The 142,523-nt window shown below is 40.7% G+C and overlaps 2 protein-coding genes across 2 annotated transcripts; one reads left to right on the top strand and one right to left on the bottom strand.

The window, feature by feature from the left end:
* Positions 1–40,794: 40,794 nt before the first annotated feature.
* Positions 40,795–121,401, top strand: arhgap20b (Rho GTPase activating protein 20b). The gene is made up of 15 exons (XM_051661052.1): positions 40,795–41,164; positions 49,092–49,172; positions 51,034–51,171; positions 52,582–52,728; positions 63,993–64,034; positions 64,277–64,367; positions 64,527–64,604; positions 69,020–69,086; positions 71,829–71,996; positions 75,695–75,864; positions 80,517–80,678; positions 80,879–80,988; positions 104,755–104,944; positions 114,131–114,245; positions 117,486–121,401. The coding sequence occupies exons 2-15, from the start codon at positions 49,102–49,104 to the stop codon at positions 119,321–119,323; spliced, it is 3,387 nt and encodes a 1,128-aa protein (XP_051517012.1). The 5' UTR covers positions 40,795–41,164; positions 49,092–49,101; the 3' UTR covers positions 119,324–121,401.
* On the bottom strand, positions 89,834–92,885 carry LOC127419842 (uncharacterized). Its single transcript, XM_051661616.1, has 2 exons — positions 91,121–92,885; positions 89,834–90,901 (listed from the first exon to the last, which is right to left on the bottom strand). The coding sequence occupies exon 2, from the start codon at positions 90,863–90,865 to the stop codon at positions 90,059–90,061; it is 807 nt and encodes a 268-aa protein (XP_051517576.1). The 5' UTR covers positions 90,866–90,901; positions 91,121–92,885; the 3' UTR covers positions 89,834–90,058.
* Positions 121,402–142,523: the final 21,122 nt, after the last annotated feature.

The following is a 142,523-nucleotide window of genomic DNA, read 5'->3' on the forward strand; positions in this document are numbered from 1 at the left end:
AAAAAAACAGCGCCCACAATTCTTTTCACTTAAATTTAATCAAGGATTCAACGTAAATGTATTTTAAATCTTAAGTGACACAACAGTGTCTAACATTTGGCAACATATTAAAGGTGCACTCAGTAACTTTTGTCTTTGTGTCATCTTGGACTTACAGTGACACCTAGTGGCACGGATGCAGTATCATTCAAACTGAAAATTCACTAGCCATGATTACTTTAATGAATACAGTGTCAAATAACAGGACAGTTACTGATATTAAGAGTAGTATTTGGCTGGTCATGTGATCCTAACATGGAAGCCCCCATGTGTGGACCCTCTCCATGTAGAATAAAACAGCTTTTATAAGGTTACTGATATGACTGGAATCTTAATTTCAATGTGAGTGGTCATGATTTTCTACTTATATTGCAAAATTACAGTTCATGTCTTAAGGAGTTAAACTTTTTCATTGAGGAAAAAAAATCACCTTTAAATAGTTAGTGGAGAGAAAATATCCGTGAGAGAAACCTGACCTCTGACTTTACATTATACGTACATAATACTGTATTATTTTGCGATTTGACCTGAATGTAGACAAACTAATTTCTCTCAGGAAAACATGAAAATTGTGAGTCTCATAACAATCTGCTGATAAATGTAGTGTTGTTAAGTTACTTTATTATAGAGCTCTGCTTTATGTTGCCAATGTCAGACACTGTTCAAATACATTTATGTAGAATCCTTGAATAAGTTTAAGCGAAAAAAATAAATAAAATTGTGGGCGCCATTTTTTTCTTTTTTTATAACTGTATCGTATCTTGAGTCTTCTGCATCGTATCGTGAAATTTAAGTATTGTTACATGCCTAATTGACATCTGTAAATATTTGTCTGCATCAGGACAGAATTGCTTTTAATCTACAAATCCAAAATGCCCACATGCATTTATGATTACCTCTGTATGTGGTTTCAGTGATCGGATCAAAAACGTTTTGGACCACGTTTACACCTGTATTTAGCGCTGTCCATTTGTGATCAGATAACCCAGGACGGATGTTAATAAATGGGGTGCAAGTTTGTTCAAATGCCTGTTGTCATACTACATAACCAGCTCTTTGTGGACTATTTTAAGACAGCTAACATGTTCATCTGCTTCATGCTCCACAATATGAGGAAAACAATGCCCTTTCGTGACATCTACTCTACCTCAGCTCATCAAGGTCCTTCAGAAATTCATTCATACTCATTTCTTCTGCTCTGTTCCTTCACACACTGAGCACAATACAGTATCTATTAGAATTCACTTTAACACATCAACCTTTCACTGCTGCCAGTGGCCTGGTCCTTGATATTACATTAAATGCTACACACCAGGCTGGCTATTATGATTCATCCATGATTCTAGTCTCCTATTAATTCTATCTTGCCACATGAATGGTTGTGCTTGTCCAGGTGCAGTAACTTCTTCATCCTTGAGTGTTATTGGTGGAACAAAGTTCCAATTACTGTCAAATCATCAGACTCTCTGGCTATATTTAGACAATCCACATGCCAGTCTCTTCAAGACTATTCTTTAGATCTCACTACATTCCCTGTGCTCATTGTCATTGAGTATTTAGGGTCTCATTTTGTCTATGTACCTTTTATTAATTTCAACTAGTACAAAATGAATTACAGATATCAGTAACTGCATTTTGGACAGGAGTGAATGACAGATCATTGTGAAGTTATACTACTGAAAATGCAGTGATATAAAAAATAACAGCTTTTACTAGTTGAAATTCCATTTTTGTTATCTAGAATGGGTATTCTAGCGAGTAAGTAATGGTGTGATTTTTTATATAAAAAAATGAACTTTTTTACTAGCGCAAATGTTTTTACTGTTATAAAGAATTAGCATTTTCACCAGTAAAAAATGCATTTATAGAAACCTGTAATTCATGTGCTGCACATAATTTAATGTCAAAAGGGCTTGCAATAAATGTGTTCTAACAGAACTCTCAGAGTTTCCTGTTTACAGCCTGGAAAAAGAGTGGGAAAAGTCACATGACATATTCAGCATGTGAGAGTTTATTATATAGTTCATATAATTATAATCAGCTTCTTATAATTAAATTCAATGTGAGCAAGCCAAAGATGACAATGGCAAGGACAAACTCCCTAGTCAGAGTCATTTTGCATTAAATGTGTGCTTAGGACAGCAATCGCCACTCATCTTCTACTCAAGGATCCACTTATAATCAGTGCAGAAACATCTGCTGTGCTGGACAATTTGAACGGTGGTATTACAGAGCTTTGTTAGCTTTCTGTGCTGTTTCAAGACATTAAAAGACCAGAAGATTGTAAGCGCAGTGTCTTACAAGAATCTTGTTCTAGTTTTGTTTCCAGTGTTTTCAAACATATACTCATTACAGACTCGTTATCAATCAATTTAACAGGTTTCAGCTCTGCATTGAAGGACTCACTCTGTTCTGTGTGTTCTTATGTGTTCTTTTGTGTTCTCTTTGAGTTTACAGGCACTAATGTAATCTGCAATACATTAAGGCTTAAAGTGATGAAAATGTTGTTGTCATTTTACAGCTGAAATGTGAGGCTGTTACTTAAGATAATTTATCATCGAGGCATATGGGCAAAAGGAATTATCAGGAATTTAATATATTGATATGGAGCGACCATTATCTAAACTATAGGTCTTGAATGTTTGAGAAATATCAGAAAAAGTTAAATTTCGAGAAGGCAGGAAAACTAGAAAATATGATGTGAATTCCCCACACCTCAAAAAGCCATGAAATGCCATGAGAGAGAGAAAAAAAATACTTCTAAAAGAATGTCATCGAATTTAGAAAACAACCTGCTCTGAGAGGGAAATAAGGAGGTGTAGATGTGAAAGGAAGCATTTATCGGGAATGGTAGGGGAAATTCTGATACCTCTTAGAATTAGCTGGATGGAAAGGAGAAAAGACTGGGGAATTCGGGTGAATGACATCTAGCGTGAAACTAAATGCCCACCACCATTTCATTAATGGATGAAGTTTCAATAATTGGATGTTAAAACAGAAAGCAATGAAAGCACAAACAGTTGACACTAACATCGGGAATAACGGGGTTTTGTGAGAGTTGCAAAATGAAGGATATTGAGACCAAGCGGAATTGTAAGCTTTGAGCATAGACGGGGCAATACTATGCCTTGTTAAATTTTTAGCAGAATCTAGCAGGGGCAAAAGGGTTTAAACATAGAGTGTGGAGCTGTAAGAGGACAGGAATAGAGGAGCAGAGAATCGAGTGGGTGCGTATGGACAGAAGCTTAAAATATTGAATTCAGTTGTGAGCCAGACAGAGAATGTTTTTTTTTTTTTTCACATGATGCCGAAATGGGCCAGTCAGCAGGGTGAGTGGGTATAATTTTGGAGCATCTTGATGTTAGCTTTGGTGAGGAGGATGCCATGCCCAGCCTTGAATGGGGCTAAAGTATGTGAAGCGAAAATATGTGATGTTTGAAATTGAAGCTCTGATAAAGCCCGTAAACCAGGAACAATGCATGGTCCTTGACATGTAAAGCTTAAGTCGACTGAATATCCGGTATCTGCTTTTCAAGAATGCTAATCTGGCACGGTTTATCAAGAAAGAACAAATCTTGCTTAGCTGCTGCTAAATGGAAGCTGCCCTGACCGCAAATATATTAACAGTGAAAGGATCAGAGAGCAAAATGCATTGTAACTTTAAAAAAAAATTATAGGTTTTTGGCAAACATAGTTGTAGAAATAATGTAGAAAGCATTATGAGGAAGTTTGTCTTAGCAGCCGATACGGAAAATTAACTGCAGCGGAACTGAAATAATGAGCTTTTGAAATTCTGAACCTGTGAAAAACTAATCCGGCACAGGTTTATCCAATGAGTAAACAAACTCTACTTACCTGCTACATATAAAACCTCAAAATTAACCACAGATATTATTATATGGTTACTATTAATAAAACCAATTTACCATATGGATACTACAGTAATCCTGTAGTAAAACCATATTTAATTGTATCAAAAATCTTTGTTACTGCAAAAAAGAAGAAAAAAAAAATTTCAGTCTTGGTAATGGTAATACAATATTACTACAGTAAATCCATGGTAAGTTTTCATAAGGGTATAATTTATTAATGAGGATTAAAGATTGTTATCGATGTTTTAACAACTCTGAACTTAATTAACCTGTAAAAATGGTCACACGAGAGTCGCGTGGCACCATGCGGGGGTCGGACATGTGAACGGCGAGCTCTGCGCACTTTGCTAGTTTTTAATTCTTTTTGTGTCTTAAACCGGTGAGATTCAATACACCCTGCTACATAACTGTTCTAAGAGATCAACATGTCAAAGAATTCAAAATCCTTGGGCTCTGGAGATATTAAAAGGCACTTACGTGCTCAAGCTGATACCCCAGACAGGGCCACAGACCAGGGACTCAGTTTGGATGGTGCGGCGGGAGTAATTCTACGTCAACTGTCGAGTACGTCTGTAATGCTGGCGAAGGTCTTGGCGACTTGGAGGATCTTGCTGTAATATGTCAATCGGTCACTGCGATGGAGACAAAATTCTCTGAGTTGGTTACAAGAATCAGGGATGTTGAGAAATGGATCGAATATCTGGAGTCATCGGAGAGGGAATTAGCTGCTAACCCGCTAGTGACCAAAGTAGATTTGGAACGCATTTGGGAAAAGCTGGAAGACCTTGAGAATCGTAATCAGCGAAACAACGTCCGAATTGTTGGAATTCCTGAGCATGATGAAGGCTGAGATATGGTAAAATTCCTAGATGAGCTCTTTCCGAGTCTGCTCAACATAACAGGCCATAAGCTGGAAATCGAGTGAGCTCACAGAGTTCCGGCTCAGAGATCCACTGAGACCCCGATCAATTCTGGCCAAATTTCTGAGATCATCCAATAAAGATCTCGTGTTACGTGAGGCAAGGAGTAACGGAAGGCTTTTTTGGAAGAACCACAACATTTTCTTGTTCCCAGACTTTGCGAATTCGACAAGAGAATGCAAAAGGAATGCAAGAAACTCTTATTTCAATGGAAGGTCACTTTTGCACTGATGTTTCTGGCCAAATTGAGAATAGATACTAAGGATGTCCACAAAATATTTACATGCCCACAGCAAGCATTGCCCTTCATAGAGACAATGGGGTGAGTAAGCCATTTGGTGATTTTCATGTTTCTGCCGAGTGGGCCTGACTCACTGAACATTCACTTGACTGTCTGAGGAAGCTGGGCGCCTGTTTTGTTTCTTTTTCTGCTGGTTCCACCTGGTGGCTGGAGTTTGTTTTGTGGGGTGGCACTCCTTCTGGACAGTGTGTGGGTGAATCTACATGTTCTTTGTGTTTATGCCTCCTACTGGCTGGAGTTTGTTTTGTGGAGTAATCTTTGCAGAACATTGGAAGGATTAGGTCATCTACTGCACTCATGAACAACCAAATGAGCCGGTTCACTGAACATTCATTTGACCGAGGAAACTGAATGGCCCTTTTTTTTTTTTTTGGTGCTGGTTCTGCTACAGGCTAGAGTTTGTTTTGTGAAGGATCTCACCTTCGGGACAGTTATGCGAAGAAATCTACACGTTCTTTGTGTTTATTCTGCCTATTGGCTGGAGTTTGTATTATAGATTTTCTTATGTTATGTAATTCTGTCTCACAAAATTTGTACAGAAGCACCGGACTTGGGCAAAGTTGTCGCAGGGACTCTCGTAGGCGTACATGGACTGTTTGAGTTTAGAGGGATGGACGCCGGTTGGCGCTGTCGTGCGAGGGCTTTCATTTTTCTGTGTGTTTGGTTCGGGGGAAGTTCGGGGTTTGACTGTTGCACTAATGTTGGAATGTGGAAGTTCGGGGTTTGACTGTTGCACTAATGTTGGAATGTGGTCTTTACAATTTTATTTTTGACACACAATCAATATTTTCTCATTTATCAAAATGTCAGTTGTTAATATGAGTGGATTATCTCTCTCCATGTGGAATGTGAATGGGATGGGGCACCCATAAAAAGAAGGAAGAAATGTATTTTCTTAAACGAAGGAAATATGACATAGTGTTTCTTCAAGAAATATATCTTTCCCCACAGGAAGCGAAACATTTGGGAAGATATGGGGTGGACATATTTTCTTTAGTTCTGCCTCAAGTAAGAGTAGGGAGTCATTACATTGGTAAGTAAACATCTACAATTCAAATGTCTCAAACAGATTAAGGATAAATTAGGAAGAGTCATTATTGTTTTAGCAGAAATTCAGGGGCAAAGGTTGATTTTGGCTAATATTTACAGACCTAATACTGATGATCAGGGCTTTCTTATAGATCCTGAAGGGATGTTGCAAGCTGCTGGCACCCCTCGTGATATAATATTGGGAGGAGACTTTAATCAATTGATGGATTCAGTCCTTGATCATAGTGAAGCAAAAGTGTGTAAGCCCCCTAGAGCAACATTGACACTTCACAGGATGTGTAAAAATCTTGGTCTTACAGATATTTGGAGACTTTTAAACCCATCTGGTAGGGACTATACATTTTTTCATCAGTCCATAAGATTTATTCTAGAATAGATTTTTTTATATATACTGTATATATCTAAGTCCCTCATTTCATCTGTTGTTGATTGCTCAATTGGAAACATCTTAGTCTCAGATCACGCCCTGGTGAGTTTAGAGGTGTTGCCACATATGGAGAAAAATAAATCATATAGTTGGTGCTTTTATGTATCCATTTTTTCAAAATCCTGATTTCCAACAAATGTTAAAGGCTGAAATCAATGTTTATATGGAGACCAACTGGTCCTCAGTATCCTCTGTCAGGACTTAAGGCAGTTCTTAGGGGTCGGATCAAACAGTATGCCTCATTCATCAAAATATCCAAAGCATGAGAACTCGTGGAGTTGTAAGGGAATATTAAAAGTACTGAGACAGAGCTAATGTGGCGAATGTAGTGTGATGGCCTCAGAGAATTGACCCGATTGAAATACATATATAATACTATTTTGTCTCGGAAGGTGGAGTTTTGGTTATTTAAGGCAAGACAGTCATACTTTGAGTCGGTGGACAAAGCAGGGAAGCTTTTTGCTAGATATATAAAGCAGAGAGAGTCTTTTTCTACCATTCCCTCAGTAAAATCTGCTGGTGGTAAAATTTTTACCTCGGCCATTGATATTAATAATGCTTTTAAAGAATTCTATCTTGATCTTTATAGTTCCACATCTTCATGAAGATATTAGAAACTTTGTGGAACCATTAGATCTCCCTAAACTGATGAATGAGCAAAAAAATTATCTTGATTCTGAGATAACCTTGGAGGAGCTTGACAAGTTAATTAAGGCCTTACCTACAGGCAAGGCTCCAGGGCCAGATGGCTTTGCCACTGAATTTTTTAGATCTTATGCTACAGAACTGGCTCCACTTTTGTTAGAAGTTCATCCGGAATCATTAAAGAATGGAAAGCTTCCGCCAACCATGACACAAGCCCGGATCAGTCTGATTCTTAAAAAGGACAAAGATCCAAGTGAGTGTAAGAGTTACCGTCCAATTTCGCTGATCCAGCTAGAAGTAAAAATTTTGTCAAAAACTTTGGCTAACTGATTAAATAATGACATCTCTTATACATACAGATCAGGTAGGGTTTATTCGGGGCTGCAACTCTTCTGATAACATCAGGCGTCTCATCAATATCATGCGGTCAGTAGCGAATGTTCAGTCTCCGGTCGCTGCTATCTCACTTGATGCTGAAAAGGCGTTTGATATGGTAGAATGGTTCATTCGGGGCTGTAGCTCATCTGATAACATTAAGCGTTTCATCAATATCATGTGGTCAGTGGAGAATGATCAGACTCCGGTCGCTGCCATCTTGATGCCGAAAAGGCATTTGATATGGTAGAATGGGATTATTTTTTTAAGGTTTTGGTAATATACGGGTTCGGAAATACTTTTATTGAATAGATTAAGTTACTTTATAGACACCCGGTAGTGGCGGTACAAACAAATGGATTAATTTCAGATTATTTTACTCTGGATAGGGGCACCTGGCAGGGTTGCCCTCTTTCCCCATTATTGTTCTGTCTTGCCCTGGAACCATTAGCAGCTGCGATAAGAAAGGAGGATGATTTTCCAGGGGTGATGGCGGGAGGTGTGGCGCTTAAGTTTTTGCTTTACGCAGATGATATTTTATTATTCGTCTCTGACCCCATTAGATCTATGCCTTGCCTCCACAGGATTACTAATTTCTTCTCTAAATTCTCAGGTTACAGAGTCAGTTGGTCTAAATCCGAAGCTTTGGCTCTGACAGTGTACTGCCCAGTAACAGCTTTTCAACCAGGTGCCTTCCAGTGGCCCAAACAGGGCATTAAGTATTTGGGCATTTTATTCCCAGCAAATTTGTGTGATCTAGTTAGAGTTAATTTTGACCCTTTAATAAAAAGGTTTTCAAGTGATGTGAGTATGTTGGCTTCATTACATTATCTATGATTGGGAAGGTAAATGTTATTAAAATTAATTGTATTCCAAAATTCAGCTACCTGCTACAGTCTCTCCCTGTAGATGTCCCCGTCTCTTATTTCAAGCAATTTGATAGCATAGCGATGTCCTTTATTTGCCCGCACCAGCCACGGTTAACGAGCCAGTGCTCATGCCTGCCATGGTTAATGAGCCAGTGCCCATGCCAATGCCTGTAGCCTCGACCGTCCCTGTAACCACACTCCCTGCTGGCCGGAAGAGGAGCAGAAGGAAAAGGACACCTTCTCTCCAGTCTCTGCCCATATTCATGACCATGGAGGTCGTTCCCCAGTCACTGCCCATGCTCACGTCCATGGAGGTAGATTCCCAGACTCTGCCTGTGCTCTCAACCACAGAGGTAGATCCCCAGTCTCTGCCTGTACTCTCTACCACGGGAGTCACTTCCCAGTCATCCATGGCCCTTAGCCCTGAGCCTTCCACGGATTCTTCCCTCAATCCTCCCAAGACTCCTCCTTCCACGGCATCATTCCTTGAACCTTCCATGACCTCATCCCTCGAGCCCTCCACGGCCTCAACCCTCAATCCTCCCATGACTCTGCCTTCCATGGCTTCGCCCCTCGAGCCTTCCATGGCTCCGCCTCCCATGGCTCTGCCCCTCGTGCCTTACACGGCTCCACCCTCCTTGACTCTGCCTCCCATGGCTTTGCCCTTAGAGCCTCTCACGGCTCTGCCTTCCACGGCTTTGCCCCTCGAGCCTCTCAAGGCTCCGCCTTCCACGGCTTTGCCCCTCAAGCCTCTAACGGCTCCGCCTTCCACGGCTTTGCCCCTCGAGCCCCTCACAGCTCCGCCTTCCACGGCTTCACCTCTCAAGCCCCTTACAGCTCCGCCTTCCATGGCTTTGCTTCTCTCAAGCCTTCCACAGCTCCGCCTTCCATGGCTCCGCCCCATGAGTCTTCCATGACTCTGCCTTCTATGGCTCTGCCCCCAGATTCTTCCATGGCTACACCTTCCATGGCTTTGCCCCAGAGTCTTCCATGGCTCTGCCTGCCTTAGTCAAGCCTCTCCAGGCTCCGCCTGCCTTAGTCAAGCCTCTTCAGGCTCCGCCTCCCTCTGTCGACCCTTCCTTGGCTCCGACCTCTTTGTCTCCTACTGCTCCGACCTCAATCCTTGGATCTCCCCCTCCTATGGCTCTGCCCATTCCACCACACTCTCCACTACCTGTTTCTCAATACCCCAATCCTCCTGTGGCTCCGCCAGCTCCTCCGGTTCCTCCCCTTGAGACCCAAATCCTCCATCCTCCTGTGGCTCCGTCTCCGGACCCATCTCCGGCTCTGCCATTGAGACCTCAAGTCCCTGCTCTGTGGCCACCTCCTAGCCTTCCTGACCCAGTCCCTGTTCTGTGGCCACCTCCCAGGCCTCCTGATCCAGTCCCTGCTCTGTGGCTGCCTCCCAGGCCCCTGGAGCTATTCCCAGCCCTGAAGCCACCCCCCAGACCCCGGAGCCATTCCCAGCCCTGAAGCCGCCCCCCAGGCCTACTGTTTGTCTTCGTTGGATCCTTCCTCACCTTCTGCATCACCCTACCCTCATCCATATTTGGGGTGCCAACAGTCACCCTTTGGGGGGGGGGGGGGTTAATATCACAGTTATTCACCGTTCTGTTCCTAGAACTCTTATTTTGAAGTTTTACCCTGGACTACACTTCCCATAATGCACTGCCCTCATCGCTGCCATCTGTTCCCAATTTTCCTCACCTGTCCTCCATTTCATCATCAGCACCTTGTTGTATAAATATTCTCTAGATTTGCCCATTCCTTGTCAGTTCTTGAATTGTCACGTTGTATTGTTGAATTGTTATTTTGAGTTTGTTACTTAGTAGTATTCCACTCCAGCTTATTTGTTGCTTAGTAGTATTCCACTCCAGCTTTTTCCATTAAAAGTCTAAAGTTACTCCTGCATCTCCTCTCTTCCTCTTCCACTTCAGACACCAATGTTACAGGTGCCATGCAACTACAGCTAATATCATTATTTTATTTCCATTAAGATGTTTATGAGATAGATTCAGAATCGATATTTTATGTGTGAGGATCTATATTCTTTTTTTTCCTTTTTTTTTATCCTCTTTTCTCCCCAATTTTGGAATGCCCTATTCCAGGGGTGGACTGGGAAAAAAACCCCAGCTGTCCTTTTTGCTTATCGTGGCGCCATTTTGCGGCCCTCTTCAGCCAGTCACGGCACGTTCGGCATAATGCGGCAGCCCGTTTCAGCTTATCGCCACCTGTTCGGCCTCATTTTGCGGCCGGCCCACTGGGAAAAGGCGCGCAAACAACAGTGGTGCTTCCATATTTGGAGAACGTGGAAGTAGACGTATGAAGTAAGAAACACTTTGTGATTTATGTGAGCTGGTTCACCTGTGGTCTGGAGAGTTCGGGGTTGACGGAGATGCCTCATTAACATGTATTATTATTATTCCATGAGGGCTGCGATCTCACTGAGACTCCGGAATTGCAGACACACGCTGCTGCGAGGAGCTGCTGATCCTGGATAAGAGGTAAGGAGCAGTGATTAAATCCATATTAGCTCGTCGGGGAGTGAAGCTGGCTCGACGTCGGACATAGTAAGTTGTAGAAAGAATTACCACGTTGACACCTGACAGCAGCAGAGTGGTTGGCTGCTGGCAGACCTTTAAAGCAGGACGTGAACAGTGATTGGTTCAAGGAAATTATGAATGAACTGATGATGTGTACCGCGCAAGTCTCCCTGACAGAACTACCTCTTATGCTTTCATTTCTTTATGTGTGTCTTTGTGTATGTGCTCTCAGTTCCCTTGACTCTAAAGTGCTGGTGCACTTTGTAAATCAAAATTTTCCAAACTTCTTGTAATTTTTTTGTAGCCTTCCCCAGATCTGTGCCTCGACACAATCCTGTCTTTGAGCTCTGCAGGCAGTTCCTTTGACCTCATGGCTTGGTTTTTGCTCTGATATGCACTTTCAGCTGTGAGACCTTATGGGTGTGTGCCTTTCCAAATCATGTCCAATGAATTTGCCACAGGTGGACTCCAAACAAGTGTAGAAACCTCAAAGATGATCCAAAGAAATGGGATGCACCTGAGCTAAATTTCAAGTGTCATAGCAAAGGGTCTGAATACAATGTGATATTTCAGTTTTTTTCTTTTTAATAAATTTGAAAAGTTATCAAAAATCTGTTTTTTGCTTAGTTATTATGGGGTATGGAGTGTAGATTGATGTGAATAATAATAATAATTTAAAGCATTTTAGCATAAGGCTGCAACATAAAATGTGAAAAAATGAAGGGGTCTGAATACTTTCTGAATGCACTGAATATTTTTATTTTTGTTCATATATCAAAGAGCTAATGCAACAAATCAGGACAAATCTAAAAGAGGATTCATTACTCTCACACATTAAATTGTCATGAGACACAACTGGTTGTCAAAAACACATTGAGCTACACATTACACATAAGTATTTTCTTAGGCACTTATTAAGTCTAAAAAATGAACAACTTACATAATTTCAGTAATACACCCAATACTGTTCATGTGTTGTACTTGCTATAGTTTACTTCCATGTTGTTTCTTCATCAAATAGCAATGTCAAATGTAAATCAAGCCAATCCTTGAAACAACAGCATCACCTTGAGTAACAGATAGAATGTATAATATGTACAGTATGTGTACATGCATATGGGATACAGATAATTCAACATTTTTGCACAAAAAATCAAGGTGAGAGTATTTATTTGGGTAACACTTTATTTTACAGTGTCCTTGTTAAACATATTACATGTATCAACTATAGTAATACCAGTCAATTATGCATAATTACAAGCAACTAACCCTAAACCAAACCCTTACCCTAACCCTAAACCTATAGTAAATACATGTTGTTAAATAGTAATAATCAGTAATTACTTGTGTAATTACACTGTAACAAGGGCACTTTAAAATAAGTGTAAACTTTATTTGTATGAATATAGTACTCATTTCGCTTGTCATACACAAATAGACATCATGTGATAGTAAACTTATACAGATATGAATTAATCATAAAAATATAATTGTAAAAAATAAGTGCAAACAAACAAACAAACAAACAACTACACTATTACATACCTAGGGTCTCTAATGACTCTGTACACTCTTGGTACTTAAGCCATTATAAAAAATATATTTACTGCAATTTTGGCATTTTGTGTGTTACAATATTTATAAGAGAAAAATTGAGGAATACTAAAGGGGTGTGGGCTAAACTCCAAAAAATTGTTGAAGTACAGGGGGTGGAATGAGGTCTCAGGTCACTAGAGACCCGAGGTATGTGTTTCAGGGTTAAACTTATTTTAAAGACCCCATTACAGGGTTTCTTCCATATCCTCACACGGTTCTACACCAGCACTGTAGAGAACATCCTGACTGGCTGCATCTCCACCTGGTACGGCAATAGCACCGCCCACAACCGCAAAGCCCTGCAAAGGGTGGTGCGAACTGCCAGACACATCATCGGAGGTGAGCTTCCCTCCCTCCAGGACATATATACCAGGCGGTGTGTGAAAAAAGCTCGGAGGATCATCAGAGACTCCAGCCACCCGAGCCATGGGCTGCTCTCACTTCTACCATCAGGCAGGCGGTATCGCAGCATCAGGACCTGCACCAGCCGACTTCATGACAGCTTCTTCCCCCAAGCAATCAGACTTTTGAACTCTTGATCTCTCACGAACAATATACATCAGCACTGCACTTTATTAATCTTATTATCTCACACTGGACTGTCATAAATTATATTCTCTCTTAACAACACACTGGCAACTTACTATCAACCGACAGCCTGAATGTCAATACAGTACAATACAACCTACTGTGCATTTTATATATACTATATATACTATTTTTTTAAAAAAATTTTTTTATTGTATAACGTGTATTCTATATTGTGTGTATTGGATAAGGTACATTGTATGTTATTATTTGTACATTGTGTTGTGTATATATTAGATTTTAAATTGTGTTGTGTAAATTTGATGTTTATTGTAGATTGGTATATGTCTCATCACTGTCACGACTGCTATGTTGCTCGGAACTGCACCCAAGAATTTCACACACCATTGCACTTGTGTATATGGTTGTGTGACAATAAAAGCGATTTGATTTGATTTGAAATGGTTTAGCAGTTGCCATTTTCTTTCCTTTTTTGATGGATCAACTAATGGTATTTGGGGTAGGGGCATTCTCATTCTATATGGATTTGACCCTGAGAGCACGATGAGTCATCAATATCTTTGGTCTGTTTTTCCGGAAGAGAAAGACTGTAAATTTTAAATATGTAATCCTGATAAACGTTAATTTTGTCAAATTTAGGAGTACACTAGCAAGAAATTAAAAGCCAAAAGCAAAAGAATTACAAAAAAAATTAGTTTCCCAAACACTCCCACCATCTGCCTTTCTTCAGACAAACAGATAGGCCCACCCAAAACTCACGCTATTGGTTGAACCAGCCATGGAATTATCATGTCGGACCAGTCTAACAAATGAAGTGATGTTTTGATAGTGCCACAGAGCCATAGTGTTTACACTTTTCTGGGTAATCAACCAACAAATGTTATAGATGTCTCTGCACATTAAGCTGGGTGCTGAGAAAAAAATATTTAATATCGAAAAAGATTACACCACTCAAAACACTCAAGACTCTGATACCAGACATGGTTTAAACAAATTATTATTTACTTTGTCTGTGAACACCTGTCATGAAACTCATCCTAATATACATGATAGCCACTATGTTCAATAATGACAGTGTACAGAACTATAATTATGGAACTCTAAGATAGATACTGTGCATGATATAAATTTGTCGTAATATGGATGACTGACAGTTCATTGCATTTTAAGGTCACACAACAGAAAAAAAATTAGTAAATGTGTGTGTGTGTCTCAGGAGCATGTGAGGGTACTTTGGCCTGTTCCACATGTCACCTGATATTTGAGGAGAGTGTGTATGACAAGCTGGAGCTGGTGGTGGATGAAGAGACTGACATGCTGGATCTGGCCTATGGACTCACCAAGACGTAAGACGCCTGCTCTAAACTATTTCAGTGTCTGATTAACTCAGTTACGTATTAAATGAGTCAATGTGTGTTCACACTAGGTTTTGAGTGAGCAAAATTACTTCAGACAACGCAACAAATAGGGGCAACAGGAAATGAGGGGTTATGTTTTTAATAAATTATAAAAAACTAAATAATAAATTTAAATGTTGAATAAAAATAATAAATAAATACAAATAAATTAATACATTTAAATATAAAATACTTCCAGCTCTGCTTCTGCAACACAACAAACAATGCAGCTTTGAAGTTTGTATTCTTTGTATGAAACCCTATGGTCAATCTGTGACCTTTAGAACATCTATTGGTCAAATGTCTTTTGGCTATAAGAATTTGCAGGTCAGAGTTCACCAACTTATATTGCCTTCAAGCAGTGGCGTATTCTCAGGGCCAGCAAAGCCTTCTCTGCTGGCCTAACATGCCAAATAAATAAATATTTTTCATTCTTTCATTCTCAATCACCTTTTTCATGTATCAGTATTTTTTTTTATCACTTTCCACTCTTAATTAATCTACGAACAAATAGAGAAAAACAAAAATTTTATCCAGTCAGAATTTATTCCTTGATGCTTTCAAGTAAAGTGTGACAGCTGTTTCACAAATCGCATGCCCGAAGCATCGCGTGAGTCTGAGCTCCACCCCTCAGGCCTTCAGAATTTCCACAGAATCCATCAACAGTGCAAATGAATGAGCAACTAAAGTCAGATTGTCAGATTCATCAGCCAATCAGATTGATTTATTTGTTCTTGGTGTGTGTGATCTTTAGAATATGTCCCGGTTAAGGCCTTCTAGCTGGCCTTGAGTGACGCAATCATGCTTTAAGTGATGTAGGTATTTTGAAAGCGACGAGCGCGAGATTGTCATCACTGCCGCTATCGCCATAGAGAAAGAGATCCTTATGGATTTAAAAACACAAGACGTTCTGAATGACTGTGTGAATGCTTAATTTATTAAACAGGAAAGGAGGACTGATTTTCACTTCAAGTAAATTGGTAAGTGCTTTTTGCATTGTTATAGCTACATCAGGAGTTTTCTAAGTGTAAATTAGGCTGCTTGAGCATTCAGTGTCAGTTTTAAAAAGTAGTGCTGCGTTCCATTCAACTCCGAATGCCGGATTTTACAACTTCCTACTAGGAAAAGTGCAATGGAATGCACTCAACTGATGCAGGGGCATGATGTCACACAAATATGTCCACACTCAGGGAGATGTACAAAGTGATAAACATTCACTTTATTAAGTAATATCGATAAATTAGTTCGTTCCACATTACATGGTATTAAAGCTTGTTTAACAAATGCCTGCAGAAACAGGTGTATAAAACATTATAATCTCTTTTGATAGTCGTAAACCTGAAGCACAGATGCTAGCGCTGCAGCCTTGTTTAAGAGTTGGGTTGCTAGAAGACATCTCTAATGAGAGTCAAACACCTGCTAAGCTAACGGGAGCTCTGCAGTTTTGTTTCCTTAAACGTCATCTTCCGAATATCGGGGAATGGAATGCATTTATGGTCGGAGATATCAAGTAGGAATATCCCTCATCCAGCTTGAAAGGAACGCAGCATAACTGTGTACCCTGATGAAACTAAATTTATTACAAGCAACATTTAAATCACAAATATTATTAGATATATTTTTCCAGGTATTATAGACCTCCTTGGTAGATTCATATGAAAAATTATTATTTTTGGCATTCATTTCACAAAACAGTCATGCTGCAGTTAAAATTAGGCTTGCTTAAGCATTAAGTGTCGTTTCAAGTTCTGGCTTTCGTGCGTGGACGTGTTTTTAAAATGTAATTTGGTGTTATTATTTGACTGCCACGTAATGTATGATAGGCATAGCGTCTTATTCATTGTGAAACTGTGTTTTCTTAATGGCATGAATTGCACTGAAGGCCTAGACTTAAAATGCTTGGCTCACGGCTGCCTTCAAGTCATGTCAGAATAATTTTATTTATGAGATGAGCACACATGAATGGCATCAAAACAACATAAGTAACTGTGGGAAACTTGTAAGCCCTGACTTTCCAAATTTGGATGTGTCAATTAAAGAATCACGGAGCATGATGGGAAATGTAGTTCCCTATCTGTCACTCACTCGACATTGTGTCGATGTAGTGACACTAGGGGTCACTCTTGGGAGCCCCAAACACCTCTGATCTTTGTAAAAAGGCCAATGGGAATTGGCGAGTGCAATTTGCATGCCACTCCCCTGGACATACGGGTATAAAAGGAGCTGGTATGCAACCACTCATTCAGATTTTCTCTTCGGAGCTGAGCGGTTCTATTCATTGAGCTGAATTCTCCGCGATTTTCATTCACCACCTCTGCTGGATTCTTACGGTGCATTTCAGCGGCTTCTCCCTCTCTGCACCGGTGCAGTGCAGAGAATGCCCCTGGGCACTTTGGCAGAAACAAACAAACAACAAAAAGAGTATATTCTAAAAGAGTATATTTTCTTCCACTAAAAGAGCGGCACACACGGAACGTCTTTTTAAAGATGCCTTTCCGTTTGTGTGTTATTCCTGGTTGCGGTCGTTATCTCTCGGCTTCTGACGGCCACAATCGTTGTCTTACGCATCTGGGTGCTACCCACACGGAGACATCGTTCATGGATGGGTCTTGTCCTCATTGCGAGAAAATTACCATGGCAACGTTGTGGTCGCGGCTGCCACCCTAGTGGCTCCCCGCCTCGGTCCTTCTACTTACGGGTATGAGGCCGCGGCGGTTAGCACTGGGGGCGATTTGGGGACCTTAGTGGGAGCACCTCCGCTGGGTATCCCCCCACGGACCTCCCATTCTTCAGCACACTCGCTTGCCCCTGTCGGGCTCTCGGATGAGACTGCTGGCTCGTCTCAGGGCGAGTTCGACCTCTTATTTGGGGCCCGGGAAGACGATGAGCTCTTGAGCGCAGCAGCGGAGAGCAGACTTGTTCAGTCCGACGCGGAGGCTTCGGCTGGGCTTCCTTCCTTGGGTATGGTCACCCAGTCGCAGGCCGACGCGGAGCCGACATGCTTTCCCGTTGATTCAGGGCAAGCATGTGTTGGTTCGGACAGACAACACAGCAACGTGGCATACATCAACCGCCAAGGCGGCTTACGCTTCCGTTGCATGTCACAACTTGCCTGCCGTCTCCTCCTCTGGAGTCAGCAGCACCTCAAGTCGCTGTGAGCCACACACATCCCGGGCGACTGCAACACCGCAGCGGTTGCGCTGTCATAACAGGTTATGCTCAGGGGAGAGTGGAGACTCCACCCCCAGGTGGTCCAGCTGATTTGGAGTCGATTCGTTCGAGCACAGGTAGACCTGTTTGCTTCCCGGGAATCCTCCCACTGCCCACTTTGGTACGTCCTGACCGAGGCACCCCTCGGTATAGACGTGCTGGCACACAGCTGGCCCCCAGGACTACGCAAATACGTGTTTCCCCCAGTTAGCCTACTTGCACAGACCCTGTGCAAGGTCAGGGAAGACGAGGAGCAGGTCGTCCTGGTAGCACCCTACTGGCCCACCCAGATGTGGTTCTCGGACCTCACGCTCCTCGCGACGGGGTGTGGTCTCCGTGGTGTCTTCCCCTTAGGAGTGACACCCCCCCGATGTAGACACTTATGGCCCCAGACGGTAAACAAATTCCACTCTTTTTGGGGAGAAAAGAGAGGAAAAGAGGCCACGACTGGGCTAGCCTGTCCCTAGTCGACTTGTTCCTGAAGGACCGTTCGACGCTCATAAGAGCGTTGGGGGAGGTTACGTGATGGCCTGGTGCGCTGGCTACGAGGCACACAGTGGTTTGCCCGTCTCGCACCGCCAGTCCATGTAACACAGTTCAGCTAGTTGTGGCATTTCGTATAGGGACCCCTAGTGTCACTACATCGACACAACATCGAGTGAGTGACAGATAGGGAACGTCCTGGTTACTTTCGTAACCTCCGTTCCCTGATGGAGGGAACGAGACATTGTGTCCCTCCTGCCACAATACTGAACTACCCGCTGAAATGACCGGGACTTTGTCTCGGCTCCTCAGCACAAAACCTGAATGAGTGGTTGCATACCAGCTCCTTTTATACCTGTATGTCCGGGAGAGTGGCATGCAAATTCCACTCGGCAATTCCCATTGGCCTTTTTTCAAAGATCAGAGGTGTTTGGGGCTCCCAAGAGTGACCTCTAGTGTCGCTACATCGACACAACGTCTCGTTCCCTTCATCAGGGAATGGAGGTTACGAAAGTAACCAGGACATTTTATCACATTTTATCGTCTCATATTTTTAATCTGCACTACACAAAATGCATAGGATCATTATTGAAAATAAATGAAACATCAACAATTAAAACTTAATTATGACCAACACCAATGAGCTTCCGGCTTGATTTTTTAATCGACACGCCTCTTTATTTTGTTGCATAAGCAGTTAAAAAGCTTCCTGTTTGTCAGTAAGTGAAAAAATGAAATATAAAATAGCCCAACATGTCCATTTGCCCTGCTAAAATCAACTGAACTCACATGACATCATAATTACGACTCCCAAGCTTGTAAGTAGGAACTTCCCAGGAGGACTCAAAGGCATTCTAAAACTTCTTCGAATATGCTTGCATTTCCGCTCTCCCGTGTTTGCATGTGTATGGATGAAAGTAAAAGAAGCACAAAGTTTGGTGTGATCGCACCTTCAGAAAGACATAAAGTATACAAGTATGCAAAAGTATACAAAGTATACAATTCATCCACTCACTGCCTTAAACATTTTTATGTTGATTTCTCATGCTGCTCTGTCATTGGCTCAGATCTCGTTTGGGGTGTCAAACAAAAAAAAAAAAAAAAAGCGCTGGATGGACGGCATGACAAACAAGAGACAATAAGCATGAAATAAGTTATAAGTTCACCAAAATCAACATTTTGCAGTTCCAGCCCAGTGTTATTAGATCTTAGGCAGAATGTCAAAGCATCTAATTTCCATACAATGAAAGTGGATCATGATTTTAAATGCTAAGCTTCTAATAAGACATAAAAAAGCATAACTACTTGAAAAACAACTAATATTTTTGTCTGTTTCTCACACAAATCTATCAGACTAGGAATATATAATTGACTTTTATCCCTATAAAGCCGTGTGTATCAAATTGTCACGAGTGCACTGGGCTCTTCCTCGCCGTCAGTCACACCTGCAGCTCATTATCATCTTGGACCTGCACTTAAACCCCACACTCACACTCAATCAGTGTCTGGCCTTGTTGTAGGTACCTTGGACTTCCTGTTTGCTCTGCTGCAGTGGAATACTGCTTTTCTGTTTATTACTTACCTGATTGTCAATGATATGTTCTGGATATGCAAGATAAGTGACTCTGAGAATACGGCATACCTACTCATTTGTGTTAACCGCACCTGTTTGTCTACGATCTGCTCCAGATGTGCAAGATAAGTGACTTTGATTACTACATATCTACTCACCTGTTTGAAACTTGCCTGTTATACAACGAACTTCTCTGAATGTGCAGGAAACGTGACTTTGAGAACTCTGAATGTACTTTGTCTTGCTATACAAACCTGCTCCTTAGTTTATGAAAGTGACTCACCTTTTGACCCTGTCTGAAGTTTAAGTTACCTGTTTTGGCACATGTTGGTTTGGTATTAACCATTGGTGGATCTGTGCCTACTGCCTTAGTTCACTGTATGACCAAAGACTGTGTTCCAAGACTTTGTACCTTACCTGAATACTCCCCTCACATTGCTTACCTGCTTTTCCTGTGTTCAGTGCAATAAACTCCTGCATCTGGGTTCATCTCAGCTCCCAAGTTGGTGTGTCATTACAAAAATACGCAACGTTTGACGGCTCCATTTTCACTCTGTTCAAGCTGATGAGCCAAACATCCTATGGTACGTAAGTTTGCCATGTTTATGGCACCATCTAGTTGTTAGTTGTGAATAATTTAAATTTTTATCAATCTCTTTAAAATGGCGGCACACTTGCACGAAAAGTGACCCTTATGCTGGGATAAATGACAGCTACTTTGACAGTAATATTGTTGCTTATATTTTAAAATGAGTATTTGTTGAATAGAAGTAACTTGTGCTTGTTTAAACTTTTGAATTATTGACCCCCCCCCCCTTTTTTTTTAAATCTATGTATCAAATATGATACACTAGGTTGAGGCATATCTCATTCACAATTACATTTCTTGCCCACGACAGAAATCAGCTTTGCGAGTTCTGACGTTAAATAAGAAAGTGTGCACTAATATTTCGTGTATTTTCATATATGCAGCCTCTGTCATTATAAAGATTTCACCTTACCATAAATTCTTGAGACCCAGGGGAAAAAGTTTTACTATTACATTTTTTTTTTTTGGTCAATAGTATTTGCTACATAAAATGCATCTGATACAAATTGTTTATTAAAGAGATTTTATTCCTCTTGTATCGCAGTTTAATTCAGCACAAATACATTTCAGTCCATATTTATAGACCAAGGAGAGGAAGTTCCCTATCTGTCACTCACTCGACGTTGGTGTCGATGTAGTGACACTAGGGGTCACTCTTGAGAGCCCGAGACACCTCTGGTCTTTGATAAAAGGCCAATGAAAATTGGCGAGTGGTATTTGCATGCCACTCCCCCGAACATACGGGTATAAAAGGAGCTGGTATGCAACCACTCATTCAGATTTTCTCTTCGGAGCCGAACGGTCATGCTCATTGAGCTGAATACTACTGTTCATTCACCTGCTGGATCTGACGGCGCATTTCAGCGGCTTCTCCCTCCTCTGCACTGGTGCACTGCAGAGAACGCCCCTGGGCGCTTCGGCAGAAAAACTAGAGAGTATATTTTCTGAAAGAGCATTTTTCCCCTCTAAAAGAGTATATATTTCTCTAAAAGAGCGCACACACGGAACGTCTTTTTAAAGACGCGTCTTTTTAAAGATGCTTTTCCGATTGTGTGTTATTCCTGGTTGTGCTCGTTATCTCTTGCCTTCTAACGGTCACGATCACTGTCTTTCGTGTCTGGGCACTGCTCACGTGGAGACAGCGTTCGTGGATGGTCACATTCTCATTGCGAGAATGTGTCCTTGGCAACGTTGCGGTCGCGGCTCGCCTTCGCAAGGAAGCGAGCCACCCCAGAGGCTCCCGCCTCGGTCCTTTTACCCACGGGTTTGAGGCCAGCGCGGCTAGCACTGGGGGCGATTTGGGGACCCCAATGGGACCGCCTCCGCCGGGTATCCCCCCGCGGACCTCCCATTCCCCAGCACGCTTGTCTGCCCCGATCGGGCTTCCGGGTGAGTCCGCCGGCTCGTCTCACGGCGAGTTCGACCTCTTATTAGGAGCCTGCGAAAGTGATGAGCTCTCGAGCGCAGCATCGGAGAGCGGGCTCGTCCAGTCAGAAGCCTCAGCTGGGCTCCTCCCTTTGGGGTCGATCGCCCAGTCACAGGCTGACACGGAGATGAAGACATGCTTTCCCGGACAGCCGCGAGCATCGGTTAGAGTGGATTTCACCGCTCTTCCCTGAACCCTCGCGGCTCTGTGATTGGTTCCTGGGCTCGCGACGCCGCTCAAAGTCATGCCCCGCCCCGTTCCTTTCTTCCCGGAAGTGCATGAAGAGCTGACAAGGTCGCGGGAGGCACCTTTTACTGCCCGGTCCCGATCTTTTCAGCTTCCCCGCTCTCACTACCCTCGATGGTGGGGCGGCCAAGGGTTATTCGGCAATCCCCCGGTGGATAAAGGCGCTCGCGGTGCACCTATGCCCGCAGAGCGCCGCCACCTGGCGCGGGTGCCCAAAGCCCCCGTCCAAGGCCTGTAGGTTTACGTCATCTCTGACGGTCATAGCCTACGGCGCTGCTGGACAAGCCGCCTCCGCCCTGCACGCCATGGCTCTCCTGCAAGTCCGCCAAGGCGCTAAAGGAACTGCACGAGGGTAGTTCCACCCCGGGATTGATGCAGGAACTGCGCTCGGCGACCGACCTCGCTCTCTGAGCGACGGAGGTCACGGCGCGGTCTCTCGGGCGGACGATGGCCACACTAGTGGTCCAGGAGCACCACCTTTGGCTCAACCTGGTCGAGATGGGTGAGGCCGACAGGACACGATTCCTTGCTGCCCCCATTTCCCAGGCGGGCCTATTCGGCGACACCGTCGAGGACTTTGCCCAGCAGTTCTCGATGGTAGAGCAGTAGATGGATGCTAGCCGGCTTGTCCTGCCCCGGCGTGGCTCAAGATCCCGCACCCCATCTACTCATCGCCGAGGGCGTCCCCCTGCGGTGACTGCACCGGCTCCGCCGCAGCCCGCCCCTCTGGCCCGGCCCCGGCGTGGAGCCCACCGCAGGAAGCCGATGCCACCCGTCTCACAGCCGGCACCGAAGAACCCACGGAGGTCTTCGAAGCGCACCTGAGACGGGCGACCCAGGGACAACGAAACCCGCTGCTCTGGAGCTGGTAAGCAGATCTTCATCTTTTTGTTACCTTTTGCATTTAATTGCGCTGTATGCCCAAGTGGCTGCAGTACTCAAGAGCTCCGCAAGAGTGGTTTCCTTGTTCCCTGGGTCACATATCCGGTGTGTACGGCTGGCATCACGACCACCGTCCACCACTCCATTTGGCAGGTTGGCGCTCCAGCGGCGGTCTCCCGCCCTGAGCGCCCAGCTGTGGCACAAATCCGCCCCCGATGTGACAGTCTCCACGGGTCATGAGGACAGGCCTCTTCCTCCCCCGTCTCAGGCTGTTCCGGGGGTGGTCACAAGGAGCCAGGTAAGTGCTTCGATGTCCTCAGACTCAGCACGGCCACGATGTGGTGTGGCACCTCAAGCTCCACCCCGCCACGAGGTCCCACCCGCCAGTACATCCGATGACGTTGTCCCTTTGGTCCCCCTTGTGCGGAACTCGGACGCATGGCTTGCGCTTTCCAGTCCGTCACGAGGGCTGGTCCGGACCGTCCGACTCGGCTGCACGATTCACTTCGCTGGACATCCGCCCAGGTCCAGCGGTGTCCACTTCACCTTGGTGAAAGACGGAAATGCTGCTACCTTGCGCGGAGATCGCTACCCTCCTACGGAAGGGCGCGATAGAACCTGTCCCTCCAGCCGAGATGAAGAAGGGTTTTACAGCCCCTACTTCATTGTACCGAAAAAAGGCGGTGGGTTGCGGCCAATCTTGGACCTGCGAGTACTGAACCGGGCCTTACACAGACTCCCGTTCAAGATGCTGACGCAAAGACGCATTCTAGCGAGCGTCCAGCATCAAGATTGGTTCGTGGCGGTAGACCCGAAGGATGCGTACTTTCACGTCTCGATCCTTCCTCGACACAGACCCTTCCTGCGGTTCGCGTTCGAGGGTCAGGCGTATCGGTACAAGTCCTCCCTTTCGGCCTGTCCCTGTCTTCTCGCATCTTTACGAAGATCGCAGAGGCTGCCCTTGCCCCGTTAAGGGAGGTGGCTAATCCTAGCTCACTCTCGAGACGGGTTATACGCACACAAGGACCTGGTGCTCTCACACCTCAGCCGACTAGGGCTTCGGGTCAGCTGGGAAAAGAGCAAGCTCCTCCCGGTTCAGAGCATCTCTTTTCTCGGTTTGGAGTTGGACTCAGTCTCCTTGACGGCGCACCTTACGAACGAGCGCGCCCAGTCGGTGCTGGCCTGTTTGAAGGCATTCAAACAGAAAACAGCAGTTCCACTGAAACATTTTCAGAGGCTCCTGGGGCATATGGCATCCTCGGCGGTGGCCACCCCGCTCGGGTTGATGCATATGAGGCCGCATCAGCACTGGCTCCAGACTCGAGTCCCGAGACGGGCATGGCGCCACGGGACACACCACGTGGCCATTACGTCGGTCTGTCACCGTCTTTTCAGCCCTTGGACCGACCTCTCATTTCCACGAGCAGGTGTTCCGCTAGAACTGGTCTCCAGGCGCGTCGTGGTCACGACAGACGCCTCCAAAACGGGCTGGGGCGCTGTTGGCAATGGGCACGCAGCCGCCGGCCTCTAGACGGGTCCGCAGCTGCGTTGGCACATCAACTGCCTCGAGTTACTGGCAATTCTGCTCGCCCTGCGGAGGTTCCGGCCGTTGATCCAGGGCAAGCACGTGCTAGTTCGGACAGACAGCATGGCAGCGGTAGCATATGTCAACCGCTAAGGCGGTCTGCACTCCCGCTGTATGTCATAACTCGCCCGCCATCTCCTCCAACGGAGTTAGCAGCACCAAGTCGCTGCAAGCCACTCACATCCCGGGCAACCTCAACACTCCGGCGGACGCGGTGTAACAACAGGTTACCCTCAAGGGAGAGTGGAGACTCCACCTTCAGGTGGTCCAGCTGATTTGGAGTCGATTCAGTCAGGCACAGGTGCACCTGTTCGCCTCCCAAGAATCCTCCCACTGCCCGCTCTGGTACGCCCTCACCGAGGCCTTCCTCGGCATAGACGCGCTGGCACACAGTTGGTCCCCTGGCATTCGCAAATATGCGTTTTCCCCAGTGAGCCTGCTTGCACAGACCCTGTGCAAGGTCAGGGAGGACGAGGAGAAGGTCGTCCTGGTAAGCACCCTACTGGCCCGCCCAGATGTGGTGCTCGGACCTCACGCTCCTCGTGACAGCTCCCCCCGGGCAAATTCCCCTGAGGAAGGCCCTTCTTTCTCAGGGAAGGGGCACCATCTGGCACCCGCGCCCAGACCTCTGGAATCTCCATGTCTGGCCCCTGGACGGGATGCGGAAGACCTAAGCTGTCTCCCACCTGCGGTGGTAGACACGTTCACTCAGGCTAGGGCTCCATCTATGAGGCGCCTGTATGCCTTTAAGTGGTGTCTGTTCGCTAAGTGGTGTTCTTCCCATCAGGAAGACCCCCAGAGGTGCGCAGTCAGATCAGTGCTTTCCTTCCTGCAAGAGAGGTTGGAAGGGAGGCTGTCCCCTTCCACCTTGAAGTTGCACGTTGCTGCCATAGCAGCACACCATGACGCAGTCGACGGTAAGTCCTTAGGGAAGCATGATCTGATCATCAGGTTCCTAAGAGGCGCCAGGAGGCTGAATCCCTCCAGGCCATGCCTTGTTCCCTCATCGGACCTCTGTAGTTTTTCAGGGTCTACAGAGAGCCCCCTTTGAGTTTTGCAGTCAGCCGGGCTTAAGGCACTCTCCTTGAAGACTGCCCTCCTGACTGCGCTCATTTCCATCAAGAGGGTAGGTTAACTGCAAGCGTTCTCTGTCAGCGAAACGTGCCTGGAGTTCGGTCCAGGCTATTCTCACGTGATCCTGAGACCCCCGACCGGGCTATGTGCCCAAGGTTCCCACCACTCCTTTTAGGGACCAGGTGGTGAACCTGCAAGCACTGCCCCAGGAGGAGGCAGACCCAGCCCTGTCGTTGCTGTGTCCGGTGCGCGCTTTACGCATCTATTTGGATTGCACGCAGAGCTTTAGAATCTCTGAGCAGCTCTTTGTCTGCTTTGGTGCACAGCGGAAAGGAAGCGCTGTCTCCAAGCAGAGGATCGCCCACTGGCTCATTGACGCCATAACTATGGCATGTCTCGCCCAAAACATGCCGCCCCCGGTAGGGCTACGAGCCCATTCTACCCGTGGTGTAGCGGCTTCTTGGGCCCTGGCCAGAGGTGCCTCTCTAACAGACATTTGCAGAGCAGTGGGCTGGGCAACACCCAACACCTTTGCAAGGTTCTACAACCTCCGGGTGGAACCGGTTTCGTCCCAGGTAGTGGCACGCAACACAAGCAGATAAGCCCGGGATAGCCGGCCGGGTGTATCGCTTGCACATAGCGCCTTCCACCTCCTTTTGAGCTGAAGACGTGCGCTGTTAATTCCCAGTAGTGTTCACAAAAGTTGTTCCCTGGTTGACTTCCTCCGAGCCCTGTGGCAGTCGAGTTTTCGGAGAGACTTGCTGCCAGCCCAGTACACGTGCTAACTAAGAGCCCGGTTCTGGGGTAGGTGCTCCGCATGTGGCGGTTCCCTGTAAGGCTAACCCTATGCGATCTATATCTTCCGCTAGTTCGTTTCCCTACTGGCAAACTGCGTCTTCCTTGGGCAGAGCCCCTCAGTCTCCATGTTGTAGTAACTCCTCCCCCATTGGGCAGGATCTACCTTGAAGGCTCTCCACATGGTTGGAAAGACCATGTGATGTATTCTTCCACTTAAATATCCCCCCTCTCTTGGGGCGAGGTGTGGTCTCCGCGGTGTCCTCCCCTTGGGAGGGACACCCCCCGACTAGACCTGGCGGCCCAGTCAGATAATCCCCCTTCTTTTTAGGGAGTGGAAAAAGAGAAGGGGAAAGAGGCCACGACTGTGTTAAGCCTGTCTCTATCTCTGGGTAGTCGACTTGTCCCCAAAAAGGGCCGTTTGACACTCATAACTGTGTTGGGGGAGGTTACGTGTCGACCTGGTGCGCTGGCTATGAGGCACACAGCAAGTCTGCCCACCACACACCGCCAGTTCACGTAACACAGTTCAGCCTTGTGGCGTTTTGTATAGGGACCCCTAGTGTCACTACATCGACACCAACGTCGAGTGAGTGACAGATAGGGAACGTCATGGTTATTGGTGTAACCTCTGTTCCCTGATGGAGGGAATGAGACGTTGGTCCCTCCTGCCACAACGCTGAACTACCCGCTGAAATGGCCGGACCTTATATCGGCTCCTCAGCGTAAAACCTGAATGAGTGGTTGCATACCAGCTCCTTTTATACCCGTATGTCCGGGGGAGTGGCATGCAAATACCACTCGCCAATTTTCATTGGCCTTTTATCAAAGACCAGAGGTGTCTCGGGCTCCCAAGAGTGACCCCTAGTGTCACTACATCGACACCAACGTCTCGTTCCCTCCATCAGGGAACGGAGGTTACACCAGTAACCATGACGTTGTCATGGCCAAACTCAAACATTTGAGATCTCCGAAAAGACCAGGGAGTCCTCTAATACCCCAAGATTTAACACTGTAGCATGTATGGGCTAAGAAAAACTTAAATAACAAATGTCCTACACAAAAAGGAATTGCTGGGTGTCAGGAGGATAATGACCTTTAAAGTCTAATGTATCATGTGATGCATAAAAACGTGCAAAAGTTTTTTATTTTATTTTTTATTTTGTCAACTGGTACTAAAACGTTTAATGTCAAAATTAGAACTCTTGACAGTTTTTCATGTCAGGCTTTACAGGGTTATTATACTGTACTTATGGTGCTTTTGTCCTGTCAAGTGTGAACCCAAGGTATTATAGGAGGGTTTTTTATTTTTTTTATTTTTAAATAAAAGCCCCATTAACTTTGGGTAAATGTGTGTCACAGCTCACACTGACTTTGATGTTTTCCATCAAAACTAGTGCCTTGTTACCTTTTTATAGCATTAGACCTTTTAGATCAATAGTGGTTAAAGCTCTGGGTTAAGCCAAAGGTCCTACATCCAAAAGCCCTTGGTGGTAAACTCAATTCACCCAAGCGCCCTAGAGCAAGGCACTTGACCTCTGGTGGTACTAGGGGCACTACATGCCCGTGATGGTACAAGAATAGCTTGATTTTTCAGGTTTTCTTTTTTAAATTGCTTAAAAGGTGTAGATATTCTTCAGACATGCTATTTCTCTTCCTCTCCATTACTGCAATGGACTCAAAGACTCCATTCAGACTGTGTGGATAATTTCAGTCTATAATTGCTTTTATAAACTCTTACTTTAGAATAAATTGAAGATTAAAGTTTAAATCATCTGTTGACTGACATTGTTCATCAGTCAAGATCTTATTGACATTGAACTGAATTGGTGATTTTGTTCTTTTGCATTTACTTACATATTTGTGGTGGGGATTTTTCCTTCATACCTCTATCTAAAAATCAAGCATCGCGTCTGTTCAGGTGGGTCACGATTAGTCAAGCTCGCAATCATTTGGAGCTCAGCTGACCATGATGCTACCAACAAGATTCAGACATATCAAAGCAGTTCTTTTAAAAGTCATCCATACATTCTTTCTTTAGTTACCTTTCTAAAGCATGTAATTTACCTAAATAATCTTCAGTATATTATTGTACCTTTTTGTTCTTTTAACTTTAATTATTTATTTATTTTTTGTCCATTTTTTTTTTATTAAGCAAATGAACATTTGAAGTTATAATGTAATTCTGCTGGATCTGTTTGGACCACGCCCCCTTCCTGGACCGTCTTCTCAGGCCACCTGACCCTGCCCACTACCTTGAACTGCCTCCCAGGTCACCAGACCCTGCCCCCTTCCTGGACCCTCCTCTCAGGCTGCCTGTTCCGTCGGCGCCACCCTGGACTCTTCTGTTAGTTTTTGGTGACATCTGGTAGCCGTCCCCTTGAGAGGGGGTACTGTTAGGTTTTTGCCCTTTTGTGGCAGAGTCTTGACATGTACGTGTTCCATGTCTGTTGTCTTGTGTCTGGATTCAGCCACTTTGTTTTATTTACTCTGTGGCTGAGTCCAGACACTTGTGTCTTGTCTCGTTATGTGAATGTACTTGGTTTTGTATTCTCTTTGTGCATTTGTGTCTGTCTTGTCTTCAGTGATAACCCCACCCTCTTGTTTGCATTGTTACCTGTTTTAGTTTCCCCTCCTGATTTCTCTCCCTTTGGGGGGGGGGCTGTTACTTGTTTTGACACCCCTGGTATCTACGCCCCTGTATCTTCTCTCTCATACAGCCGCTCATCAGTCTATGAAAATTGCAGTGGTGTAGAGCTTATACACAAATGTGGATTGCACAAGACTTCCCTTAGATCCTTTCTGTTTATTTGATCTTTTTAGACATTAAGCTTTAACAAACATTAAACTGTGAAAATGTAAATTCATTTCCTAAAGGCAGTGGTTCTCATCTGGTTTGGACAACAAGTGGCAACCCAGTATCAAAATTATTTATCACACAAAAGTAACAAATTTCTTTTCGATCAAACATTGAATGAACAGGATAATGGACAATTTTCTAAATCATAAATAAAACAGAAGTGTGATTTACCAGCATAACATATGGAACTAACACAAGGCCAAATTGTTTTACTATTAGCAATATTACCACATGACAGATGAATTTGTGCCAGAATACCATAGTAGACTTTGTTTGGATGCACAGCTTTTGATGTCAACAACACAAATGGTAGGTTATTTCTCCATGTTAAAAGTAGATACATATTTATGTTGCTATCCCAACTATCTATATGAAATGCTGAATTTTATTATTTAGATTTGTTTGTCCCAGCTGTCTGTGACCCAGCACAGACCTGTAACCTCAAGACCCACCAGTTGAGAACCAATAAAATAGAAATTCATAAAACACATTACATTCAAGTTTCTATTGTCCATACATGTGTGCATGATACGGTCCATTCTTTTTATTCAATCTCTCCCATTAGCATTTTTACACAAACAAAAGTAAACTTCCATAAGTACTGTGAACATGATTAAATGCAAGTGTATAACTGAAGATTCTTGGTCAAACGAGGTGTAGCAGAGCTCTCTGGAGATTCGTGACCTCTCTCTTGGGGTATTTGACAAACTGACACCCCCTTAAATCGAGTGTCAACCACAGTCTGTCAAATACTCTAAGAGAAGGGTCTAGATCAGAGAATGAGAGGTAAAGGTGTGAAAAGACCTGATGAGAAAAATAAAACAAGGCATGTTAAGTACAGGAATATCTGTCGTCTTTCGCTCCCTCTCCCTCATGGTTGTCAGATGTCCTTATACAAACCGAGTAATCAATGACTCGAATGCTTAAATTATTAGACTCCTTATTTTGACTGAGAATAACAAAGAGTTCCAGAGTGAAGAACAGCAGATGGCTGAAAATATCTGCAAGTGGTGGCAGAATGACTGAAATTATTACATAAAAAGGAAAAAAACTAGATGCAAAACCTAATGCAGTCCTAAAATCAATCCTCTCCCTTAAAATTGCCTTGTTTTTTTAATGTATTAATGGAGGTTTCTTTCTCTTTTTTTTTTTTTTTTGCACCATGCCACTCTCTCTTTTTACTTCTGTTCCTTTATTCCCATTTGCTCTGCTTCATTTCTGTCTCTTTCGTTTCTTTCTAGACTGGCTGAGTAGATTTTCAAACCTTTGAGATTCCTCGGCTCTGTTGCTCAGGTGTTCAGAGCTCCTTGCTGGACCGACTCTGGTTCCGTGGGGCCGTATCTCTGGTGTGTGCATATCAGGCGCTGATGAGTGTTTGTATGAAGCGGACAGCGTGTGTGTGATCACTAATAAGCCAGCAGCATGAGGAGGAAGTAAAAGGAGGAAGATAAAAGAGAGGCCTTGTACCAGGAAATATCTGGAGGTTAAGAGACAACACTGAGAGCGTTAAAGTGGTTGTGAAATGTAAAAAAAAAATAGCTCTGAGTTTGCAATAAAAGCCACAAACTGTCCCGCCAAATTACTCCACAAACTGTAGCCTTGTATGTGTGTATCAGTGTGTTGGGCTGCACAATCCTCAAATTTCTGACTCATTTGGACTGTTGAGCCCCTGGAAACGATAATTGCTCCAAGCTGCCATCAGTGTCCATGCATAAGGCAGCCATTATGGAAATGAGATACATTTATTTTATTTTTTTCTGTTTTCCTGTTTTTCTTCATTTGCTTCTGCATGGCCTGTGGTTGCTGAAGGCTGGGAAAGTGATGGCGAGCAGGGTTGGGGCTATCCAGAGTGGTGATTTGACCATTTTTTGCTTTTAAGTTGGGTCTCTTGTAGACTCCCTTTTTATTTGGGGGGAGGGTGTTATAATCCCATTTTTGGATTTGTAGTTTTGTTGTTGTTTTTTTTTTTTCTTGTTCTATTTTGCACATTGGTAGTGGCCTAGTTGATGAGCCCTGCTCATTAGTTTTGCCAGGATTCAGAACCATCTTTCTCCCATTCTTCAAGGCTCCTCTTCCCAATTCAGACCTCTTTTGTTTTGGATATTGTTCTCTTTTGTTACAATTAATTTTATGTAATTACTACTTTTCTTTTTAATAAAGGCAGATTTACACCTGGGTGCAAATAAAGGTAGATACTATTTACACCCCAGTGCAAATAGTGGAAAATATTTTTTGTAACCCATCCCTGGAACAAATAATGGTAATGCTATTTGCACCCCAGTTCAAATAGTGGCAGATAATATTTGCACCCCTAATTAAATACTAACTTAAATACTAACCCGAGCATGTTTATTGTGGTTATTTACTACATCAACCCCTACCCCTAAACATAACCTAACCTTCCTTTACAAAAAATAACCATGATTTTACCACAGTAACCATAGTATCACCATAGTATTTTGTCTTAAAATCATAGTAACCACAAAATTAAACATGGTACTGCATTAACACCATGTTACTGTAGTAACACCATTGTTAATTGCATCAAATCTATAGCATAAAATCTATATATATATATAAAAAAAATCTTAAATGTCATAAATTTCTGTTTCCAATAGATTATTGGGCTACAAATACTGTAGACGCACTTTGTGGCAGGTGTTATTTCAATCTACTATTGAGCAGTTATCCAACGTGTAGTCTACCTTATCAGCCAGACATCACTTCAGTCTTTTATGATGGACTTCAGAGGATGAACTGATGCCAACTCCAACTGTAAGATATCGGATATTTTATATGCCACTGCCTGAACCTTGGATTTAGGATGGACCCCACCGAACCTCACCAAAATGACCTGCTGGTTGAACTGTGATGCACCTCACTGATCTCTGGCTGCATCACCTTTGTTTATTGATGGACTACACTCTTCAGATGGAATACATAGACTATCAGTTAATTGCCAACAAAAGCCTTCATCAGCCAACTAACAAAGGACAATTGCATCTATGTGAACTTCAGTTAATCCAGGATGAACTTCAAAGACATAAATCATTAATTTTACAGTTCATACAAAATCTTTGTTTAAACACTGGCCCTTAACACTTACTTAGTTTACAAATTTTAAACCATGACTTGCACTGCACACAAATAACTAATATTGGCATTATATTCATGCTGTTTAGCCAGAGGGGAACTGGCCTCCACAGTGAGACTGGTTTCTCCCAAGGTTATTTTTCTTGATTAACCAACATTTATTGGAGTTTTATGTTCCTTGCCACAGTTGCCTTCGGCTTGCTCACTGGGGTTATTTTTTATTATTTAACAATGTAATTATTTATTTGTATACACAATTTACAATTACACAATGATGACTCTAAAACTTTATAGATATTACAGTTTCATTTTCTGTTAAAGCATGATTTTCTGTAAAGCTGCTTTGAAACGATGTGTGTTATGAAAAGCGCTATACAAATAAAAATGACGACCTTATTGTCGTGGCTTATGAGCTGGCCATGACAGCACTCATACAGTGCAACATCTTTCATTAACACTAATGTGAATGTCATATTTTATTAAGCACATCTACATAACGGGTATGTACTTATTTGGTGAGGAAAGCTATTACTTGATGTAGCGTCTTATTAAAGAGTCACTTTAGCAGTTCGGGTCAATTGAAATAAAAGCAGAAAATGGTAGATCCATTAAGGTCTAAGGAACCCTTCACAGAACAGAGAAATACAGTTCTTTCTATGGACATTAATGCTTGAACACCTGTGGACTGTGGAGAACTTGGACTGACATCTTTTTGTGGCATTAGCCCTGCACTCTTTGAATGAACATTTCTCTAAATTCAATCAATATTTTAATCCACTTAACATCACGAGCAAAATCCAGCGGTTCTTTGCTTGATATAAACACTGTAACAATGTTTGTATCTTCAGGGCAAATGGAGGAGTCAGGAGGCAGCGGGACGGTCAATGGGAGTATATTTAGTACTCATTCAGCGTCAAACAAAAACATAAACAAAAGGGTTCTTAGTGGCCAAATATATATAAAAAACAATGACAATGAGAGTACGCGTTAACAGTAGAGGACACACGCAGCTAACTCTTTCTGCTGTCTCTCTCTCTCTCTGCTTACTGATGTGTCCGTCGCCCTTTTCAGGTCTCACTCCACCATCACTATAACAAGAGATATGTGTTAAAGACAATGACAGCAACCCCTCAGTGCCCTTTTAAACAATTTTAGTACACAGGGAAAAGTTTGAGGTTAGTTTCCGTTTTGCTGGCAGCAGCAGAGCTGTTTTTAGACTCCAGTTGTATCAGAAGATCTCTTCACAGACTGCTCTGGTAGTTGATTGGTGTATTTGTACTCAGCTGTCATGTGGTAATGTGTGATGTTCTGGCTGGGACGTTGGATGCTCTGAGGTTTGGCATTGTGAGACTTTTCACACTTATTCTCTTCATGCCTCCACACTGCTGAAGATAACCCATGTGTGATGAAGCTCATGCTTCAACCCTAGACCCTCTCACCAATCAGGCATCATAGACAGCGATCCATAGGTTTGGCCCAAACAGCACCAGAAATAAATGGGGGCTTGGAGCAAAAATGCCCCCGAAATTCAAAATATGTGGGCAAAAAATGCCAACACAATGAGTTCTTCTGTGTTGTATTTGTAACATGTGATATATATTTCCTCATATTCTAGGCCCAGATATTCAATATTATTGCATTAAACATAAGATAAAATTACTCTAAAGAGCTGATGTTAATAAATTGATAATATAAATATTTTACATGATTTTATAGTGACAGCAAAAGATGCTTTTTATACTAAGTGTAAATAGCAACAAAAAGCAACTAATGCAAATAGTGTTGGAGTAAATAGTGGCAGATACTTTTTGCACCCCTAAAGCATTACTAACATACAGTATAGGATCATTATTGCAGAATTTTTATTGTTTATTTAGAGTCCCACAGACATTTACATTTACATTAACTCATTTGGCAGATGCTTTTATCCAAAGCAACTTACAAAATGAGGAAGGTTACAACATAAGTGATTAGTAAGAAAAGTGCTACATAAAAAAGTTTCAGTTGCATCAGAAAAGTACTAAGACAGAGTTTTGAGTGCAACAATACAGTATGTATATATATATATATATATATATATATATATATATATATATATATATATATATATATATATATATATATATATATACACAATATATTTATGAGTCAAGTGCTCATAAAAAAGATGTGTCTTTAGCGTTTTTTGAAGACAGAGAGCGAGTCTGCTTCACGGATGGAGTTGCGAAGGTCGTGCCACCATAGAGGTCCACTGAAGCCAAAAGTCCGGGAAAATAATTTGGTGCCACTTTGTGTTGGTATGACAAGATGCCACTCATTAGCTGACGGCAGGCTTCTGGTGGTAACATACTGTATCTCTGCAAGAATGAATTTAGGTAAGCTGGAGCAGACCCAGTGACTGCTCTGTATGCCAGCATAACAGCCTGAACCTAATATGTGCAGCAAACGGCAGCCAGTGTAGAGAGATAAAGAGGGGTGTAATATGTGCTCTCTTGGGTTCATTGAAGACCAGATGTGCTTCTGCATTCTGGATAATTTGCAGAGGACTAATTGTGCATGCAGGAAGACCGGCTAAGAGAGCATTACAGCAGTCCAGTCTAGATATGACAAGAGACTGAAAAAGGAGTTGTGTGGCATGTTTAAAGAGGAAGGGTCTTATCTTCCTGATATATAATATATGTTATAACCCACGCACACCAAAACAAACTTTGCAAGGTGCCGAGTCAAAAAAAAATAGCATGATCAAAAACTTCCTCACAGGAAGACTCATATGAGTCAAAACATTAACCACATGGTTTCTCTCAACTTCCCAACCTTCACTGTGACCAAATCACTGCGAGGAAATCAACATTTATATACATCTTATTTATTATTTTAAGTAGCATTAAATACAATTAATATTAAGAGTGGACACAGAAAACAGGATGGACAGGTGCTATTTACACCAAGTGCAAATAGTCACTCCATTTTTGTATATGATTAGACAACATATGCCCTCATAAATGTAAAAAAAAAAAAAAGTAAAGTATTTCCCCAAAACTAAAAGTTAAGGAAAAGTTACTGTAATTTCTGGCACTAGGCCCAATTATCTTTGATATTACTGGATCCTCGTGTCTGACAGTTGTAAGGTCAGCTTTCATCCCACCTAACAGGGAACGTTCCAAAGATTTTGGCTAATGTGAAGGTTGTGTAAATGTTAGGAACAAAGGTTTTCATTATGTTATTAGTATTTGAAAAAAGATCTCACAATGTTGAGAAAAAACATTCATTAAGCAATACTATTTGAAGGTCCTTGAAGCAGTTAATTTTTTTATTTTTTTTTATTTTTTTAGCTAATAGCAAAGTTCTAACAATGTTAGTGCTTTGCTAAAAGAACACACTTGTTCCAATTTATACTATACAATAAAATAATGTGGACAGTATAGGCTAGAGTTAGCAGCATTATAGGCTACTGATTCAACAGCACAACTCAACATTATTGGAACATTACAAATAAATGCTTTTGGAATGTCACGTTTGTAAATATAAATGCAGTTGAAGGAAAGTTTTCAGGAAGTTTATGCTAAAAAGTGCTCAATGCACATTACGAAAACTAGACATTCTAACAATCCTGCAACCAAAATTTTTGGAAAATGTTTTTACAACATAAATTTGTTACATACATACCAGGATTCAGTTATTAAATGAATTAATAAATAATGAAGCACACTGAAATAAAGGTGCTGTAAGTGATTTTTTTCATTGAAAGGTTTGCAAAAAATGAAAGATACTACTTTCTACTCCCTGAAAGATATTATGAAATAAGTGTCATGTGATAGCTCTAGACTCTGCAAACAAAAATGTGTCCGCAGGCCACAGTCTCTGACACATTCGACCTGTCAATCATTTTGCGCGATCTCATTGCATTGTTGTTTCAGTGAATTATTGAGGCTTACTGCCATTTTTATGCCATAACAGTTGTCAGTTGGGGGCGTTATTGTTTTGCTGTTGACTGCTGTTGACTTGCTGATTTAATGGAAGATTAATGGTCCTTTTCCCAATTAAGAATGACTTAATCATTAAAACATGAAGAAATATTCATCCTAATGCAAACAGGTCAGCTAGCCAAATATGGGTGAACTATCTCTTTAATGGCTATAGAGACAGCTAAACAGCTTACCCAGAAGTCTCAACTAAAATGATAAGAAGTTACCATTTCTACCCCTGTGTCTCGATTGTTGTGGTATGGTGTCATGGTTAAAGCTTAGGGCTGGTAAATGGAAGGTTGATGACTTTATCTCCATGAGGAACGAGTCATGCACTATCACCATTTTGATGTCACCTTAAGCAAGGCACTTAACCCCAGGTTGCTACAAGGGTATTGTGCTTGTAATAAATGGACTGTAATAGGCTTTTGATAAAAGCTTTACGCAAAATGGCTACTTATTCAATGACCTGCTGATAAAAGTTATAAGTGAGTTGCCACTGAAAAACCAAGAGCTATTGCTGTTCTTTGAAGGGAAGTAATAGAGTATAGCTGAAATGTGTTTGTTTGTGTGTTTCTCCTGGTTGATTTGTCCAACAATCTGTGGTCTAGGGCTTGCATGACTGCATTTTTACTAATAGACTATTCATCAACATTTACCTTATGTTAATGACTCACCAGACAGATGGCTTGCAGCATCAGCAATCTGATAGCCAGCTGAAATGTACAGTATGTCCCAAAGAGCTGAGATGATGTGGGGAGAGATACAAAAACTTGCATATTTCCATTGCCAGACTCACATTGCTTGTTTTGTCATGGGCATTGTGTTGCCATGGCTGGGTTAGAGTGCAGGGTCAGCCATGATATGGAGCCCCTGGAGCACATAGGGTCAAGGGCCCAACAGTGGCATCTTGGCAGTGCTGGGGCTTGAACCCCCAACCTTCTGGTCAGTATCCCAGAGCCTCAACTGCTGAGCCACCACTGCCCCTTGCTCATCAGTTTTATTAGTGGATTAATGAGGCCAGTTCCCCTCAAGTTTACATTTATGCATTTGGCAGACACTTTAAATCAAAGAGATACAGTGCACATATTACAGGGAATACACATTCTCACACATTTAATGTACTTCTAAAGCCTGAGAAATCTACTATCAGACATGGAATATATATATTTACTGTATTTGAATTATTCAATATCCCAATTTAATAACAGCCAGTTTCCATTGAACAAGTTACTTACTGTATTCAAAATAGACATAAATATAAATATTAGGCCCACTTTTTCACAAACCTTTGTGAAAAGGAACATTTTCGTTTCTGCTGTTGTCATAGAGAACAAGCTCAGTTGAAGTCACGACAAGTCAAAACAGGCCTAAAGCATGGAACAGTGTTAGAACTAATTGATTTTTCTGTGCAACCACTACTGTGGACATTAACGTGAAATTTTGGTGGGGTCTAGCAGTGTCATCATCTGCTGTTCATTGATGTTAAAAGCATATATGTCAGATTCTCACCCAAAGACACGGATATGAAAAAAATGAAAAGAAAGCATTACTAGGATGGGATGGATGGTAATTATGATAATCGATTTCTGGAAAGGGAAGGAGTGTGTGTGTTTGTTATTGAGGGCACATGAATGCCTGCGTGTAATTGTGTGTCAGAAGCAGGATGAGAATTATGTTAATGTGTAGTTACATTCATATTGTGAGATTGCAGTACAAAAGAACAGATGCTAAGAAATACAGCAGATAGAGAATTGAAGATGGTCTAAAGGATGGAAAACACAGACATTTGTAGGGTGACTCATACCCTCAAATGTTATATGTACGGAATGGGATCAGAATATATATGGAACTCGACACCAAAGAAAGTCTTGGTTTTTTCTGTTTCTCATTAATGTGTCACTGACTCAGAATCATGACTATTCACCAACCTCCACCCTCCACACTGCGGCTGACAGTGTGTCACATCGGCAGCAATTTTCAGTCCTATATCTCACAGTGCGAGTTTCGGAGAAAGAAAGAGAGAAAAAGAGCAAGAGAGAAACTTCACCCTTACACGTTTGCAACTCTGTAGAAAAAGAAACTTCCTTTGAAGAAACACCTCTCTCTCTCTTTACTGCATGTCATGCAGTTAACTTGTACTACAGATATATGGCAGACTATAAGGTTACAGACAGAGTTGTTTTAAAGGAATAGTTCATAAAAAAATGAAGTTTCTGTCATTATTTATTCACCCTCTTGTCATTCCAAACCTGTATGAACACAAAAAGTGTTGTTAGGCAGACTGAAAGCTTTTACTGCATGGAAAAAAGATGCACTGTGAGTCCCTAACATTCTGCCAAACATCTGATTTTGTGTTCCACAAAAGAATGGATCTGGACACAGTCTGTACTGCTTCTGGTTTGAATGAGATCTTGGCTGCAGCTTTTCAGAGTGACTAGTTGAAGATAATGATCTGCAAGTGTTCAAACCACACCAATCATGATGACTCACACACACTCATATCACACACACACACACACACACACACACACACACACACACACACACACACACACACACACACCAAACTTATGGGGACTCTCCATGGACTTCCATGCATTTTATGGATTTTATACAGACCTAACGATAATTTCTATCCCCTAACCCAACCCCTAAACCTAACCCTCACAGAAATCTTTTTGCATTTTTACATTTTCAAAAAAACAAAAAACAAAAAACAAAAACATTGTTTAGTATGTTGAATAAGCCATTTCCCTTGTGGGTCCCACAAGGTAGGTGATCTCAGGTTTTACTAACCTTGTGGGGACATTTGGTCCTCACAATGTAGTATAAACATGTACACACACACACACACACACACACACACACACACACTGAAATACTTAAACTGGGCATGTTTCTGCATGAGTCTGTACTTATGTCTATAAGCGTATGTGCAAATGTGGTGTTGAGTGCATATTTAGATGATATTTAAATGCCACACTGCAGTTCACTAGAGAAGAAGCTTTACTTGCTTGTTAATGCCTGGTGAAGTTAGTGATTATAAATTACAGTGGACAAAATCATAAGGTTCTCCTGCTCATTTTTAGGCTTTGTATGTGTTAGTGTGCATATTTGTGTATGTGTGTGTGTTTCCATGCATGTATGTGGGTGTGTGTGTGATCTTCCAGTATCTCTGTAAATAATCAGATGTGTGTGCAATCACCATTTCATCACTTAACCAGCTAAGTTGTGGCCCATATTTTAAAGGGGAAGTTCTGGCGTTCAGTTTGATTTAAAGGGGAAGTTGGCTTACTTCATGACGTGTCTTAAGCAAGTATCTTTTCATCATGCTGCATGGCTTTTTTAGTGTTTCTGTAATAGGGGAAAAGTCTCCTAATTACTTATACTGCAAAAAAGGTGAAAAAGTAGAAGAAAAAAAATGCACCTGGTGTTGAATCTATTTTTGAACTAAGCGCAAATTGAGTGTTTCAGGCTCTGCAAGGGATCTGGAAAATAAGATTAAGGGGCTGTTGACTCATTATTATAAACCTCAAACAGGCTTGAACATCCAAATACATATATAGTGGAACATTAAATTAGTGGGGCCAGATAAAGATACATTTGGATTGCAATGACTTAAAAAAACGGATATTAGAATGCATATAAGACATAAATGATTAGGACTAAGATCTACATAACTAACTACATAACAAATAAATAACAAATGAAATACATAAAGAGGGTTGAAAAAGGTAAATTATGGCTCTGTCAGTGTACAAAGCTTGTGCTATTAGCCTTTGAGAGCATCTGATAAAGAACTCTGTTCATCGTAAAGGGATGAAGATGGTGGAAACCTGATAAAAGCTGCTTTTGTGACTAAGATTTCTGACATGCAGCTTTGTCACTCTGGTAGGCTGAATCTAATTTACAGAGCTTAATACGCATTTATTAAAACTGAATGAGGTTTGAAAATGGTTTTCTGTTATTTTCCATGTCTTTAGTTAAATTAGATTGCTGCTTGACAGATTCCTTTGAAAAGCTCACTAATTTAGCTCCTGTTTGCTGGGATTTATTAGACATTTACAGTATGTTCCTTAGCAGTTAAACTGTATTTCAGATGTGGCCATTAATGCTGCAGTAAAAGTTTAGTGTGATGCTGAAGATGAATCGTGGACTCTTTCAAAGCAGTATTTTAAATACTGAATTGCTGTTGATAACAAGTCTGCAGTTATTCCAATAGTTAGTTTCTGTAGTGACGATAATAACCAGTGGAGGGCCTTGGAACTTCAGTGTCAATTAAATCTCCATGTCCATATTTAGAGAGAGAGTGAGAGTGAAAGAATGTGTTTGTGTGAGACAGGGAGAACATAGAAAGAAAAACATGGAAAGAAATAAGATGCCAAGGAGGGAGGGGGAAAGGAAGAGGATGGCTATGAAAATTAAGGTGAAAAGGAAAAGTTGTGGGGGGACGGGAGATGAGTTGGGAGGCTAAAGTTCCTCACACCATCATACGAAGTTCCAGACAACATCTCATTCCGGCGATAAAGTTAAACCCCTTAATGAAAGCAACAAAAAAAAAAAAAGCCAAAAAAAAAAAAAAAAAAAAAAAAAAAAAAGAAGAACAACAACCAATTTTCAAATTACAGTTAAAACAGTCTGGACTCTTTTCCGCGAAACGGCATTGCAGGATTGATGCGTATTTTCTTTTTTCTGCAAATAAGAAGATTCACAGCAGCTTTGCTGTGGATAAATGGACACTGAGGGAGATGGATGAAAATGAGTCCACAGCAGAGTGTCGCAAACAGTATTGACCAGGTCTGTAGAGAAAAAGGTTCACCTTTTTCATGAATGTACTTTGAGGCAGCAGTGGTTTGTGTGAGTATGTCTGAGTATTTGTAAGCTTAGCAGCTGATTACATTTAGTGTCTTTGGAAGGACCTTAAAACTGAGGGTTAGAGTGCAGTATGAGAGAAATTAAAGGTGAAATGTGTTTTTCATTTTTCCAATGAGCTTCCTGTGCAGAGACAAATATGTGTGAGCCATTGGTATGTTGATTTACCCAAAAAGTGTAATCACTGTGCCTCTTTCAAAATATTGATCTGTCAACGAATGGCGTGAGTTAGGTTTATCTGTTTGTATGACCAGTGGCAGATGGGGGTAGTGTTCAGGAAACGTGTTTGAAAACAATTATAATTTTTGCAATTCCAATTAGTGTAGCTATTGGTGCAGAAATTACACACTTGAGCTTTAATGCTAAAATCTGTTGTTTGCTCAGTGGTAGTGTATGTTTCAGTGCTCATATTTTTATGCATGGTTATAAATCACATTATTATCTGCACTGAAAAAAAATTGTGTTAGATTTACTTAAAAAGCATCATGGAAAAATATGTATATATTTTAAGTAAATTCAACTTGCACAAATCTATCAGTTCATTGAACTTTATTTACTTGAAAAGCTATGTCACACAAATAACAATCAATAGCATGTTGTTCCAAATGAACTTTTTTCTACTTAATTTAACTGGCTCATAAGAAAATAATGACTGAGATCAGACATTAAACAATTGAAGTGCAGATAAAGCCCACATTCACATACGCAAGGAAAAATGAAATGTATTGAACAGGATCCAGCTACACCAAAAGTAACACTAATCAACATAATTGTGATTTAACACAAAACAACTAATTACAGTAAAACAACATCAATAATACTAAAAAGATGCAAGTGGGTTTGGCGAAATCATACGTGCAACGTGCAAAAGGCTGGACCAAGTACAATTTAATTCTGAGGTTCTTCTCTGGTTATTCCAGCATCTGAGTCCTATTATGAATAGGGAAACAGGAAAGAGCACAGACAACATGCTACAGTTTTTATTATATAAGCATGTGCGAGTGTGTGAGATTGTGTACTGTGCTATTCAGTTATTCATTCAAGGAAAGAATATGAAAGTATAATCCATCTAGCCTATGTATTCAGGGTGAATAAAGAAAGCTACAACTATTTTATGGAAGAGAAAGAAGAGGTAGATGTACAAGAAAGACAAAAGGAAGATTACAGGGTTTAAAGTCAGATTTTGTTTATGAGGGGGAGAACACAGAGGGTTGTAACAGGTGTCTAACACACAAACACACATGCAGGGTTGGGATGTAAACCGAACACATGTAACGGGATTACATATTTAAAATACAAAATATAAGTAACTGTATTCCACTACAGTTACAATTTAAATAGTTGTAATCAAAATACAGTTACATTCAAGTATTTTGATTACTGAAAAGATTACTTTGCATTTTATTGTCCTTTGTTTTATTGAATATTTTGTCTATTCAGTTGGAAAACATTTATCTGTATAAATGATGCTATCCGAGGAATATTTGAACAGCGATGAAACACTTTCATATAATGTGTTACATTCACGCAAGCAGACATGGGGAGCTTTTACACTGTTATGAGTGAAAAGGTGGATATGACATCATTGAGGAAAATGATGTGGTTGTGTTTTTTTTTTTTTTTTTGAAGTGGAGCAGCAGAAATAGTTAACTTGTGTAAATGTAGCTAATTATGAACATTTAGATTTATGCTAAGCTAAAATGCTATTTCTAGCGCTTTTACATGCACATTACCAGCCACGTTTACATTTTTTCTTTTATCAAGAAAATCCATTTTCGATCAAACTTATATATGTTTTTTGTCTAGTAAGACCTTTGATATTAGAGCAAAGATATAGCCTGCTGCAAAAATCTTATTCTTGATGAGAATTTTAGATTTTGTTTTTCCTGTAAAAAAAAGTCTAAAACAAGAAAAATTTACTTTGCATAAGATATTTAGTTTTTTTTTTTCTTCAGAAAATTACTTTTTTATATACTGTAAGTGTAAGTGAATGAAATTAAATTGGATAAATGAAACTGTGTTAAAGAGGAGTAATACTATTGTTAGCAATGGACCCTTTTTACATTTCCAGGTTTGGAAATCAGAAGTAACTATAGCAGGGTAAACAGCACCGCTGGTGTATAGCAGCAAATTGGAGACCATAGCAAATGTTATTGCAGGAATAACAGTCTTTTGCTCCAACAGCTAAAAAGAAATCCGTTATTACAGTTCTACGAAATAAAAAAAGAAGAACAAGATGGATTACGGAAGTAATCAGAAGAGAGAACGGTGCCAAATTTACCGTCACTCTCTAAACAGATGTATCTGAAACATTGCTGCAGTGCTGACTAGTTTGCATATATATATATATATATATATATATATATATATATACACACTACCAGTCAAAAGTTTTGAAACACTTGACTGAAATGTTTCTCATGATCTTAAAAATCTTTTGATCTGAAGGCGTATGCTTAAATGTTTGAAATTAGTTTTGTAGACAAAAATATAATTGTGCAACCATATTAACTGATTTCATTATAAAACAAAAATGTAATAATAATAAAAAAGTTTTTGAAATTGATGACTTGGACCAAATAATATAGAAAAGCAGACAATAAGTGCCCAACATAGATGGGAACTCCTTCAATACTGTTTAAAAAGCATCCCAGGGTGATACCTCAAGAAGTTGGTTGAGAAAATGTCAAGAGTACATGTCTGCAAATTCTAGGCAAAGGGTGACTACTTTGAAGATGCTAAAATATAACACAGTTTCCCTATCTATCACTCACTCGACATTGGTGTCGATGTAGTGACACTAGGGGTCACTCTTGGGAGCCCGAGACACCTCTGGTCTTTGATAAAAGGCCAATGAAAATTGGCGAGTGATATTTGCATGCCACTCCCCCGGACATACGGGTATAAATGGTGCTGGTATGCAACCACTCATTCAGATTTTCTCTTCGGAGCCGAATGGTCATGCTCAATGAGCTGAATATCACTGTTCATTCACCTCTGCTGGATCTGACGGCACATTTCAGCGACTTCTCCCTCCTCTGCACTGGTGCACTGCAGAGAACGCCCCTGGGCGCTTCGGCAGAAAAACTAGAGAGTATATTTTCTGAAAGAGCATTTTTCCCCTCTAAAAGAGTATATATTTCTCTAAAAGAGCGCACACACGGAACGTCTTTTTAAAGATGTGTCTTTTTAAAGATGCCTTTCCGATTGTGTGTTATTCCTGGTTGCGGTCGTTATCTCTCAACTTCGGATGGTCATGATTGCTGTCTTTCGTGTCTGGGCGCGACCCACACGGAAGCAGCGTTTGTGAATGGTTCATGTTCTCACTGCGAGAACATGACCATGGCAACGTTGCGGTCGCGCCTCGGTCCTTCTACCTACTGGTATGAGGCCAGCGCGGCTAGCACTGGGGGTGATTTGGGAACCCCAATGGGATCATCTCCGCTGGGTATCCCCCCGCGGACCTCCCATTCCCCAGCACGCTCGTCTGCCCCAATCGGGCTTCCGGATGAGTTCGCCAGCTCGTCTCACGGTGAGTCTGGCTTCTTGTTTGGAGCTCGCGAAGATGATGAGCTCTCGAGCGCAGCATCGGAGAATGGACTTGTCCAGTCGGACGCAGAAGCCTCAGCTGGGCTTCCCCCTTCGGGGACAATCGCCCAGTCACAGGCCGATGCCGAAATGACGGACATGTTTTCCTGGGCAGCCGCGAGCGTCAGGCTAGAGTGGAACCCTCCGCTCTCCCCTGAACCCTCGCGGCTTGATGATTGGTTTCTGGGCTCACGGCGTTGCTCAAAGCAGCCGCGCCCCGCTCCAGCGCCATTCTTCCCAGAAGTGCATGAGGAGCTGACGAAGTCATGGGAGGCACATTTCTCTGCCCGGCCCCTACTCCGTAGTTCCCCCGCACTCACTACCCTCAATGGCGGGGCAGCCAAGGGCTAAACGGCAATTCCCCCGGTAGATAAGGCGCTCGCATTGCACTTATGCCCGCAGAGCGCCACCACCTGGCGTGGACGCCCTAAGCTCCCGTCCAAGCCCTGTAGGCTCACGTCGTCCCTGACGGCTAAAGCCTACAGTGCTGCTGGACAAGCCGCCTCTGCCCTACACGCCATGGCTCTCCTGCAGGTCCACCAAGCCAAGGCGCTGAAAGAATTGCCCTCCAGGCGATGAAGGTCATGGCGCGGACTCTCGGGCGGACGATGGCCACACTAGTGGTCCAGGAGTGCCACCTTTGGCTCAACCTGGTGGAGATGGGTGAGGCCGACAGACATGGTTCCTTGCTGCCCCCATTTCCTAGGCGGGCCTATTTGGTGACACCGTCAAGGACTTTGCCCAGCAGTTCTCGACCATGAAGCAGCAGATGGAGGCAATTCGGCACATCCTGCCCCGGTGCAGCTCAAGATCCCACACCCCGTCTGCTTGTCGCCAAAGGCGTCCCCCTGCGGTGACTGCACCGGCTCCACCGTAGCCCGCCCCTTCGGCCCGGCCCCGGCGTGGAGCCCACCACAGGAAGCGGCGCCGAAGAACCCATGGAGGTCCTCAAAGCGCCCCTGAGACGGGCAACCCAGGGACGAGGGAACCCACTCACGTGGCGCTGGTAGGAAGACCACTCCATCCCCCAGTGGAGGGCCGGGTGGAAAATCTTTTGTTGCCTTTTTGTTTGATTTCGCCGCACGCCCAAGTGGCTGCGGTACCCAACAGTTCAGCAAAAGAGCAGCTTCCTTCCTCCCTGGGTCACATACCCGGTGTGTACGGTCGTCACCACGACTACCGTCCACGGGCTTTTTCTTGCAGGATTGGCACTCCAGCGGTGCCCTTTCCGCCCCTGAGCACCCAGCTGTGGCACACAGCCGCCCCCGATGTGGCAGCCTCCACGGGTTACGAGGACAGGCCTCTTCCTTCTCTGTCCCAGGCTGTTCCGGGGGTGATCACAAGGAGCCAGGTAAGTGCTTCGATGTCCCTAGACTCAGCACGGCCACGACGTGCTGTGGCACCTCGCGCTCTGCCCCACCGCGAGGCCCCACCTGCCGGTACGTCCGACGATGTTGTCCCCTTGGTCCCCCTCGCGCGGAATTTGGACGCGTGGCTTGCGCTTTCCAATCCGTCGCTGTGGCTGATCCGGACTGTCTGACTCAGCTACGCGATTCAGTTCACCAGGCGCCTTCCCAGGTTCAGCGGTATTCACCTGCACACGGAGATCGCTACCCTCCTACGAAGGACGCGATAGAACCTGTCCCTCCAGCCGAGATGAAGAAAGGGTTTTACAGCCCCTACTTCATCGTACCGAAAAAAGGCGGTGGGTTGCGGCCAATCTTGGACCTGCGAGTACTGAACCGGGCTTTACACAGACTCCCATTCAAGATGCTGACGCAAAGACGCATTCTGGCGAGTGTCCAGCATCAAGATTGATCAAGATATGGATGCGTACTTTCACGTCTCGATCCTTCCTTGACACAGACCCTTCCTGCGGTTCGCGTTCGAGGGTCAGGCGTATCAGTACAAAGTCCTCCCATTCGGCCTGTCCCTGTCTCCTCGCGTCTTTATGAAGATCGCAGAGGCTGCCCTTGCCCCGTTAAGGGAGGTGGGCATTCGCATTCTCAACTAGCTCGACGACTGGCTAATCCTAGCTCACTCTCGAGACCTGTTGTGAGCACACAGGAAACTGGTGCTCTCACACCTCAGCCAACTAGGGCTTCGGGTCAACTGGGAAAAGAGCAAGCTCCTCCCGGTTCAGAGCATCTCTTTTCTCGGTTTGGAGTTGGACTCAGTCTCCTTGAAGGCGCGCCTTACGAACGAGCGCGCCCAGTCGGTGCTGGCCTGTTTGAAGGCGTTCAAGCAGGGAACAGCGATTCCACTGAAACTTTTTCAGAGGCTCCTGGGGCATATGGCATCCTCGGCGGTGGCCACCCTGCTCGGGTTGATGCATATGAGGCCGCTTCAGCACTGGCTCCAGACTCGAGTCCCGAGACGGGCATGGCGCCACGGGACACACCGTGTGGCCATTACGTCAGTCTGTCACCATCTTTTCAGCCTTTGTACCGACCTCTCGTTTCTACGAGCAGGTGTTCCTCTAGAACTGGTCTCCAGGCATGTCGTGGTCACGACAGACGCCTCCAAAATGGGCTGGGGCGCTGTTTGCAATGGGCACGCAGCTGCCGGCCTCTGGACGGGCCCGCGACTGCATTGGCACATCAACTGCCTCGAGTTACTGGCAATTCTGCTCACCCTGTGGAGGTTCCGGCCATTGATCCAGGGCAAGCACATGTTAGTTCGGACGGACAGCATGGCAGTGGTAGCATATGTCAACAGCCAAGGCGGTCTGCACTCTCGCTGTATGTCACAACTCGCCCACCGTCTCCTCCTCCGGAGTCAGCAGCACTTCAAGTCGCTGCGAGCCACTCACATCCCGGGCAACCTCAACACTACAGCGGATGCGCTGTCATGGCAGGTTTCCCTCAGGGGAGAGTGGAGACTCCACCCTCAGGTGGTCCAGCTGATTTGGAGTCGATTCTGATGGGCACAGGTGCACCTGTTCACCTCCCAAGAATCCTCCCACTGCCCACTCTGGTACGCCCTCACTGAGGCTCCCCTCAGCATAGACGCGCTGGCACACAGCTGGCCCCCTGGCTTACGCAAATATGCGTTTCCCCCAGTGAGCCTGCTTGCACAGACCCTGTGCAAGGTCAGGGAGGACGAGGAGCAGGTCGTCCTGGTAGCACCCTACTGGCCCACCCAGACGTGGTTCTCGGATGTCTTGTATTTTAAGCCTCATGTTTTCCATTGTGTCTTGGTCAAGTATTGAATGTATGTGGATGTGTTTTGCTCCTAGCCAAGTCAAGCCATGTTATGTTTATGTCAAGTCAAGTTCATGCTTCATGTTTATAGTTAGGGTTTTGGTTTCACTTTTGTAAATAAACTGCACTTGGGTTCTTCTCTTCACACCTTCGTTATCGTCTTCATCATTGCCAGTGCCAGCATCATTACAATACCCTTATGCAAGGCACTTAACTTCAGGTATCTCCAGGGGGATTGTGCGGGGTTGATTTATGGCAATGTTGTGTGAAAATCGCAGAAGCAAATTCCATAATACCTGGCTGAATTATGATTAATATAAAGAGTCTTGAGATGAGGTTTACTGTGAAGTACAGCATAAGGCAGATTTGTCCATGTCAGCAGCAAATACACTCACACTATTCAACTACAGTAGAAGTTCCTCTTGTACCTGCAGCCAATTTGATCAATTTGATTTTTGAAAAAAGAAAAAAAAAAAGAAGAAAAAGTAACCACAATAGACATATCCCCATACATTTTTATGGAGGTTAGGGCACTATAATAGAATCTTATTTAATTCATGGTGGATTCTTAGAGGATTATTTTTTTTACATTTTAGTAGGAGCCTTTAGGATTGGTTCAAATTATCATAAAAATTTAATTTGTAATCCTGTATATTCCTTTAGGATTTTTTTTTTCTCTGTGTGTGTATGTAACTTGGCATGCTTTTTTATGCTTGTGGAATAATATTGAGGGTTCTTTTTTTTTATTTTTGCTGTGCATCTTTTTTTAACGAACAAATGCTCACGGAAAAATATCCGCACACACAAGCCCTACCACCTCTCTTTTATGGAAATGATGAAAAGGTCAATGAAGCATTTATACCAGATGTGATGTGAAGATGGGAGATTATCTGAGGGATGTGTATAGATTCTTTTCTCATTGCACAGATGGATCAGTCTGTTGCCATAGTTAATACATTACTTTTTATTACTTTCTCTCAAAGTTGTCTCTCCATTGATTAGCACTTTTAATGAAGCAAATATATGTGTATTTGTAATTGTGCAAATGTATGTGCTTTCAGATAGCAGAAGATGAAGTCCACAGTACCAAGACGAAAATCTGGATCTTCAGTTATTAAAGCTTTCAGCAAAACCAGACAATGGTATGCAACACATACATATACAAAATACACATTCATTAAAACCTAGACTTGCTTTTTTAAAAAAAGTTATTCCTGTAATGGACATTCGTTTAAATCAATCTGGAATGAAAACAACAAAAACTACTCTTTTTCTGTGCCACTGGTTTCTCCTCCTCCCTTTAATTTATTTCCTTGTCTTGCTTGCTCCTTTTGACCCCAAACAGAAAATCAAAATGGCTTATCTCTCTCTCTGCTGATCACTGGCTGTCTGATCTATGTATGTGTGTGTGCTTCTGAACTAGCTTAGTTGAATCTGAATTAAATCTTTTATGTACTGAAATCTGTGTTGCTCTTTGTGCATGTGTATGCCAGATATCTGTTGAGTCAAGCTTAATCACTCACTGGACACTTGATTATAGGGCTCTTTCAAAAAAAAAAAAAAAAAAGGTTTAAAAGAGATTTAGAGATTAAAGTGTCTAAGAATGTCTGACCTTATTCTATATTCTGTAACACATTTGAAGATGATAAAAGTAATGGACAATCTCTAGTGGTGTGGGTTGATGAATAAAGTGTCCATGGACTTTCAAGATTATAGGCTAAAATTCATCTGTATGTATCACCATGTTTTTCACCATATTTAATCATCTTTTTACCTAAAGTGTTTTACCATTTACAATGGTCCTGCGATGTGTTAAAACAACAAATGTTCCATCTAGTCTCTCGATTCATATGAGAGAGAGAGAGAGAGAGAGTGTGTTGTCTGACCAGTCCCTTCGTACGGTCTAGAAGACACACTGTGCCTTATTTAGGCAGGAATGCAGTTACGGACCCACACACTCACACACACATATTCAGTATAACAAGAAAGCTGGCAATGTGCGTCATTTAGATTTCAAGCAAGAAGAAAGAGAGAGAGAGAGAGAGAGAGAGAGAGAGAGAGAGAGAGAGAGAGAGAGAGAGGGAGAGGGAGAGAGAGAGAGGGTGAGAAAGAGAATTAGGATGCCAGGGCAAGATAAGCACTAAATACAATAGTTTAAGAATAAATATGCAAGGTAGAAACACAGACCTGATTGAATATGACGCTGAACTGCTTTCTGTAGCTGTAGCTACAGTTCACACATCATTCTGAGAGAATATAGTTGAGGCCCATGAAAATGGTGACATGATCCAAGCTGGATAATAAGATTTATAAAGGACAGGATGCAGTGGTGGAAATGTTTGTATATGAGAAAACTAATCAAACACAGAGTGGAAATAAAATGCAGGCATCCAGTAGGAATAATATAAAAGTCTGATGTTGGTAGGAGTATTCATGTCATTGTGGTTCTATGGCAAATGGACTGCTAGAGAATTCATACATGCCATAGAGAAATGAATACATACATACACACATTATATAGCATATTTGTTCCTAGCTATACATTATACATACTTTGTATGTCAGCCTTTCAACTGGCAGTAAAATGAGTTTTCATATGAATATTAAATGACTGAATTATTATTTCAGCTATACAGATATACAGAGATATACAGTGTGTACAGTATATGTAAATAGAAAGATTTAGGAAACAGTTCTTTTTGAGGCCCTTGCACACATGCAGGTATATAAATGTAACAACATTATTACATTGACAAGTTTTTAGTATCATCTAAATTTTAAAATGTTAGGGTGAATTATGGTAATAAAGGACATTTTGTAATGTGGAACACCTAAGATCTGTTAAAGAGCAGAAAGTCCCAGATTAACATAATTCAACTTGTTTATGTATTTTGTAAAATTACAAAATGCTGTGTTTGGGGACAGCATTAAAGTGGAATATTAGTTTGACTTCTGAAAGCTAATCATCCCAATGTTGAAATTAATTTGTTTACTCTTCTACAGCGATGATTATGGGGCATGTCATGTATCCCAAAATGCAGTGTTGTTAATGGAAGCCCATGTTCACCTTACCACTGGCTTGCAGTCAAGAGAGCGGCTTCTGTTACTTTTCACAGATTCACTTATCATCGCCAAGACTAAGTATGTTAATATTTCATTGTGTGTGAGCATGTACGTATGTGTATTACAGTTGTTCTTGATTGCTAACACGCTATAACTGATTCTATTGGCCCAATTCCCCTAACCATTACGTAAACTATCGAAAGAAATACACATTTCTCAAAACTATAAACACAATTTGTTTGATATTTTCTGAAAAACTCTACACAACAATTCCCTCATTTTGCACAGGTTTAACCATGTTCTCATTCAGAAAGCACAAACACTCAAAATAATTTACTCAAGGCATCAAATCATGAACTCAATTAACACATATTTCTCCATGTGTAAACACTAAGTATCAGAATTGTTCACACACCAGTCAGAATTTCAGGATAAATAAAAATAGCCACAAATGATTACATGCTTTGGGAAATTTACTCTAACAATGTTTGAAGATATGGAGGGCAGAAAGACAGCAGAGACAAAGGGCAAAAGGACAGTTGTCCCTAATGATATTTGCTCTACAGTTTTCTGGTTGATACTTCTTGTGCATGGTACAACAATGCTGCGCAACAAGTCCAGCTAAATCCAAGTTGTTTTATAGTTACATCTATCATTTATGTAAACCTTCAGACAAGACAATAGGTAGCTACAGTAACTGCAGTAACTGAAATTTACTATAGACATGTAGGTATACAGGGCTTCTATACTAAATTACTGCAGTTTCATGACACTTGCTCTGATAATTTGTGAAAATGGATGTCTACTTTGTCTAATCCGACAGTACTTGTTCTACTGTAATGTACTGCATTTCTGCAGATCTAAGGAGCATTTTACAATGAAGAGTAGTAAAAAAAAAAAAGAAAAAAAAAAGTTTTACAGCATATTATATACCTTAATTTACAATTTGTTAGTGTGGAGTCACTGAATTTTCTTTTTGACATGATTTTCACCCAGCATCACTTCCACAGTATTGGAATGTAGGCTTACTCCCAAATAATTTTTTTTAAATATTTATATAGTATTATGTGCTTTAACTGCAAAACATGTAGTGATTGACCTATAAAATTCTCTCTGGTTGATAGAGGTTTTTGTAGCAGTGTTTTGAAATTATCCCACTGATGTGTTGTGAGCAGTGCAATAGTTTGTTTGCTGGGTTTGTATGTCATTTGAAGTCAATGCTTTATTTTGACAGAAGATAATATGTTTTTGAGTGAAATACTGTATTTGATTTTGACATGGAAGTTTGAGGTTTGTACAAATTGGTGTGTAGTTTTGAAATTGTGTTTATAGTTCAGAGAAAATTGTGAATGGCTTCAATAAGTGTTTCTTCGCAATCGAGAAAAACTTTCATATATGCATCAGGCCACAATTTAAGACATCTGTATCTCTGATATCTATCTGTTTGTGTACTAATGTGCATGCATTGTATGTGTGTATGTGTTACAGGTCTCTGTATCTAAAGCTTAAAGTTTGTGTTAGCCTCTCAGACATATGGCTGGCATCCTGTATTAATTTCATCACAGAGAGGAAACTTACATCCAAGAACTCGTTTGTGATTGGCTGGCCGACCGCCAATTATGTTGTCACTTTCAGGTAATCCTACAAAATGTATTCCAAAATTAGTTGTTGTACTTCAGATGTCAAACATCAAAAATTTGCAAACCAAACCAGACCAATCTTGTCATTCATAAAATTGTTTATTCTAAACTATTATGTTTATGAAACCTCTACAATGGTATTTATGTGATTTCTACAACTTGAGATGAAGCTGTAGTCCTCAAATGAGAATTTTAAATATGCTGCAGTGGAAGGGAAGGCATGGATGATGTGTTTAAGCTTTAGGTGTTTCAAACTAGTATGCTGATAAATATAATTTGTAAATAAATAATTTGTTCCACCCACACTGCTGCTACTGACTCAGACCTGACCATTAAACACTGTGTGCTATGTGGATAAAACCCTCAATATTCTATTAAATTCACCTATCAAGTTCACATTATTATTTAGCATGAATGCACCTACACGCACGCACGCACGCTCACACACACACACACACACACATACACACGTTGGTGCAGCTATCATTATGAGGACTCTCCATAGACATAATGATTTTTATACTGTACGAACTATAGATTCTATCCCCTAACCCTAACCCTGCCCCTAAACTTTCTGCATTTTTACATTTTCAATAAAACATAGTTTAGTATGTTTTTTAAGAAATTTGAATTATGGGGACACTAGAAATGTCCTTATAAACCACATTTATAGCATAATACCCTTATAATTACCAGTTTGTAACCTAAAAAAATGTCCTCGTAAACCACTTAAACCTGCGCCCCCCCCCCCCCCACACACACACACACTCACTCTCTCTCTCTCTTTCTCTATCTCTCTATTACAAGCTCAGATCTAAGCATATCTGCACTCTCTCCTTCACAATGCTGATTCAACTCCTTATTAACCTGATTGTTAAGCCCTTCATCAGAGACATTGTAAGATAAAAGTGGGTCAAAACCTGCTGCAAATCACAGGATGAGAAAAAGAGAGATTAGTATGGCCTTGTCTTCAACATAAAGGCCTGTTCTACAAATGAATGGGTAATTAAGTGTCTCAGTGTTGAAATAAAATAGAATAGACTGCAAATTTCTTCCTTGACATTAAAAATTTAATTATCAGCATAACAATTATGGTGAAAAGTTGAACTGAAAAAATAAATAAAAGTGACATTAATTTCAGAATACCTTAGTATTTGGTATGTCCCCCTTTTGCTTTAATGGCTACATGCACTTCAGCTGACACAGACTTCACAATAGCCAAATTTCCACGATCAGGCCAGTGCGAGCCAGGGCTATCAACTGGCTAGCCGTGGCCAACAGCCTCGGACCTCGAGCCGCGAGACCAAAATCGATCTGTGTTCCCACCATCGGGCCAATAACTCCATAGCGTTGCTGAAAAAAATAAGTATAGGTCTCTGCAGAACAGTAATGGGTGTTTTCAAATTGGGTGACACTGCATTCGAACGCTATGGGGAATTCCTTTTCCACTATCTAGTTGAAGCCCTTGTTTCATAACATCAATCTTATGATTGGGAATGGTGTTTGAGCCCCGCCCATTTAGGTGCGGATTTGCCCTATATAAACGGGTGCTCAATCACCATTTCTTCAGAATTTTCTTCCTTCAAGACCGACATCGTCTCATCTTGACTACGCATCTGGATCAGCCCTCTCATCGCCGTCGATGGACACCCATCAGCTGATGGGATTCCCTGCAGACGCATCAGGACATTCTTCGCCTGACTCTCAGTGCCTGCAGCAAAAGATTCTCCCTTCTAGTGTTCCGGCGAAGAAGTCTCTCTGCCTCGCCGCCGAATTGGGTTCTTCGCTCAGTAAGACAACTACCTGCTTCTCGCAGCATCCAAGCAGGAGCTGTATCCTTTGATATATATATATATATATATATATATATATATATATATATATATATATATATATATATATATATATATATATATATATATGTATGTCCCCTTTATGGACACATTTTACGTTTATTATTATTTCCAATAAATGCCTCTCCGAGTCTTGACGCCACACCCACTGTGTCTGTCTCTTGCTCACCCCGCAACGTTATGTAACGGGAGCCAGCTGATAGAAAGCTGTGCAATGTGTATAAACCTCACTCTCCTGACCTCAAGAGGTGCACTAGCGACTGACGCTAGAGGCTGTAGCCTTTAGCCTCCTTGTTAGCACACCCGCCTCCCATGCTGGAGATGCTGGTTCGAGTCCTGTACGGAGCGAGTAGAACAGGAGCGTCACAATGGGGCCGTGACCCAGATGGGAGTGAGCTTTAGGGAGGTGAGTGTAATGGTGGCCAGCTTATAGATACCTGTGCAATGTGTATAAATCTCACTCTCCTGACCTCAAGAGGTGCACTAGCGACTGACGCTAGAGGCTGTCAGGCCTTTAGCCTCCTTGTTAGCACACCCGCCTCCCATGCTGGAGATGCTGGTTCGAGTCCCGTCCGAAGCGGGTAGAACAGCAGCAACACACTTAGAATTGAATTCAACCCCTTAAACCGGAGAGAGTTTGTTTTCGGAGATCATGAGCTAGCCCAGGGCCCCAGGGAGGCTTAACCCGGCCCTGGCTGTCAGTCCCCAGCGGGAAGAATACCCCCGGACATATAGCGTTTTTAGGAATCTAGAGCTCCTGCCTTTTTTATTAGGTTTCGTCTCCTTCTTCCCCGCTATTCTCGCCGGGAATGAGTCAGTTTTTATTGCAATGCTTCCTCGCATTGCTTGAATAGCGCGCAAACCTCGTAGCAGCTGCTCGATGTGGCTGAAGGCTGAAAAAGCCAAACTCACTCGCCGTGATAACCGTGGGTGATTGCCGTTTATTGTTAGCTCGCTCGAGCCCTTACACTATTAGCGCTGTGCATGGGTGCATGACACGTTCTGAGTAAGAAGCTTCGATCTGATAAGCGGCAGCTATCTGTGCCCGTTATCCGCGCCTACTCACGTGTTTCGCGTTCGCATAGCACAGTTCCAGGCATCTTAGAGAAAAATCAACCTACTCTCCACACAAAATGCTCCTGTCTTATAAATGGCAGCTCCCCTCAACACACGTGCATAACTCGGCGCCTACCCACGCATTACATGTGAGCATTCTGAATTACATCGACGAATGGCTATTACTGGCCCGATCAGAGGTTCTGCTATGCGAGCACAGGGACTTGATACTTCACCATTTGAACAGCCTGAGTCTCTATGTCAACTGGGCGATTTGGCTTCCCTAGCCAGAGCTGTGGAACCTACATGTATGGCCCCTGAACAGAGCACTGCGAACGAGCCCGAATTGGCTCAGTCTGTAATGAACACCATTTTACAGGCTAGAACGCCATCTACGAGATGCCTCTATGCACTAAAATGGCATGTGTTTGCTGATTGGTGCTCTTCACGCAGCAAAGACCCAGTGAATTTCTCCATAACGGAGATCCTTACATTCCTTCGAGAGTGACTGGACACAGGTCTTACTCCGTCAACACTTAAGATCTATGTAGCAACCCATTGGCTGAACCCTCCTCGCCCTGCTTCGGTTCCAACATGGGACTTAAATCTGGTGCTGAGGATGCTCACGTTCGAACCACTGGAATACGTTGAGTTACGTGTGCTCTCTTTAAAGACTGCACTGGTTTTGGCTCTGGCCTCAGCCAAACGGGTTGGTGATATACAGCCACTGACGGTTGACAGTTCATGTCTGGAATTTGGTCTGGGGCTTTCAAAAGCCACCATCAAACCCAAAAAAGCTATGTGCCTAAGGTGCTTTCCATGCCCTTTAGGGCTCAGATAGTGCACCTACAAGCTTTCTCTTCTCCACCGTCTAATTCTGATGAGGAGCAGTTAGTGCATTTATTACGCCCCGTGCGGGCATTGCACACATATGTGGAGCACACTTGCCAGTTTAGACTGTCAGATCAGCTCTTCGTTTGTTATGGAGGATGCACAAAAGGCATGTCCGTCTCCAAACAAAGGCTCTCTCACTGGATCGTCCTCGCTTATAAATCACAGGGCATGAGATGCCCTATTGGCATAAAGGTGTATTCAACTAGAGGCATGGCTTCCTCATGGGCATGGACAAACGGCATATCCCTACAGGATATATGCTTTGCAGCAGGATGGTCTTCGCAGAACACATTTGCGAGGTTTTATAACCTAGACGTGGCGTCCATCGCTTCATGAGTCCTCTCTGTTTACAGAGCTACTATTCCATCAACCAGCGGGTGAGCCCGAGCTCCTTATTACAGGCAGGCTACCTGTTATAATTTGAATACAGCTACCTGTGTAGACTGCTATCCAATTTACCCCCACTAGAAGTCACAAGCACTTCCAACAGAATAAAATTATTCTGTGTGTATTATATGACTCATATAGATCCTCAGATTAAGATTAGCTTCTCATCTGGTTTTCACCATATGGGGTTATTCATTTTTATACACACTTGAAGACATATAATAAGTCACCGCCCGAAGGGACCATGACCTCATATACTCTTCTAAGTGTTTCTACCCTGGTACATCTTAGGGTATGACAGGCATCATGGGACTCCATTCCCCATAGCGTTCAAATGCAGTATCGAGTGAACTGAATCGATAGGGTATGTCTCCGGTTGCTCATGTAACTCGGTTCCCTGAGATGAAGGGAACAAGACATTGCAAAACTTGGCTGCACTACTACTTCAGAGTTTTGAGGTACAAGCATATGTCCATGTCCTTCAGTCAGGAAATTCTGAAGAAATTGTGTTGGAGCGCCCACTTATATAGGGCAAATGCGCGCCTAAAAGGGCGGGGCTCAAACACCATTGCCAATCATAGCATTGCTGTTATGATACAAGGACTTCAACTAGGTCGTGGAAAAGGAATTCCCCATAGCATTCAAATGCAATGTCTCGTTCCCTTCATCTCAGGGAACCAAGGTTACATGAGTAACCGGAGACTATTTGTGCTGTGCCCGCATCTTTTTCCTGATTCTGTACCCTTGTGCGCTGGATACACAACCTGGGAAGTTTGGCCATTCTCCGCCTTTGACATTGAACCTGTCTCAATCCCCGGTTGGCCTTGTTTGGCCCAAAGATTACCAGATTAGATTTTCAATTTTGAACCCCACTGTATTCAGTCGTAACCCTACAAATTAGAGTCCATAAGGAATGTTTCAACAGCTCTGTCTGAACATGTAATAAAATTACAGCTACTCCTTCAATGGTCATGTGGGTGCTATAGACCTTATTTAGAGCAGTGCCATATTTAATTTTTGACAGTAATGTAAACGAGGCTGTGAGAGATAGACTTGCAGTCTCTTCAATAGAGCTGTTCAGCAGTGACATAAATTTCTAGGTGAACACAGAAGGCATATTTCGCCATGGTTCCCTCAGGAATTCCCTATTGTTTTTTTTATCATGTGTTTTTTAAATTTATGAGTAAAAGAAGGTCTGTGGTAAACATTACTTTAAGATACTTGGACATTTTGATCTACAACATAAACGACACACAGTCATACATCAAACGTGAATTTTGAAGCCGTCGTGTTTAAAAAAAAAATCATGTTGCTAAATACGGACTACAAATTCCACAAGCATCTGAGTGAACATACCTGACCAAATGGAAAACTGTAGATGTTTTTATCTTGTTAGCAAATGTTTTTATTTTTTTATTTTTTTTTTAAATACAATGCCTTTAAATTTCACGTGTGGGGTATGACTGTGTGTAATTTATGTTGTAAAACAAAATGTCCAAGTATCAGTGTTGCCAACTCTCACATATTTGGTGTGAGACACACGCTTTCAGACTCTGTCTCACGCTCTCACTCCACCCAAGTAAATCTCATGCCAAATAACAAAAAAACTTAATTCAATATAAAATAAATAAAACATAACAACAAATCTACAATTTAGATTTTTCCATCAGCACGAGACATGAATATTCGGGCCGCTGAACAAATTTACCACCACTACGCACATTAGCGTGCCCCAGAGACAGGATAACCAAAGCTTTGGTGTAGGGCAGAGCGCACGACTCAACACTAATTCGATATCTCGGTGCCAAAAATATGGCACTACTGAATAAGGTTTATTGACATTGCTTCAGAGGCCCAGTAAATTCATGAATAACATCATATTGACAGAACAGAGAAGGAAACGTAACTCACAGAATGAGAAAAAAAGAGAATGCTGTGAGAAAGCCATTCTGGAACTTTCAGAATTTCATATGTTCATACCAAACATAGGCAAAGGAGGAAACATGTCAAATTAATTTTATAAAACTGTACATATTTACAGAATGGACTGTCTAGGGCGGAAGTACACAGGTGGAATCGGCCTCATGCTGCACGCCAGTTTTCTCTATGTTTTCTGTTGAAGTCTTGTGGAGATCAACACATCTGTCCTTTAGACACATCATTTTAAAACATGTAGTAACCGTGAGCACCAGCAATTAAAAGCATTATCCTGCTTAAGGTTGGTAGCCAATGCGATTATGTTCAATTATTTTAATGATTCATAATTCAATGCAGATTTTTTTTTTTTTTAATAATAGGGTACAAAACAGTGTTATGAATGCAAACTTTAATACAGTGAAAAAGACACTCTATTAGCATAACATAAATACATATAAATAAATAAACATTTCCAACATTATTTTGAATGTCCATGTACTAAAATAAAATATTTGATGCCATGAGTGTACCTTCATTTACTATTATTATTATTTTGAATGGCCACAGAAAATGAAGCAATGTGATAATTTTACCTGGTCGCAAAAAGTAGTCCGTTAATTTACCTGATGAACTTTCACCTTTTATTGACCCTTTATGCTTCGCAGAGCTAATATGTGCTTCTAAATCACTTGCACCTTTATTAGCAACTGACACATAAGTGCCAGATTTTCATGTCATACATTCTGCTTCCCACGGATCTCGACCTGGACCAAAGCATAGGAATTTTTTGTGCAAATTTTCTGTAAATTTGCACTTTTGTTAGGGCATTTTTTCCACTCAGCTGTCATTTACTGCTACTGTCAAGCAACTGTTTGATGCCGAACACAACAGCGCTTCGCTCGTTCGTGGAGAGATTAACAGGCAGGAATTTGGCAAATAGTTGCTGCAAGCCTCTTATAATCGACCAATTGGTGTGCGAGAAGGCGGGACTTACAAAGAGGGGTTAAAGCAATGCAAATATGCACACACACACAATGAAGTATTAGACCAGATGCACATCATAATGCAACTAAAGCCGAATCCTAGACATTTTCGCAAATTTAGAAATCCCGGCCGGACGCTTATTTAAGGTCCGAAAAAGAGGATATGTCCGGGAAAAAGAGGACGTATGGTCACCCTAAGTAACACCTCAGTTACTATTAATGGTTTATAACATATTTTCACATTAGAATAATGGTCTAAGATCTCTTTAATTAATAATGTGTTACCATGACCCACACTTTAGAATAATGGTCCAGCTCATTAGTAATTCCTTCATACTTATGTGGTAACACTAGACTCATTACTTATGTGTTACCAAAATTATTTAAAAAAGACCTTCAGCAATATCAAACATGCAGAAGTTAATAATTTTTTAATGAACAGAAGAGATATCCCAATTGAATACACAGGTTGGGCACATACATCCCTATATTTCTGTAAGGTAAGCTGAGTATGATCACGGCTGTAACCACCATAGACATTGAGGAGGACATGCGTTAATGTTTTGATTAGTAATTAATTAATAGTTATATTTAATTAGCCATAGTTAGTTAATAGTTCTCAATGAGGCAGATCAAATTCAGTAATTATTGATTACCTAACAGTGAACTACCTCAGTCATCAGTTCGCTATTACTTACTGATTGGTTAATCATGTTTCCATATTAGTTAATAGTAGTAACTAAAGTGTTAATGTAGTAGTACTCATTTGTCCTGTATTAATTCCTGCAGAATTACCTATTTATGAAAGACCATTATTATAAAGTGTTACCCAAACGAGGACACAGAGGTGAAAGTGCAAAACATTTATGAATGATTAAGGCTACTTCAGGGAGAGATCACAGGGAGGTAAGAGAGAAAAAAACGGTGTTATGGATGAACTGGGGATCATGTTAACTGGGGATGTGCGCATGCAAATTTTACTTGCATTTTCAGCAGATTCGTTAAATGTGAATTGCCAATAAAAGGTGTTTTACACATCATAAAAATTTTTTGGTATCATTAACCCAGTTCATATGGTCGATGTCTGTTCCAATGAATTTGACACAGTTTAAGAGTGATTTTTAAAATTGTTTCACAGGGCAACATGGTTGCCCATGTTAACGTGGGACATTGGTTTGAATGGGGACTGGCGATTACACTTGTCAGAGTAGTAAATCGCATGTGGAAGTCTTTTATTTGCAACACTAAAGCATCATTGGCTTATAGGTGTCAACAATAGGCCTATACTCTTATGACTTTTATTTATTAAAAAAACAAAAAAAAAAAACAATAGCTTGATTAAGTTGATAAAACAATTGTTACTGTTCACATAGAAGGTCTGTTGGTTTAGGGGTAGTGTGTTTGCTCACCTTGCATACAGACCTAGTTTCAATACCCTGTGAGTTCTTGCATTTTTATTGAAATTGTTATAATAGCATCTTTTACTTCTCAAAGGTTCTGTGCATGACAGTGTCGTATGTTTGACTACCCATGACACTGCCAAAAGATGATCTTTCAGAACAGTGCAATATTTTTGGTGGAGAGCAAGTACAAAGGCCAAATTGACCAATAAGTAAGAATAAATGGTACTCTGAGAAAGCATAAGAAAGTTCTTCAGAAATATAATGATTTTGTTTGTTAGGCAAAATCTTAAGATTTTCAATCTTAAATCTTAAAATTGTTTGACAATTTTAAAAGCCTATAAGTAAACTTTAGAAAATGTAGTTCACATTTTTTCCTCTTCTCAGTAATTCAACCATTCTCAGAAAATTCAGTAGAGTATTCTGTAATTACTGGCTGTTATATTCAGTTGCAATTTGATTGATTTATTTAAAACAATATAATACCTTTTGTCTGTGTATGTAATTTACAAAATAGTTTTCAATAGACCTGTCAAAAATATATCATAATCAAAATCAAATCAAATCAAATCAAATCACATTTATTGTCACACAGCCATATACACAAGTGCAATGGTGTGTGAAATTCTTGGGTGCAGTTCCGATCAATATAGCAGTCGTGACAGTGATGGGACATATACCAATTACAATAACATCAAATTAACACAACACAATTTAAAGTCTAATATACACATAATTACACACAACAATATACAAATAATAACATACACTGTACAGTATACAATACGCACAATATAGATACACATTATTCAATAAAAATAAAAAAGTATATATAGTAGTATATATAGAATGTACAGTAGGCTGTATTGTACTGTATTGACATTCAGGCTGTCGGTTGATAGTAGTTGTTAAGAGAGAATATGTATAATAATAATATAATTTATGACAGTCCGGTGTGAGATATAAGAGTAAGAGTAATAAAGTGCAGTGCTGATGTATTTTGATTGTGGGAGATCAAGAGATCAATAGTTTGATTGCTTGGGGGAAGAAGCTATCAGCTGGTGCGGGTCCTGATGCTGCGATATTGCCTGCCTGATGGTAGCAGTGAGAACAGCCCATGGCTCGGGTGCCTGGAGTCTCTGATGATCCTCTGAGCTTTTTTCACACACCACCTTGTATATATTTCCTGGAGGGAGGGAAGCTCACCTCCGATGATGTGTCTGGCAGTTCGCACCACCCTTTGTAGTGCTTTGCGGTTGTGGGCTGTGCTATTGCCGTACCAGGTGGAGATGCAGCCACTCAGGATGCTTTCTACAGTGCAGGTGTGGAACTGTGTGAGGATGTGGCGGTCCATTCCAAACTTCCTCAGCCGTCTCAGGAAGAAGAGGTGCTGATGAGCCTTCTTCACAACGGCTTCAGTGTGGATGGACCATGTGAGTTCCTCAGTGATGTGGACACCCAGGAACTTGAAGCTGCTGACTCTCTCCACTGGTGCTCCATTGATGGTGATGGGACTGTGTTCTCTGTCTTTTCTTCTGAAGTCCACCACAAGCTCCTTTGTCTTACTGACGTTGAGGGAGTGGTTGTGCTCCTGACACCAGTGTGTCAGAGTGTGCACCTCCTCTCTGTAGGCTGTTTCATCATTGTCAGTGATCAGACCTACCACTGTCATGTCATCAGCAAACTTAATGATGGCATTGGAGCTATGTGTTGCCACACAGTCATGTGTGTACAGGGAATACAGGAGTGGGCTGAGAACACAGCCCTGTGGGGCTCCAGTGTTGAGGGTCAGTGATGAGGAGATGTTGCTGCCTATTCTAACCACCTGGCGTCTGCTTGACAGGAAGTCCAGGATCCAGCTGCACAGCGAGCTATTTAAGCCCAGAGCCCGGAGTTTCTCATCTAGCTTGGAGGGCACTATGGTGTTGAATGCTGAGCTGTAGTCTACAAACAGCATTCTCACATAAGAGTTCTTTTTTTCCAGGTGGGAGAGAGCAATGTGTAGTGTAGATGCAATGGCATCATCAATGGAGTGGTTGTTGCAGTAAGCAAACTGCAATGGGTCAAGAGAGAGAGGCAGCACAGAGCAGATGTAATCTCTGATTAGTCTCTCAAAGCATTTGCTGATGATGGGGGTCAGAGCAACAGGACGCCAGTCATTTAAGCAAGTTATTTTTGATTGCTTTGGAACAGGCACAGTGGTGGACGTTTTAAAGCATTTGGGGACTACAGACAAAGAGAGGGAAAGGTTCAAAATGTCTGTAAACACAATCCCCAGTTGATCCATAACACTGGCAATTTATGGTGTATTGTGTGTACTGTATGTTTACAATGCTTTCAAAAACAAATGCTAAACATCAAACATAGCTTGTTGTTCACAAGGAACCCAGTTACGTATTAAGGAGTGTTGCTGCTTGATGTTGTTTGTCATAATCATTGACACATTCATTTTGTTATACCAAAAAAATCATATTTAATGATTTGGTTCACTAAATTAGTTAATTGAAGCACACTTCTGTATCACATGGTCTAGGATTGGATCAAGTATTGGAATAAATCCCAATTTTACAAAGAGGTGTAGTAGGTTGTGACACCACAACCAAGGCAAAACGAATACAAACCATCATCCATCCTCACTATCAAAACTTTGTGTTCCACTTATCTAAAGACCAAATTAGCATTTGAATGTTTACCACTGTTTGAATAGAATGTTGAATATAAATTGAAAATTATTCTCTCTGTTTTTCTCTCTCACCCACAAAACTAAAGCTCTTCAGAAACAAAGGAGAGATGGTTACATGCTCTTCAGTGGTAAGGAAAAAGCAAACACCCTCTTAAAGTGAAAAACAAAACTGTAAACAAACAAATGGCAAATTGCACAAATAAACAAATAAGAGTCTCAGATCCATAACATTATATTGTATTCTTTTCAAATTGCAACTGTTCATGTGGTGATGTCGATGCAGTGTTCTTTTTATATTCCACGGCTTTGTCTTTGTGTTTTTCTTGCTTTCCCATCTGTTTTTGTTTGTATATTATATTTTATTCTTCAGGCACACCTGCAGAGTCAGGCAAAGAATCTTGCCAAATGCCATTCTTCTCTACGTCCTGCTGATCTGCCATCCCAATGATGACTGCCCTGCGGTACACAAATTTCTTTGCCTTAATTTGGATCCAGACACTCAGGGAACTATAAAAATATCTCTGTTTATAAGTGGAGGCTATTTGCACTCTTGCCTGAAGGTATTTATTGTGAGTTGATGATTATTGTTGTTGTTTGTTTACATATTATTGCCTGTTAAGACCGTGGCTGTGGCAGTGGATGTGAGCACCACTGCGGACAATGTGGTTCAGTACATAATGCAACGCTGCAAAATGCTGGTGAGTGATCCTTAATAACCACTGATATATATATATATATATATATATATATATATATATATATATATATATATATATAAAACTGGATCGCTGATGCAACGGTAAACTGCCAGCAGGAGGTGAAGCCAACGGAAGTGTTCGAGCGGCCATCTTAGTATGCCCATACTCTCATAGTGCGTCAATGACTGAGAGGAAAAAACATCCTGGTTACTTTCGTAACCTCCGTTCCCTGATGGAGGGAACAAGGCGTTGTGTCGATGTAGTGACACTAGGGGTCACCCTTGGGAGCCCCAAACACCTCTGATCTTTGAGAAAAGGCCAATGGGAATTGGCACGTGGAATTTGAATGCCACTCCCCCGGACATAGGGACCGCGGCTGCGTGCCCATTGCACACGGTGCCCCAGCCAGGCTCGGAGGCGTCTGTCATAACCACAACGTGCCTGGGGTACTTGCACTAAGGGGACTCCTACCCAAGGGCTGAACAGGTAGTGGCAGATCGCCACTTCAGGCAGTTCAGCACTGACTGTGTGCGCTTGCTCATGAGGTGCGCCATCATAGAGACTGAGTCTAACTCCAACCCGAGAAAAGAGATGCTCTGTACCGGGGAGAGCTGCTCTTTCCCCAGTTGACCCAAAGCCTCAACCGGCTGAGGTGCCTGAGCATCAGGTCCCTGTGTGCACACAACAAGTCTCGAGAGTGAGCTAGAGCCAGCCAGTCATCGAGACAGTTGAGGATGCGGATGCCCACTTCCCTTAGCGGGGCAAGGGCTGCCTCTGTGACTTCCGTGAAGACGCGAGGCGACAGGGACTGACCGAAGGGGAGGACCTTGTACTGGTGCACCCGGCCCTCGAAGGCGAACCGAAGACAGGGCCTGTGCCGAGGAGAAACCGAGACATTGAAGTACGCGTCCTTCAGGTCTACCGCCGTGAACCAATCCTGATGCCGGATGCTCGCTAAAATGCATTTCCGTGTCAGCATCTTGAACGGGAGTCTGTGCAAGGCCCTGTTCAGAACTCACAGGTCCGGGATTGGCCACAACCCACCGCCTTTCCTTGGTACGATGAAGTAGGGGCTGTAGAATCCCTTCTTCATCTTGGCTGGAGGGACAGGCTCTACCGCGTCCTTCCACAGAAGGGGCACGATCTCCGTGGGGATGGCAGTGGCATTCTCGCCCTGCATTTAAGGTAAAACAGACGGCGCTGAACCCAGGCGGGTGCCTGGCAAACTGAATCACATAGCCAAGTCGGACTGTCCTGGTCAGCTATCGCGACGGGGACGCCCCTGGCTACGAGCAGATGGGGTGCAGGATCTTGATCCATGCCAGGGCAGGATATGCTGAATAGCCTACATCTGCTTAACTGCTGAGAACTGCTGGGCAAAGTCCTCGACGGTCTCACCGAATAGGCCGACCTGGGAGACGGGGACATCAAGGAACCGTACCTTGTCAGCCTCCCTCATCTCGACCAAGTTGAGCCATAGGTGGTGCTCCTGGACCACCAGGGTGGACATCGCCTGCCCGAGAGTCCACACCGTGACCTTTGTCACCCAGAGGGCGAGATCTGTTGCCAAGCACAGCTCCTGCTTCAATCCTGGGTCAGAACTACCCTCGTGCAGTTCTTAGCGCCTTGGCTTGGTGCACCTGCAGGAGAGCCATGGTGTGCAGGACGGAGGCGGCCTGTCCAGCGGCACCGTAGGTCTTAGTCGCCAGAAACAACGTAAACCTACAGGCGCTGGACAGGAGTCTCGGGCAGTTCCACCAGGTGGCGGCGTTTTGTGGGCACAGGTGCACCGCAACTGCCTCATCCACCTGAGGAATCACCGAGTACCCCCTGGCAGCCCCACCGTCAAGGGTAGTGAGAGCGGAGGAGGTCAGAGCCGCCCCGCCAGCTCTGCGTCGGCCTGCAACTGGGCCACCACACCTGAAGGTGGGAGCCCAGTCGAGTCCTCAGTGTCAGACTGGACCAGCCTGCTCTCCGATGCTGCAATCGAGAACTCTTCCACTTCGCGAGCGCCGAATGAGGTCGCGAACTCGCCCTGAGATGAGTCGGCGGTCTCATCCCAGAACTCGACCAGGGCAAACGAGCGTACTGGGGAATGGGAGGTCCGTGGGGAGTTACCCGGCGGAGCGGCTCCCATTGGGGTCCCCAAATCGCTGCTGGGGTGGCTTTCCCTCTAACGACGGAAAGCCGCGACTGCAACGTTGCCATGGTCATGTTCTTGCAGTGTGAACATGACCCGTCCACGAACGCTGTCTCTGCGTGGGCAGCGCCCAAGCACGTAAGACAGCGATTGTGGCTATCGGAAGCGGAGAGGTAACGACCGCAACCAGGAAATAAACACAGATGGAAAGGCATCTTTAAAAAGACGCTCTCCGTCAGTGCCACTCTTTTAGTAGGGAAAATATACACTTTTATCGCAAGAATATGTACTCTTTTAGACTGTCGAAGCACCCAGGGGCGTTCTCTGCACTCCACTGGTGCACGAGGTGGAGAAACCACTGTAATGCGTCATAAATCCAACAGCTTCTGAGGTGAATGGATTGGCAGAGTAATTCAGCTCACTGAATACAACCGCTTGGCTCCGAAGAGAAAATCTGAATGAGTGGTTGCGAGCCAGCTCATTTTATACCCATATGTCTGGGGGAATGGCATGCAAATTCTACTCGCCAATTCCCATTGGCCTTTTCTCAAAGATCAGAGGTGTTTGGGGCTCCCAAGGGTGACCCCTAGTGTCACTACATCGATACAGCGTCGAGTGAGTGACAGATAGGGAACGCCTCTGTCTTCGACCTCTGGATACGACGGTTGCATTTCGTCCTCTAGTGACAATCATGTTTAATGTTTAATTAGCATGTTATGGATAATATTCGTTACAAGGAAGAAGATATATATGCGGATCATAATGTCAGAGCATTCACTTACCTGTGTTCAGTCTATCAGTGCAGCACAACAATCACCAAAGGAAGTGGGAAAACTGTCAACAAGTTGTAATGTACTGTAAGTAGGAAAAGCTGTAATATCTGCTTGTTTAGGGTGACAATACGTCCTTACCTCCAAAAGGGACTTGAAAAAATGTCAGACTGGGATTTCTAAATCACCTTAAATGCCCTGGATTTGCTTGGTTTCATATTGAAGTGCTCTCTGTAGTCATAGATGGATACATGTCATAAATACATGTTCGTTTGCCATTTAAATCTAGCATATCAGTGCTTTGCGTGTCTCTCCCTCAATCTCGGCGCACCCGCTGTTCATGTGATTATAGAGGGAGAGAGCACGTGCTCTTATTCAAGTGACCGCAAGAACAAGGCACTTTTTGATGAAAACATAAAACAAGTAACTCTGAACAAACACTTCAATATTCGATGTTCTGAAAATGTCTGTTTGTATCTTACTTCAGTTTCAGTGAATAGTTTACATTCAGCGGATCTGTTTGCCGATTAAGTTTATTAGAGGTGGATACTGTTTGATATACAGTAGATATACATAACTCGCTCGGGCTTTCAAGAAACAGGAAAAATTCCCGACTCTAAATAAATAAATAAATACATGTGTAGGATGTTTGTGTTGTAGGGATGTACATGCAGATTTCAGATAAAATCGGTGATTGAATGACTAATGTTTGCAGTGGCTTCACTGTTATGATGTCATGAGCAATCCAGTTATATATATATATATATATCAATGTTAAAAACCCAGTTTTGTTCTATCGCTGTGAGTATAATGTAATTCTGGTTTGAACTTGAGCTAGTTACCCTCTTTAAAAAACAACTGAGACCAAAGGAGTGGCCACTCCAAATAAGAAAGCACCTTCCTCTGCATCCCCTGATTTTATTTTGCACCATTTTTAGCTTGTATCTTAGTACAGTGGTTTTCAACACTTTTCACTCCAAGGCCTCCCTTTGTCAAAAAAAAAAAAAGGATATTTAAAGGCCCCTTTCACCAAGAAACTAGGGGTGTTAATAGATTTAAATAATCAATCACAATTAATTCTGTGATTCCAGAAGTTTTAGGAACTGTCAGTTTCTAATTGTGGGCCTATATTTAGATTTTTAGTGGTTTTGGCATTTTTATTAATTTAGATTATTTTAAAATAATTCTTTTTAAAGAATTTTGAGTCAACTTGTGGGCCCCTTGGTAGTTTGCTGAGGCCCCCTGGTTGAGAACCACTGTTTAAGTGGATCTGACTGCCTGGTCATTCCATCTGACACACTCAAATTGGCAGACATTCAGTCATCATTTGGCAAGGGATGCACTTCTATAATGTTATGTTCAACATTCTGTTATTGTCTGATTATGTAAACATCAGTGACTCTACATTGTGCCAAGTTTATCCACTGGCATTTCCTGTGTTTGATAATGGCCATTTCCTCTTTCCTGTGTTTTTCCAATACATAATGAACACTTCCTGTGTGCAGGGTGAAGTCTCGGATTACCAGTTGTGTGTGAACTATGAAAAAGAAGAGGAAACTTACTCTCTTATTGGTGATGACACTCACACAAAACATATGAATATACAGTATATTGCAAATACTTTCTAACATAGCTATAAACACTTGCTAGATTAGTGATGTCAAGCTCATTTTAGATTGAGGGCCGTGTTGGAAAAAATCTTACAGGACAATTGTTTAATTTGTTAAACCATGGGGCTTATTAAGTCCAAAATCAACTTTATTCTTCTTTAAAGTCGGCATGAAATCAAAATTGACCCTATTTATTTTATTAATGCACGTTAATGGTCTTATTGTGAATGATTCAGCCATACATATTTGCTATTTTATAAAAAAGAAATTCATTAAAAAAAAATCAACTCACTCTTCTGGTGAGATGATTTTAATGCAGGTACTGTATCTTGGGATGTACTGTAGAGTAAGTGTTATTTTTTCCTTTATATTTAGTGTATTGTGATTTAAAACATTGAAATATTTTACTCGCTTGTTTCTCATTCATCTGCACTGGGCTCCAGCAACTCCATAAGCAAAGTCTGCGATGTGTTGTGTGCATTTGTGGGCTGGTTATGGGTTAATGTTGTCAGTTAGATCATCGTTCGGTTCTCAAGTCAGTGGGGCACGGTGGAAAAAAGTGTGTGTGAGTGTCTGTGGGTGCTTCTTATTTCTTAAGTTGTGCATCCTCGTTTCCTCGCTCCTTTGTTCTCAAGCATGTGATCCGGAAAATTATCAAAGCCTGTCATTGTGAAGGATGTATCATGCACTCAGCGAGAAGTCAAGGTTGGAGGAAGTTTCCCGAGGATGCTTGTGTGAGGAAGCACCACTGAGTTAAATGAAATTATCTTTTTCTCTGCTAGGTTTGATCTAACAGCTCTATGATAAAAACCAGGCATGATAGAAAATGAGCCCAAAACCTTTTGATTTTCAGAAGAGACACAAACCTTGCAACAATCTCTATAAGCTACTGATAAGCTGCCTGCACTCACTCACACACGCACTCTCACACACACACACACACACACACAAACACACACACACACACACACGCACACAGAGAGAGACCCCAGGTCATATCATGTAAGGTTTCTGCTATGAGACTACAGGATATGCAAGCTTTCATTTCAGATAACAGAATCCAAAGCTCAATCTAATTTAAACCCTTTCCTTGTCTGTCTGTTTCTCTATCTATAGATTGTTATGTAGAAACATCTGGATGAGTCCATCCAAATGCAAACACACACAGACACACATTTTTACTATCTTGAAGTAATCCAATGTGTTAGCAGGATTTTCAGAAAAAGGTTACACAAATCAAGATGTATGTGAAAGTGTGTAGGATTTATATACAGATCAAATCAAATCAAATCAAATAACTTTATTGTCACACAGCCGTATACACAAGTGCAATGGTGTGTGAAATTCTTGGGTGCAGTTCCCATCAACATAGCAGTCGTGACAGTGATGAGACATATACCAATTTACAATAACATCAAATTAACACAGCACAATTTAAACATCTGATATACACATAATTACACTCAACAGTATACAAATAATAACATACACTGTACAGTATACAATACGCACTATATAGATACACATTATTCAATAAAAAAAATATATATATATAAAAAAGTATATATAGAATGTACAGTATTGTACTGTATTGACATTCAGCTGTCGGTTGATAGTCAGTTGTTAAGAGAGAATATAATATAATAATAATATAATTTATGACAGTCCGGTGTGAGATATAAGGGTAATAAAGTGCAGTGCTGATGTATTTGATCGTGGGAGATCAAGAGTTCAGAAGTCTGATTGCTTGGGGGAAGAAGCTATCATGAAGTCGGCTGGTGCGGGTCCTGATGCTGCGATACCGCCTGCCTGATGGTAGCAGTGAAAACAGCCCATGGCTCGGGTGGCTGGAGTCTCTGATGATCCTCCGAGCTTTTTTCACACACCGCCTTGTATATATTTCCTGGAGGGAGGGAAGCTCACCTCCAATGATGTGTCTGGCAGGTCGCACCACCCTTTGCAGTGCTTTGCGGTTGTGGGCGGTGCTATTGCAGTACCAGGCGGAGATGCAGCCAGTCAGGATGCTCTCCACAGTGCAGGTGTAGAACCGTGTGAGGATGTGGCGGTTCATTCCAAACTTCCTCAGCCGTCTCAGGAAGAAGAGGCGCTGATGAGCCTTCTTCACAACTTCACAGATCTTGGACCAGTGACAGAGACAGAGAAACAATAGATAATCTGCCAGTAGCCTATACTTGAGGTCCATTTAGGACACAGTTTTACTTTCTTTCTTTTCTCCCCCTCTTTTACACACACACATACACACACAGCACACACAAGCACAAACATTATGAAATACAATCACCAACCACTTTATTAGGAACACCTGTACACCTACTTATTCATGTGATTATCTAATCAGCCAATCATGTGGCAGCAGGGCAATGCATAAAATCAGGCAGATACGGGTCAGGACCTTAATGTTCACATCAACCATCAAAATGTGAAAAAATATTTATCTCGGCGATTTCGACCATGGCATGATTTTTGGTGCCAGACGGGCTGGTTTGAGTATTTCTGTAATTTTACTACATGAATAAGTAGGTGTACAGCTGTATCTAAAAAAGTGATCGGTGAGTGTATGAAACTAACTAAAAGTAAAGTATTTTAATACTGTTTTATTTTTGCCTCCTACATGATTCTTTGAGAATGAAATATCTTGCAAACTAAAACACCAATTTCCTGTCTCCATTTTTGTCTGTTCTAGGCCATGAGCTTCCATTCTTCATCCTGCGCCACTCCCTGAGAAGTCAGAAAGACCATCTTCACATGCCCAGTGAGCACCTGCAGGAAGCATTTAGTGCTGCCCAGCAGACAGAGGCCACATCCAAGACCCCACACTTCACCCTAAAAACCAGAACACACACTCCCAAGGGTGAGTGCAACAGTCACCGACACAACACACGGACATGATGCATGTTTGTACACTTGCACCTCCCTACTTGCGCACAAATACAGACTTCGATGAACAGTTGATGTGGCCAACTCAGTACATTGTCTAAACCTTTGCAGAACTTTGTTGATTATGTGAGTAGAATTCAAGTTCCATTTAAATCAGCTTGTGATAAGTCTATAGTGAGAATTCATTAGTTAACCAGACTTTTGTTGTTCTTAGATTTTCTTGAAGTCATTTATCATTTCTATTATTTTTGAGGTATTGAGAACAGGGTTCTTTTCTTGGCACCAAGCCTCTCTCTGTTCTGTCTCTGTATTGGAATTAGGCTAATTTGTGTCTTTGATTAGACTGATTATGGTGGTATCAACTGTATAATTGATGATCCTGACTGAGCAGTCAGGTGAAGTTAAATCTTTAGTAAAAAAAATTATAAGAGCAGAGGGAGAGAACATAGCCCTGAGGTACCCTGGCTAGAGTGTGGTATGTGTTAGTATTTACCATGACAGCCTGTGTGCCCTGTTCCTCATGAAAAAGCAGATCCCAGTGGCACAAAGCAGAATGGATGTTCATATCCTGGAGCTTCTTTTATAATACTGTATGTCAAGATTGTTTACATTATAGGTTGAGCTTGATGGATGGACACAATGTTATAAATTGTAGCAGGTTTACAGCATCTTTGACAGACCTGTTTTCACAGCTGGCAATATGGAATGGGTCCATCTGCAGAAATGTGAGAGATGTGTTGGATTTCTGATTGCCAAGGACACATTCGCATGTTTTCAAGGACTACAGTATAGATACTGAGGCTGGGGGTCTTGAATGTCTTCAGTTCTGGAATTATATCTGACTGCTTTTTAGTCTTTATAAAAAATAACTGCAATGAATTCAACATCCACCTACGTCCTACTGTGGTCATGTCCACCATTAACCCTGAGATAACATTGTACTCCAAGGTTTTTCCACAAACATCTTGCAGTGCTAATAATTGTGGCACATGTAGGGATATGAGCCTATCAGATGAAGTGCTGTGGTCAGGGAAGTGTAATCTGTAATTATGTTATCTATATGTGTATTATGGTCTCTGAATGACTGCCTCTCTGTTGTCCCTTTTGATGTAGTGCTTTGAGACGTGCAGATATGTACAACTTCTTGTGAGGAATTTGACATTTCTCTGAAAATACCATGAGCTTTTAGGTCTGTTAACCTTAATCCATCCTATAAAAGTGCCTCTTTATTATCTTAAGCCATCTAACCTTTACAAACATGAAAAGAATGGCATTTTCATACACTGATAGGTATCAGTGTAAGTCCATGGGGTCCAAAACTTCCAAGCTCCAAAAGAACAAACTGGCAGCATATAGGTAATCCGTATGACTCAAGTGGTTTAAGAGCGTGTGTACATGAGCAGATCAGATTCAGACAGAAAATTAAAGGGATAGATTACCACAAAAAGTCTTTCATCAATTACTCAACCTCATGTTCTAAACCTGAAAATACTTTCTCTCTTCGGTGGAACACAAAAGGAGATTTTAGGTTGAATGTTACCATTCACTTTGATTTTATGGAAAAAAGATGCAATGAAAGTGAACGGGGGCTGTCAGCCCCTAACATTCATATTTGGACAAACTAACCATTTAATGGACAAACAGCAGATAGGTATATTCACACACATATACCATGTACATAGCTTTACAGCATATTAGGGCTGTCAACTGAGCAGAGAAACTAAATTCTAATTTTTACCTTAAATATTGATAAAATTTGAATAATATTAACATTTTAAAGTCAGCTGATTCTTAAACTGATGTTGTTTGCTTAGTCCACAAGAGGGCACAATAAATACATAAACCATACAGCACCATTATATTATTGCAAAGAACATTGGCTGTTAAAAAGAGCATTTTATTTTCAACTAATGAGCATAAAATAATAAATAGTTTTAGTCGGTCCATATTCTCAAATGTTAAGTCAAAAGTAAAATGAAGTGGGGGGAAACGCTTCAATAGGCAGTTCACATGGTGTTACACTTGCACTGATGCCACAGTATACTACCCAGACACAAGCTATAATAACAGTGAAATACCACATTGTTTTTTATTCATTACAGTTTTATGTAGGGAAGCAATATTCCCAGATACCAGAGCTACTTGGCTGAACTCGGTGGTGAAGCGGCTCAGACTATGAGCACAAACTAGGGGCTGTTCAAACAGACGGAACACAACAGAATGGAACTGAACGCGAGGATCTCGAGACACACATTTCCAAGTTCAACATCTTTCCTGACAAAGCATTTCAGTAGTTTGTATGTTAATGTAATCTTGTGTCGAAGCAGTAAACGTATTTGGCTTGCTGTCTGTATACTGGAGGGCTCGGAGCTCGAGACTCAACTCGAGTCCTGATTACCCCCGCGGACTTTGCTTATTTAGATAATGAATCTAGAGAATATGTGGAGATGGGGTGGAGGTGGAATGTCAGGAGAGTTGTCACAGGAAGCAGGTAAGCAGCGGCTTATATACTCCTGCTCACGGGCTGTGATTTGTCAGATTAAAATTAACATGCTCCTCCCGAACCTCTGTTAATTAACTCCATTTAAAAAAGTAATTGCTTAATCTGAGAAATGAATGCGTCGCTTTTGCAACCATCCATTTGTTTTTCTTTATAAACGCACGCTAGACGAACGTCTTTGTTTCGCTTTGTTTTTGATTATTTAGCATCTCGTGCAGGAGCACTGTTTTTAGATGCTGTGTCTAATTAAAAAGAACTTTAAAAAGCATCTTGAGACACCTGCTTTCTGTTAATGTAATGAGTCAGAGGCAGACACCGAGTGAAGATCCATGTGCAGAGCTTAATGCAATCATAGTTAAACAGGCAGAGGTCAAAACCAGGTAAGCAATCCAAACAAAGTAACAAATCAAAGTCGGTAAACAAAGGGGCAATCCAAGGAACAGGCAATAATCAAACACAAGCAGGCAGTAGATAAAGATAACGCTCAGAAATGCAAGACAATGGGTGAATTGGCAAGTCTTCGCAATGAAGTGACGTTTGAGCGGGGATTATATACACAGAGAGTTTGATGAATGAATGGCAATCAGGTGTGAGAGTCAATGGCGGGAAGAAGGGGGTTCTGGGAAATGTAGTCCGGTTATGGGTTAATATCCAGGGGAAGGAGATCTTGTGTTAACAGATTGGGAAGATGTGACAGTTAAACTGTATTTGTTGCACTGTGTCTAGCCTTTTTAGCACAAGAATGCGATCGATCTGAAGTCATCGTCAGTTCATGGCACACAATTTTACCATTCGAATGTGCATTTTTTTCTTCAATTCGACGAATATTAAAATTTCGAATTTTAATTTGACAGCCCTACAGAATATGTATTGCTTTATGGAATAAACAGAATATGGATGCTGCAGCTACTGCAGTGGAAATACTCTCTCTCTCTCTCTCTCTCTCTCTCTCTCTTTGGAAGTATTCATACCTTTGGCAGGATCAAAATCTATACAAGTGGATAATGCTTGAGAGTGTCTGAGCTGTCTGACAGTTTACCAGACATTTTGTATGAAATCGGGGAAATATGCAGTAACTGTTCTGAAAATGACAGACTAGACTCAGCAGAACAATCGCTCCTCCCAGGAATGCATTTGCCAAGTGTGATTTGTTTGTTGTGTTTCATTGTCAGGTGGTGTGCTGAAACACAAAAGAAAAAGGTCTCTGATTGATTGGGCTCTGAGGAGGGTACACCTTAACCAACCAGAAAGCCATACTCACCCAGATACTGCCTCTCACAATTTATTCGGCCAGTCTCTCTCATCCATTTGTCCTGATGGAAACCTGCCCAAACCAATAATGGTAAGAATACCAAGGATAACTGGCTCTGGTTAATTTTTTTTTCATTATATTTTGTCTTCAGTCAGTGTTGTGTTAAATAGAAGCTCTGAAACTTTGAGTTTTCTACTGTTCAGGACTAATAGTTTATGGCACTTTCTCTTAAGCCATAATTTCTGATCAATTTACATTTTAAACATAGCTTATGCATCTAAGACTGCTGTCGTAAAGTAGGTACATTCTAAATTCAGCAATGCAAGATGCCAGTAAAGAAGATGTTGACCAGTGTTCACAAGCTGTGTGCTGGAGTAACCATGCTATTTAGAATGGACACACTACAACTTTAGTCTGCACACACAAAGAGAAGCAAAAAGCTGAGTCAATCGACAATAAAAGCGAGATTCAGTATTATTTTGTTTACCCTCAAAGTCTGTAAGCAGCATCTAGATGGTCAATTTTCTAGAGGAAATCTTAAATTGTGGTGTGCTATTTACTCAGAAACACTGGATTTCTATTTTAAGTATATCATCAATCTGACAGATAAGTTTGAAGTGCAGCCAGGAGTCTAGAAAGCCAGGAGATGTTTTTAAATAGACTAAACTGCCCCACATTTTAAAATATTTGTGTGTTTGAATTGGACTGCAAAATGTCTAAATCACATGCAATATTAAAATATTTATTAATAGATTGTAATCCTTTTTGTAAATGTTAATACTGTATCCATGTTTTTGATGTTGCTCTCATATATGGCCCTTCCACAGATATGTGAAAGGGATCTTAAAAATCTTCTGTCATCATTAATTCACCCTCATTTAATCATCCCGTTGTTCCAAATTGGACTTTATCTCTTCCATGTAACACAAAAGAAGATGTTAGTGACTGACAGTCTCAGTCACCATTCATTTTCATTGAATGTTTTTTCATACAATGAAAATGAATGGAGACTGAGGCTGTAATTCTTCCTAACATCTCCTTTTGTTTTCCAAGGTAGAAACAAAGTCACACAGGTTGGTAACAACATGATGGTGTGTAAAAAAATAAGATCATTTTAATTTTTGTGTGAACAATTTTATCTCTTAAATTATAAGAATATTAAAGGATATTAATAAAAATATGGCATTTTGCAGACTTTGCACTCAAAGGGATGTCAGTTTGCTCAATGCTGAAAAAATAGGAGACTTATGGGCTTTTTGAAAAAAAAAAATGGGCTTTTCCCGATCAGTGGGTGTTTTCAAACCACTGAGATTCCCTACTTTCATTGGATAGTTTAGAAACGCTCATCCTGGTTTGGCAACGCCCACTGATTACTACATTGAGATTCCCTGCTTTCATTGAATAGTTTAGAAATGCCCATCCCGGTTTGAAAAAGCCCACAGTTTGGAAAACATCCATTATTGTTCCGCAGAGACCTATACTTGAAAAACAGTGGGAACATTGTTGTGTCTGGTACTTGAAAGATTTCTGGATGTACTTGACCAGACAAGTTTGAGAGCCACTATCCATGATTTAAAGTGAGATTAAAAGAGCATTACTTGGAGAAATACACAGGTAGAGGAGAGTGGGCCACATAATAACCCTTTTAAATTTTCTCAAGAGTATATGCACTTGGGGTTCATAGTATTTTTCTTTTTCACATTATTTTAATCATGTCTGGTACTAATATGTGGTCTTGTTTCATGGATACAGCATTTACTTTTTTCATTATCTAGCTGAAAAGAAGTGAAGTAAAATAGGCGGGGCACGTTGTATTGACCGTATGACAGCTTAACCCTTGTGCGTCAATAAAAAAAAAAGTTACTTAGAGGACTAAAATTTCCACGTCAAAATATTATATATTAATATTATTTTCAACTTTCAATGAGTTCATTTTTTTAACCAACATCAGTCCTGATCATAACTACCAAATATTAATTCATTTTCATGATTTTTTCAGGATCTTTAAATGCCAGTTTGTTTATATAATGCCACTGTTGTTTTTACACACACACACACACACACACACACACACACACACACACACACACACACACACACATTGGTGCAGCTATCCTTATGAGGATTCTCCATAGACATAATGATTTTTATACTGTACAAACTATAGATTATATCCCCTAACCCTAACCCTACCCCTAAACCTAACCCTCACAAACAACTTTCTGCATTTTTACATTTTCAAAGAAACATAATTTAGTATGTTTTATTAAGCGATTTGAATTATGGGGACACTAGAAATGTCCTCATAAACCACATTTATAGCATAATACCCTTGTAATTACCAGTTCGTAACCTGAAAAAAGTCCTCATAAACCACCTAAACCCACCCACCCACACACACACAAATTTCTCAATACACACATACAAAACACACTCTGACATCCATACCAACACACTCACACAATTTTAGCTGGATCATTTATTCAGTTGGCCTGCAGTGCTCTATAATACAGCAAACAGAAAACAGGAAAAAAGCATGTATTTGCTCCATAGGCTAAACATGAGAAAATGGTGCCATATGGTGGAAAATATAAAATTATTTTAATTCTGAAGCCAGGGCTCTGGAATGAAAGCATAATATAATAGAATTCACGATTGTATGCTTTAATTGCACTGGGATCAAATATTGCAGTTTTAATGGGCTTCAATGGGGACATTTTTTGTCCTGAAAGTCTTGAGTGTATCTATTTTGTGTACACAGTGTATTATAGATGTATTATAGGAACTGAGGTTGAAATATCAAAATTTCCCCCAAAATACACACCTTTGGCAAAATTTATGCCGTTGGCATTAACACAGCCAAAATTATCGAAAAAATTAAAAGACAAAAATGTCTCGAAGGTCGCACAAGGGTTAAAATCCCCCTATAACAACTGTATCTGATCCAATTAAAATACATACAAGATAAACTAAAATATTATGTAAAAATTACACAATTTACATGTAATACAAAATATGTCAATAATTTTGACATTTGACAATGAACACACAAAGCTACCGCATAGTCCAAAATAATAAAAGCAAATACAGTGCATTCAGAAAGTTTTCAGACCCTTATGCTAAAATGGTAAAATACACTCCAGACCCCATAATGACAAAGAAAAAAACAGATTTTTGATAACTCTGCAAATTTATATATATATATAAAAAAAGAAATATCACATTGGCATAAGTATTCAGACCCTTAACACAGTACTTAGTTGAAGCACCTTTGGCAGCGATTACAGCCTCAAGTCTTTCTGGGTATGATACGACAAGCTTTGCACACCTGGATTTGGGGATTTTCTTCCATTCTTCTCTGCAGATCCTCATAAGCTCTGTCTGGTTGGATGGGGACCATCAGTGGACAGCCATTTTCAGGTCTCTCCAGATATGTTCGACTGGGTTCAAGTCCGGGCTCTGGCTGGGCCACTCAAGGACATTCACAGAGTTGTCCTATAGCCACTCTTGCTTTGTTTTGACTGTGTGCTTAGGGTCATTGTCCTGTTGGAAAATGAACCTTTGGCCCAGTCTGAGATCCTGAGCGCTCTGGACCAGGTTTTCATAAAGGATATCTCTGTATTATGCTTTGTTCAGCTTTCCTTTAACCCTGACCTTTTAAGAATTATGTAGGCCACTGTGCTCTTGCCTGTGTACTGTACTCTCAATGCAGTCAAATTTTTTGTAGTCTTCCCCAGGTCTGTGACTCGACACAATCCTGTCTCTGAGCTCTGCAGGCAGTTCCTTTGACCTCATGGCTTGTTTTGTTTTTTTGCCATGATATACATTTTCAGCTGTGAGACCTTATATAGACAGGTGTGTGCCTTTCCAAATCATGTCCAGTCAATTGATTTGCCACCGGTGAACTCCAATCAAAGTGTAGAAACATCTCAAAGATGGTCCAGAGAATTGGGATGCACCTGAGCTAAATTTCAAGTGTCATAACAAAGGGTCTGAATACTTCTTTCAATGTGATACTTCAGTTTTTTCTTTTTAATAAATTTGCAGTTATCAAAAATCATTTTTTTGCTTTGTCAATATGGGGTATGTAGTGTAGATTGATGTGAAAAATATTATTTAAAGCATTTTAGTACAAGGCTGCAACATAAAATGTGAAAAAATGAAGAAGTCTAAATACTTTCTGAATGCACTGTAGATGGACACAAAACACACATGAAAAAAAAAACATGCTAGCGTACACACACATAAAGGGGAATTATGTGAATTACATAGCTGACTGCATGGAATCGCATATAGTTTGTTATAATAGGGGCAAGTTGTAACTCAGTACTATGCAAGATGCTAACCTACAAATTGGAGATTAACATGATGCTAAGTTTGCCTTGTTTTAAATAAATGGTAAAATTAGAGATGAAAATTAACTTTGAAATGTTACTTTTGCTACTTATAACTTTTGGCGATAAGCTTTTTATTTTTATTTTTTCTCTATGCAGAATGGATATGTCAACGAGTAAACAAATGAAGTTTCGTCATACCAGTCTGTGTGAACTTTTAAACCATGTGTATTATAATTAGCCCCGTCAACCCATTAATAGGCTAATACCTGTAGGTTTTAAAAAAGAAGCATTCTCTTTTAAAAATCATCATTCATTTCTTGGTCAGGCAATAGGTCAAACTTAGCATCTGTCTATCATTGACTTAGATGAACGATTGTGTGTGTGTGTGTGTGTGTTTGCACCTAGGAACTGCTGTATGTTCTGTTCTATGAGGGTCCAAAGACCTGTGGAATCTTCCGCCGTTCAGCGAATGCCAAAAACTGTAGAATTCTGAAGGAGAAAATAAATTCTGGGCAAAGTATTTCACTGCATAAGGAATCTGTGTTTGTCTCTGCTTCTCTAATAACAGTGAGAACACTGTCAGCTCTATGAATTTGAATTCAACAAATACAGTATTCTGAATATGCAGTAAATTCACACAAATCACTCTTCCACTCAATTCACACTATCACACTGAATTTGAATTCACATGATACACTCACATAATGAATGACTATCTATGCCCTATATATCATTCTGACTTAGTGTGTTTTTGATTTTGTGTGTAGGAGTTTTTGCGCAAACTGCCTGGTGGTGTGTTGTGCTGTGACTTGTATGAAGACTGGATGAAAGTTCTGCAAAGTGAGGATCAACAGGACAGACTTAACAGAGTTAGAAGGTGAGAACTGCTCACACACTTGTACAGTACATACATTTGAATAAAATTTTCCAACTTTGGATAACAGGTTGGAGTGAGATTTTGATGACATGGCCATGTCCGCATGCTTTGGCAAAACATTCAAGCCTGGGGCTTGACCCTTAGGTGGCACTGGACTTAGTGTGTGTATTTGATACTATTACTATCTTTCATTTCTAACATCACAACAAGACCTTATCAAATCCTACAAGGCAAATAATTATCTTTTTTTGTTTTTGATTTTTTTGTGCTCACCAATTAACCTAGCATTCACAATTTCAAAACACCCATACACTATGGCACAACCAGGGTTTTTCCTGAGTCCAAAAATGGTCTTCGTAATGGCACCCAGTGACAAAGTTGGTTGGTTACATAATTGCAAATTACTAATTAACTTAATAACTTAATTGCATTTCATGTTTACATTGGATATCTAGACCCTTTTATTTTTACTTCAAAATGCTATGGTAAATCAAAAATGTATTTTATTAAATAACACCTTATTTTTATACTGTAACACTTGTTACAATATTCTGACTGTACATATGAGTAGACCACTTTATACTGAGCTGGGACTGTGCTTCTAGTGAAAACTTTTGTTTCCTTCTGAAATATTGTTTCCTATCTGTCACTCACTCAACGTTGTGTCAATGTAGTGACACTAGGGGTCACACTTGGGAGCCCGAAACACCTCTGGTCTTTGATAAAAGGCCAATGAAAATTGGCGAGTTGTATTTGCATGCCACTACCCCGGACACACGGGTATAAAAGGAGCTGGTATGCAACCACTCATTCAGATTTTCTCTTCGGAGCCGAACGGTCATGCTCATTGAGCTGAATTCTCACGACTGTTCATTCACCTCTGCTGGATCTGACGGCGCATTTCAGCGGCTTCTCCCTGCTCTGCACTGGTGCACTGCAGAGAATGCCCTGGGTGCTTCAGCAGAAAAAAGAGAGTATATTTTTCTGAAAGAGTATATTTCTCTAAAAGAGCGGCACACACGGAATGTCTTTTTAAAAACACGTCTTTTTAAAGATGACTTTCTGATTGTGTGTTATTTCTGGTTGCGGTCATTACCTCTCAACTTCAGACGGTCACGATTGCTGTCTTTCGTGTCATGTTCTCACTGCGAGAACATGACCATGGCAACACTGCGGTCGCTGCGGTCACCCCAGCGGCTCCCCGCCTCGGTCCTTCTACCTACGGGTTTGAGGCCAGCGTGGCTAGCACTGGGGGCAATTTGGGGACTCCAATAGGAATGCCTCCGCCGGGTATCCCCCTGCGGACCTCCCATTCCCCAGCACGCTCATCTGCCCCGATCGGGCTTCCGGATGAGTCCGCTGGCTCGTCTCACGGCGAGTTCGACCTCTTGTTCGGAGCCCGCGAAGCTGATGAGCTCTCAAGCGCAGCATCGGAGAGCGGGCTTGTCCAGTTGGACGCAGAAGCCTCGGGGTCGATTGCCCAGTCACAGGCTGATGCAGAGATGACAGACATGCTTTCCCGGGCAGCCACGAGCGTCGGGCTAGAGTGGAACCCTCCACTCTCCCCTGAACCCTCGTAGCTCGATGATTGGTCCCTGGGCTCGCGGCGCCACTCAAAGCAGCCCCGCTCCAGTGCCTTTCTTCCCGGAAGTGCATGAGGAGCTGACAAAATCGTGGGAGGCACCTTTTACTGCCCGGTCCCGATTTCTCAGTTCCCCCGCCCTCACTACCCTCGATGGCGGGGCGGCCAGGGGCTATACGGCGCTTCCCCCGGTGGATAAGGTGCTCATGGTGCTCACGGTGCACCTATGCCCGCAGAGCGCCGCCACCTGGCGTGGACGCCCAAAGCTCCCGTCCAAGCCCTGTAGGTTCACGTCGTCCCTGACGGCCAAAGCCTACAGCACTGCTGGACAAGCCGCCTCTGCCCTGCACGCCATGGCTCTCCTGCAGGTCCACCAAGCCAAGGCGCTAAAAGAACTGCACGAGGGTAGTTCCGCCCCAGATCTGAAGCAAGAACTGCGCTCGGCGACAGACCTCGCTCTCCAAGCGACGAAGGTCACGGCGCGGTCTCTCTGGGGCGGACAATGTCCACATTAGTTGTCCAGGAGCGCCACCTTTGGCTCAACCTGGTCGAGATGGGTGAGGCCGACAAGACACGGTCCCTTGCTGCCCCCATCTCCCAGGCTGGCCTATTTGGCGACACCGTCGAGGACTTTGCCCAGCAGTGGGGGCAGCAAGGAACCATGTCTTGTCGGCCTCACCCATCTCGACCAGGTTGAGCCCGACAAGACACGGTTCCTTGCTGCCCCCATCTTCCAGGCTGGCCTATTTGGTGACACCGTCGAGGACTTTGCCCAGCAGTTCTCGACAGTGAAGCAGCAGATGGAGGCTATCCAGCATATCCTGCCCCGGCGTGGCTCAAGATCCCGCACCCCATCTGCTTGTCGCCAAGGGCGTCCCCCTGAGGTGACTGCACCGGCTCCACCGCAGCCCGCCCCTTCGGCCTGGCCCTGGCATGGAGCCCACCGCAGGAAGCAGACACCACCCGTCTCACGGCCGGCTGCTAAGAACCCACGAAGGTCGTCAAAGCCATCCCCCGGTGGAGGGCCGGGTGGAGAATCTTTTGTTGCCTTTTTATTTGATTTCGCCACATGCCCAAGTGGCTGCGGTACCCAACAGTTCAGCAAAAGAGCGGTTTCCTCCTTCCCTGGGTCACATACCCAGTGTGCACGGTCATCATCACGACCACCATCCACGGGTTTTTCCTTGCAGGATTGGCGCTCCAGCAGCGGTCTCCCCGCCCCTGCGTGCCCAGCTGTGGCACACATCTGCCCCCGATGTGACAGTCTCCACGGGTTGCGAGGACAGGCCTCTTCCTCCCCCATCCCAGGCTGTTCCAGGGGTGGTCACAAGGAGCCAGGTAAGTGCTTCGATGTCCCTAGACTCGGCACGGCCACGACATGGTGTGGCACCTCGAGCTCCGCCCCACCGTGAGGCCCCACCTGCTGGTACATCCAATGACGTTGTCCCTTTGGTCCCCCTTGCGCGGAACTTGGATGCGTGGCCTGCGCTTTCCAATCTGTCGCGATGGCTGGTCTGGACCGTCCGACTCGGCTACATGATTAAGTTCGCCAGGCGTCCGCCCAGGTTCAGCGGTATCCACTTTACCTTGGTGAAGGACGAAAATGCTGCTACCTTGCGCGTGGAGATCGCTACCCTCCTACGGAAGGGTGCGAAAGAATCTGTCCCTCCGGCCGAGATGAAGAAGGGGTTTTACAGCCCCTACTTCATCGTACTGAAAAAAGGGTTGCGGCCAATCTTGGACCTGTGAGTACTGAACCGGGCTTAAAAAAGACTCCCGTTCAAGATGCTGATGCAAAAACAAATTTTGGCGAGCATCTGGCATCAAGATTGGACTCAGTCTTTTTGACAGCGCGTCTCAGGAACGAGCGTGCACAGTCGGTGCTGGCCTGTATGAAGGCGTTCAAACAGAAAACAGCGGTTCCACTGAAACTCTTTCAGAGGCTCCTGGGGCATATGGCATCCTCAGTGGTGGCCACCCCGCTCGGGTTGATGCATATGAGACCACTTCAGCACTGGCTTCAGACTGGAGTCCTGAGATAGGCATGGTGCCGCGGGACACAACGCGTGGTCATCATGCCGGTCTGTCATGTCTCTTCAGCCCTTGGACCGACCTCTCATTTCTACGGGCAAGTGTTCCCCTAGAGCAGGTCTCCAGGTGCATCGTGGTCACGACAGATGCCTCCAAAATGGGCTGGGGTGCTGTTTGCAATGGGCACGCAGCTGCTGGCTTATGGACGGGCCTGTTGCTGCGTTGGCACATCAACTGCCTCGAGTTGTTGGCAATTCTGCTCGCCTTGCAGAGGTTCCGGCCATTGACCCAGGGCAAGCACGTGTTAGTTCGGACAGACAACATGGCAGTGGTAGCATGTCAACCGCCAAGGTGGTCTGCGCTCTCGTTGTATGTCACAACTCGCCCGCCGTCTCCTCCTCTGCAGTCGGCAGCACTTCAAGTCACTGCGAGCCACTCACATCCCAGGTGACCTCAACACTACAGCGGACGTGCTGTCACGGCAGGTTACCCTCAGGGGAGAGTGGAGACTCCACCCTCAGCTAGTCCAGCTGATTTGGAGTCCATTCGGACAGGCACAGGTAGACCTTTTCGCCTCCCAAGAATCCTCCCACTGCCCGCTCTGGTACGCCCTGACCGAGGCATCCCTCGGCATAGACGCACTAGCACACAGCTGGCCTCCTGGCCTATGCAAATATGCGTATCCCCAAGTGAGCCTACTTGCACAGACTCTGTGCAAGGTCAGGGAGGATGAGGAGCAGGTCGTCCTTGTAGCACCCTACTGGCCCACCCAGATGTGGTTCTCGGACCCCATGCTCCTTGCGACAGCCCCCCCCCGGCGAATTCCCCTGAGGAAGGACCTTCTTTCTCAGGGACGGGGCACCATCTGGCACCCGCGACCAGACCTCTGGAATCTCCATGTCTGGCCCCTGGACGGGACGTGGAAGACCTAAGCGGTCTACGACCCGTGGTGGTAGACACGATCACTCAGGCTAGGGCCCCCTCTACAAGGCGCCTGTATGCCTTTAAGTGGCGTCTGTTCGCTAAGTGGTTTTCTTCCCGATGGGAAGACCCCCAGAGATGCGCAGTCAGATCGGTGCTTTCCTTCCTGCAGGAGAGGTTGGAAGGGCGGCTGTCCCCTTCCACCTTGAAGGTGTACGTTGCTGCTATAGCAGCACACCATGACACAGTGGACGGTAAGTCCTTAGGGAAGCACAACCTGATCATCAGGTTCCTGAGAGGCGCCAGGAGGCTGAACCCCTCCAGACCGCGCCTTGTTCCCTCATGGGACCTCTCTGTAGTTCTTCAGGGTCTACAGAGAGCCCCCTTTGAGCCTTTGCAGTCAGCTGAGCTTAAGGCACTCTCCTTGAAGACTGCCTTCCTGACTGTGCTCACTTCCATCAAGAGGGTTGGAGACCTGCAAGCGTTCTCTGTCAGCAAAACGTGCCTGGAGTTCGGTCCAGGCTACTCTCACGTGATCGTGAGACCCCGACCGGGCTATGTGTCCAAGGTTCCCACGACCCCTTTAAGGGACCAGGTGGTGAACCTGCGAGCGCTGCCCCAGGAGAAGGCAGACCCAGCCCTGTCGTTGCTGTGTCCGGTGCGCGCTTTACGCATCTATTTGGATCGCACGCAGAGCTTTAGGATCTCTGAGCAGCTCTTTGTCTGCTTTGGTGCACAGCAGAAAGGAAGTGCTGTCTCCAAGTAGAGGACTGCCCACTGGCTCATTGACGCCATAGCTATGGCATATCACGCCCAGGACGTGCCGCCCCCGGTAGGGCTACGAGCCCATTCTACCAGGGGTGTAGCGGCCTCCTGGGCCCTGGCCAGGGGTGCCTCTCTAACAGACATTTGCAGAGCAGCGGGCTGGGCAACACCCAACACCTTTGCAAGGTTCTACAACCTCCGGGTGGAACCGGTTTCATCCCAGGTAGTGGCACACAATACAAGTGGATAAGCCCAGGATAGCTGGCTGGGTGTATCGCTTGCACATTGCGCCTTTCACCTCCTCTGAGCTGAAGATGTGCGCCATTAATTCCCAGTAGTGTTCACAAACTATATTCCCTGGTTGACTTCCTCCGAGCCCTGTGGCAGTCGAGTTTTCGGAGAGACTCGATGCCGGCCCGGTACACGTGCTAACTAAGAGCCCTGTTCTGGGGTAGGTGCTCCGCATGTGGCGGTTCCCTGTAAGGTAACCCCATGCGATGTATATCTTCCGCTAATTCATTTCCCTGTTGGCAAACTGCATCTTCCTTGGGCAGAGCCCCCTCTGCCACAGTCTCCATGTTTGTAGTAACTCCTCCCCGTTGGGTAGGATCTACCATGAGACTCTCCACATGGTCGGCAAGACCATGTGAAGTATTTTTCCACTTAAATATCCCCCCCTCTCTTTGGGCGAGGTGTGGTCTCCGCGGTGTCCTCCCCTTGGGAGGGACACCCCCCGACTAGACCTGGCGGCCCATTCGGATAATCCCCCTTGTTTTTTAGGGAGTGGAAAAAAAGAAATGGAAAAGAGGCCATGACTGGGTTAGCCTGTCTCTATCTTTTGGGTAGTCAACTTGTCCCCAAAGGGCCGTTCGACACTCATAACTATGTTGGGGGAGGTTACGTGTCGGCCTGGTGCGCTGGCTACGAGGCACACAGTTGTCTGCCTGTCAAACACCGCCAGTTCACATAACACAGTTCAGCCAGTTGCGGCGTTTTGTATAGGGACCCCTAGTGTCACTAAATCGACACAACGTCGAGTGAGTGACAGATAGGGAATGTTCATGTTACTTGCGTAACCTCCGTTCCCTGATGGAGGGAACGAGACATTGTGTCCCTCCTGCCACAATGCTGAACGACCCGCTGAAATGGCCAGACCTTGTCTCGGCTCCTCAGCATAAAACCTGAATGAGTAGTTGCATACCAGCTCCTTTTATACCCGTATGTCCGGGGGAGTGGCATGCAAATACCACTCGCCAATTTTCAATGGCCTTTTATCAAAGACCAGAGGTGTTTCGGGCTCCCAAGAGCGACCCCTAGTGTCACTACTTCGACACAACGTCTCGTTCCCTCCATCAGGGAACGGAGGTTACGCAAGTAACCAGGACGTTTTCCTTTCATCAGGCTTATTATGATTTACAGTTGATATCTTGAAATATCTGAAGGCAAACATTGCCAGTTTGTTGAATATCAGACATCATCAGAACAATTGGAAAACTGTTTCCATAATTTGTCTAAAATTCAAGGAGGGACAGACTTTAAACCCCTTCATTCTACATTGTACTTGCCCTTATGAATGTTTATCCTGCCATTGACAATTCACTATTTAACTGGCATTTGTAATAATATGGCCATAATGGATGGCTCCTGGTCAATGAAGCTAGTCTTTATAAAAAATAAACTATCGTATTTGAAATGAAAAACTACTCTAATATCCTAAATACATTAACATAAAATAAAATAATAATAAAAAAATTAAGTCTGAAACTATAGTTAATGAATTTAGTAATTTTTCTGTCACTGTGTTACTTACTACAGAATTAACATAGTAATTTTTAGTAAGGGAGATTTTAAAAGGCCTTGTAATTGATTTTGATGCATGGTGTTGTTTCCTCTTTACCTCAGTGCTATTTATAATGTTAAGGCTGTTTAGCATTTTGAGAGGATTGACATCTTCCACAGCACTTTAAAGCAGAAGTAGATTCTCTGTAGAATTCAGTTGGGGTGCAAAAGTTTTGAGGCCTATCTCTGGAGCACGCTGCTGTGCGTTGTGTTGGTACATTTGCTTCGGCACCCCAAAAAGTCTCACGCTGATGGAAAAATCCTACGAGCAATAATTAATGCTATGTTTCATAAATTTTACATTGAATTACGTTGTCTTGTTCCTTGGCGTGAGATATATTTGGGTAGCTTGAGAGTGTGAGACAGAGCCTGAAAGCATGTGACTCACGACTAATGTGTGCGAGTTGGCAACCCTGAGTAAGTGTGTAATTTCTGCACCACTAGCATTCCCCCTACGAATAAACCTAGGAATGGTGCATTATAGTCTCTGCATATTCAGCCGGTATAGGAGAAAACATTTTAGCACTGGAAAAAATTACACATTACACATTTTACTAAGTATAAGGTAAGATTAAATATCAGGAAATTTCCTTCATCATAAAGACATTCACAATATTGCATGCAGCTAAAAAAAACGTAATAATAGTATTAGAGAAATACTAGAGATATCTGCTCAGATGTAAAAAAGCGTTTAAGCAGTGGAATTGCTTACAAAATGCTCCCTCTGTATTTTGACATGCAAGCAGCATCTTTTTAACTTAAGACACTTTTTTTGTTGAAAAAAACAACAAAATGTTATTAATGAGATAGTGCAATAAAAATTCATCTTCCAAACCTTGTCTTTACCCAAATACACTTTTGATAAACCTATAATAATTATTTATATTTTAGAGCTGTCAATACGGATTTCGCGGGAAATTGCATGCATACGTCATTCACCCGTGCGTGTTGACGTCATATCCGTACACAGAGAAAACAAGCTCCTGCTACTGTAGCGCGTGTATGGTGTGGGAGTAATGTGAAGCTGAAAAATTGACCATGGATCATTCAAAACGGCAAACCTCCAGGGAATCACCGGTTGTAAAAACAAGGAAACCCAGAACAGAGCAGAGTCTACAAGCAAAAAGGGAAAGCGACAAAGTCCGTAATAAAACCGAATCAACATCGGCTTTGCTTTTGAGAGGTGGCGACAACTCTGAGATATGAAAGGATTTAAAAATGACCCAGAGATGGCTTTTTTCTTACTCAACAGGCAAGATATTTTATTGATATGGTTTATGTATAGTTGTGTAATCACACACACACACACGTCTGTGTGTGTGTAGTGAAATACAACAATTACTGTAATCGGTGCAGAACTTTTCACTTGCTAGCACATCAATCAAATCAAATCAAATCACTTTATTGTCACACAGCCATATACACAAGTGCAATGGTGTGTGAAATTCTTGGGTGCAGTTCCGATCAACATAGCAGTCGTGACAGTGATGAGACATATACCAATTTACAATAACATCAAATTAACACAACACAATTTAAACATCTGATATACACATAATTACACTCAACTTAAAACATCAAATTAACACAACACAATTTAAACATCTGTTATACACATAATTACACTCAACAATATACAAATAATAACATACACTGTACAGTATACAATATGCTGTTTTTGTTTTTGTTTTTTACTATATAGATACACATTATTCAATAAAAATTAAAAATTAAAATATATATTAAAAAAAAAGTATATATATATATATATATAGAATGTACAGTATTGTACTGTATTGACATTCAGGCTGTCGGTTGATAGTCAGTTGTTAAAAGAGACATCATATAATAATAGTAATATAATTTATGACAGTCCGGTGTGAGATAAAGGAGTAATAAAGTGCAGGGCTGATGTATTTTGATTGTGGGAGATCAAAAGTTCAAAAGTCTGATTGCTTGGGGGAAGAAGCTATCATGGATTCGGCTGGTGCGGGTCCTGATGCTGCGATACCGCCTACCTGATGGTAGCAGTGAGAACAGCCCATGGCTCGGATGGCTGGAGTCTCTGATGATCCTCCGAGCTTTTTTCACACACCGCCTTGTATATATTTCCTGGAGGGAGGGAAGCTCACCTCCAATGATGTGTTTGGCAGTTCGCACCACCCTTTGCAGTGCTTTGCGGTTGTGGGCGGTGCTATTGCCGTACCAGGCGGAGATACAGCCAGTCAGGATGCTCTCCACAGTGCAGGTGTAGAACCATGTGAGGATGTGACGGTTCATTCCAAACTTCCTCAGCCGTCTCAGGAAGAAGAGGTGCTGATGAGCCTTCTTCACAACGACTTCAGTGTGGACGGACCATGTGAGTTCCTCAGTGATGTGGACACACAGGAACTTGAAGCTGCTGACTCTCTCCACTGGTGCTCCATTGATGGTGATGGGACTGTGTTCTCTGTCTTTTCTTCTGAAGTCCACCACAAGCTCCTTTGTCTTACTGACGTTGAGGGAGAGGTTGTGCTCCTGACACCAGTGTGTCAGAGTGTGCACCTCCTCTCTGTAGGCTGTTTCATCATTGTCAGTGATCAGACCTACCACCGTCGTGTCATCAGCAAACTTAATGATGGCATTGGAGCAATGTGTTGCCACACAGTCATGTGAGTACAAATACACACAATACACATGTGTGTATTTTTCTTTATAAAGGCAATAATTTATATAAATAAATCCTTTAGTCCGAGACATGCCAAGGACATGTGAGTCTTGTGATGATGTTGATCACTGGTTGGTAACAATGACAATATATAAATTAATTACTACCGTGGTCTATTTGGCCAGAATATCCTGCAGTTATAAAAACTTTACAACGTTTTTCCTGATCAGACTAGCAATCGTTATGTCTAATGTTAACAAACGTTGCCTAACTTTTGTAACAACATTTATTTCAAAACATCAGTGTTTCCAATAAATCAAAACAACAGCATAAGATATGGCACTTACCTGCTCAGATCACATGTTTTCGGATATCCATCTTTTCCTTTCTTTCGGTATTTATTTGTCCATTCGATAAGATGTCCTGTATACATGCGTACGCTTCGAACCACATTCATCCGCGCAGAGGATTAGAGCCAAAGCACAACTTGAATAATTACCAAAACAATGTTCTTCCGCAAGACGTATGCAGTTTTATTTTTTAACCACTAGAGGGCCAAAAGTTACATAGTGTAGCTTTAATTAACCTCTACCGACGGTTTAGTTCTAAGATTGAAGATAATTTTATGTTAGTAATTTAGGTGTACCAACAATCATAAATAAAAGAAGAATTATATCTTACCTTTATTGTGAGGTGAAAATGAGGGCCTAATCTGACAGTGTCACTCAGTCACTATCTGTAAATTCCTTCACAAAACAGTGTGAGGCGCACTCAAGCATGTTTAGAATTTTTTGACATAAAAAATCTAATTTGGATTATTTATGAAAACTGGGATACAAAATTGTCAATGAGTCTGTTTACATGTACACCAATACGCTGATTACTCTCTAAAATCAGCTTATTTAAAAAATCTGACAAGGCAAGAAATCCACATATACATGACATTTGAAATAATCATGTTATTCTGTACTTTCCACGCAAATCAAGAAGAGGCATGTGCTCAACGTGCACACATTGGATGAGCTGGTAAGAACACCGGTTAAGGTGTTTACATGGCTCTTAAAATCGGCGTAATGGGCAAAAACCTACCCACGTCGATCAGGTATTTCATAAGCCATTTATAGCCTTTACACTGATAAAGGAACACAGTTTGTTGCGTGTACATGACTGCATGTGTTGTTGGCTAATCAAGCAGGGCTCGACATTAATGCTGGTCCAGGACATGTGGATTTTTTAAGAGGCAATTGAAAGAGAATTTTACTTGCCGGACCGGACAAGCAGACTGATTAAAACATCAATAATAAAAAAATAACCAGCTATATTTGTGATAGCAAAGGCCTTTGTCACTTATTAGAAAGTTAATATTCGTATTCTGCTGTTGAAAGTAATCAAGAGCACATAATTTTAGAATTCGCAAGCGATCTAGTAACATCTGCACCCTGTTTGATTGACAGATGGTGTATGTGTGTGCTGAACATGCATGTGTTCCAAAAATGCTCGCGCTAATGTGCACCTGAACGGTCAAATACATTTCAAAATTCCATCAAAATGCCCGTCTTGGTGAGGTATTCATGTAAACACAGAGAGTGATGTCTAAAGTGAATGTAAACAGTGGAGAAAAAGCGGATTTATATTAAAATGTCGGACTTGTAAGTATAAATGTAAGCTAATAGACCTGCTGCTGTCTAGTGTGTATTATAATAATCAAACAACCAGAACAAGAAAACGAGAACACACTCTCTGCTCTTGACTGAATTACTTTAGTAGCTTTAAAAAGTATTAATGTATTATAATCATACAGTAAAGACCAGTAGTACTTTTATGTTGCATTTCATTCTGAATGTTTCCTTGAATACTTGATATTGCTGTTAAAAACTTTTAAAGCTGTTAAAAAGCACTGAATTTTCTTCATTTGTATTTTTTGTTCTATTATTTTTAATCTATTTCTGTTTTTAAGTGGTCATTGTTGTTTTTTATTGTTATTTTATTACTGATTGTTTACAAGTCTTGAATAATTACTTAATTCTTTCATAATTAATATATTAATTTGTGTTATTATTTGTTGTGGTTTTGAAGCTGGTATTGAGAATCATCAAATTACACTGCCGATTACTGAAATTTTGGTATTGTGATAATGTATATCCTTTATTGTACATGGTAGATCTTGCTGCAATAACATGATGAAAAAGTAGATCTCTTTCCATAGAAGTGTGAGCACCCCTGCTGTTAATGGTGGCGATGGAGGCTTTTCTTTATTTAACTACCATACGTAACATAAAATAATTATCATATGACAATAGCCTCCTCCCCTACCCAGTGCAGTTTACATTTCTGTCGCAGAGAATTGAGTTGATTGCATATGTACACTATTAGGTTGGGCATCGGTAACCTTTGACATGTTACTTGGGTCCTGGACCCCCCCCCCCCCAATAAACAATAGTAAGAAGAGCAGTGTTTTAATAAATGTATTTGTGGAGCACAGCATGAACATGAATGCTTAGCTAGAAGATTATTAATTGATTTGATATTTCTAGGAATGATAAATAGCATACTTTCCGTATAGTATAAACAACAGTTTTCCTGGAAATAATTAGGAGTTAAACTTAAAGTACACTCTAAAAAAAGATGGTTCTTCAAAGATTCTTTACTGACCTTAATAATTCTATTTAGAACCATATCTTCCTGAAGAACCCTTTTGTGCTGAAGTGGTTCTTTGCGCTGGGCATTAGGGGTTCTTTATTCCCGCCATTTTGGTTTATGAATATAACTGTCAATAAATTCTTCAAAGCCACCAGGTTATTGGTTGACTCACAGCTCTGTCTGTCAACACTCTCCCCAGGTAAAACTTTTAAATATGTCACTGAAACATTTTAACCATTAGTAGTTTTAGCAGGAAAGATTTCAGGGACAAAAAATCCCAATTAGCTCAGTTAACCCTTAAAAATTCACACTATCTAAAAATTATTTTTACCTAATTTTACTTAATACCTAAAACAAGAATGACTGGCCTATTGAAAATTGCTTATACTGTAAATCTCTCGTTATGCTATATTATCAGCAAATATTGGATTGGATCTTTTTGTCAGCTTGTTTTCTTTCAATTACCACAGGTTTTGTATTTATTTTTGGAGCTTACTGATCGTAGGTCTCATTGACCTGAGCTTATGCACCTCTGTTTTTGAGTGAAAAAAAGCATTATTTGTGGATAATTTTCACAATATTAAATAAAATATGAAAACATTCTGTAATATTTATCACACTAGTGTGCTTTAATGTTTAACCAGGAAGTTTGTTTTGAAATGCTTGGTAACGCTTTAGATTACAGCCCGCAATTTACAGCGTAAGTATACCAAATTTACAGCGTACCTTTTTGTAATAATAGTGTACCTATAAATTACTTATGTGTAGGTATAAGCAAACAATATGCAAAGTTTGGGGAATAAAGGGGTAACAAGTACCACTTTAAATTACAGACCGCAGATGTTGTACTTACTCTGTAACTATGTGAAACAAGAGGGTATATTTGCCAGTAATTTAATTAATTAATTTAGTTTTACTTGCCTTGAAACATGAAAGACCAAACTAAGTCAGATGCACTTTGCTATCAAAACAACATATCAATTATAGGCTACTGTATATATGCAGTAAGATGCAAGTGTTGTGTTGTATCATGTTGTATTTTTTATTTTATTTCCTGGGAATAGCTGGAAAGAGGTAAGCTTGTTTTCTACTGCATCACACCTTGATGGACTGCAATGCCATTCAAACAGAATAGCAGAACAAGTTATTTGGTGTATGTAACACACTTTCATCAGGTCAGTAGCCTTGATTTAAATTTCTAAATAAAATCATACAGCAAAAACCTCCATCATGTATCCTGTAATAATAAATATATACCCCTTAGTTAAAAAAAAAAAACCTAATCCTATATGTATAATATAATACGTATTATTACAAAAAGGTATGTTCTTTCTAAATTGCTCCCAAACGATTGTTGTTTAGCATAGTAGGTCATATACCATGTAATATCTCCATCATGTCAAGTTAAGTCAAGTCAATTCACATTTATTTATATAGCACTTTACATTATAAGCTACAGATTGTTTCAAATCAGCTTCACAGTAATAAACAGAAAAATAACAGTAATGTTTCAAAATGCATCAATTATGAAAAATACTTCAATTTCAGCTATAAAGCAGCTCAAGACGGTATGTAATTATTCAGCTCAATTCAGTTAAAGTTTTGTGTTCTCATCCGATAGTGTCAATACAGTTTGTTCGATAATATTTTCTGAATATTAATAGTAATTTAAGCCACCAATGAGCAAGCTAAATGGCAAGGAACCAAAACTCCATCAGATGACAGTAGTGAAGAAAAAAACCTCATGTATCCTGTAATAATAGAGTATGTACCCCGTAGTTAAAAAAATACCTACAGTATCCTATATGTGTAGGTACACTATTATTACAAAAAGGTACGCTGTGTATGTTCTTGCTTAATTGCTCTTAAAGTAAGATTGTTGTTTAGCATAGTATAAGGTCATATATCACGTAATATTAGAATAGCTACCCCTTAGTTATAAAATACTTACAGTATAAATTATTTGTAATTTTCCAGGTTGTTACCCCTTTATTCCCTAAACTTTGCATATTGTTCCCTTATACCCACAAGTACGTACTGTGTAGTTACACTATTAATACAAAAAAGGTACACTGTAAATTCGGTGTACTTACACTGTAAATTGCGGGCTGTAATCTAAAGCATTACCAAATATTTTGTACAAAATGACACAAAGTCACACTTGTGGTTTTCCTGGTCGAAAATGACAAGCCATTGAAAATGTATGGGGGAGATCAAAAATAATATATATATATGTATATATATATATTTAAATAATACAATATAAAAAGAAAATTATCAGGTGTAAGGAAAATATGATCCTACCTTTTACTTGATGGTTGTATGACCTGACATTTTAGTTATTAAATAAAAAAACTGGATATGTTCAAAATGTTTGATATGTTCAAAACCACATGAAAACAAACATAAATATAGTATAGTATTACAGTTCTTAGATTTTTTTTAATTTTTTTTTTTAGATTATGTAGATTTTCCATTTTCATTATGGGGAACCTTATTTTTGACTGACCTATGTATTTTAAAGACAGATCATATATATTCATTTTATGTATATTGTTAATATTATAGTGTTTATATTACCATTTTATTTTTATGTTTGTATATTTTTACATATAAAAATTGACTGATTCACATGGCAGAGAATACCTGTATAGGTCAGAAAGAGCTCCAGAGAGATGAAGCTGAGAGATGTAACAGGTGTTTAATCGTTTCTCTTCATCCTGCAGCAGGTAGCATTAAAAAAGTATTTTTGCTATTTCTGCGTTTCTTGTCAGAGGTGTTGTATTATGACTTATGACGGAGGCTGCAAACCTGGATCGCTCCGACGTTACGCGCTTGCAACGTTGACAGCTTTGTTGTTAGTTGTGATAGTTTTATCGCATCGCTCTCTTAACACAGGCGCAGTACAATGACGTTCACATTTCGGAAAAAATGCGTCCACTTCGCGCTCACACCAAATTCAACAAGCACTGCTGCGCCAGAGACGGAGAAGGACGTGCAAAAGCGGATTTCCTGTATTCGCGCAGATTCTGGAATTAATACAAAGACAATACTCAGAATCCAGTGCAGAATTTCAGACACTGTAGATTATTTTCAACAGCAGGATATGTTTTTTTGTTGTTTTTTTGTTGTTGTTGTTTTTTATTTTTTTATTTATTTTTTTATTTTTTTATAAATAAGTGATATAGGCATATGCTAAATCGCAAATAAACCCGGTATGTTTTATCATTATTAAGGTTTCAATCAGGCAACTTGTCCAGTCAGGCAAGTAAAATTAACTTTGACTTGCCCTTGCAAAAATCCACTTGTCCTGGACAAAAGTTAATGTCGAGCCCTGAGTTGTATTGCCACTTTTCATTGTCACTGTTTTTAAACAATGTTGACATAGGCTAGGGCTCGTTCACGTTAATGGGCTCTCCTCTCTTATTCGGCTTAAAATCAAAATGTTCCCACACCAGAGCTCTGGAATGCGGCTTTGAAACCAAGTCCATTTGGACTTATTCTTCCAAACTTTATGGCTGGAATAATGCAGTCTTCGGGAAAAAACACCTATTAAAACACCTATTAGCCTCAAGTAACGTATTCTTCACCTGACGCTGTCCGATCTGTGTGTGTGTGGAAGAGCTGCCTGAGCCCGGCCTCTGACACAGAGTGGATGAGAGCACAGATGCAGCGTGACTGGCTAAAATGTTGGTGACATTCATTCTTATGTAAACAAACACGCATGTAAACACAATGGGCAATATCAAGGTCAGCAAATATGATCGAGGTCATGTCCATATATCGTACGATAAGTCGATAACATAATTATCGTGACAGGCCTAGGAACAACACAAGTGTGACTTTGTGCCATTTTGTACAAAATAAAAGAATTTCAAAACAAAATTCCTGGTTAAACATTAAAGCACACTAGTGTGATAAATAGTACAGAATGTTTCATATTTTGCATAAGTGCATAAGCTCAGGTCAAAGAGGCCTACGATCAATAAGTTCCAAAAAGAAATACAAAACCTGTGCTAATTGAAAGAAAACAATTTGACAAAAAGATCTAATCCAATATTTTGTGATAATATAGCATAATGAGAGATTTATAAACAATTTTTATAGGCTGGTCATATTTGACCAGGAACACAAAAGTGTAACAAGGTGAAACCCCCCTCTTCAGACCAGTAAAACCTCACTTAAACACTCAGACAGTGTTTTCCCCTCATCTCTTTCCATGGTCAAAGGCAGACTGACTTAAACAGAAAAATATTCCCACCTCAACTGAAGGTCTAAACCATTCAGTGGGGGGGTGAAGGTAAATAAAACCCTTAAATATGCAAAACATATATAACAGGGACAAATAAACCAATAAACAAACATCATCACAGTGACAGAACATCAAGAGCAATACACATATATTTAAACTACATCTCAAAACTCAAAAGGCAACAATAAATGCAATGCTTTACCCCTACTGGTAAAATGGACTCCCTCTTAGCTTAGAGCGTCTCCGGTTACATATGTAACCTCGGTTCCCTGAGATGAAGGGAACGAGACATTGCAGTGAAACGCTTTGGGGAATTGTTTTCCCACAACCTAGTTGAAGCCCTTGTATCATAACGGCAATCTTATGATTGGCAAAGGTGTTTGAGCCCCGCCCTTTTAGGCGCACATTTGCCCTACATAAGCAGGCGCTCAATCACCATTTCTTCATAATTTTCTGAAGGACAAGAACGCGTCACTCGAAACTCTGAAGTAGTAGCGTGGCCAGGTTTTGCAATGTCTCGTTCCCTTCATCTCAGGGAACCGAGGTAACATGTGTAACTGGAGATGTTCCCTATCGATTCAGTTCACTCGACATTGCAGTGAAATGCTTTGGGGAATGGAGTCCCTTCACGCTGGACTACGTAGCGTCATACCCTAAGATGCACCAAGGTATAAACACTTAGAAGAATTTGTATATGAGGTCACAGGCCTGTCGGGCGGTGACTTGTTATAACATGTCTTCAAGTGTGTATGAAAATGAATAACCCCACATGGTGAAAACCAGATGGGAAGTTAATCTTAATCTGAGGATCTATATGAGTATATAATACACACAGAATAATTTACCCCTTCATAACCAGAGGTAGGGAGGGAGGTTTTATTCTATTGGAAGTGCTTGTGACTTCTAGTGGGAGTAAATTGGATAGCAACCTACACAGGTGTCTGTATTAATAGTATAATAGGTAGCCTGCCCATAATAAGGAGCTCGGGCTCACCTGCTGGGTGTTGGAAAAGCTCTCTAGACAGAGAGGACTTGGAAGCGATGGACACCACGTCTGCGAAGACCATCCTGCTGCAAAGCATATATCCTGTAGGGATACACCAATTGTCCATGCCCATTAGGAGGCCATGCCTCTAGTTGAATGCGCTTTTACACCAATAGGGCATCTCGCTCACTGTGATTTATAAGTGAGGGTGATCACATCAGTGATCCAGTGAGAGAGCCTTTGTTTGGAAACGGACATGCCTTCTGTGCGTCCTCCATAACAAATGAAGAGCTGACCTGACAATCTAAACTGGAGGGCGTGCTCCACATACGTGTGCAATACCCGCATGGGGCATAATAAATGCGCTAACTGCTCCTCATCCAAATTAGATGGTGGAGAAGAGAAAGCTTGTTGGTGGACTATGTGAGCCCTAAAGGGTGTGGAAAGCACCTTAGGCACATAGTCTTTTTTGTGTTTGGTGGCATTCGAAAGCTCCGGGCCGAATTCCAGACATGTACTGTCAACTGACAGTGCCTGTATGTCACCAACCTGTTTGACTGAGGCCAGAGCCAATAGCAGTGCAATCTTTAGAGAGAGCACACGCAACTCAACGGATTCCAATGGTTCGAATGGGGGGTTCGTGAGCGCCTTCAGCACCAGATTTAAGTCCCACGTTGGAACTCTAGCAGGGCGAGGGGGGGATTCAAGAGCCTCGCTCCCCTAAGGAACTTTACAATCAGATACTGTCTGCCCATAGAGGAGCCAGCCTCAGGGGCGTGAAATGCCGAGATGGTCGCTACATAAATCTTAAGCATTGACGGAGTGAGGCCTGCGTCCAACCGCTCTTGAAGGAATGAAAGGATCTCTATTATGGAGCAGTTCACTGGGTCTTTGCTGCATGAAGAGCACCAATTCGCAAACACATGCCATTTTAGTGCTTAGAGGCGTCTTGTAGAAAGCGCCCTAGCCTGCAAAATGTTGTTTATTACAGACTGAGCCAATTAAGGTTCCGGCTGGGGATGCCAAATCGTGTCCTGCGCTTGAGAGAGCATATCTCTCCTCATCAGTATTTTCCATGGGGGGCCATCTAATATCTCCATCATTTCCAGAAACCATGGCTGGTTAGGCCATTTTGGCACAACCAACAGAACCGTTTTCTTATCCTATCGGATTTTGCTGATGACAGAGTGAAGGAGACGTACAGGAGAAACACATATTTGCAAATAGGTCGACTTCCACTTTGCTGAACATTTTCCAAATCCTCAGAACCGTCTGGGGATGAAGTCTCCATTCCCCCTGCCATTGGTCCCTGGTGCGACAGCATGTCCGCTCCGCAGTTCAGACAGTCCGGAAAATATGTTGCGTGCAGGGAGAAGAGATGGCACGTGCTCCACATGAGGAGGCGTTGCGTGAAGCTCATCATTGGTAGCAATCGAGTGCCACCCTGGCGATTTATATACGCTACCACTGACATATTGTCTGACCGAATCAGAATGTGATGATTCACTATGTTGGAATGGAAAGCCTTCACAGCTAAGAAGATGGCTAGCATTTCCAAACAGTTAATGTGCCACGCCCGTTTTGCACCCGTCCAAGTGCCGAAAGCCGAGCGTCCATTGCACAGCGCGCCCCAACCCATGTTGGACGCAGCTGTACTCACCACTTTCCGTCTGAAAACCTGACCAAGCATAACACCCTGCTGATAAAAGTTTGGAGCTGTCCATGGTGCTAGAGAAGCCAGATAGCAAGTCACAGTGATGTGCACGCGCCCCCAGCTCCAGGCATGATGCGGTACGTGGTGTTTGAGCCAGCAATGGAGAGGTCTCATGTGTAACAGATCTAATGGTTTGACGGCGGCTGCTGCCACCATAAAACCCAGAATTTTATGAAAAGACTTCAGTGGAAATGTTTTCCCCAGTTTGAACTGAGAGACACTGATGAATGGTCCAAACAGGCTTGCTCGTGAGATGCGCACGAATGCTCATGGAGTCGAGTCAAACCCCCAAAAAGGAGATTTGTTGGCTGGGAGAAAGTGTACTTTTTGCCCAGTTGACATTGAGACTTAGGCTGTTCAAATGGTGAAGTATCAAGTCCCTGTACTTGCATAGCAGAGCCTCTGATCGGACCAGTAATAGCCAATTGTTGAGGTAATACAATTCAAATTTGTTCATCTTCAAAGGGGCGAGCACCGCATCAACACATGTGCAGAGCCAGAGACAGTCTGAAGGGGATGACTTTGAATTGATATGTTGTTCCCTTGAACGCGAATCTCAAGAATAGCCTGTGATGTGGTGCAATTTGAAAAGTATGCCTCCTTTAGATCTATTGACACAAACCATTCCTGTGGGTGGATGTGCGATAAGATCTTTTCCGAGTTAAAATTCTGAATGGGTGTTTTTCAAGCACATGGTGTCTCAGATCTGAAATCGTCCGAAGCCCACTGCCTTTCTTTGGAAAGAAAAAGTAGCAGCTGTAAAACCCCTTACGGGCATGGCAGAACAGAACAATCTCTATTGCATCTTTTGCTAGGAATTTCTGCACGTAATACAGGCACGTCCTGTGACGGAACCGTTGGGGACAAAATGCTGTTGAAGCAAGGCGATCTGCTTGTGGATTGGATCGAATACTCCTGTTTGATCATTTTTAGCATCAATCTGACAAGCCCGTGAGTGACCACCATGCGTTCACTTAACTGGATAGTGGGCGATTGATATTTGACACTAATTGTGATAGTGCTGCTTTCACCATTGGGAAGCGGTTGTGCATAGTGTGTGAAACAGGGAAGCATGTCAAATTCTCAAGAATGACCTGAGCCAAAGTTAATAAGTACACTAAGTTATGGTTTATAAGCATGCAAACATAAGAGAGATAATTGTTTGTATGTGATCATTATGAACAGAACCCAAAGAGGGATCAATTCAAATGTCACAGATGCAGATAGGCTGGAGGCCACCATCTTCTGTGTTTTGATGAGAGAATAACAGCTCTGTGCACCCTATGGGGAATGACCCCTATTGCATCTCTCACAAGGAGATTTACTACCTCGGGGCACAGAATGGGCATGTCCTACACTGTAACATGTAGGATAGAGCACTGTTGAAGTGAGGTGGCCGCATCGCAAACCGGTATGTATAACCACACACTTCCGTTTATTTAATACACTGAGAAATGCATGGTAACGCACGCCACGTGACTGCATTGTGCGCGGGTGGGCACCGAGTTTCATGCATGTGTTGAGGGGAGCTGCCATTTATAAGACAGAAGCATTTTGTGTGGAGTGTGGATTGATTTTTCTCTGAGATGCCCGGAAGCACGCCATGGGCACAATCGTCCCTCAGAACAAGGGTGACCCTAGAGCAGAGCGTCTAAAGACTCATGTATTCCACTACAGATTACAGAATACATGCTGTAACATGTAATTTGTAACATATTCTGTTAGATTACTCAAGGTCAGTAACGTATTCTAAATACTTTGGATTACTTCTTCAGCACTGGTTGATTTTTTCACTTGTTTTGACTATAAAAACTCTGCCAGTACAGTAAGACAAAATAAACATGTTAAAAATACATTCTCTGAAAAACCTAAATATCTTATGCAGTGTTGTTTCTAAAACAAGATAAATCAAATTGATCTTGTTTTAAGGATTTTTTTTGTTATTTTTACAGGAAAACAATACAAAAATTATCATCAAGTATACGATTTTTGCCCTAATATCAAAGGTCTTACTAGAAAAAAGAAATTATTATCCAACGTGAATTTTCTTGATAAAAAAATATGATCGTGCCTGGTAACATGTGCATGTAAAATGGCTAGAAATAGTATTTTAGCTTAGTGTAAAGCTGACAATTTACACAAGGTTTATTTCTATTTCTTCTGCTCCAAACTTACTTCAAACGTACTTCTCTGTCTGCTCGTATGAATGTAACACATCTTAAGAAAGTGTTTCACCGCTATTCAAATGCACTTTGGATCGCATCATTTATATGTATAAATGTTTTCCATCTGAAAGTACTAAATATTAAATGAAACAAATGAAAATAAAATGCAAAGTAATCTACAATCAAAATACATCTAGAATGTAACTGTATTCTAATTACCAATGATTTAATTTGTAACTGTAGTGGAATACAGTTACTCATATTTTGTATTTTAAATACGTAATCCCGTTACATGTATTCCGTTACTCCCCAACCCTGTATATATATATTATACACATATATATCAAAGGATACAACTCCTGCCTGGATGCTGTGGGAAGCAGGTAGATGTCTCACTGAAGCAAAGAACCCGATGCCAGCGGCGAGGCGGGTGAATCTTTTGCTGCAGGCACTGAGAGTAAGGCAAAAAAAGTCCTGATGCATCTGCTGGGGAATCCTGTCTGCTGGAAGGTGTCTGTCGATGGCTGATCAAGACGAGATGATTGTCGTAGTCAAGACGGGACGATGTCGGTCTTGAAGGAAGAAAATTCTGAAGAAATAGTGACTGAGCACCCACTTATATAGGGCAAATGCACGCCTAAAAGGGCGGGGCTCAAACACCATTGCCAATTTTAAGATTGCCGTTATAATACAAAGGCTTCAACTAGGTCGTGGAAAAGGAATTCCCCAAAGCGTTTCACTACAATGTCAAGTGAACTGAATCGATAGGGAAATGGTGGTTCACTAGGACACACCCCCACCTAGGTCGAGTCACTGGAAGCAGGAAGAGGTGAGAGAAACACACATTGCAACTGATTAAATGGTGGTTTAAATGTTGAGCTAAATGAATATATGTTAAAGTATATGTCACCAAACATGTCTCTGTGTGATTAATGGGGAGTTTAAACTATTGCATGAATGAATGGGATGTAGGGAGTTGAGATACCAATAGACATGTGCACCTATCAATGAGCATACACAAACAAATCCAGAAATGAGAGTACCTTGATACAACAGCGTTTTTTTAAGGGGAACTTGGACCAAAACTGACATGAATGAACAGCAAAAAAGAATGGTGTATAACAAAGCATAAACAGTAAATGAAAACATGATTTATGAGTAAGCAGTCCAGATAGCCAACGCGTTCTGTGTAGCGCGGCTGTGATAACGTCAACGCAGAGCCCGTCATCACAAGAAGTATTAATGTTGTATACTTGAGTTGTATAGTTGATTTACAGTTTAGTTGAAAAAGAATATGTTGGTTTCATAATTTTGACCACCAAGTTGTATTGAGCAGTTATGAGTAATAGGAAATTCATTCAAATTACTAGTAATTCTCACATTAGATGTTAATATAAATGTTATATTATGTTATATTTATATATCATTTTACAGAAATGTTAATTAAAAAGTTGTCTTCACATGTATCACACTGGTTGTGCTGTAGTTAATGTTTATTTTGAAATGTCAAAGAATTTCTAAATTTTATTATTTCAAAAACAATTTTGCATATTAATTAATAACTTTTATATTTGTCAGTTAACATTCCAAAAATATAAATCTTTTTACATGTATGAACAGTTAAGAACCTGTTAAAGTCTTACAATATAGTTTTAGATGAAAACCATCTTGTTATGAAAGATTGATAAGTTTGAATTCCACTGGGTTAGAACTGACCCACAAATGCAAAAGGTGGATGCAGATTCTGAATGCAAAAGGAGGGTTAAAATGACCTTTTATTGCTTCCTAGGTTCTCTTTGACTTTCCTCTAGATTGTGGAAAAAAATTATTTTACAAAGAATATTTAGAATATCTGAACAGAATTAATGTCCTCTCAGGTCAAGTTTGTTTTAGTGAAACCTTTAGCAGTGCAAGCAAAGTAACAGTACTGACTTTCTGCTGGTAGTTATCTGCTGAGTTTTACATTTTGACCACTGTTTGAAAAATTAGGTGTTAATGCACAACAAGGTTACTGATTTCAATTCAATACCAATATTTGTCTGCTGATCTCTCTGTATTCCGACTCTCAGAATTGTGTGTGTGTGTGTGTGTGTGTGTGTGCAAATATGAATGTGGACATGCATTTGATATGCATCAATGTGTTTGATAGGGTAGACAAGCCTCTGTACTTACAGAATTTTTTTTGACATAATTATTTGAGTGTTATATTATATCTCTGTGTCCAGCTTGCTTGCACAGCTGCCGGAGGAGAATGTTACCTTGTTGTGTCACTTGTTTGGAATGCTGCACAGAATACACACCTACTCAGAGGTGAATCAGATGACAGCAACAAACTTGGCCCTCTGCATCGCACCCAACATGCTCTGGAGATCATGCCAAATCAGCCCTGAACAAGAGGGACAGAATGCATTGCAGGTAAACTAATACAAATCTGGTTCCACACATATAAGATAAATTCAGATGTATTTACACACTTTGTAAAGTTCAAATAAATGGTATATGCACAGCTCACTCTTCAAGAGAAATCCTGATAAAGATCCCTATTATTGTCCCTGTTATTAGCCTAATGTATGTGGAATTTATTAGCATAATGTATAACGTATATTGTCAAGTCATTTTTATTTGTATAGCGCCTTTCACAACACACATCGTTTCAAAGCAGCTTTACAGAAAATCATGCATTAACAGAAAATGAAACTGTAATATCTATAAATTCTTAAGAGTCATCATTGTGTAGTTTGATTAAATATGATTATGAAGTGTGTATAAAAATAAGTAATTAAATAATAATTGTATTTAGAAACCCAGTGAGCAAGCCAAAGGCGACTGTGGCAAGGAACACAAAACTCCATAAGGTGTTGGTTAATGAAGAAAAATAACCTTGGGAGAAACCAGTCTCACTATGGGGGCCAGTTCCCCTCTGGCTAACAGCATGAATATTAATGCCAATATAACTTATTTATGTGCAGTGCAAGTCGTGGTTTAAAATTATTAAATTAAGTAAGTGTTAAGGGCCAGTGTTTAAGATTTTGTAAGAACTGTAAGATTAATGACTAATGTCTTTGAAGTCCATCCTGGATTAACTGCAGAAGTTCCTATAGATGCAATTGTCCTTTGTTAGTTGGCAGATGAAGGCTTTTTTTTGGCAATTTATTGATAGTCTATGTATTCCATTTTAAGAGTGTAGTCCATCATTAAATCAAGGTGAGGCAGGCCAAGATCAGTTAGGTGCTTCGCAGTTCAACCGGCCGGTAATTTCGGTGAGGTCTATCCTAAATCCAATGTTCAGGCAATGGCATATGAAGTATCCCATATCTTAAGGTTGGAGTTGGCATCAGTTCATCCTCTGAGGTCCATCATAATAGACTGAAGTGATGTCTGGCTGGCGCTAGCTGCTATTAGTCATCATCACTCAGAGACATGTAGCAGTGGAGTCTGATACCAAGCAGGAATGGAGCTGGATCTGGCCGGTTCTGGTGACCTCAGGATAGGAGTCCCGAGGTTGAGACATGGAAACAAATAGAATAATATTAGCGTAGATGCCATTCAATTTTTTGCAGAGTTATAGATCATGATCAATGTTTCAAGTTTCAGGTTCCGACAGATCTAACTAAAGCAGCCTAATTGTGAGGTGAAAAATAAATTAGGTGTATGCCTGGCTAAATAGATTAGTCTTTAGTCTAGACTTAAACTCAGTGAGTTTGTCTGCGTCCCGAACAGTGTTAGGGAGACTATTCCATAGTTTAGGAGCCATATAGGAAAAGGATCTACCTCCTTTTGTGGATTTTGATTTTGATATTGTGTGTGCTGGTCTTCGCTTGTACTGAATGCTAATATTGGGGAGCTGTTAAAGTGTTAACCTTAAAGGAATAATTCACCCAAAAATGAACATTCTCTCATTATTCACTTACCCTGATGCCCATCCCAGATGTGTATGACTGTCTTTCTTCAGCAGAACACAAATGAAGGTTTTATAGAAGAAGATGGAGCTCTGTCAGGTCCTTATAATGGATGTACACGGGTGCCAGCAATTTGACAGTCCAAAAGTCACATTTAGGCAGCATAAAAGTAATCCATGTGACTCCAGTTGACCAATGAATGTCTTCTGAAGCGAATCAATAGATTAATGTAAGAAACAAGTCGATAATTAAAATGTTTTTAACATTAAATTGGTGCTTTCATCCAGGTCTCTGATGCTCTTTGAAATGGCCGAACTCTCGCGTGACATTCATTCTTCTGTTGTAAATAAGCGCTCATTTCCGAATTCTCGCATGAACTCACCGACGTGCTTACGTCATACTTCGCGTCAGATGATGGCAGGAAGTGCTTTTTAAAAGTTAATAACGATTTAATTATCCATTTATTTTTTACACAAAATTATCGATATGTTTCAGAAGACATTCATTGATCGACTGGAGTCGCATGGATTACTTTTTTGCTGCCTTAATGTGACTTTTGGACCATTAAAGTGCTGGCACCTGTGTACATCCATTATAAGGACCTGACAGAGCTCTGTCTACTTCTAAAAATCTTAATTTATGTTCTGCTGAAGAAAGACAGTCATATACATCTGGGATGGCATCAGGGTAAGTGAATAATGATAGAATTTTCATTTTTGGGTGAACTATTCGTTTAACTCATTTAAAAGCAGGAATTTCAACCAGTAACTTATTTTTAAGATCAATAGCACACATGAATGCATTTACCTGGATTGAAATGACCATGTATTCTGTAGAATAATATGTAAAGAATATGAAGCTTTGATACATTTAATGTATAAAGAGCATCTTTAAATTCATTTTTGTATTATTAATTTAAAGACACATTTCAGTTGTGCATATATCTGTATTTATTGACTGTGTAAATTCAGCATGATTCGAAGTGTTTTACAATATAATTAAGCGACAACAATAAACCGAGTTTTTTTTTCATAAAAGTGTGTAATTAAAGGTGCTGTAAGCGATTTTTTTCATGGAAATGTATGCAAAACATTTTACTACTCCCTGAAAGATTTTAATGAAATAAGTGTCCTAAGATCTCTCAAAAGGATCCTCTATGACAGCTCTAAACTTTGTAAACAGCAAACAAAAATGTGTCAGCAAACCGTGGACAATGACGCTTTCTGCCTGTCAATTATTTTGTGTGTTCTTACAGTATTGCAGCAAATTATTGAGGCTTACTACCATTTTTATGCCATGTTGCTTATAACAGTTGTTGTTTTTGACAACCGTTTCTGCTTTTGTCAGTCTCAATAAAGCTCATTTGGTACAGTATCTTTGGAGTGCGGGTTTTTGGAAAAGGGGGTGTGGCTAATCCAACAGCTCAGTTTGGGGAAATTCTAGAACTGATAAAATGGCTTACAGTACCTTTACATTTTTGAGACTTATTTCAGCTGATAGAATATTTTACAGGTAATTGTATTGACAGGGAATTTTCCTGTTTCACAACAAGGATCCTGTTGTGTCACAAAGTTTTATCATGGTCATCTGGTCACCCACATTTCAGAGCTGATGGCTTAATTCTGATTTTTTTAGGTATTAATATTTGCAGTATACAGCAGCAAACACACAGTCTGATTTTCCTGATGTCTCCAAAGGAACGGAACTGTCCCTGTCTTATCAACAGGATGTTAACACAAATATTTAGAGAAATCACAGGGAAATCATTAGGAGTGGGAATCGCTAGGGACCCATGTTATGATATTATCACAATACTTGTGTCACGATATGGTAATTATTGAGATTATAGTTGCATCTAATCTCACTCCCTAGCTCCTTGTGTCATGAATCAGAATATCGTGAACACAAATTTGGGCACTGGCAAGGGTGTAAAAGAAGTGAAGCCAGCTGAAGAGGGGCTAAGAGAAGGGCAAGAGCCAAGAGAGAGAGCGAAGAGAAGAGAGTTCATCCTAGGAGGGGAGGTTTTGTTGTGTTCAGGTTGGCCGCACTCCAAAGTTGTCTTGAGCCAATCAGAAGTGTCTTTTGCTGGGTCACATAGTCATTTAGGTCCTCCCCTCAAGATAATTAATTTATGGCCCATTGTGTATGAAGACTTCTGTTTCCCACTCAAAATAAGGCAATGTTTAATCATGAAATTTTATATCTTAAAAAAAAATTAAAAACGCAAAGTTCCAAGAAGAGTTCTCTGCTCTATGACTCACACACGTGACGGAGAGTCGCGAGTCTCCCTTGTGGGAGGACTCGCTTCAAGTTCCCGCCTGATCATTCCAGCACCGAACCATCCAGCATCCAAAAACATCGACGGAGTACAACCAGAAATTTTTACGGACCTAACCAAAGAGCCAAAGAACCAAAGCAATGAAACGCAATGAAACACAATGAAACGCAATGAAACGCAAGTACATTTGCTGGAAAGTACTGGTGTTTTATTTAAATACTTGGTAACCCGTTTGAAAATCGAGGTATAATAAATGAAGTATTAATGGTTCTCAGGGTTGGCCTATAGACTTTTTTTCCATTACAGGTAATTTCTATTCACCTTCTGTTACAGTTCACTCGCCCACCTGTTTTTATGTTTATCTATGTGTGTTAATTTAGTTTTTATGTTGTAGATTAGAAATAAAGTCTTGTTTGCATTCAAAGAGGATTTGACAGTGGGATATTTTGATAATCTCATCAATGGATTCTTAAAAGATCTGCGCTCTGTGCTCAAACAATATTTCAATATATTTGTGATATTATTTTTGATGGCCATGAGAATAGTATTACTCTAAAGAGTAAACAGATGCATCATACTAACTCAGCGTGGCAGAATTTTAATATTCCCATAATTAATCATAATTCCCTTCTTAAGATAAAATCCCTTACATATAAATTGTGAGTAGATACAACGAGCCTGTTGTATTACATATTTAATGGAGAATTTTTATTCAGGTTTCTAATCTGATCATTTGTCTTTTATCCTTCATATAATGGTGTTCGAACGTGGCCAAGATTCCTAAACTAATTTACATATAATTTCTTGCATATTATTGGTGATGAATGCTGGCAGTTGTAAATATACCCTGCCACAAAGTCACTAATTTCCTACAGGGTCTTTAAATAAAAGTTCATAAATGAAAAATGTCACACACTAAGACTGAAACATGGAATTACATGGATGAATATATAAACAGCTACCACAGCTAATAGTCTGTTATCTAAATAATTACATATAGAACTCTGTAGTTACACTGCCAAAAAAAACAAAAAAAAAACAACTAGTATTGTCTTGTTTTCCAGTAAAAGTACCGAAACATTCTTAAAATAAGATACATTTACTTGACAAGTAAAATAACATCATACTGTATATTAACTAATGTTTTGACAGAAATCTGACTACTTTTTGTGAAGGTTATGCTTAAAACAAGAAAAAAATATTTGCCAATTGGGTAAGAAAAATGAACTTAATTCAAAGGGAAACTTTTTCTTACCCTATTGCATGGCAAATAGTTTTTTAAGCATAAACCTAACAAAATTGTCAAATTTCTCTGAAAAAAAAGACTTTATATCTTATGCCATTTTGCTTTACACTAGGGTGACCAGATTCCTGCTTGTGGAAAACGAGACAGCCCCCTCCCAGCAAAAATGTAATTAACGTATCCTTACCTAGGTGCAGATCAATGTGAAGTAGAGGGTGCATCCGCATCTGTAACTGTTGTCACCTCGTTTTTGTTTTTTTGAGTGTGTGCTTGTCTTTCAAGAGCTTATCGTAAAATGCAGAGCAGTCCAGTCCAAAATTAAGATGTATGAAAAGCATTGCCTTCATGACTGTTACACTGAATCAAGATTTATCCTTGTTACGTTGATTAATGAGAACACGCTCCACAGATACAGATGTCCCAGGCAGGCATAAACAAACTCCACGACCTTGGCTAATACTCCAAAGTTGATGGTCTTGCTCTCCAGCTCACGGAAAACCTATGTCCATCTCTCAGACACGGCTGTCTTGTTCATGTTCCACTCAGTGATGCGACAAGTGACGGTGTTTTTCGCGCAAGACCATTCATCAAAGATCGTGGTTTTGTCAATCAAACTGAGAGTGGGGATTCTGGAGTAGAAGTGTTCGAGGCTGCTCTGAATGTCTTTCCACTCTGGGATGTCTCTTAGTACGGCCCACTCAAGTTTTTCTATGTTCTCCAATTTTGGAGGTAATCCACTGAAACTGAATAAAAGTTTCTCAGTGCACAAAATAAATCATCTGCTCACATGTCACCAGTTTCAACCAGGGCATCCTACTGCTTTTTAATGTCAGAGGGTATGAATGATTCCTCCAGCCTGGCCTGCGAGACTTTTCTCAGGTCATGAATGTGCAAAGCTATGGTTGTGCGCAGCAGAATGATAAGCAAAAAGTCCTTCACTTGCGTGCACCTTGTCAGATTCAGAACTTTGCTTCAAAAAAATAAAAATAAAAAACAAATAAAAATGCTAATACTTGGTATGGCATACTTACTTTTAGCAGCATCCACATGCTTTTTTGTATGAACATGCTGCGCGATGTCGGCGCGGCCTCCATGGGCGATGGAAAAGCGAGCTCCACAAATCTCACACCTCACTTTACTAGGCTCTGTCTGTGAATTCTTTTTTTGGAAATGAATGCTTCCTTGACATTTTTCCTGCCGCAATTTCATCTGTGTGCTCTTTCAAACTGACTCTTCAATCAGTTCACTAACTGGACATCTTTTGATAGGGAATTGTGATTGGATAGTTTAATCCAGTCATGTACTTCAAATAACACGGTGTGATTTTATTGATTTTACAAGCCGTATCCTTGGCTACCTTTGATTAGAATACTCACATGACTGAGAAAGCCGCATAGGCAATAGAGAAATTTTAAGAGAGGGGAAATACGGGACAAAACATGATTTTCTCCGAATAAGTCAGGACACTAGAAAAAGTGCTTAAATATAGGATGTCTGGCCACCCTACTTTACATGTAAATATATCTTATTTAAAAAATGTTTAGATATTTTTACGGGAAAACAGTACAAAATTGAGTAAGAAAATAATTTTTTGCAATGTAGTAAAAATTTTGAAAATGTAATATAAACTAGATTTTTACCTTTAAAAGTCACTGTCATTATACTAGGGTGTTCAGGATGGTTGCTTATTGGTCCAGCTCAAAAGAGCCCACCCACAAGTATGTAATATATTCTTCTGAATCTGGTCCCTAGTACAGAGGTAACTATATAAAAAGCCTGAATCAAGAAAGGTTCAGATAGGATTTTGTTTTAATTTATTATTAATGTGAAGACATGCAAAACTGTTCCTTTTCTTCACTATGGACTGGTACAAAAAAAATCAGCCCAGCACAAGGCATTGGTGACACCTGTATAGAAATATTCATAATTTTGTTTCGCTTAAAAATGCTTTATCAAGATCATCAGATATTCTCCCCATTACATTATTATAGGCCTACATTATATATATATATATATAGTAGTTTTATATCATACTATCATTAAACCTCTGTAAACTTAAATTTTCTCTAGCACAGTGCAGATTTAATTGTTGGAGCTGGCACTGGATCTCTTACAGATCCAGATTCTACAAGCTCAGGTGTCTTCAATATATATATATATATATATATATATAGTCAGTTTTTTCTGCAACCAGGTGAAGGAAAAAAAAAAAAAAAAAACCTCATGCACACTTCAACCAGCAGCACAATTTGAGGTATCATTTATGTCTGTAGTGGGAAGAGTTACACACTGAAGTTTAATGCTTGGAGTTAGTGGTTTTGTTGATATCTCTACCCTTACTTTGAGCAGTAGTAGTTATGGTTAGCAAGCATCATTAATAATGAAACATACACCAGTTAAGCCTCTGATCCTGAAATTTATCACAGTGCAAAAATGAGCAGTTTGAAGTCAATGACACAGTGCAAAAGATGCTATTATTTCTCAACAGCTTTTGTTTTCAGTATTTCAACAAATTCAGAATTTTAACAAATTGTCTCATTTTCCAATTAAATCCAACACAATTTGTTTTCTCAAATAGATAAATGTGTGCTTAATAAAAGCAGGCCATTTTAGTGAACACCTTCTTGCTATTAGGGTTACCATGGTTCACCATGTCCAGAACCATGATAATGCCCTTTGCTACTATGAACTCATGAGAATCCTTTAGAATTAAGAGAACAGCAGGAGTCAGTCAGTGGATACAGTGCATCCGGAAAGTACTCACAGCGCTTCACTTTTTCCACATTTTGTTATAGCCTTATTCCAAAATGGATTAAATTCATTATTTTCCTCAATTCTACAAACAATACCCCATAATGACAACGTGAAAGTTTGTTTGAAATCTCTGCAAATTTATAAAAAAAAAACTAAAAAATTTTTTAAAAAACCATGTACATAAGTATTCACAGCCTTTGCTCAATACTTTGTTGAAGCACCTTTGGCACCAATTACAGCCTCAAGTCTTTTGAGTATAATGCTACAAGCTTGGCACACCTATTTTTTGGGCAGTTTCTCCCATTCTTCTTTGCAGGACCTCTCAAGCTTCATCAGGTTGGATGGGGAGCATCGGTGCACAGCCATTTTCAGATCTCTCCATAGATGTTTAATCGGGTTCAAGTCTGGGATCTGGCTGGGCCACTCAAGGACATTCACAGAGTTGTCCCGTAGCCACTCCTTTGTGCTGTGGGACCTTATATAGACAGGTGTGTGCCTTTCCAAATCATGTCCAATCAACTGAATTTACCATAGGTGGACTCCAATCAAGTTGTAGAAACATCTCAAGGATGATCAGTGGAAACAGGATGCACCTGAGCTCAATTTTGAGTGTCATGGCAAAGGCTGTGAATACTTATGTACATGTGATTTTTTTATTTTTAATAAATTTGCAAAGATTTCAAACAAACTTCTTTCATGTTGTCATTATGGGGTATTGTTTGTAGAATTTTGAGGAAAATAATGAATTTAATCCATTTTGGAATAAGGCTGTAACATAATAAAATGTGGAAAAGTGAAGCGCTGTGAATACTTTCCGGATGCACTGTATTTACTCATCTGTAGCCACATCTGTAGCCAAAACACCTTAGAGTTTCTATGAAAAAACTTAATTTCCAAAGGAAATGTTACTGTGTATTGTCACCATCCACATGCATTTTAATTTTCCATTAATTTAAGAAAAAATGTAGGGGCTTTTTGCTCATGTTTTCAAAGAGCTCTGAAATTCAGGAATGAGACACAATGAGACACAAACAAGGATAGAGGATCTCTAAGCACATGCCAGACAGACATTGGCATCACACACAGTCTGTGCTATGAACACTCTAAACTATGTCTAAACACTCTAGTATTTGGACTGAAACAAGTTGGTTGGCAACTAGCATACACAACGTGGCCACATCCGTCACTGGCATATTCAAATGAATGTACAAAACATAAATCTTTTTAAAACTTTAACAAATCATAAACATTTTCAACAACCGCTTTGCATCTAGTAGGAGCTGGTTTGCACATCTGAATGATGCTCTGGCTTGCTCCACTTCAGCCTGTGATATATATACTGTTACAGTTGATGCTTATATTTGTGGGCCAGCTCCGTCTGTTTTCCATATTAATGAAGTTGTGTGTTTTTTCCTTCTGTTGTTTAGGTTGCTGAGCTCATCCAGTACATGATAGAAAACACTCCCACCATATTTGGGAATGATCTGGAGAGTCTGTTCACTAGGCAAATTAATTCAGGGCAGGAAACCCATGACTTCACAGGTAATTGTGTGCTATATTTGTTCTCTTTGGCCCTCATTAGAATGAAAGGTAGATGCTCATTGAGGTACAATTAGTAATTAGCCTTTTGACAATACATTTTCCTCGTACACCCACACACACACTGAAGCCCAAAGTGTACCTCTGTGTACAGGATGCGTGACGCAAATTTCGTCTTCAACAGAGTGCTCGAGCACTGAATGCATGTGGCTCAATTTTTCTAACCTCATGCATGTGGAATTATATGCACAAATAAGTCCATAAGGTGGTAATTCTCGACATTGAGGTGTTACTGTCACAAAGAAGCCCTAGAAGAAGATGTAATCACTGGGGAACAAAAGTAGACGAAGGTGGAAACAACAACAGTGGATGTGCACTTCAAGACCGTGTGTGTGAGGAGGTCAGGAGATACTTGCATTTGTATAATTCGAGTCTGAAGGACTATAAAGACATCTTTATGGGTCTAAACTCCTGAAGAGAAAAAGTCCAGTATCTCATTGCAGTCGTAGTGTGCATGCACCAACCACCTGTGTATGCATGCACATTCAAATGAAGTATACTTTGAAAGGTGAGCTTTCGACTGTACACAGATGCTAAGCGTAAGAGTCAAAGCCAAAGTATACTTTGGGCTTTAAGTTGCCCACAGGTGTTTTGGCCTAATGTTTGTTCAGAGGCAACGATACCAAGAAGTAAAATATCTGCAAGTAAAAAAATGAAAATCTCATTTATGTAACTGTTAAAACGCTTGTAGAATTGCCTTTGGCAGTGATTACAAATTCAAGTACAGTATTCTAGGAGACTTTTAGTATGACTCAATTCCAGCTCACTGGATTTGGGCAGATTCTCCCTTAAACTCAACAAATGTCAATAAACTGTGGGTATGTTAATAATACTAATGTTCTGCCTACTACACAGTACAGAATATTTTGTATAATGCAGTCCATTTTTAAAGAATAGTGTGTGATATGGTATGCAGTATGCAACAATTAACCTTCTGAACTGTAGTATTCTACATTGGTGCTACATGACCTCATTACTTTGCATGATATCATCTCGGAAATACAGTAATTTTTATTCAAATTTTGTGTAGAAATTTTGTTTTTGTGAGTCTAATAAAATAATGTAATGAAGGTGTTAAGATTGTGGTTTGTAATACTTTTCATTTATTTGTCACGGTTTTAAATTAAATGAAAGGTTAAGTCAAGATTTATTTCACCCTTGGAGATGTAACCCTTATAGTGTGCGCTGCTATTCTGCAAATATACACGCTTGCCAAATGTAGTAGGTTATATGGTATGCATAAAGAAAATGCATACACTGTGTAGTTTACATGTTGCATTCCTAGTAGTAGTATGGTATGATGTTATTTCAAAAATACCCTGTGGTTTTCTAATCTCAACATAGATTTTCAGTGAGTTTCATGTCTATACTTTGGGACATTAAAGGACATTAAGAATTTTTTTTCAAAGATATTCCTGCATGGTCTTTGGTAGTTTGGTCATGCTCAGGATGAAAGATTAATGTTTGCCCTGTGTAACAGGTTTTCTTCAAGGATTTCGCAGTTTTACCTTCAGTTCATCCTTCAGATGCTCATAGCATCCCCACAGTACTGGCCTGGAGAGAAACCTGGCCTTTTTCCTTAAGGCTATCAGTCTTTTTCTCATATAATTTTTTCCCCTCAATCTCTTAGGGTCATTTAGGTGGAGTTTGGCAAACTCCAGACAGGCTGATATGCCCTTTACTCAGAAGTGGCTTCTATCGAACCACTCTGTACCACAGAAACCTGATTCATGCACTCACAGTAGCCTTTCTGGCATGTTCACAAATCTATGCAGAAGTCTCTGATTCACTGTTAAGAGTGGCCATTGGGTTCTAGTTCACTTACTTTAGCAGGGCCCAAGGATAATCAAAGTGCCCAACTTATTTGTGGGTTTAACAGTCTACTGGTTAATGACCTGGACTTATAACACTAAAACTGGAGGTTTTAACCAAAATAGAGGTAACCCATGAACTGGAGCTGCATCTTCCAGATTGCTTCATCTTGCAGTATAATTTGTTCTGGCTTACACTCAGGGCCTTTTGTTTGGCACAGGCGAACTTGGCTGTCACCTAGGGCGCCACCTGCTGGGAGGGTGCCAAAGAGGATGCCTCTGCCATAATTTGCACCCCAATAGTCTATTGGGAATTCTAAATACACAATAAACACAATAAATGCTGCAGTTATGCCCCAATACAGTATGTTAGTATTTAATTAGGAGGGCAAATAGTATCTCCCATTATTTGTACCAGGGTTGGGGTGCAAATATTATTTGCCACTATTTACACTGGGGTGTAAATAGTATCTACCTTTATTTGCACCAGGGTGCAAATAGCATCTGCCATTCTTTTATCTGTGTTCTGTCTGCTTATTCAATGTGTGTATGTTTTGTGGACATTTTTTTGTCTTATGTCTTAAGACTGGGGAATGTCAAGTCATTTCCATATTTGTGCACTATCCAAATACACATAGTTTTAAAGAAGCTTTATAGAAAATCATGCCTTAATGTCTTAAATGTCTTAAATTCCACAGTGAACAGCTAAATAGAACATCATGCCTTAGTGTCCTTGTTTTTAAGCCCCCAGTGAGCAAGCCAAAGGTGACTGTGTATAGAAAAACTCCATAAGATGTTTAGTTAGTGGAGAGAAAAACCTTGAGAGGAACCAGACTCAGCTGGGGAAGCCAATCTTCCTCTCCCTTTTCATGTCTATCCAAACTGACTGCAGGGATGCAGGCAGTAGTTGGTGGAGTATCCATTGCTGTATGGCTGGTTGGCGGCTTTAGTTGGCAGAAGTTTATTATTTGTGAATTCCATGTTAAAGGAAAACTCAAATGAGTTTAGGGCGTTATTAGAATGAGTAAATGATGAGAGAATATTCAGTTTTTGGGCACTTATGCAGGCAGTGGTCAGTGTCTATTGCTATTATTTACTTACCCTCATGTTTTTTCAACCTCTATGACTTTATTTCTTCCAAAAAACACAAAAGGAGCTGTTAGACAGAATGTCATCTTTCATTGTAGGAAAAAATATCCAATGAAAGTGAATGGGGACTGAGGTTAACATTCTGCCTAATAGCTTCTTTTGTGTTCCTCAGAAAAAATAAAGTCATATGGATTTGGAACAATATGAGGGTGAGTAAATGATGACAGAATTTTTATTTTTGCAGGAACTATCCCTTTAAGGTATAACTCTTTGTCTTCTATAGGCACTTCGTACCTTCATCAACACTCCTCTTCGGAAGACACCGATCAAGACTTCATCACTTCTACCCCTCTCTCTCCTGAAGTTCATCCACTTTTCCTCCCTCTAGCTGCACTTTCTCTTAAAGAGAAGAGGAGACCATGCCCCTTTCATACTAATATGCCATCATCTGAGGGTGTCTACAGCTGCGGAACACTGGATTCAATTTCATCACATTCCAGTACTTCTGTGAGCATGTTGGGGGTTGGGGAACTTAGCCAATCACGTGATCGATGCCTCTCTGAACCTTCCATGTATTTTTCCACAACCCAAACACAGGCACTGACTCATCCACCTGTTATCCGCCAATCTAGCTATGATGCTGCTGTAACAGACAGCCAAAATGAGCATTCACAGGGCTCTGTGAGGTTCAGTCCAGAACAACGGTCACATAATTCTGGGACAGGTACAAGGCGGCGACATTACACTTTCTGGAAGTCACCGCAAATCCCCAGCCGCTTCAGGCATCCTGCGCAGAGATTGGCCAGCATGTCAAGTGTGTCATCAACTACCACTTCTTCACTCAGCTCATTGGATAGTACACTGTCCCTGAGCTCTGCCGATCCAAACCCCAGCCCTCAAGAAACACAGTCCAGTCCTTTTCTGTTCGGAGCAGCTGCAAGACTGCGGCCTCTCACCCCAGTAATGGCTAGAAAGCGATGGACAAATACTTTCACTTATGAAGAGGAGAAGGTGGAGTTTTGGGGAAAGAGAGATCAGGAGACAGAACATGAGAAAAAGAGAGAATTTAAAGTATCTTTTAATGACTGTGGAGGAGAGAGAAGAGAGAAGGATGAAGATAGAGCTGAGAGAGAAGATACCATGAGTAGTGAGTCATTCAGTGATATACATGAGGTTGAAGGTTTACAAAGACAGTGTGTGTTGGAGTGTAACGGTGAGAGTGTGTGCAGCTTGGGGTTTACAGTAAATCCTTCAAAGTCCTCTAACGTATACAAGATAGATCCCAATCTTGACCTAAACTCGCAGGCAATCTCACAATATCCCTGCAGCATATGGACAGTCCCACAGGCAAAGAAGATTGGTAATGAGATACGGGCATCTGAGGTTACACAAATACTCATAAACACACCCACAACAACCCAAAAGCAAATCAGTACCAAAATGAAAAACTCTGTTGGTCAACTTCAGCTGGAACAACCAAATACACGCTCAAACATGCATATTTCAGTTGGGCAGAAAGTGAGCAGAATGAAAATCACATTCTTCCCGTCCTCTGGAAGTGTATTGTTAAAATATTCCAAGGTCACAAATCAAACTGCTGACATCACAAAGAGCGATAAAGAGTTGAGGCCAGAAACACTTTTTTACAGTCATAATGTTCCACAAGTGTTGCATTTTAAACCACCACAGCAAACATCAGTCCAGGTACAAACACACTGTATTTCCTCTGAGAATGTGGGTGTGGCAGATCCAAGTCTGTGTGGTGGTGACTTTGGTATTGTTACCTTAGATAGTAGTAGTAGTATCAGCAATGGAGTAAGCAGTTACCCAGAAGAGAATACTGTCCAGTGTGTCAAATGTAGTAGTCTTGACAAGGGCATTAGTCATAGCGTGAGCAGTGTTGATGACCTGCACAGCAGTCCTGATACCGCTGGCCCTGCTGTTAGCATTAGCAGTGGTTATAGTGTTAACCACGGTATTAAGCTCTTTCATGGTCATGCTAAGCAGAGCTCTTCAAAACCCACTGGCAAACTCACAGGAACCTTCCGCCACACAATCTACATCAAGCTTCCTGTCAATGTACGCAGCAGAGGGTCAGCACAGAACAAGCAGTTACCATAAATTATTTCTTGTGGATATGTAATATTAAGTGGTGTGGGGTATGTAGCATATTCATAGAAACATTGTTAATCATTTGCCTCAATGTAAAAGTGTTTGTTTTCATTAGAATAAGCATGGATATATAGTAAACCCAGACTGTAAAAAATCCTTACACTAAAAATGTTTCAAATGTACTTGTTAAAAAAAAAAAAAGTGTAAGATTATAAGACTTGTTTTGAGAGAATTTATCTTGAATTAAGGTTATTTTTCTGGCCATATTGGTGAATTGTTTTATCTAGTTTTAAGCATAAACCTTACACAATTTGTTAGATTTATGCTTAAAACACGAAATTACTAGTGAAAGATTCTCTGAAAACAAGTCTTTATACTCTATGCTATTTCTCAAGTAAATTTATCTTGTTTTAAAGAATTAGTTCACCCAAAAATGAGAATTATCTCATCATTTACTCACCATCATGCAGTCTCAAACTTGTATGACTTTATTTCTTCTACGGCATACAAAGATATTTTGAAGAATATATTAGGTGTTTTTGTCCATACAATATGACTCCTGTCACAGGACGTGAGCGCAGCATCTTTTCAAAAGCAAATAAACCTTATTCACAACAGCACCATCTTTGATTTTTGATGGGAATGACAATGAGGCTGTGAAGGATAGTTGTACAGTCTCTTTAATGGGCTGTACTGCAGTTTAAAGTGTTTTTGGATCATTCCCCGGACAAAACATTGAAAAAACATCTTTTCAAGAACATTCAGTAGACAAAAAACTCCAGACAATGAGATGTGATCTAGGAGCTTTTTACAGCTTTATACCATGCATGCCACTGAAGAGATGGTAAGTCTATCCCTAACAGCCTTGTTGTTATTCCAATTAAAAATCAAAGAAGGCACAAACGTGAATAAGGTCTATAGATCCCAATATAATCAATGAAGCTGTCTACATTGGAAGCGTCTGTAACGGCAACAGTAAATGGATGTACTGTTCCATTTTGCGCTGCATGTGCTGGCACTACTACCAAAAAGACAAATAAACTGTTAAAAACGTTTGCTTCGACACGTCTAGTGTAGACAGCCTCAAGCTGTTGTGGCGCGTTGCATCAACGGATGCGCCCAGTGTAGACAGGGTGTAAGTCAATGGGATCAAAAAAATTCAAGCTTCAAAATGGACATAAAGGCAGCATGAAAGTCATCCTTACGACTCTGGGTTTAATCCATGTCTTCTGAAGTGATATGATCGCTTTAGGTAAGAAACAGACCAAAATAAATGCCTAATTCATTATAAATCTTGCCGTTCTTGGTGCGTAAATGAGAGAAGCTAATTGACACATTTCCTTATGCTTTACACAGCGTGCTGTACTCAAATTAGACAGTGTTGCCAGGTTTGCTGTTTTCATGCCCAGTTGAGCTATTTTGAAATTGCACAAGTTCAAATGGAGTCACGTGTGATACAAAAAAACGTTGATGGTGAACACTAGAAAATGAAAATGCAACATAATTGATGTATAATGATACTCAGAATTGAGTACCTGGCAACCGTGAGCAGAATCAAAGAATCACTGTCTTGAAGCTTGTGTTCCAGTTGGGCCAGATGCCAATATTTATAGTGAATAAGGACTTACAGTATATTTTGATCTGTTTCTCTTTACTTCAGAAGACATTGATTAAACCAGTTGTATGAATTACTTTTATACTGCCCTTATGTCCTTTTTGAAGCTTAATGCTTTAGGACCCAATTGACTTGCATTGTATGGACAAAAACACTCCATACATCCTTTGTGTTCTGCAGAACAATGGCAGTAATATGAGTTTGGGATGGCATGATGGTGAGTAAATGATGACACTATGCCTTACTATATTTTTACTGAGGGAAAAAATTACAAATTAAAATTAGTTTCGCAGTGAAGTCTACTGTATACTGGTAAATTAAGAAGAAACGTTTCTGGGGGCAGAGAGTGAAGCAACAGTGAATGATGACAGAAAGATAGTGAGTGATTGAGTATGCATACTGAAGGCCCAAGTTAAAGATATTAATGGATTATTGAATAATATTTTAAATAAACACTTTATATTTTTGTTGAAAAGAGTCCAGAGTCATGTTTATTTTGCGCAGTTATAAGGTGAGTAATACAAACTTACAGTATATCATTACCAATTGTGAGGCTACAGACTTCCTTTAACAAATGGTGCCAGCAGTACTTTCATGTATGCATTGACGTAGTAGTTTTTTTTTTGTTTTTTTTTGTTTTTGTTTTTTTTTGCATTAATTTTTTTATAGTTCATTCTGATTTTATATAATAGATAAGAGGGGCTATTTCTGTTACACAGTACCATTTGAACTCTGTAACTTTTAACAAATTAATATGCTTGTGTTGTAATTTAAGTAAATATTTATATAAAAGGCTATACCAGACTTTCAGAAATATGCTCTGGTCAAGCTCAGACACTTCAACTTTATTAACTATAACTTGGTTTATATCATGCCTAAGAGGATAGAACCTAGCAGGATAAAAATGGAAACATTTTATCTAGATAATGGGGGGAAATGAAAAGGATAAAAAATTGAATATTTCTTAATAAATTGCCAGTTTTTAACTTTATAAGTACAAGGACATGACAAACTTAATAGCTATTCAAACCCAAAGTGAAGGGAATTAAAATAATTCCCCCGTTTACTTAATTGTGATAAAATGAAGCTAACTAATAGGATTTCCATCATTAAAAATTGTGAGTTTAATATTTTATCCAGATGTTATGGGGACATGAAAATGTACTGCATAGTAGGAATGATGCACGAAAAAGACTCTCATACTGTTCCGGTGACTTGTCAACACCAAGCCAGTCAGTGAGAAATAAATATATATTAAAACATTCAGTCAGCAAATATAATTAATAATATGACAAGATATGAAAATTTGATAATCAGAATCAGAATCCACTTTATTGGAAAGTATGCTTACATATACAAGGAATTTGTCTTGGTGACAGGAGCTTCCAGTGTACAACAATATAAATACAATACAAATACAGCAGCAAGACATAGATAATAATAATAATTTAAAAAAAAAAAATTATACACATACGTACATACATAAACACATGCACATACGTAGTGCAAATCTAATACAAATCTGTTATCTGTTATGTACAGGGCAAATGTTTTTTTTTTTTTTTTTTTTTTTTTTGCAGAGGAATGAAATGGCAGAAGAGGTTGCATGTGTTGGATAAATATAAAAAAGACTATTGCACATAGTTATTGCTCAATGGGGCAATTTAACTGTTCATGAGATGGATAGCCTGAGGAAAAAAACTGTTCCTGTGCCTGACGGTTCTGGTGCTAAGATCTCTGAAGCGTCGGCCAGAAGGCAACAGTTCAAAAAAGTAATGGGCAGGATGAGTGGGGTCCAGAGTGATTTTTTCAGCCTTTTTCCTCACTCTGGAAGTGTATAGTTCTTGAAGTGGGGGGGCAGGGGGCAACAAATAATCCTCTCGGCAGTCCGAACTGTCCTTTGTAGTCTTCTGGTGTCTGATTTCGTAGCTGAACCAAACCAGACAGTTACTGAAGTGCAGAGGACAGACTCAATGACTGCTGAGTAGAACTGTATCAGCAGCACCTGTGACAGGTTGAACTTCCTCAGCTGGCAAAGAAAGTACAACCTCTGCTGGGCCTTTTTCACAGTGGAGTCAATGTGTGTCTCCCACTTCAGGTCCTGTGAGATGGTAGTGCCCAGGAACTTGAATGACTCCACTGCTGCCATAGTGCTGTTTAGAATGGTGAGGGGGGTCAGTGTTGGGGTGTTCCTCCTAAAGTCCACATTCATCTCCACCGTTTTGAGCATGTTCAGCTCACGGTTGTTTTGACTGTACCAGACAGCTAGCTGTTCAACCTCCCTTCTGTATGCAGACTCATCGTCATCTCGGATGAGGCCGATGACAGTGGTGTCATCTGCAAACTTCAGGAGCTTGACAGAGGGATCCTTGGCGATGCAGTCATTGATGTAGAGGGAGAAGAGTAGTGGGTTGAGCACACATCCCTGGGGGCACCAGTGCTGATTGTACAGGTGCTGGAAGTGAGTTTCCCCTGTCTCACAAGCTGCTGCCTGTCCGTCAGAAAGCTGGTAATCCACTGACAGATAGACATGGGAACAGAGAGTTGGTGTAATTTATTCTGAAGTATAGCTGGTATGATGGTGTTGAAAGCCGAACTGAAGTCCACAAAAAGAATCCCTGCATATGTCCCTGGTCTGTCCAGATGTTGCAGGATATGATACAATCTCATGTTGACTGCATCATCCACAGACCTGTTTGCTCGATAAGCAAATTGAAGGGGATCTAGAAAGGGTCCAGTGATGTTCTTCAGGTGGGCCAACACCAGTCTCTCAAATGATTTCATGACCACAGACGTTAGGGCGACAGGTCTGTAGTCATTAAGTCCTGTGATTTTTGGTTTCTTTGGGACAGGAATAATGATTGAGCGTTTGAAGCAACATGGGACTTCACACTGCTCCAGTGATCTATTGAAGATCTGTGTGAAGATGGGGGCCAGCTGGTTAGTACAGGATCGAAGACACGCTGGTGAGACGCCATTTGGGTCTGAAGCTTTCCTCGTCTTTTGTTTCCGAAAGACCCAGCTCACATCATCTTCACAGATCTTAAGTGCAGTTTGAGTAACAGGAGGGTGGAGGAGGGGGGTTGCAGGAGGTGTTGGTGTTTGTGTGAAGTGAAGGTCAGAGTGGGTGTGGGGTGTGAGATTGGGCCTTTCAAATCTGCAGTAGAACACATTCAGGTCGTCAGCCAGTTGTTGGTCCACCACAGGTTTAGGGGTAGGAGTCCTGTAATTTGTGAGTTGTCTCATGCCGCTCCACACTGATGTAGGGTCGTTAGCTGAAAACTTGTTTTTCAGCTTCTCAGAATATCTTCTTTTAGCCACTCTGATTTCCTTGTTCAGTGTGTTCCGGGCCTGATTGTACAAGACTTTATCCCCAACCCTGTAGGCATCCTCTTTGGCCTGAAAAAGCTGCCTGAGCTCTGCTGTAAACCACGGTTTGTCATTGTTGAACTTTAAATAAGTCCTAGTAGGAATGCACATATCCTCACAGAAACTGATATATGATGTAACAGTATCTGTGAGCTTGTCCAGGTCTGTGGCTGCCTCAAAAATACTCCAATCCGTGCAATCGAAGCAGACTTGTAGTTCCCGCTCTGCTTCATTGGTCCATCTCTTTACAGTCCTTACTACTGGCTTGGTTGATTTTAATTTCTGCCTGTAGGTTGGAAGAAGATAAACCAGACAGTGATCAGAGAGTCCCAAAGCTGCTCTAGGGACAGAGCAATATGCATCCTTTATTGTTTTGTAACAATGATCCAGTATGTTCCTGTCTCTGCTGGGGCATGTAATGTGCTGTTTGTATTTGGGCAGTTCATGTGTGAATAAATGCATACTTACAAAAGAATCTTCTATGCATTGTGTGGAGACTGATTGACATGCACTTCTATTGTCACTTGAAATTTCAAGTGCATATTTCAAGTGAGAGAGCCCTTCGGATATGACTGCAGTTTTTATAATGGCAGGTAGAGATATGCTACATGGAACATACACATGCTTCACAAGGTATTTTGTAAGAGTTTCTTTCTAACACCTGAAAAAGTTAGATGAAATGTTTCTGTCACTGAAAACAAGGAACACTGACAGCTTGGTGGAGGTAAACTCATTAACTCATATCTTGCCATCTCCTCAGTTGGTCAGCAACAACAGGGCTCAACATTTCTATTATTAGCCAGGAGTGAAGACAAAACTCTGACTGTTTTTGTTACCTGTTCTTAAGCTTTCCTAGATTGGGAAATTCAGCCAAGCACATTTAATAAGCAGCCTATCAACTTAAAAGAGCACAGTGGTCATATGTGTTAATAGTGGCATGTGGCTGTTTAGTGATTTCACCTGGTCTGTTTAGATGTCGCCAACTCCAGTGGTCTTTGCACCTGGTGTTCCCCAAAGAGCCTGCAGAAAACATTCTGTATAGCCTCAACTTTAATCTTTAATATCCTTTCCATTTCTTTTTTTTTTTTTAAACTTGCATGAAGTTTAAAATGATCTATGTTATCATTTCCTATAGATTTTAATAATTTTATATACTGTATATAGGTTGTTATACACTGCTTATTTAAATTTCCAGTAGTGTAAAATTTTAGGTCTGGCTCTGTGTGTTTGAGGAAGAGAATATTTGATTATCTGAGAGAGAGGTGTGATTACTTGCATATGCCACGGTGCTCAATCATATTAATGACTTCCAGTCAGATACTGTAATGAAGTACTGTTACAGTATATTTGGTTGGATAGTCTCCCCATTCAGCATTCGCCCAAATGATGACATTTCTAAGCTTTCCATAGATATTAAAATAATTTCTAAATAAATAGAAACTGTTAGTTATTTTGATCCGATTAACTTGACCACTGTCCATTGCCTTTTTCTGGCTGTTTTGCTATAATAGGTGGTATAAAGCTATACAATTTGACACCTAGGAATATATGTCAATCAATTGGAATTAAGTATTAAACAATGCTGTGGTACACACAGTGGCGTATCCAGGACATTTTTACTGGGGTGGCAAAGATGGGGCACAGACCTAGTGTGGGGTGGCGATACCGAGAGAACCTTTATGAATGGCACATGATCAAAATGTTTAAATATCCCATTGCTTTGCTTCAGCATCTACACATGTAGAATAAATGAATTCTTAAACTCATGTTAGCATTCACTGAATTGTTTGTATTCAATATCAGACTGTTGTTTTGACATTTGACAGTTTTCTATTCCTGTTCTATTTCAACATATTACAGTTTCTGGGAATCTCTGGTTATTTTAACATAACATCCATTTTTAAATCAGTATTTGTTTAGGAAAAATCAGTTACACATTTTTAAGAGCTATTCTCATTGTAGAGAATTAATCTGCGTATAACATCAGGTATAGTGTATAATCATAAAAAAATACAAGTACAGGTGATAACTGATTGAGGCGCAATTCAATCAATCATTCAATCAATAACTACACTGTCCAGCAGAAATATTGTTAAATTGGGTACAAATCAGTGTGTGAAATTGGCTACGAGGGCTTATAGGTGTCTGTCTGGAAACCCCAAAATTGCAGATTGAGCTCTGAATACAGTAAAAAACAAAACTCTATTTACAGTGTCTACTCAGGTTTATTTTCCACATGTTCTGATAGCTTCAATTACTTTGAATATTACCAAATAAAATAGTTAAGTCAAATCATTTGCGGCATTTAAGTGCAATTTGCCCTGCCTCTGCATATTTAAAATGTCAAATAAGGTATAAAAACTTTGAAGATTTTATTGGTCTGACTGACCAATAATACACATAAAGAACTCATAAATAACTCATGTAAAGATTTAAAGTACAGTCACAGCACAAACCCTTCCATTTCACACAAGTTAGCCATATATATAACTTTAGCTATTGAACATATACATCTGTAAAATGCTTTACACACCTCCGTCATTAAATCAGAAAACATGGCATTTCATATTTCATGTCAATATAAAGATAACATGCTGAATGTGGTGTAGGGTCTAGCTTACTCTTTAACCTAGCTACTGTAACAATGAAAAAATGTTTTCACATTCACATGGAAATTCAGGATAAATTAAACATTAGATTAGATGAACATACCTCTCAAATAACAGCTTTCTTTTTGACCACAAATCAACATCGTCAACTCATTGGAAGTTGGAGGTAGACGCTAGCTCGTGTCAGCTTCGTGCTTCTGACTGACCATTATACTCCAGACTTGGCGCCCGCTGCCCGCGACCTGCGATACCTGCCTGGCCACCCGCGGCCTGCCCCTCCCCCCACTGATCAAAGATCAGCTCACACAGCTTCAGTCCCACCACTACTATAATGGTCAGAAATATAAAACTGACCCTGGGTCAGTGTGGCTCTAAATCAACAAATGACCTGAGATGTCATCTTTGATTGACAGGTGTTTCTATTGGTTCTTCGTTCTTGTGTTGATGAACATGATGAACTACCAATCAGTTCTGGGGTGGCCACAGAGTGGCCAATGAGATTTCAGGGGTGGCCCAGGCCACCACAGGCCACCCCCTAAAATCGCCACTGGGTACACAAAATAATTTAGAATGCTTCTGAGAAATCATTAAAGGAGTAGTTCACCAAAAAATGTTAATTCTTTCATCATTTACTCACCTTCATGCCATCCCAGATGTGTATGACTGACTTACTTCTGCAGAACACAAACATAGATTTTTAGAAGAATATCTCAGCTTTGTAGGTCCATACAATGGAAGTGACCATATAAAAGTAATCCATAAGGCTCCGGTAGTTTAATATATGTCTTCTAAAGCAGTCCAATCGGTTTTGGGTGAATACAGACCAAATTATATCTCCTTTTTCACTATAAATCTTGACATCAGCAGTCTCCTTGGCAATTATTATTACAACCTCGATTACATTTCCTTGTGCTCTGTGCATGTGTCAAGCACTAGGAAGCGTAATCAAGCTTGAATCATGATCGTGCCTAGAGATTGCATTGGCAAGATGTACAGTGAAAATGGAGTTAAATTTTGGTCTGTTTTACATTTATGCATTTGGCAGACACTTTTATCCAAAGCAACTTACAGTGCCCTTATTACAGGGACAATCCCCCTGGAGCAACCCGGAGTTAAGTGCCTTGCTCAAGGACACAGTGGTGGTGGCTGTGGGGATTGAACCTTTTGCTTACCAGTTTAGTGCTTTAGTCCACTCCACCCCTTGTCTGTTCTCACCCAAAATTGATTAGTTCGCTTCAGAAGACATGGATTAAACCACTGGAGTTTTATGAATTTTTTTAATGATTTTTCTTTTATTTTTTTATTTATGTGCTTTTTGGAGCTTCAAAGTTTTGGTCACTCTTCACTTGCATTTTTTGGGTCAACAGAGCTGAGATATTCTTCTAAAAATCTTTGTTTGTGTTCTGCAGAGGAAAGAAAGTCAAACACATCTGTAATGTCATGAGGGTGAGTAAATGATGAGAATATTTTCATTTTTGGGTGAACTGTTCCTTTAACAATAAAAATTGGTCCATGATATCAGGAGATTATTTTATTATTTCTTGGGCGTATAATCGTGATTAAGAGTTAAGATATGCAGCAGTATGGGTTTGCCTGAAGCATTGGGTAAAGAAACGTCAAATGAATCTTCTTTGAGTCTCTACGTGTATGTTAATTATTGCTCCTGGAAGACCACTCTTGATGAATCTTAAGTTATTATGTGGCCTTTTGTTGTTACTATGGTGATTAACAAAACATTTTAAAGTAAAAAGAAAGCAAACATATATAATTACAGAAAGTTATTATATAAAATTTATATAATATAAATGCAGTGAACTGTAAAATATTCAGGCATCAAAATTGCATCCCACAAAGCCTAAAACATGGTCACCGTAATTTTTATGGTAAATTTCTAGCAACCACAACTGCCAGCATTTTACCATAAATTTAACATCATTATTTTTTTTTTTTTTTTTTTTTTTTACGGTGTAACTTGACACAGCATCGTAATAATTCAGGCTAGATGCCGAAACCAGTGAAACACAACACATTCACAGTGAGGTGCTCCAAAAGACTCTTGAAAAGATGCATGTCAGTCACTAGTTAATATGCTAAATCCTAATATCAAGAATGGAATTTCTACTAGTGAAAGTACACATTTTTCTATCACAGTAATTACTTTTGCATTAGTAAAAATTATAATTCTTGATATCAAATATTACCGAAATTAGCATTTCACTAGTTGTAATTCAATTGTTGATATCAGGAATGGACATTTGCATACAACATTGATATCATTTGACACATTACAACTGTTTCTCTGGTCCTCTATTCAGGATGAGATAAGCATCATAATGTTAGCTGCAGTAATAGTATATTCATTTGTTAAAGCCACTCACAAAACTCTTCATTTTTCATCATTTGTATAAACTGATTGGCAATAGTAGTTATACAACAGCCTATTGTACTTTTTACAATACTAATCGCCACAGAGCAACTTTACATAGAAAATTGCCTTACAATCTCCAATGAACAAACCATGGGCAACAGAGACAAGCACACTGCATTACCTAGTTATGATTACCTAGGTAGGATGAGGAAGAAATTTGGGAGGAACCAAGACTTAGCAGGGGTATAGCCCACCTCCTCAGGCAGGCACAATTAAACAAATTTAGACAAATATAACAAACATAAATGCACATATGTTTATTGTAAGCACGTATGTTAATGTGAGCAATAGTTGTAACTAATTATGTTGTTAACCCTTAAAACGCATATCTCGGGTCTTTAGAGACCCAGGACCTCATTCCACTTATACCTCATTCATTTTTGGAGTTGTGCCCACACCTCTTTAGTACACCTCAATCTATCCCTTATAAATAGTATGACACATAAATATGCCAAAATTGCACACACACACAACCACAAAAAAACAAAAAACAAAAAAAAACATATATATATATATATATATATATATATATATATATATATATATATATATATATATATATAATGGTTTAAGTACTAAAAGGTTATAGGGTCTCTAGAGACCTGATGTATGTAAGAGTGTCCTTTTTATTTTATTTTTACACTTCCATAAATTATATTTTTTATAATAATTTCATATCTATTTAAGTTTACTATCACAGGATATCTATATCTTTGTGTATTACAAGAGAAATGAGCACTATATTCATACAAATAAATACTATATCACGTTGACTATCTGTGCAAAAATGAACCATCAACAATGGTGAATTATCAGTATTTTATGTGTATACACATACATAATATACATGTAATTTCTTACTCAAGATGACACTGATGTTTCAGTGATTGACTTGATTGCATTTGACATTGCTATTTGATGAAGAAAAAACATCGAAGAAAACTTATAGCAAGTAAAACACATGAAAAGTATGAAATGACTATTGACATATGGGTGTACTACTGAAATAATGTAAGCTGTGCATCTATTTAGACTGTGCCAGCAAGTGCCTGAGAAAACACATAAGCAAAACATAAGTTACACATAAATTACACGTGTAGATTATGTGTTATGTGTAGCTCAATATGTGTTTGACAGCCAGTTGCATCTCATGAAATTTCTGTGTGAAAATAATGAATCCTGTTCTTGATTTGTCCTGATTTGTTGTATTATCTCTTAAATGTATAAATAAAATAAAAAAAACATCAAAATATATCAAGATATATTTTATTTTATTGTTTTCTAATTGTCTTGAATATATTTTTTACATTTGACAGTATCTGGGCATTTTGTACGTCCATTTTTGATAGATATACACTACCGGTCAAAAGTTTTGAAACACACTCATTCTTTATTATAATTTTTTTTCTTCACATTTTAGAATAATAGTAAAGTCATCAAAACTATGGAATAACATAAATGGAACTACGGGAATTATGTTGTGACTAAACAAAATCCAAAATAAATCAAAACTGTGTTATATTTTAGCATCTTCAAAGTAGTCACCCTTTGCCTAGAATTTGCAGACATATACTCTTGACATTTTCTCAACCAACTTCTTGAGGTATCACCCTGGGATGCTTTTTAAACAGTATTGAAGGAGTTCCCATCTATGTTGGGCACTTATTGGCTGCTTTTCTTTATTATTTGGTCCAAGTCATCAATTTCAAAAACTTTTGTTTTTTTTTTTAATTACATTTTAGTTTTAGAATTAAATTAATATGCTGGCACAATTATATTTTTGTCTACAAAACTAATTTAAAATATTTAAGCATATGCCTTCAGATCAAAAGATTTTTAAGATCATGAGAAACATTTCAAGTCAAGTGTTTCAAAACTTTTGACCGGTAGTGTACGTAAGTGCCAGGCCTCTAAAGACCCGAATACGTAAGAGTGTTTGAGAAAATTACCATCCATTTAAGGGTTAATCAATCAATATGATAAATTACTGTAATATGATGTGTTATTGTAATATAGTAGTCCCTAGAAGGTAATATGATGGGTGCTGGTGGTGATGAGGAACACCCGTCTTTTGATGGCAAAAATTGTTTATGGCAGACACTGGATCCGCACTGCAGATGAGGTAGAAGTGTGGGGATATTCATTTTTAGCTGCAAAACGGCAGTTAGTGAGGGTGGGATTCTAAACTTCTGGGAGTTGAGAGTAGGGAATTGATGGGTTCAAGGGAACTGTATGATGTGCAATAAAGAAGAAAATACAAATCTGTTTAGCTTTACCATCCTTTGACACTACAGATGAGTGAGAGGAAACACCATGGTGTTGGTGATGTTCAGAATAGCATGCTAGCATACTACTATTCCTATTTCAGCAGTATATGGTTGTGACGAGGAGGAGGGCGGGGCGAGGCCGGGCCATGAATGCGTACGGCCAGCCCCCAATTGGGCTAATCAGCCAAGGAGAGGGATAAAGCCCAGCCGGATGTGGCAGTTTGGGAGAGAGAGCCACACGCAGCTGCCGTGTGTGTTTTTGTTTGTGTCTTTTTGTTTAAAAATAAATATTACTTTGACTGTTCAGCTGGTTCCCGCCTCCTCCTTGCCCACATTACCCTGTTACAATAGTACTGTGCAGATTTCATTGCATAATGAATTAAGTTTCACATACTGTTTTAAAAACAGTAGGCAGTACATAGTACAGTAAATAGGCAGTTTTAGTAAATAGTAAGCAAGTATTCCTTTACACACATACCTGTAGATAACTTCTCTAGGTGTTTCTGATGAGAGCTAAATATCTGCAGCTGTGTCTCTTGTTGTATGCTTAGATGATGATTCACAGTCTCCCACTTTACAGACATTTGCTGGTGTTTAACTGCTATTCTCGCTGGATACAGAGAAACAAAAAGGCCCCATCTACACTAAACTCAGTTAATAGGAGAGTATGAGTGTTTGTGTAACAAACAGATCAGACTAATGAAGACTGTAGATAGCTGTGAGAGCTATTCTCACATTCAACACTCCTCACAAAGAAGCTGTGGATATGTGTTCAGTCCAGCATGTGTTAAAGTTGTTGACACATTGTGTTTTCCTGGTATTCCTCATCAGTTTACTCTTGAATTACTTTGCAACACACATAGCAGATTGTATCAGCATATTTTTGTTTTTACAAAGGTTTCTTTTCACCTTATCCAGAGATGGTTCAAATGTATATTGTGTGTTTTATCTAGATTATTTTTTATTTAAGAGTAATTGTGCTTTAATTTTGTAAATCTAAACACTGTGATCACAGAGTGTATATTTAAACACAACATTTGCCAACTGCTATACTATTTAATGTAACTGCTTTCATAGGTTAGTTATATGTGCTGTAGCTGCTTGTGCAAAAGTGTTAATTAAAAATGCATTCACATATGGTTTTAAGACTTATAGCTCTTTTCATTTTCATGAATTACTTTAGTTTTTTTTTTAACCATGAAAGGTAAAAACATGACTTGTTTTGGAGATTTTGATCTGTTTTTACAGTAGAGACCTCTGAAAAAAGTGGAAAAAACAGAACGAGGTTAAGATTATAAAATGCTCTTCAGAATATGTATGGTAAGCACTTAAGGAAGCACTTAAGTAAATGGACCATAAATGCCAGAAAAATGGATGTCCACCAAGGCAAAAAATGAATTGTGCTAAAAATAATTTAAAGGAATAGTTCACCCAAAAATGAAAATTCTCTCATCATCATAATTTACTCACATGCCATCCCAGATGTGTATGACTTTCTTTCTTCTGCAAAACACAAATTTTGATTTTTAGAAAAATATCCCAGCTCTGCAGGTCCATACAATGCAAGTGAATGGGTGGCACTTCAAACACTTCAAAAAGCACATAAAGGCAGCATAAAAGTAATCCATATGACTCCAGTGGTTAAATCTATATCTTCAGAAGTAATATAGTAGATGTGGGTGAGAAACAGATCAATATTTAAGTCCATTTTTGCTAGAAATTCTTCTCCCTGTCCAGTAGGGGGCATATGCATGAAGAATGTGAATTACCAGAAACATAAGAAGAAGAATATGAAAGTGAAAGTTAAAGTGGAGATTGACTGAGCAGGGAATAGAATTTATAGTAAAAATTGACTAAAATATTGATCTGTTTCTCACCTTCACCCATCACATCACTTCTGAAGACATGGATTTAACCACTGGAGTCATATGGATTACATTTATGCTGATTAAGTTTCAAAAGTTTGGTACCCATTCACTTGAACTATATGGGCCAAAAGAGCTGAGAAATTCTTCTAAAAATCTTCATTTGTGTTCTGCTGAAGAAAGAAAGTCATACACATCCAGGATGGCATAAGGGTGAGTAAATGATGAGAGAATTTAAAGGGTTATGAAACACTACAACACATTTTTTGAGATGTTAACAGGTATATATGTCTAAGGGCAGAGAATGTCAACATTCATTATTTTTGATTCCAAGAGGAAAAGGCTTCATTTAGAGATTTTTGAGGCTATTTTTGTCTTGCGGGTTTGAAATAAACATCGTCAACATCACAGGTCATGATGTACCGGGTTTAGCTTTCCAATGAATTTCAGCAAATCGGGTTCTCGATATTATTCGTGAGAAGGCGTGGCCTTTACCCTTTGACAAGCGAGTGCCACAGGTTTGTCAGTGTCGTTGCCATGCACTTGACCATCGCTTCAAACTCTCAAACAACATCAGTCAGTTGAGAGAGTTGATAAACTCAGCAAAAAAAAGAAACGTCCCTTTTTCAGGAGACTGTATTTTAAAGATAATTTTGTAAAAATCCAAATAACTTTACAGATCTTATTTTAAAGGGTTTAAACAATGTTTTCCATGCTTGTTCAATGAACCATAAACAATTAATGAACATGCACCTGTGGAACGGTTTTTAAGACACTAACAGCTTACAGACGGTAGGCAATTAAGGTCACAGTTATAAAAACTTAGGACACTAAAGAGACCTTTCTACTGACTCTGAAAAACACCAAAAGAAAGATGCCCAGGGTCCCTGCTCATCTGCGTGAACATGCCTTAGGCATGCTGCATGGAGGCATGAGGACTGCAGATGTGGCCAGGTTAATAAATTGCAATGTCCGTACTGTGAGACGCCTAAGACAGTGCTACAGGGAGACAGGAAAGACTGCTGATCATCCTCGCAGTGGCAGACCACGTGTAACAACACCGGCACAGGATCAGTACATCCGAATATCACACCTGCGGGACAGGTACAGGACTGCAACAACAACTGCCCGAGTTACACCAGGAATGCACAATCCCTCCATCAGTGCTCAGACTGTCCGCAATAGGCTGAGAGAGGCTGGACCACTTTCGCTGGACCAGACAGGACTGGAAAAAAGTGCTCTTCACTGACGAGTCGCGGATTTGTCTCACCAGGGATGGTGGTCGGGCTCACGTTTATCATCGAAGGAATGAACGTTACACTGAGGCCTGTACTCTGGAGCAGGATCGATTTGGAGGTGGAGGGTCCGTCATGGTCTGGGGCAGTGTGTCACAGCATCATCGGACTGAGCTTGTTGTCATTGCAGGCAATCTCAACGCTGTGTGTTACAGGGAAGACATCCTCCTCCCTCATGTGGTACCCTTCCTGCAGGCTCATCCTGACATGACCCTCCAGCATGACAATGCCACCAGCCATACTACTCGTTCTGTGTGTGATTTCCTGCAAGACAGGAATGTCAGTGTTCTGCCATGGCCAGCGAAGAGCCCGGATCTCAATCCCATTGAGCAAGTCTGGGACCTGTTGGATTGGAGGGTGAGGGCTAGGGCCATTCCCCCAGAAATGTCCGGGAACTTCCAAGTGCCTTGGTGGAAGAGTGGGGTAACATCTCTCAGCAAGAACTGGCAAATCTGATGCAGTCCATGAGAAGGAGATGCACTGCAGTACTTAATGCAGAAGATACTGACTGTTAATTTTGATTTTGACCCCCCTTTTGTTCAGGGACACATTATTCTGTGAAATTTGTTCAGTTTATGTCTTAGTTGTTGAATCTTTTTATGTTCATACAAATATTTACTCATGTTAAGTTTGCTGAAAATAAAAGCAATTGAAAGTGAGAGGATGTTTCTTTTTTTGCTGAGTTTAGTACCGTTATGCAATTTCAGTCAAAGGCACCACCTTTTAAATATTCACGCAGCACACATTTATTAACGTGAGTGTTTTGAGAAATGCGGTGAGCTGGACTGTCTCTGACCGGGACTCGTTTGAGATGCAGTTACATTGATTGTCCCAGACACAAACGCTATCCATCCATCCATCTGTCTATCCATCCATCCCTAATGTAAGTCTCTAAACCGATCTAAGCACTTGTGAATCAACCTCTTGAAATAAGTCTCAAAAGTTATAAAATTGTCAAAAACATTCACATACTGTATTTTCAATACAGAGTACATGGATTGGCATTTATTTGCACATTAAATTACAGAAATAAAATGACCAGTGTGATTCTGTGTGCTGTATTGTGAGCTTACAAAACAGTGTATCATTTATTTGTGCATTCTGTTACAAGCAATTATTAGAATCTTTGACGCTGTTACCTGTATTAGTGGAATAATAATGGGTGACTAATTCAGAAAGTTAATTTGTTCCCTCAGAAAGTGGCATTCAACATATTTAGTTGGACTTTAAAGAGCACCTATTATGGTTATTCAAATATTACCTTTCATGTAGTGTGTTATATAGCTGTTTGTGAATGTAAATATTTGCAAAGTTTCAAAAATCAAAGTGCACAACAAATGGAGTTATTGACTCCCAAAAGAAAGAACCAATTCTGAACACCTGAAACGAGTCGTTAGTAATTCCAGACTTACTTCCTGTACTAACCTACATATTTTGGTTAAAAAAAAACACCTCTGGTCTTCATTGGCTGCTCGTGAACAGCTTTGACCCACTCACAAACACTACACTAAACGGCAGACCAATCACAACAGACTGACAGACAGACTGACAGATTGCTCGCCCCCCTTCTCTCCCCTGACCCACCCATTTTGGCCCTTGTTCTTACAGCTGTCCTCGCCCAGTTGAGTTGCATTTTTCAAAGTGGTTGAGAGGCAGACTTGAACTGGAAGTAGATTGTTTCATGACCCTTTTTTTTTTTTCTTTTTTTTTTGTCACTGAACATTCAACAGCCCATTATTCCTTATTTGCATCCTGAATCAGTTTGCTAGATTTACCCTTCCTTAAATTAAGGCAGAAAAGCATTATCACATTCTGTGAAAGGGGTCCATTCATGTCTCTGCATTAGTTTCCTGTAGCTGTTAGAGTCAGGTTTAAGGTTCTGTTTCTGACCCACAGTTCAGTCGATAACCTGACAAAATCAGAGAGTTGAACTCAATATCATTCAAATATTCTGGATGATCTGTACAGACAGGGCATCACAAAATTTACATGAACTGCAACTGTTTTGAATGGGAGATTGCCAGAATACTTCCATATCACTTCAGAGGTCTGATCCGACCAACAGAATTAATTTTGGTTAGAAGTAATTGCTAATAAAAGAGGTTTTACATCCTACTAATTACTCTGTTGCACGTTAACGTGCTTTCCTATCCTTGATTGATTATTTAAACTATTTGGTCAATAAACATGGTGTAGTAAAATGTTGAAATGCTGATTCCTAAGGGTTCGCAGAAGAGAAGCAATGGGATTATTCATAATTCCTAGGATCATTCACTCCACTTAAAATCCAATTCTAGGAAATGAATGTAATTATTTTTAATGTGAAGGCATAAAGAGGAAATCTCAGGTACAACTCACAGGATAATTCAAATCAATAAAACAGAGTGAAATAAATAACTGTGTTTTGTGATAATTACATTCTGGCTCAAAAACACATAACTTTCCTCTGAGAATAGAAACTTTACATGAAGTTGTTTGAAACACTACAGTTTGTGTTTGCTCTGATTTTCTCCGAACCATAAGAATCTCTGTAACATGTCTTTTATATTTCCAACCACACACACACACACACACACACACACACACACACACACACACACAAAACCCTGAAAAAAGAAAACATTTCTCAAAGAAATTATCTATTTATGTGTGGGAAGTCTTTGCGGGGGAAGTCTAAAGGCTATTACAGAAGGTTTCAATCCATACACTGAATTAACAAAAATGTGTTTGTTTTTTTCCTGCAGTGAGGAGAGAAGGTCTTCATTTGATTGCACAGCATTTGGCTTTCTTCCTTTTTTCTCAGCATTTATCTTTTTATTCTTTTACAATAATTCTACTGTTTTGCCTTCATCAAATGGATTTCCAACATTTAACAATGTTGTAGCCCACATACCAGACTGCAAAAGCATCTAGTTTGCACAACAAGACTTATTAGTTTTTTATTTGCAATTTTGCTTAACTAATAAGCCACTAATAAACTGCTTTTGTTTTGGCCAAGTAAGTGATAATACACTGAGCATTATCGCAAAATAAATCCTGCAGGGTTATCAGATTGTAACACGCTGAAGGGAATTATTTTCTAATAATGACTGTACATTATCCCCTTTATTCACGGCTACTTACCAAATGTCACTGTGTCATTTAGCAAACACTTCTTACAGGAGCAATTCCCCTTGAGCAACTTGCAGTGTAGTGCCATGCTCAAGGGCACAATGGTGACAACTCATTGCTCAGTCTTTGTGGGATCGAACCAGCAACCTTCCAGTAACCAGACCCAAAGCTTTAACCACTACACATTAATAAACAAAAAAGCACCTCACAGCCTCCTGCAGTAACTCATCCCACAGACTGAAAACATCTTATTTATCGATCATTGAAAGTTCAAAAGAAAATGAACAGTCTCTCCTCTATTTGTGATATAACATTCACAAACATCTTCAGAGCTTTCACATTTTCTTCTGGCAAAATGTATTTTAAGACAGTGCTGAAAATGTGGAAAACTTTCTTTCTCACACACACACATAGAGAAAAAGAAGTCTCTGTCCTTTTATAACATGATACCTGAAATAATATTGCACAATTAAAAGACCACAGTGGCTTACTTTTATAGACAGAGATTTCCTGTAGTGCCTATCATAGGGCAACCTATCATAGGTTGTGACCTGGGTGTGTTAGATTTTCATTTACATAGCACTTTTATCACATTCAAAGCACTTTACAGAAGCAGTATAAATTATCTCCTTAACCACCAGTGTACAGAATCCACCTGGATGATTTGATACAACCATAGTGAGCCTGAACGCCCAACAAACACCTGCCAACAAACACCTGCTATCAGTGGACAGGAGACAGTGATGTAGCCAATTCATGTAAATTTATATCTGGAATTATATTAATATATTTGAACTCCATTTGATTAATTGTCTGAATACTCCACAAAATTAGGCACATATTAAAACTCCAACAAATTATATTTTCCCACCTCAGGCATCAAAGCCCTTTATATTATTTTCTTTCTTTCTTTCTTTCTTTCTGATTTCTGGACACACCTTTTGTTCTCAACCCTGTCACAGACATAATGGAAGTGGTTTGAAAATAATTCAACACAATGCTTGTTATAAAAGAAACATCTACCTACTGTGACAGGGTTGTTGTGTTTTGTTTTGCTAAAAATGGTCACCATTTCTCATGTGGTGTAGAACAGAAGACCACATACAGTGCTGGGCAGATTACTTGTGAACTGTAATCAGGTACTGATTACAAATGACATGATGAAAAAAATGCAATCAATAACCTAATCTCAGATTAAATTTTTGGGTAATATAATCAGATTACTTTCGGATAACTTTTAACCTAATTCTAATTTACTTTGTCACATGCATTTGAGTAGGATAATCATTTTAACATAAAAGTACAAAGAGGAAGAAGATGTATTCCATTCTTTATTACTAACAAAAAGAGCCTCACAAAAATAACTCATGACATTTTTAAAAAAGTGCATTAAATTATTGTCATTACATGAATTAAATAAACATTAAATCTAACAGCAATGACAGTGCATGATCAAAGTTTATAATTCAAAACACTGAGACATCAAGTTCATTTTAAGTGTATAAAACAATAGCAGCATTACAAACATTAATGACCATAAAATCAACATAAAACTATCATAAAATGATCGTAAATTAATGACCATAAAATCAATAGCAACAACGTTGCCTATGTCAAAGCTTTTATCTAAAACACTGAAACACTTTTAACGCTTACTGCTGACTGATAGTCCACCACCTGTTCAAGATATTATATTTTGAACAGCTAGAATATTCTAAAAGAGCAGAATATTTTAAAACGGTAGAGTTCCACTGAGTCACATAAGGAACAATTGTGTCAAGTTTTATGTCAGGTTTCATGCAGTGGAATAATTAAGTTCAATATGTGAGCTGCACACCATTGGTGATGTAGTAAGAAATAATATATATATATATATATACACAGTACTGTGCAAAAGTCTTAGGCACATAATATGTTTCACAAAAGCATTTGTCTTAAGATGGTTATTTATATTTTCAGCTTCAGTGTGTCAATAGGAAATATAAATGTTAGACTCACAAACATTACTTTTGCAAATAGAAAAGATTAGAATATAAGAACAGGGAGCCCTGCAACAGATGTCATGGCCTCCACAAAGCCCCCCACTGAACATCGTGTCAGTCTGAGATTACATAAAGAGACAGAAGAAATTGAGACAGCCTAAATAGATAGAAGAACTGTGGCGAATTCTACAAGAAGCTTGTAACATCCTATCTGCCAACAATCAAGAAAAACTGTGTCCAGGTGTACCAAGGAGATTTGGTGCTGTTGTGGGCAGAGGTGGTCAAACCAAATATTGATTTAGCTTTTTTATGTTTACTGGACTTTGTATGACATTAAGTGATAAATGAAAACTATTTATGTCATTATTTTTGAAGACATCCTCACTAAGTGCCTAAAAATTTTGCACAGTACTATATATATATATATATATATATATATATATATATATATATATATATATATATATATATATACACACACACACTACCGGTCAAAAGTTTTGAAACACTTACTCATTGTTTTTTTTTTTTTTTTTACATTTTAGAATAATAGTAAAGTCATCAAAACTATGGAATAACATAAATGGAACTATGGGAATTATGTTGTGACTAAACAAAATCCAAAATAAATCAAAACTGTTATATTTTAGCATCTTCAAAGTAGTCACCCTTTGCCTAGAATTTGCAGACATGTACTCTTGACATTTTCTCAACCAACTTCTTGAGGTATCACCCTGGGATGCTTTTTAAACAGTATTGAAGGAGTTCCCATCTATGTTGGGCACTTATTGGCTGCTTTTCTTTATTATTTGGTCCAAGTCATCAATTTCAAAAACGTTTTTTTATTTTTATTACATTTTAGTTTTATAATGAAATAAATTAATATGGTGGCACAATTATAATTTTGTCTAAAAAACTAATTTCAAACATTTAAGCATACACCTTCACAAAAGATTTTTAAAATCATGAGAAACGTTTCAGTCAAGTGTTTCAAAACGTTTGACCGGTAGTGTATATATACATATAAAAGTATACATATATATATATTGTATATACATATATATATATATATATATATATATATATATATATATATATATATATATATATATACAACGGTTAGTTCCGGTCCTCGAATCTGATTGGATGAGAGACATTCCATGAGCACTGATGGTCTGACACCATCAGCACTCTGACGCTTCACTGTGTGTATCACTCCGCTTGTGTTCGTGCCATTCTAAACTAAAGTGTAAGAGCAGTGCAGATGTGTTAAGAGCTACTGTTTGTCTTTTTTTACATGTATTTTTTTTTTTTTTTTACGTTATATACAGTATATTAGCCAGCAGGTGGTGGCAAAGATAATTTTTATATGTAATATGAGCCAGTTAGGTGACGTGAAGTGAATTTGCATCAGCCAGTGTTTACTACACTACTAAAGCTAGGAAATAGCTTTAAACGGCTTTAAACAAACAACTTCAGCATTACAGCTCATCACAGCTGAGAGACACAACAGACAAGGCACTCAAGGCACTTACCTCTTACCGGACTTTCCACATTGGAGAGGACATACTGTTTAAAATGGCGGAGAATATTGTGGTTTCTATAGTGAATGACACTTGGGCACTGGCTACCGCGAAATAGGGAGAATACCCCCGCTTGGACGGCTACTTTTCCACTGAGAAAGCTGATCTTCAGAAAGCTGACAGCATCTCTGCTTGGGTGTGGTAACAGGTGATTGCACACGCTCTGTCTCTCTCTCTCTCTCTCTCTCTCTCTCACACACACACACAAACACACACACACACACACACCCATCCATCCATCCTTGTTTATCCAATAACTTGTTAGAAACAGCACAAATCGTGATACTATTTCTGAAGTGAAATTTATGAATTACTAACGGAGGCTTGGACGCATCATTTGGTTTGAACCTCCAAAAATGATCAAAAAAGATCTGTTGCTCACTGATTTTAATCACTCTCTTTTCCCATGATTTGCTCAGGACCATCTCTTTTACCTTGTATTGCAGAAAATTGAGAACAATTGATCTCAGAGGTGCATCTGGTCTTGGCTTCGGCATCAGGGCTCTGTGGGCTCTTTGAATTTGGAGGTCTGTGTCAATCTCGAGTTCATTACGGAGAAATTGTTCAGCAAACTGTGCGGTCAACTTGTTCTCTGTATCCTCCGGAATGCTATAGATATGTTGGTTGTTCCTTCTGGACCACGCCTCCAGGTCGTTTATCTGCCATCATTTTCTGTACTCGGATTATGTCCTGCATTATTTTGTTTGCCTCTGAGCTTCCACTTTCCGCTTCTTCAATTCCTTCAACTTGGCATTCTGTTCCTGTATTTCTTTCGTTGTTGCCGCTAACTTCTGGTTAACGTTTTCCTTGAATTCTACAGATTCGCTTTTCATTTGGTTTTTGAGATCATCTTTGAACATCTTGAATTCAATTTTAAGTTCTTTTTGAAAGTCTTGAATCTGCCACTTATACTATCCAAACATGTGAGAAGTGAATTGCCATTCCGGTCGCTATCTTCTGCTGTCTCTTGCATAGTGTCTTGCTCTTCTCGATTAATGTCTTTACCTTGTTTTTCTGGGTTTCTTTTAGTCTTTGCCTTTTTTCCCCCAATCATCGTTAAGCGTTTTATGAATTTTCTTTTGATT

Source organism: Myxocyprinus asiaticus, chromosome 3 (assembly GCF_019703515.2).
Source record: "Myxocyprinus asiaticus isolate MX2 ecotype Aquarium Trade chromosome 3, UBuf_Myxa_2, whole genome shotgun sequence".
Taxonomy (NCBI): domain Eukaryota; kingdom Metazoa; phylum Chordata; class Actinopteri; order Cypriniformes; family Catostomidae; genus Myxocyprinus; species Myxocyprinus asiaticus.

Coding starts and splice junctions, on each gene's coding strand:
- arhgap20b (XM_051661052.1), top strand. CDS start 49,102: ATGAAGTCCACAGTACCAAGACGAAAATCTGGATCTTCAGTTATTAAA. Junction 64,368..64,526: donor CCAATGATGACTGCCCTGCG/GTACACAAATTT, acceptor TTGCCTGTTAAG/ACCGTGGCTGTGGCAGTGGA. Junction 64,605..69,019: donor TGCAACGCTGCAAAATGCTG/GTGAGTGATCCT, acceptor TCCTGTGTGCAG/GGTGAAGTCTCGGATTACCA.
- LOC127419842 (XM_051661616.1), bottom strand. CDS start 90,865: ATGTCTCGGACTAAAGGATTTATTTATATAAATTATTGCCTTTATAAA.